We start from the raw sequence: 123,229 nt of genomic DNA on the forward strand, positions 1-123,229 counted from the left end.
TGGCCTTAAATGTCCGCGGGACACTTACCATCGCCCGCCGGGGGCTTTGACTCTGACATCGGGAGGGGAATGGGGAGAGCAGGGGAGAGATAAGTCTTTGCCTTCCATCACAGCGAGGAGGAGATGCGCTGTGATGGATGTTTGTGTAAATTGTGTTGTGTCTTGATTCTTTTTCTTGTGTGTATGACTGTAGGAACAACATTTCGTTTGAACCTCAATGAGGTTCAAATGACAAATAAATTGTATTGTATTGTAAACCAAGCTCAACTAAACCTCATGATATTCACAGCTGCATGACATGAGAGTGGCACAGCACAAGAGGGCAGTACTGAGCAAAGATACTAGAGGAGCCTTTGGTACTGAGCATCCCATGGCTTGGTGACGATTGAACCATGAGTTTAAAGGCTGCAAGAGAGAGTAACTTAAGTATTTTTTAATCTTCAATGGTTCAATGATACTTTATTGTCTCCTATACCTACCTACAATGAAATTCAGTTCAGTAAAAATTAGTGTCTGAAGGGTGCCAACCCAAAACATCCCCTGTCCCCGTTCTCCAGAGATGCTGCCTGACCCGCTCAGTCCCTTCAACACTTTTTATGTCCTCTTTTCAGTAAAAATCATACTATACATGCGCATGATCATTCTTAAGTGCAAGAGTGTAGGGACAGTAGATTACTCTGAAGTAGCTAAAGTATCAGCATATACACACCAAATAGGCACAAAAGTGCTGGAGAAACTACATCAGTGGGCGACGCAGCATCTATGGAGTGAAGGAATAGGTGACGTTTTGGGTCGAGACCCTTCTTTAGACTGGGCCAGGGACATTTGATTGTGCACGCCGGGTTGATTGCATTCGTCGAAGCAGGGCGGACCCACGTGAAGGTTGCAATCTTCCACCCCATTAAACCAGACTAATCTAAACTAAGTATTCTATCAATGCTTCTGCCAGTTTAGAACATACAACAGTACAGTACAGGAATAGGCCCTTCGGCCCACAATGTCTGTGCTAAACATGATGCCAAGACCAACTCTTACCTGCCTGCACGCAATCCATGTTCCAAGATCATAAGTGATAGGAGCAGAATTAGGCCATTCTGCCCATCGAGTCTACTCCGTCATTCATTCATCTCTCCCTCCTAACCCGATTCTCCTGATTTGTCCCCATAACCCCTGACACCCGCACTAATCAGAGAGTGCCACTATCGTACCTGTCTCCTCCGCCAACACCCCTGGCTTCTTGTCCCAGGCACCCACTGTCCTCATCGACCAGAGATTGCTCTCTCTCTCCACAAATGCTGCCTGACCAGCTGAGCATCTCCAGCTGTTGTACTTCCCTCTCAGCTAGAGACTAGGGTTTTCCAACGAAGGTAGACGCAAAGTGCTGGAGTAACTCAGCCGGGACAGGCAGCATCTCTGAAGAGAAGGAATGGGTGAGGCCCTTCTTCAGACTGAGAGTCAGGGGAGAGGGGAGATACATAGATATGGAAGGGCACAAAGGGAATGTAAGGTGTGAAAAGGACAGATCAAAGCGGACGATGATCAAGGAAATGCAGAACGGTTCATTGTTGGCGGAGGGGAAGGTGACAACGAGGTGTACAATCAGTAAAATTAATCAGGAGGACAGTTAACTCGGGTGGGGAGAGACGGAGAGAGAGGGAAAGCAAAGTTTACTTGAAGTTAGAGAAATCAAAATTCGTGCCACTGGGATATAAGTTGCCCAAGCAAGATACGAGGTGCTGTTACTACAAACTGCTGAGTTACTCCAGCATCTTGTGTCTATCTTCGATGTAAACCAGCATCTGCAGTTCCTTCCTGCACATTTTGTCTGCTCCATCACAAAATATAGAAGTGAGCTTGACCGATTGACCAAATATATAACCATATAACAATTACAGCACGGAAACAGGCCATCTCGGCCCTTCTAGTCCGACCCGAACACTTACTCTCACCTAGTCCCATCTACCTGCACTCAGACCATAACCCTCCATTCCTTTCCCGTCCATATACCTATCCAATTTATTTTTAAATGATAAAATCGAACCTGCCTCCACCACTTCCACTGGAAGCTCATTCCACACAGCTACCACTCTCTGAGTAAACAAGTTCCCCCTCATGTTACCCCTAAACTTTTGTCCCTTAATTCTCAAATGCTGCCAGCGCAACAGGCTGGCTCTCAATATCAGTAAAACCAATGAACTGATTGTGGACTTTGGAAGAGGAAAGATGAGGACCCACAATCCTGTCCCGGGTGAGAGGGCCTGAAACATCGAGCTGTCCGTAGCGGCGACTGCGGAGGTTTCAAAGGCCCCGACCACAGGTGAACAAAGAGGAAGATGACTGAACTTTAGTGCCTTCCCTCACAGTGGGGGACATTGATTCCACCGTGTGGTGGAGGCTCATGTTAAATTCTATCGTGTGTTGTGTTATTTTCATTTGTATGGCTGTACGGTAACTCAAATCTCACTGTATCAATTGGTGCATGTGACAATAAATGTGGACTTGAACTTGTTTATATCAATGGTGGATATGATGGTGAGTTTGACGATGGTGGAGAGAGTCAAAAGTTTCGAATTCCTGGGCGTGCATATTTCCGAAGATCTTTCCTGGTCCCAGAACACTGATGCAATTATAAAGAAAGTACATCGGAGCCTCGACTTCCTGAGAAGATTACGGAGATTCGGTTTGTCAGAGAGGATTCTCTTGAAATTCCACAGGTGTACTTCTACAGTAGAGAGCATGCTGACCGGTTGCATCATGGCCTGGTTCGGCACCTTGATCGCCCAGGAGCGGAAAAGACTGTAAAAAGTTGTCACCACTGCCCAGTTCATCACTGGCTCTGACCTCCCCACCATCTCAGGGATTTATCGCAGTCGCTGCCTCAAAAAGACCACACCATCCTGGCCACACACTTGAAAATTGAAATTGAATTGAAAGAGAGACAGTGAAAGAGAGAGGGAGACAAGCGAGAGAGAGGGAGGCAGAGGGGAGAGACAGGCAGGGATAGAGAGAGATTTAACGAGATAACTGAGAGAGACAGAGAGAGAGAAACATAGAAACATAGAAAATAGATGCAGGAGTAGGTCATTCGGCCCTTCGAGCCTGCACCGCCATTCAATATGATCATGGCTGATCATCCAACTCAGTATCCTGTACCTGCCTTCTCTCCTTACCCCCTGATCCCTTTAGCCACAAGGGCCACATCTAACTCCCTCTTAAATATAGCCAATGAACTGGCCTCAACTACCTTCTGTGGCAGAGAGTTTCCCATAACAAGAGAGAACGAGGGAACAGACAGAGGGAGGAGACAGACTGAGAGGGGGAGACCAACGTGTGTCAATTAAAAAATAAACACTTCTCCAATCGGCGGGGCAGACTGTGCGGGAGGTGCTCTCGTTAATCACCAGCCCAGTGTGTGGGCTGCGAGGATGCAGCTTGTGTCTCAGGGAGAGATGTCTCGCCGCCGGGCGCCTTTGTGAAGCCACACAAAACGAGAATCGCTCTCTTTCTCTCCTACTCGCGTTGCACAGACGCCCCTGGATCGAGCAGCGGCGCCGCTGTCCAGCACCAAAGCCCGGGCACTTGCTGCTGCTGCTGCTGTTACTGCTACTGCTGCTGCTGCTGCTGCTGTTATTGCTACTTCTACTGCTGCTGTTACTGCCGCTCCCCGGGCGCTGCTCCTCTCTCTGCCCCGTTGTTGCTTGGAGACGTCTTAGGTTGTCACTTAGGTTGTGGACAGAGAGACACAGGGAGAGGGAGAGGGAGGGTGTTTGCAGCGTCGGAAGGTGCTGGTGGTGGAGACAGACAAAGAGAGAGGGAGGGAGAAAGAGAGAGAAAGAAAGGGGGAGAGAGGTGAGAAGGGGGAGAGATAGACAGGGAGGGTGAGAGAGAGGTGGGGGGGGGGGGGAAAGGGGAGGAGAGAAGGGAGAGGAGAGAGTGAGAGGGGAGAGGAGGGGAACAGAGAGTGAGAGGGGAGAGAAGGGGACAGAGAGTGAGAGGGGGAGAGAACGAGGGGGAGGGGAGAGAAGGGGACAGAGAGAAGGAGAGAGAGGGGACAGAGAGAGAAGGGAGAGAGAGGGGGGGTGAGAAGGGGAGGGAGAAGGGGAGGGGGAGAGAGAGAAGGGGAGGGAGGGGAGCTAGCTGTCGCTGGAACTGACACAGACCGTTGCTTTCCATTCGAAGCAAGGATTCCGAGGCACTCACACACACACACACATATATATATATATATATACACCTCTGGATTTATTTTCCTGTGCTGGCGAGAACAGAACAAAGCGGCTGCTGCTGGCTGGCTGTGGGAAGAAGCGGATCCCATCACTTGGAGGTAAGACCCATGGGCTTTCCTTGCACCTTGTCCCCGTCCCCCCCCCCCCTCGCTGCGCCGCCGGGTTGAGGCAGAGACGACCCCCGGGCCCGCAAAACACCAGCGTCTTATTTAACACCAGACCTGCCGGCGCAGGAAACAAAGGCGCTCAAAGCCTCCAGCAGTGGGGAAAGGGATAAGATTCACTTGTGTCTGTCCAGCGTGACCCATTCCTCATCTCTTAGAGTTCATGAGACAGCGTTTCGAGCATGTTGTGGCGTGTGTTTTATTGTGGATGCAGACGTGGGCACACGTTCAACATTGACGTGTGAATGACTATGTATTTGCCCGCAACATCTTCACTTTATGGATTATTATATCGGTCTTGTACAAGTTGTGTGTGTGTGTGTGTGTGTGTGTGTGTGTGTGTGTGTACGCGCGTGTGTGTGTGTGTACGCGCGTGTGTGTGTGTGTGTGTACGCGCGTGTGTGTGTGTGTGTACGCGCGTGTGTGTGTGTGTGTGTGTACGCGCGCGTGTGTGTGTGTGTGTACGTGTGAGAGACTCCGAGAGGCTTTTACACAAACATATGCTGCATCTGTGCATTTTGTGTGTCTGTCTGTATGTATGTGTCTGTCTATGTGTGTGTGTGTCTACATGTGTCTGTCTATATATGTGTGACTGTGTGTGTGTATGTCTATATGTGTGTGTGTGTGTGTCTGTCTATATATGTGTGACTGTGTGTATGTCTATGTGTGTGCGTCTGTCCGTGTGTGTCTATACGTGTATGTGTGTGACTGTGCGTGTGTTTGTGTCTATATGCGTGTGCCTGTCTGCATATGTGTGTATGTCTGTCTGTGTCAGTGTGTGTGTATGCATATGTGTCTGTCTGCATGTGTGTGCATCAGTGTGTGTGTGTGTGTCCGTCTATATATATATATGTGTGTGTGTGCGTGTGCCTGTGAGTCAGTGTGTGTGTGTCAATGTGTATGTGTCTCTATGTGTATATGTGTCTGTGTGCATCAGTGTGTGTGTGTGTGCCTGTGAGAGTGTGTGTATGTGTCTGTGTGTGTGCATCAGTGTGTGCGTCTGTGTCTGTGTGTGTGTGTGTCTGTGTGCATCAGTGTGTGTGTGTGTGTGCATCAGTCCGTGTGTGTGTGCATCAGTGTGTGCGTCTGTGTCTGTGTGTGTGTGTGTCTGTGTGCATCAGTGTGTGTGTGTGTGTGCATCTGTCCGTGTGTGTGTGTGCATCAGTGTGTGCATCTGTCCGTGTGTGTGTGTGTGTCTGTCCATGTGTGTGTGTCTGTCCGTGTGTGTATGTCTGTCTGTGTGTGTGTGTGTGTGTGTGTGTGTGTGTCTGTCCGTGTGTGTGTGTCTGTCTGTCTGTCTGTCCGTGTGTGTGTGTGTGTGTGTGTCTGTCCGTGTGTGTGTGTGTGTGTGTCTGTCCGTGTGTGTGTGTGTGTCTGTCCGTGTGTGTGTGTGTGTCTGTCCGTGTGTGTGTGTGTGTGTGTGTGTGTGTGTGTGTGTGTGTGATGTCGTGCATCACTTGATTACCTCCCCGCTCTGTAATGCGTCTATTGTCTTGGATTCGCTCATCTCCGCTTCTTCAAAGCCGAGGCAGTGTAGGAAGTTCAGGCAGAGGTGTGTGTCCTAAAAAAATAATGAGAAGGTCTTCTAATTTTCTTGCCTTGCCCCTCCACTCACCCACCCATCTAATCCCAACAACCTCCAGTCATGCCTGCACCTTGGCAGTCACCATCAAAAAGTTATCCCTGTGGCCAGCAGCAAACTCAAGGACCAGCCTCACCCCAGTCACTCCCTCTTCTCCCCTCTCCCATCAGGCAAGAGCTACAGTAGTGTGAAAACACACACCTCCAGATTTAGGAACAGTTTCTTCCGAACATAGACTCGATGAGAGGAATAGATCAGATAGACTCACAAAGTATCTTGCCCTGAGCAGGTGAATCGAGGACTAGAGGACAGAAAATAGAAAATAGGTGCAGGAGTAGGCCATTCGGCCCTTCGAACCAGCACCGCATTCAATATGATCATGGCTGATCATCCCCAATCAGTACTCAGTTCCTGCTTTCTCCCCATATCCCTTGATTCTCTTAGCACTAAGAGCTACATTTAAGCCCCTCTTGAATATACCCAGTGAATCGGCCTCCACTGCCTTCTGTGACAGAGAATTCCACAGATTCACAAATCTCTGGGTGAAAACATTTTTCCTCATCTCAGTCCTAAATGGCCGACCCCTTATACTTGATCTGTGACCCCTGGCTCTGGACTCCCCCAACATGGGAAACATTTTTCCTGCATAGGTTTAAGGTGAAGGGGAAAAGATTTGATAGGAATCTGAGGGGTAACTTTTTCACTCGGAGGGTGGTGGGTGCATGGAACGAGCTTCCAAGGGAGGTAGGGACTTTCCCAACATTTAAGAAATAGTTAGACAGGTACATGGATAGGATAGGTATAGAAACATAGAAAATAGGTGCAGGAGTAGGCCATTCGGCCCTTCGAGCCTGCACCGCCATTCAATATGATCATGGCTGATCATCCAACTCAGTATCCTGTACCTGTCTTCTCTCCATACCCCCTGATCCCTTTAGCCACAAGGGTCACATCTAACTCCCTCTTAAATATAGCCAATGAACTGGCCTCAACTACTTTCTGTGGCAGAGAATTCCACAGATTCACCACTCTCTGTGTGAAAAAAAATGTTCTCATCTCAGTCCAAAAAGACTTCCCCCTTATCCTTAAACTGTGACCCCTTGTTCTGGACTTCCCCAACATCGGGAACAATCTTCTTGCATCTAGCCTGTCCAACCCCTCATGTTTGGAGGAACATGGACCAAACGTGGGCAGGTGGGACTAGTGTCGCTGGGACATGTTGGTCGGTGTGGGCAAGTTGGGCCGAAGGGCCTGTTTCCACACTGTATCGCTCTGTGACTCTAAAATGTTGGAGTAACTCAGCGGGTCAGGCAGCATCTCTGGAGAGAGGGAAGGGGTGATGTTTTGGGTCGAGACCCTCGTCAATCTTTGGGGTAAAGCAGCATCTGCTGTTCCTTCCGACACCGTTTCTTCCCAGCTGATATCAGCAACTGGACCGTCCTCTCACCAACTAGAGAGCGGTCCTGACCTTAAGCTGTTGCACAGGCTAGATGCAGGAAGATTGTTCCCAATGTTGGGGAAGTCCAGAACAAGGGGTCACAGTTTAAGGATAAGGGGGAAGTCTTTTAGGACCGAGATGAGAAAAACATTTTTCATACAGAGAGTGGTGAATCTGCGGAATTCTCTGCCACAGAAGGTAGTTGAGGCCAGTTCATTGGCTATATTTAAGAGGGAGTTAGATGTGGCCCTTGTGGCTAAAGGGATCAGGGGGTATGGAGAGAAGGCAGGTACAGGATACTGAGTTGGATGATCAGCCATGATCACATTGAATGGCGGTGCAGGCTCGAAGGGCCGAATGGCCTCTACTCCTGCACCTATTTTCTCTGTTTCTATGACCTACCATCTACCTCATTGGTGACCCTCGGACTATCTTTAATCGGACTTTACTGGACTTTATCTTGCACTGAACGTTATTCCCTGTATCCTGTATCTGTACACTGGCTGGAGAACATGCAATAGAAAGGCTTTACACTATACCGCAGTCCATGTGGCAGTTATGAACTAAACTAATGGCGGGCCGCACAGTGTCGCAGCGGGTAGAGTCGCTGCCTCACGGCGTCAATAGACAATAGGTGCAGGAATAGGCCATTCGGCCCTTCAGGCCAGCACCACCATTCAATGTGATCTTGGCTGATCATCCACAATCAGTACCCCGTTCCTGCCTTCTCCCCATATCCGCTATCTTCAAGAGCTCTCTCTTGAAAGTATCCAGAGAACCGGCCTCCACCGCCTTCTGAGGCAGAGAATTCCACAGACTCACAACTCTCTGGGTGGAAAAAGTGTTTCCTCATCTCCATTCTAAATGGCTTACCCCTTATTCTGAAACTGTGGCCCCTGGTTCTGGACTCCCCCAACATCGGGAACATGGTTCCTGCCTCTAGCGTGTCCAAACCCTTAATAATCTTATATGTTTCAATAAGATGCCTCTCATCCTTCTAAACTCCAGAGTGTACAAGCCCAGCTGCTCCATTCTCTCAGCATATGACAGTCCCGCCATCCCGGGAATTAACCTGGTGAACCCTCGCTGCAGTCCCTCAACAGCAAGAATATCCTTCCTCGCTGTTGGAAACTGGGTTTGATCCTGACTACGGATGCTTACCTGTACGGAGTTTGCACATTCTGCCCATGGCCTGTGTGGGTTTTCATATAACATGGTGCCCACTATCCAGCTGTTGACCCTTGTCTAGAATAGACTGAAGAGGACTTATTGGGGGAGGCTCCCCACCCCCAGCTCCCGGCTAATACGGGACAGTTGGCAACCCTACCGTCAATATTGTGGGTCCCATCTGCATCCCACCACCACGAGTCCCTCTTGCTCCCCCCACGTCGGGCCCCTCCCCTTTGTTCTTCCTGACCTCAGACCTCGTGTTCCACATCCCTCCTCGTTCTTGGCCAATGCCGGAGGCACGGGCCCGAGTTTGGATTCCGCGCTGTGTGTGGGTAGGGCCTACCTGTGGTCCCGGTCGGTCCTCCGTCAACGTGGCAGCATCGAGCCGACCCTGCAAGATTACAATCGGGCCGTCCACAGTTGTACAGGTGCATGAGACATGGGAATAACGTTTAGCGCAAGGTAAAGTCAGTAAAGTCCGATCAAAGATAGCCCGAGGCTCTCCAACGATGCCTAGGGTAGTTCGGCACCGCTCTCTGGTTGTGGTAGGATGGTTCAGTTGCCTGATAACAGCTGGGAAGAAACAGCCCCTGAATCTGGAGGTGAGTGTTTTCATGCATCTGTACCTCTTGCCCGAGGGGAGAGGGGAGAGGAGGGAATATTCATTTGTGTGACTGGCCCTTAATTATGCTGCTGGCCTTGCCGAGGCAGCGTGGGGTGTAGATGGAGTCAATGGCAGAGTGCCGGTGTAACTCAGCGGGTCAGACAGTGTCTCTGGAGAAAAGGAATAGGTGACGGATTGAAACCCTTCGTCAATGCAAGGGAGGTTGGTTTATGCGATGGTCCTCCACAACTCTGTGTGTTTTTTTTAATCAAAAATATTTATTCAAATATTAAAATAGTATTTACAACACAATAAAACGAAAACAGAACCCACCACCGTAATACAAGACACACAAATATACTAAGTAAACTATTAACCAACTAGATTGCAATACATGCAGTTGAACAGAGGGATCTAGGAATAACTGTGCATAGTTCCCTGAAGGTGGAATCTCATGCAGATAGGGTGGTAAAGAAAGCTTTTGGTGTGCTGGCCTTTATAAATCAGAGCATTGAGTATAGAAGTTGGGATGTAATGTTAAAATTGTACAAGGCATTGGTGAGGCCAATTCTGGAGTATGGTGTACAATTCTGGTCGCCTAATTATAGGAAAGATGTCAACAAAATGGAGAGAGTACAGAGGAGATTTACTAGAATGTTGCCTGGGTTTCAGCACCTAAGTTACAGAGAAAGGTTGAACAAGATAGGTCTTTATTCTTTGAGGGGGAACTTCTTTACTCAGAGAGTGGTAGCTGTGTGGAATGAGCTTCCAGTGGAAGTGGTGGAGGCAGGTTCGATTTTATCATTAAAAAATAAATTGGATAGGTATATGGACGGGAAAGGAATGGAGGGTTATGGTCTGAGTGCAGGTAGATGGGACTAGGTGAGAGTAAGTGTTCGGCACGGACTAGAAGGGCCGAGATGGCCTGTTTCCGTGCTGTAATTGTTATATGGTTATATGTTCAGGATACATTCAACCCCCGCGGACCCGGAAACCCCCCAGGGTGCCCGTGGACAGGGCGTAGTCCCTCTCTAACACCACCTGGGGGTGGACGTATCCCCGGACAAGGGGCAGAGCCCTCCACCGCCTGGTGCCGTGATTGGCGGATGGCCCAGCTTGGCCAGGCCCAGGAGCAGCAACTCACCCAGGACATCCTCAGCCCCACCCTCTTCCCTAACGCACAGGATGTACGAAGATGAGGACGGTGGGCGTGAAGTGCAGGCAGATGGCAAGGAGAAGCCGCTTTAGATATTGGAGCCATTCTCTGCGTGTCGGCATGGTTGGCGTGGACAGGTTGAGATGAAGGGCCTGTTTCCCCGACGCTTTGACTATCGATACACAGGGCTCCAGTGGGAGATGTGGGAGAGTGTGGTGAGCTGGAATAGGAGCAGAGCCACGAGGGACCAGCTTCTCTGCCTTTCATAGCAAAAGGATTTGAGTATAGGAGCAGGGAGGTTCTACTGCAGTTGTACAGGGTCTTGGTGAGACCACACCTGGAGTATTGCGTACAGTTTTGGTCTCCTAATCTGAGGAAAGACATTCTTGCCATAGAGGGAGTACAGAGAAGGTTCACCAGACTGATTCCTGGGATGGCAGGACTTTCATATGAAGAAAGACTGGATAGACTCGGCTTGTACTCGCTAGAATTTAGAAGATTGAGGGGGGATCTTATAGAAACTTACAAAATTCTTAAGGGGTTGGACAGGCTAGATGCAGGGAAGATTGTTCCCGATGTTGGGGAAGTCCAGAACAAGGGGTCACAGTTTAAGGATAAGGGGGAAGTCTTTTAGGACTGAGATGAGAAAATCATTTTTTAACCAGAGAGTGGTGAATCTGTGGAATTCTCTGCCACAGAAAGTAGTTGAGGCCACAGTTCATTGGCTATATTTAAGAGGGAGTTAGATGCGGCCCTTGTGGCTAAAGGGATCAGGGGGTATGGAGAGAAGGCAGGTATGGGATACTGAGTTGGATGATCAGCCATGATCATATTGAATGGCGGTGCAGGCTCGAAGGGCCGAATGGCCTACTCCTGCACCTATTGTCTATGTTTCTATGTTTCTATGTCTGCCACCCTGTGGCAACAAACGGTGGCGGCACGGTGGCGCAGCGCCAGAGTTGCTGCCCTACAGCGCTGGCAGCGCCAAAGACCCGGGTTCGATCCCGACCACAGTTGCTGTACGGTTGTACGTTCTCCCCGTGCGTGACCTGCGTGGGTTTTCTACGAGATCATCGGTTTCCTCCCACACTCCAAAGACGTACAGATATGCAGATTAATTGGCTTGGTATAATTCTAAACTGCCCCTAGTGTGAGTAGGATAGTGTTAATGTGCGGGGATTGCTGGTCGGTGCGGACTCGGTTGGCTGAAGGGTCTGTTTCCGCGCTGTATCTTTGAACTGAACTAAAGAAAAGGCGCTGAGAGAGTGAATCCATTCATCTGAGCAACAGCATTTAACTATTCTAATCTCATTAATTCCTCCACAAAGCTGATTGCTGTGGTAAATAAAGGGGGATGATCAATGCTTGTGGCTGATGAAGGATTTATCGATTAACTTCTTATTCTCCAAAGATAACATTATTGCCAGTCTGAAGAAGGATCCTGAGGTGAAACATCACAATAGACAATAGGTGCAGGAGTAGGCCATTCGGCCCTTCGTGACAGCATCGCCGTTCAATGTGATCATCCACATTCAGTACCCCGTTCCTGCCTTCTCCCCGTATCCCTTAACTCCACTATCTTTAACAGCTCTCTCTTGAACGCATCCAGAGAATCGGCCTCCACCGCCCTCTGAGGCAGAGAATTCCACTAATTCACAACACTGTGTGAAAAAGTTTCTCCTCATCTCCGTTCTAAATGGCTTACACCTGATTCTTAAACCTCTTCACCTATCCATGTTCTCCAAAAAGATGCTGCTGGACCCGTTGAGTTACACCAGCATTTTGTGCCTTTTATTTTGTATTTCATCATCTGCAACTCCTGTTTCTCTGGTCAACTAATTCATTGTTACTCCAGCACTTTGTATCTTTCTTGGTACATCAGCACCTGCGGTTCCTGGTGTCTGCGTGGCACCAAAGCCAAAAGGTTCAAACACTTTCATTCCCTATCCCCTCCCTTTCAGTCTGAAAAGGGTCTCGACCCAAAACGCCACCCATCCCTTCTCTCCAGCGATGCTGCATGTCCTGCTGAGTTACTCCAGCATTGTATGTCTATCTTCGGGGAAGAGTTTAGGCCAGGCTCTGGATTTAGGGAAGCGTCTGGGTCTTTTTTGTACTTCTAGGAGCAGAATTAGGCCATTCGGAAGTGGCGGCGCTGTTAACAGCTGCGGCTCGCCTGCAGTCCGTCTGTCTTTACTTTTTTCTGTTTTTTTTTTTTGTCTTGTTTTGGTTAAGTTTTAGTTTGTTGGGTTGTGTTAGAGGGGGGGTGAAACATGTTCTCTGTCTCTTCCTTCGGGGGAATGCGACTTTTTCGTGTCGTATCCCCCTTCTCTGCCTCCGTCTGCGCTGAGGCCTAATGGCAGAGCTGGCGGCCTCCAGCCTGCGACCGACCCCGAGGCTCCGGAGGCAGAGCCAGCCAGGACTTACCAACGAGAGGCTGGCCGCCTTCGGGGCTAAGGCAGCGGTGGCCCGACTTGCTGGTGCGGCGTTCTGGCTTTCGGCGGCGGCCTGGAGCTGATGCAGCGGGGCTCGGAGCTGAGACTGCGGGACCCGGAGCTGGGGCAGCAGCCTGGAGCTGGGGCGGCTGCCCGGAGCGGAGACTGCGGGACCCGGAGCTGGGGCAGCGGCCTGGAGCTGGGGCGGCGGCCAGGAGCTGGGGCAGCGGCCCGGAGCGGAGTCTGCGGGACCCGGAGCGGAGACTGCGGGATCCGGAGCGGAGACTGCGGGACCTGGAGCTGGGGCGGCGGCCTGGAGCTGATGCTGTGGCGGGCCGTCTCGGACCGGAGACGGCGTTCCAGCTTTCGGCGGCGGCGACAACACCACGGATGTCCGCTGGACTGGAGAGCGGCATCCTCGGCCTGGATCGATCGCCTCAGCGCAGAGGGAGAACAAGGAGGGAAGAGACGGAGACTAAGACTTTGCCTCCATCACAGTGAGGATGTGCTTGGTGAACTCACTGTGGTGGATGTTTAATTTGTGTTTATTGTATGTTTTGTTATTATTGATTCTGTGTATGACTGCAGGCGACATAATTTCGTTCAGACCGAAAGGTCTGAATGAGAATAAAGGATCTATCTATCTATCAAAGTCTACTCCGCCATTTAATAATATAGAGGGTGGTGAATCTGTGGATTTCTTTGCCACAGACGGCTGTGGAGGCCAAGTCATTGGGTATATTTAAATTAGGGATTGACAGGCATCTTGATTAGTACAGGCATCAAAGGTTACATAGAAACATAGAAAATAGGTGCAGGAGGAGGCCATTCGGCCCTTCGAGCAAGCACTGCCATTCAATATGATCATGGCTGATCGTCCCCTATCAATAACCCGTGCCTGCCTTCTCCCCATATCCCTTGACTCCACTAGCCCCTAGAGCTCTATCTAACTCTCTCTTAAATCCATCCAGTGACTTGGCCTCCACTGCCCTCTGTGGCAGGGAATTCCACAAATTCACAACTCTCTGGGTGAAAAAGTTTTTTCTCACCTCAGTCTTAAATGACCTCCCCTTTATTCTAAGACTGTGGCCCCCTGGTTCTGGACTCGCCCAACATTGGGAACATCTTTCCTGCATCTAGCTTGTCCAGTCCTTTTATAATTTTATATGTTTCTATAAGACCGCCCCCTCATCCTTCAAAACTCCAGTGAATACAAGCCTAGTCTTTTCAATCTTTCCTCATATGACAGTCCCGCCATCCCAGGGATCAATCTCGTGAACCTACGCTGCACTGCCTCAATCACAAGGATGTCCTTCCTCAAATTAGGAGACCAAAACTGTACACAATACTCTAGATGTGGTCTCACCAGAGCCCTATACAACTGCAGAAGAACCTCTTTAGTACAGGCATCAAAGGTTACGGGAGGAAAGCAGGAGAATGGGGTTGAGAGGAAAAAATAGATCAGCCATGGTGGAGTAGACTTAATGGGGCAAAAGGCCTAACTCCGCTCTTATGAGGTACGGTCTTATGGAACTGGGTAAGGATCTGGATTAGGGTCTGAGAAGGGGGAAGGGGGTGTTGCTGTGGGATCCAGAGACATTTGTTGAGTTTTGGTGGGGGGGGGGGGATTTCCAATGGTTTCACCTCGCGGGGCATTGAAAGAGCTCTTGTGTTGCCGCACACAGCAGGAGAGAGATCGCCCCTGAGTCGAGCTTGCCAGGTTTGCTAGATTACACTGCTTTACACCAACTGAATTTCAATGATGTTATTGATCCAGAGAGAAAGCTAAAGTCAGTGACATCAGCTCCGCGGTTCCCAGAAAGTCTCTCAGAGAGATACCGAGAAATCAGCGTGCGTGGAAGTAGCGAAGAGTGCGGATTATGGAGCTGCCAGAAATAGATTGGAGTCGCATAAATTATGTCGTTAGGTGTCATCTCGCAATAAACAAGTTAATTAAGGGCCCTGTTGGAGATGATAATACATGAGCCTCGCAGCACCGGGCCTTGAGTGGATGAACCCACACACCCCACTGTGGTATCACCACTTGAATTGAATTGTAAGATACAGGCCCTTCGGCCCACCTGAGCCCATGCTGACCCGTTCGCACTACTTCCATGTGATCCCACTTCCACACCCTCTCATATAACAATGACAGCACGGAAACAGGCCATCTCGCCCCTTCTAGTCCGTGCCGAACACTTACTCTCACCTAGTCCCGTCTACCTGCACTCAGACCATAACCCTCCATTCCTTTCCCGTCCATATACCCATCCAATTTATTTTTAAATGATAAAATCGAACCTGCCTCCACCACTTCCACTGGAAGCTCGTTCCACACAGCTACCACTCTCTGAGTAAAGAAGTTCCCCCTCATGTTACCCCTAAACTTTTGTCCCTAAATTATCAAATCTTGTTCAAGTTCAAGTGAGTTTATTGTCATGTGTCCCTGTATAGGACAATGAAATTCTTGCTTTGCTTAAGCACACAGAAAGTAGTAGGCATTTACTACAAAACAGATAAATGTGTCCATATGTTTGAATCTTCCCTACTCTCAACGGGAAAAGCTTATCCACGTCAACTCTGTCTATCCCTCTCATCATTTTAAAGACCTCTATCAAGTCCCCCCTTAACCTTCTGCGCTCCAAAGAATAAAGACCTATCTTGTTCAACCTTTCTCTGTAACTTAGGTGCTGAAACCCAGGCCACATTCCAGTAAATCTCCTCTGTACTCTCTCTATTTTGTTGACATCTTTCCTATAATTTGGCGACCAGAATTGTACACCATACTCCAGAATTGGCCTCACCAATGCCTTGTACAATTTTAACATTACATCCCAACTTCTTTACTCAATGCTCTGATTTATAAAGGCCAGCACACCAAAAGCTTTCTTTACCACCCTATCTACATGAGATTCCACCTTCAGGGAACTATGCACAGTTATTCCTAGATCCCTCTGTTCAACTGCATTCCTCAATTCGCTACCATTTACCATGTACGTCCTATTTTGATTTGTCCTGCCAAGATGTAGCACCTCACACTTATCAGCATTAAACTCTATCTGCCATCTTTCAGCCCACTCTTCCAAATGGCCTAAATCTCTCTGTAGACTTTGAAAATCTACTTCATTATCCACAACAACACGAATCTTAGTATCATCTGCATACTTACTAATCCAATTTACCACACCATCATCCAGATCAATTTACACAGGGTCGATTCATCTACAAACCGGCGCGACTCTGGGACGTGGGAGGAAACCGGAGCATCCGGAAGAAACCCACAGGGTCGCGGGGAGAACGTGCAAACTCCGCACAGAGACAGCACCCAAGGTCAGGATCGAACCCGGTTTTCTGGCGCTGTGAGGCAGCAGCATAGTTTAGTTTTAGAGACGCAGCGTCGAAAGCAGGGCCTTCGACCCACCGAGTAAAAGCGAAACCATCGATTCATGTTATCCCATCCCGCATTCTACGCACTCGGGGCCATTTACAGAAGCCAATTAACCTGCAAACCTGCTCGTCCATGGAGCGTGGGAGGAAACCGGAGCACCCGGAGAAAACCCACGCGGTCACAGGGAGAACGTGCAAACTCCGTACAGACAGCACCCGTAGTCAGGATCAAACCTTGGTCACTGGCGCTGTGAGGCAGCAACTCTACCGCTGATCCACATCTTCCAAACCGCTCCTTATCCATGTACCTTTTTAATGCTAAGTGTGTGTATGCAGTAATGGCCATGCATTGATCTTGGCTTCTGATGCTTAAAACTGTTGGCTCCAGTGAAGAGAAGGGGCATAGATTTTATCGGTAGAAAAATGTCTTCAAAATGTTGCTGGAAAAAACAATTTTCGCATCAAGTGGTGTGGACCTGGAACTCGTGATCTTAAAGGAGAAGAGGCAGGAATAAACGCATATCTACACGTGGACTTAACGCATAGACCACGGGGACCACGGGACCCTAGGAACTGCAGATGCTGAGATTTTTAGCAAAACATAAAGTGCTGGAGTAACTCATCCGGTCGGGCAGCATCTCTGGAGGAAGCGGACAGGCGATGTTACAAGTCAGGACCCTGCTTCAGACTGAATGTGGTGAGGGAGAGAAAGCCAGGTAAAGAGAGGTGGGGGTTGGGCAAAGCTTGGGTTGCGATGGGTGGATACAGGTGAGGGGGGGAGAGGGGGTTGACCGGTGGTGAGAATTCTCTGCCACAGAAGGTAGTTGAGGCCAGTTCATTGGCAATATTTAAGAGGGAGTTAGATGTGGACCTTGTGGCTAAAGGGATCAGGGGGTATGGAGAGAAGGCAGGTACAGGATACTGAGTTGGATGATCAGCCATGATCATATTGAATGGCGGTGCAGGCTCGAAGGGCCGAATGGCCTACTCCTGCACCTATTTTCTGTTTCTATGTTTCTATGGTAGATGGTAAGTGAAAAAGGCAAGAAATAGAGTCATAGACTGATACATCGTGTCAGAAGGAAACAGGCCCTTCGGCCCAACTCGCCCACACTGGCCAACATGGCCCACCTACACTAGTCCCACCTGCCTGCGTTTGGTCCATATCCCTCCAAACCTGTCCAATCCATGTACCTGTCTAACTGTTTCTTAAACGTTGGGATAGTCCCAGCCTCAACTATCTCCTCCGGCAGCTCATTCCATACACCCACCACCCTCTGCGTGAAAAAGTTACCCCTCGGGTTCCTATTGAATCTTTCCCCCCTTCACCTTAAACCTATGTCCTCTGGTCCTCGATTTCCACTACTCTGGGCAAGAGACTCTGTGCATCCACCCAATCTATTCCTCTCATGATTTTGTAAATTAGAGAAAAGGGTGTCTGATAAGGAGCGAGGGAGGAGTGAAATGTGAAGCTGGCGGGAGGGATTTAGTTTTGTTGAATGTCCATGCCCTAGGTACAGTGAGAAGCTTTTACATTGCATGCTATCCAGTCTGCGGAAAGACTATTCATGATTACAATCGAGCTGTCCAGTGTATAGATACAGGACAAAGGGAATAATCTTTAAGTTGGAATTTCATGTACATAGGGTGGTAAAGAAAGCTTTTGGTGTGCTGGCCTTTATAAATCAGAGTATTGAGTATAGAAGTTGGGATGTAATGTTAAAATTGTACAAGGCATTGGTGAGGCCAATTCTGGAGTATGGTGTACAATTCTGGTCGCCAAATTATAGGAAAGATGTCAACAAAATAGAGAGAGTACAGAGGAGATTTACTAGAATGTTGCCTGGGTTTCAGCACCTAAGTTACAGAGAAAGGTTGAACAAGTTAGGTCTTTATTCTTTGGAACGCAGAAGGTTAAGGGGGGACTTGATAGAGGTCTTTAAAATTATGAGAGGGATAGACAGAGTTGACATGGATAAGTTTTTCCATTGAGAGTAGGGAAGATTCAAACAAGAGGACATGATTTGAGAATTAAGGGACAAAGGATTAGGGGCAACATGAGGGGGAACTTCTTTACTCAGAGAGTGGTAGCTGTGTGGAATGAGCTTCCAGTGGAAGTGGTGGAGGCAGGTTCGATTTTATCATTTAAAAATAAATTGGATAGGTATATGGACGGGAAAGGAATGGAGGGTTATGGTCTGAGTGCAGGTAGATGGGACTAGGTGAGAGTAAGTGTTCGGCACGGACTAGAAGGGCCGAGATGGCCTGTTTCCGTGCTGTAATTGTTATATGGTTATATATGGTTATATGGTTTAGTGCAAGATAAGGTCTGGTTAAAGATAGTCTAATGGTTTCTGATAAGGCAGATGGTACCGCTCTCTAGTTGGTGATAGAATGTTTCAGTGGCCTGATAACAGCTGGGTGGAAGAGGAGGGGATGGGACGGGACGGGGGGGCGGGGGTGAGGGAGTGGAGGCAGGAGACAGTGGAGAAGGGGGAACAGGGAATAGACTATGGGACTATGGAGTAAGGGCTGGGATGTGGTATGAACCCAACGTCATTTCCAGCAGGCAGGGACACAGTAGGTTTGACACGTGTCGGAAGAAGTGTCCTGACTCGAAACGTCACCCATTCCTTCTCTCCAGAGATGCTGCCTGTTCCGCTGAGTTACTCCAGCATTTTGTGTCTATGTTTGATTCCTGGGATGTCAGGACTTTCATATGAAGAAAGACTGGATAGACTCGGCTTGTACTCGCTAGAATTTAGAAGATTGAGGGGGGATCTTATAGAAACTTACAAAATTCTTACGGGGTTGGACAGGCTAGATGCAGGAAGATTGTTCCCTATGTTGGGGAAGTCCAGAACAAGGGGTCACAGTTTAAGGATAAGGGGGAAATCTTTTAGGACCGAGATGAGAGAAAAGAAATTCACACAGAGAGTGGTGAATCTGTGAAATTCTCTGCCACAGAAGGTAGTTGAGGCCACAGTTCATTGGCTATATTTAAGAGGGAGTTAGATGTGGCCCTTGTGGCTAAAGGGATCAGGGGGTATGGAGAGAAGGCAGGTACAGGATCCTGAGTTAGATAATCAGCCATGAACTTATTGAATGGCGGTGCAGGCTCGAAGGGCTGAATGGCCTACTCCTGCACCTATTTTCTATGTTTCTATGTTTGGTGTAAACCAGCATCTGCAGTTCCTTCCCACACACACTAAATTGTATGGCGTTCATCTCCGTCCCCAATACCTCAAAAATGTCCCCCATGTTGGGTGAGTCCAGAACCAGGGGTCATAGTTTAAGAACAAGGCCATTTAGGACTGAGATGAGGAAAATAAAATTCACCCAGAGTTGTAAAACTGGAATTCTCTGCCACAGAAGGCAGTGGAAGCCAATTCGCTGGATGTTTTCAAGAGAGAGTTAGATTTGGCTCTTAGGGCTAACGGATTTGGAGAAGGCAGGAATGGGGGCACTGATTTTAGATGATCAGCCATGATCATATTGAATGGCGGTGCAGGCTTGAAGGGCTGAATAGTGTACTCCTACACCTATTTTCAATGTTTCTATCTAGCTAGATAGAGCTCTTAAACATAGCGGAGTCAGGGGATATGGGGAGAAGGCAGGAACGGGGTACTGATTGGGGATAATCAGCCATGATCACATTGAATGGTGTTGCTGGCTCGAAGGGCCGAATGGCCTACTCCTGCACCTATTGTCTAATGTCTATTGTCTCTCTCCTATCACAAGCACCAGACCCACCTGTAAAGAATAAAAATTGTGTTTTACTTTAAGCACCAAAAGCCCGCTGGAATGAATTTCCTGACATATCCATTACTCCAGCCTACTCTAATGACGCTAGGAAACCAATTATACAAGTCCCCAACTCCTTAGATCCCATTTATTTTCCCTGGGGAAGAACTTTTGAGATGTGTGTGAGAGGGAATGTTTATTTGAGAGTGTATTTGTCAGTGAAAATGTGTCTAAGCAAGTGTAAGATTTATTCATAGAGCCGTGCAGCTTTGAAACAGGCCCTTCGGCCCACCATGTCAGTGTTGGCTGTCGCATCTATTCATAGCAACCCCAGTTGCGCGACAGAGGCACTGCCTCACGGTGCCAGAGAATCCGGTTTGATCCTGACATCCGCTGTGTTTGCGGAGTTTGCATGTCCTGCCTGTGACCGCGTGGTTTTTCTCCTGGTGCTCCGGTTTCCCCCCCCCCCCCCACACTCCAAAGACGTACACTGCAGCTTTTCAGGCTAAATAGCTTTGGTAAAATTGTAAATTGTCCGTTGTTTGTACGATAGTAGGCACCGAAGCAACCAGAGAAAATACACGTGGTCCCGGGGACAACATACAAACTCCGTACAGACAGCACCCGTGGTCTTGATCGAACCAAGAGTCCCTGGTTCAATCCTGTCTACGGGTGCCGTCTGCATGGAATTTGTATGTTCTCCCTGGGACCACGTGGGTTTTCTCTGGGTGCTCCGGTTTCCCTCCCAAACTCCAAAGACATACAGATTCCAGAGGCCATTAGGACTGTAAACTCCTACCTCACCAGGGACTAACTTTACTGGACCATTATACTGTTTTATCAAAATCGCTAATTTTTTTTTTTCCTTTTTTTTTCCTTTTTCCTTCCTCCCACAATATGTAATATGTAAAATAACATGTGATTCTGTTCCATTCTGTTTGTTGTTTGATTGTTTGTGTGTTTTTTGCACAAAGTCGGCGAGCATTGCCACTTTTCATTTCACTGCACATCTCGTATGCGTATGTGACGTGTATGAGACGAGGAAATCATTTTTCACACAGAGAGTGGTGAATCTGTGGAACTCTCTGCCACAGAAGGTCGTTGAGGCCACAGTTCGTTGGCTATATTTAAGAGGGAGTTAGATGTGGCCCTTGTGGCTAAAGGGATCAGGGGGTATGGAGAGAAGGCAGGTACTGAGTTGGAAGATCAGCCATGATCATATTGAATGGCTGTGCAGGCTCGAAGGGCCGAATGGCCTACTCCTGCACCTATTTTCTATGTTTCTATGTGACGAATAAACTTGACTTGACTTGACTTGACTTTGCTTTGGTAAAATTGTAAATAGTCCATTGTGTGTAGGATAGTACACAGGGCAATCGCTGGTCGGTGTGGACTAGGTGGTCCGAAGGGCTGTGTCTCCAAAGTCTAAAGCAAAGTTGTTGAAGAATGCAGAAATCTTTCATTTTGTTAACCAGGGACCAATTATGTGAGATTTAGCGCTGCGATGGTTTCCCTTTCATTTTGTGCCACAAAGGAACAAAGTGTAAATAGTTTCCCACACGCACATAAGTCTGACTGGCACGTTGATGGGAAGATGTGACAAGCTGTGCATACAGCTGTCACACACATTGCCTGCAGCAGCAGAAGACAACAATTGGCATTAAATTGCAGAACTGATAGTCATGATCAACATAACAAACGTGGGACATGATTTACCCTTGAGATATACGTTTAGCTTAGTTTAATTTAGAGGTACAGCGCGGAAACAAACCCTTCGGTCCACCGATTCTGCGCTGACCAGCGATCCCCATAAACTACCACTATCCTACACACACTAGGGGCAATTTGTTAATTTTTTTAAACCAAAGCCAATACAGCTACAGGTCTGAAGAAGGGTTTTGACCCGAAACGTCGCCTATTTCCTTCGCTGCATAGATGCTGCTGCACCCACTGAGCTTCTCCAGCACTTTTGTCCACCTCCAATTAAGCTACAAACTTGTTAAGAAGGAACTGCAGATACTGGGAAAATCGAAGGTAGACAAAAATGCTGGAGAAACTCAGCGGGTGAGGCAGCATCTATGGAGCGAAGGAATAGGCAACATTTTGGGTCGAGACCCTTCTTCAGGCTGTGACCCATTTCCTTCGCTCCATAGATGCTGCCTCACCCGCTGAGTTTCTCCAGCATTTTTGTCAACCTAAGCCACAAACTTGATTAGTCTGAAGAAGGGTCTCGACCCGAAACATCGCCCATTGCTTCTCTCCAAAGATGCTGCCTGACCAGCTGAGTTACTCCAGCATTTTGTGCCTACCTTTACAATACAATACAATACAATTTTATTTGTCTTGTTGTTTCTGCAGTCATACACACAAGAAAAAGACCCAAGACACAACACAATTTACACAGACATCCATCACAGCGCATCTCCTCCTCGCTGTGATGGAAGGCAAAGACTTATCTCTCCCCTGCACTCCCCATTCCCCTCCCGATGTCAGAGTCAAAGCCCCCGGCGGGCGATGGTAATTGTCCCGCGGCCATTAACGCCGCGCCGGGTGATGCAAGGCCGCGCTCCGGGTCTTGGTGTTGGAGCCCCCGGCGGGCGCTAGCAAAGTCCCGCGGCCATTCCAAGCCGCGCGGGGCGGTGATGTAAGGCCCCGCTCCAGGTACTCTTCAACCCCGCAACTCGGGCGGGAGAAGTCGCCGTTGCGGAAGCCCCGAAAAGCGGTCTCCCAGCAGGGACCCGCGGGCTCCCGGTGTTACCGTCCACCAGACCTGCGGCTGGAGCCTCCGAATCCCCGGGGGTCGGGTCACAGCAGCGCGCCACCACCGCTCCTCCCGCTCCGAACTCGGCCAGCTCCGCGATGGTGAGTAGGTCCGCAGCTCCGTGACTGGAGCCCCAGGTCGTTCCTGCTGGAGGCCGCTCCACGTTGCTCGGCCCCAACGGCAACGGAGGCCCGACAAGGAAAAGGTCGGGTTCTCCGTGCAGGCGAAAGATTTTAAAAGTTTCCCCCCCCCCCGCCCCCCACACACACACACACCCCGTCAAAAAAAATAAAAACTACATTGAAACAAGACAAAAAATAATAAAAAGACAGACGGACTGCAGAGGCCGCTGCGACGTGAGTCACGCCGCCCACCGGAAAACATAGATGTTAAACCTTCGATTTAAACCAGCTTCTGCGGCTCTTTCCTACACATTTAAGCCACAAAACTGTACGTCTTTGAATTGTGGGAGGAATCCGGAGCTCCTGGAGAAAACCCACCAGGTCACAGGTACGAAGCCCGTACAGGCAGCACCCGTAGTCAGGATCGAACCTGGGCCTCCGGCTCTGTAAGGCAGCAACTCTACCACTGCGCCACCGTGCTGCCCTCGACGTACCTTTGGAAAGGAGTTGGAGGGGGCTTTCTTTAGACGGAGGGTGGTTTGACGATGCTGGGCCTGTACTCGCTGGAGTTTAGAAGGATGAGGGGGTACCTCATTGAAACTCATCGAATAGTGAAAGACCTGGATAGAGTGGACGTGGAGAGGATGTTTCCACTAGTGGGAGAGTCTAGGACCAGCCGCAGAATAATAGGATTTTTTTAGAAACTTTTAGAAACACAAAGAGGATTTTCTTTAGACAGAGGGTGGTGAATCTGCAGAATGTCTCCTCACCAAATGTCCGATATTAATATAACTGGGATGGCAGGACTTTCATAAGAAGAAAGACTGGAGAGACTCGGCTTGTACTCGCTAGAATTTAGAAGATTGCTGGGGGATCTTATAGAAACGTACAAAATTCTTAAGGGGTTGGACAGGCTAGATGCAGGAAGATTGTTCCTGATGTTGGGGAAGTCCAGAACAAGGGGTCACAGTTTAAGGATAAGGGGGAAATCTTTTAGGACCGAGATGAGAAAAACATTTTTCACACAGAGAGTGGTGAATCTGTGGAATTCTCTGCCACAGAAGGTGGTTGAGGCCAGTTCATTGGCTATATTTAAGAGGGAGTTAAATGTGGCCCTTGTGGCTAAAGGGATCAGGGGGCATGGAGACAAGGCAGGTACAGGATACTGAGTTGGATGATCAGCCATGATCATATTGAATGGCGGTGCAGGCTCGAAGGGCCGAATAGCTTACTCCTGCACCTATTTTCTATGTTTCTATTTTTCCAAGTCAAGGGTTATTTTTAAAGTGGAGATTGACAGGTTATTGATGAGTAAAGGTGTCCGTGGTTATGGGGAGAAGGTTTGGGAATGGGGTTGGGAGGGAATGATGGATCAGCCATGTTTGAATGGCAGAGTAGATTGATGGGCCGAATGGCCTAATTCTTCTCCTATCACTTATGAATGCATGTTGGTGTTGTTATTGATTATTGCTGTCGCAAGTACTCAGATACAGTGAAAAGTGGTGCTTGCGTGATATCCCAGCAAATTATACCACACGTGCCTACTTTGTGCGGCAGAGTGGCGCAACCGGTAGATCTACAGCCTCGCAGCACCAGAGACGCCGGTTCGATTCTGACCTCGGGTGCTGTCTGTGTGAAATCTGTACGTTCTCCATGTGACCGAGTGAGTCTTCTCCGGGATTTCCGGTTACTCCCATCACCTGGAAGATCCTGCCTCCACGTTGTATCACTCCATGACTCAATAGAGCTGCAGATGTATAGGGCTCTGGTGAGACCACATCTGGAGTATTGTGTACAGTTTTGGTCTCCTAATTTGAGGAAGGACATCCTTGTGATTGAGGCTGTGCAGGGTAGGTTCACGAGATTGATCCCTGGGATGGCGGGACTGTCATATGAGGAAAGATTGGAAAAGACTAGGCTTGTATTCACTGGAGTTTAGAAGGATAAGGGGGTATCTTATAGAAACATATAAAATTATGAAAGGACTGGACAAGCTAGATGCAGGAAAAAAAATTCCCAATGTGGGGCGAGTCCAGACCAGGGGCCACAGTCTTAGAATAAAGCGGAGGTCATTTAAGACTGAGGTGAGAAAAAAACGTTTTCACCCAGAGAGATGTGAATTTATGGAATTCCCTACCACAGAGGGCAGTGGAGGCCAAATCACTGGATGGATTTAAGAGAGAGTTAGATAGAGCTCTAGGGGCTAGTGGAGTCAAGGGATATGGGGAGAAGGCAGGCACGGGTTATTGATAGGGGACGATCAGCCATGATCACAATGAATGGCAGTGCTGGCTCGAAGGGCCGAATGGCCTCCTCCTGTACCTATTTTCTATGTTTCTATGTAATAGACAACAGGTGCAGGAGTAGGCCATTCGGGCCTTCGAGCCAGCACCGCCATTCACTGTGATCATGGCTGATCATCCACAATCAGTACCCTGCCTTCTCCCCACATCCCTTGACTCCGTTATCTTTAAGAGCTCTATGGGGCATGTAGGAGTGGGCAAGTTGACCTGCCTCCATGTTGTATCACTCTATGACTCTCCACAACACCATTGGGTTGAAAGCTACCCAGGCTACATAATGCACTTCCTGTTAAAAACGTAGAAAATAGGTGCAGGAGTAGGCCATTCGGCCCTTCGAGCCTGCACCGCCATTCAATATGATCATGGCTGATCATCCAACTCAGTATCCTGTACCTGCCTTCTCTCCATACCCCCTGATCCCTTTAGCCACAAGGGCCACATCTAACTCCCTCTTAAATATAGCCAATGAACTGTGGCCTCAACTACCTTCTGTGGCAGAGAATTCCACAGATTCACCACTCTATGTGTGAATTTTTTTCCCTCATCTCGGTCCTAAAAGACTTCCCCCTTATCCTCAAACTGTGACCCCTTGTTCTGGACTTCCCCAACATCAGGAACAATCTTCCTGCATCTAGCCTGTCCAACCCCTTAAGAATTTTGTAAGTTTCTATAAGATCCCCCCTCAATCGTCTAAATTCTAGCGAGTACAAGCCAAGTCTATCCAGTCTTTCTTCATATGGAAGTCCTGACATCCCAGGAATCAGTCTGGTGAACCTTCTCTGTACTCCCTCTATGGCAAGAATGTCCTTCCTTTGATTAGGAGACCAGAACTTACGCAATAACTGTTTTAGCGCATCTTTATGTGTAGAGCTCTCTCCTCACCAGTTCCCTGTTTCCACATTCAATATTTATATCAGTATCACAATGCTCTGCAGTGGAGCAATCCTGACCATGCACGAGATCAGGGGAATGTAAAATACAGCAGAACGTGCTGGGAACACTCCGCAGTTGGGCGGGGGCACGGTGGCACAGAGGTAGAGTTGCTGCCTCACAGTGCCTGCATTGAGTTTGTACGTTCTCCCTGTGACCTGCATGGGTTTTCTCCAGGATCTCCGGTTTCCCCCCCACCCACACTCCAAAGACGTGCAGGTTTGTAGGTTAATTGGCTTGGTGTAAATGTAAAAATTGTCCCTAGTGGGTGTAGGATAGTGTTAATGTGGGACGACAGATGGCACAATGGGCTAAGTGTTCGGCTGGCGACCGGAAGGTAGCCGGTTCGAATCCCGCTTGGAGTGCATACTGTCGTTGTGTCCTTGGGCAAGACACTTCACCCACCTTTGCCTGTGTGTGAATGTGTGTGAGTGATTGGTGGTGGTCGGAGGGGCCGTAGGCGCAGATTGGCAGCCACGCTTCCGTCAGTCTGCCCCAGGGTAGCTGTGGCTACAGAAGTAGCTTACCACCACCGAGTATGACTGAGGAGTGAATGAATAATGCGATGTAAAGCGCCTTGAGTATTAGAAAGGCGCTATATAAATCCCATCCATTATTATTAATGTGCGGGGATCGCTGGTCGGCGCGGACTCGGTGGGCTGAAGTGGAGGGCATGTTTCTGCACTGTATCTCTAAACAGTTCAGGACGCACCCAGTCACCATTCCAGAGCTATCACCCTTCACTGGGATTATAATGTGAAGCGAAACTACAGCAGGCTGTAGATCAGATGAGAGATTGGTCAGATGGAAGTTAATCCCGCACATGTGAGTTTATGTAATAGACAACAGGTGCAGGAGTAGGCCATTCGGCCCTTCGAGCCAGCACCGCCATTCAATGTGATCATGGCTGATCATCCCCAATCAGTATCCCGTTCCTGCCTTCTCCCCATATCCCCTGACTCTGCTATCTTTAAGAGCCCTATCTAGCTCTCTTTTGAAAGTATCCAGAGAAACGGCCTCCACCGCCCTCTGAGGCAGAGAATTCCACAGACTCACCACTCTCTGTGTGTGAAAAAGTGTTTCCTCTTCTCCGTTCTAAATGGCTTACACCTTATTCTTAAACTGTGGCCCCTGTTTCTGGACTCCCCCAACATCGGGAACATGTTTCCTACCTCTAGAGCGTCCAAACCCTTAATAATCTTATGTTTCAATAAGATCCACTCTCATCCTTCTAAACTCCAGAGTATACAAGCCCAGCTGCCCCATTCTCTCAGCATACGACAGTCCCGCCATCCCGGGAATTAACCTTGTAAACCTACGCTGCACTCCCTCAATAGCAAGAATGTCCTTCCTCAAATTAGGGGACCAAAACTGCACACAATACTCCAGGTGTGGTCTCATTAGGACCCTATACAACTGCAGAAGGACCTCTTTGATCCTATACTCAACTCCTCTTGTTATAAAGGCCAGTATGCCATTCGCTTTTTCACTGCCTGCTGTACCTGCATGCTTACTTACATTTGACTGATGAACAAGGACCCGCAGATCCCGTTGTAATTCCCGTTGCATTTTGAGAAGTGAAATAATGCTGGGCCACATAGAGTTGTAGAGTTTTACTGCAATGAAACAGGCTTTTTGGCCCACCTTGTGTATGCTGACCAAGTTGCCATTCTGGGCTAGACCCATCAGCTTGCATTTGGCCCAACTCCTTCTAAACCCTTCCGTTCCATTCATCGCGTGGGAAAGAATTGCAGATGCTAGTTTAACCCAAAAATAGGCACAAAATGCTGGAGTCATTCAGCGGGTCAGGTAGGATCTCTGGAGAAAAGGAATAGGTGATGCTTCGGGTCGGAAACCCTTCTTCAGAATGAAAAAGTGTGTCTTTCCATATATCTGTCCATACGTCTGAAAAAGAGTCCTGACCCGAAACGTCACTTGTCCATGCAAATGCACAGTAAGTAAGTAAGTTTATTGGCCAAGTATTCACATACAAGGAATTTGCCTTAGTGCTCCGCCCACAAGTAACAACATGACATACAGTGACAGTTACGAATTACTCAGAAAACACTAAACATTAATAATAATAAAACATGAATGATAAAACACCATTGATCAAGCATGTGAACCAACAAAATACCAGATCAAAGGGAGGCTACAGATTTTTGGCTGTTGAGTAGAGCAACTACTCGTGGATAGAAACTGTTTTTATGTCTGGCTGTAGCAGCTTTGACAGACCGGAGTCGCCTTCCAGAGGGAAGTGATTCAAAGAGTTTGTGGCCAGGGTGAGAGGGGTCAGAGGTGATCTTGCCCGCTCGCTTCCTGGCCCTTGCAGTGTACAGTTCATCAATGGAGGGAAGGTTGCAGCCAACAACCTTCTCTGCTGATCGGACGATTCGCTGCAGCCTCCTCCAGGTGTCGTGCTTGGTGGCTGAGCCAAACCAGACCATGATGGGGAAGGTGAGAACAGACTCTACGATGGCCGTGTAGAATTGGACCATCATTGCCTGTGGCAGATTGTGCTTCCTCAGCTGCCGCAGGAAGTACATCCTCTGTTGTGCCTTTTTGACTGTGGAGTCGATGGTAGCCCCCCACGTAAGGTCCTTGGAGATGATGGTTCCCAGGAACTTAAAAGACTCCACAGATGTGACTATAGTGTTGTTGATGGTGAGTGGGGTGAGGGGAGGGGGAGCTCTCCTAAAGTCTACAATCAATTCTACTGTCTTAAGAGCATTGAGCTCTAGGTTGTTGCTACGGCACCAGGACGCCAGCTGTGACACTTCCTGTCTGTAGGCAGATTCCTCCCCATCCTGGATCAGTCCAATCAGGGTTGTGTCGTCCGCAAACTTGAGAAGCTTGACAGAGGTGACTGTGGAGGTGCAGTGGGGTGAACAACGTCATGGAGGGGAATTTGAGACGCGAGGGACTGCAGACGCTGGAAGAACTCGGCTGGTCAGGCCGCATCTGTGGCAGAAAAGGGACAGTCGACGTTTCAGGTTCGAGACTCCGGGTCAAGACTGATTGTGTAGAGGAGAGATCGCCAATATTGGCAGAGTGACTCAGTGGTAGAGTTGCTCCCTTACAGGGTCCCGGTGCGATACTGACTACGGGTACTGTCTGTACGGACTACGCACCTCCTCCCCGTGAGCACGTGGGTTTTCTCCGGGTATTCCAGTCTCCTCCCACGCTCCAAAGAGGTACAGATTTGTAGACTAATTGACATCTGTAAATTGTCCCTGGTTTGTAAGATAGAACTAGTGTACGAACGATCGTTGGTCGGCATGTACTCGGTGGGCCGAAGGGCCTGTTTCCACGCTATATCTCTAAACTAAACAGGGATGATTTTAACCATGTAACCATATAACAATTACAGCACGGAAACAGGCCATCTCCGCCCTTCTAGTCCGTGCCGAACACTTACTCTCACCTAGTCCCATCTACCTGCAATCAGATCATAACCCTTCATTCCTTTCCCGTCCATATACCTATCCAATTTATTTTTAAATGATAAAATCGAACCTGCCTCCACCACCTCCACTGGAAGCTCATTCCACACAGCTACCACTCTCTGAGTAAAGAAGTTCCCCCTCATGTTGTCCCTAAACTTCTGTCCCTTAATTCTCAAATCATGTCCTCTTGTTTGAATCTTCCCTACTCTCAATGGAAAAAAGCTTATCCACGTCAACTCTGTCTATCCCTTTCATAATTTTAAAGACCTCTATCGTCCCCCCTTAACCTTCTGCGCTCCAAAGAATAACAAGAATTTTATTTCTTGTTGACTGCCTCAAAGGAAAAGAACATTAAAATGTTAATCGTTCTTGAGTCCTGGAAGTCTCGAAGCACCATTAGTCATCCGAAAGGTTTGCGTAGGTCAGCCTGCCTCTCCCTGCCAATCATTTCACAATGTGTGGCTGACAGATTAATATAAAAATGAAAAACGACCTGGGATATCTTGAGAGGTCATCAAGGGCATAGAAAGTTGATAAAAAGGCAACTTAAAAGTCTTTAACAAGTGCATAAGAGGCAAAAGGATAGGGTGATAGTCACACAGGATGCGAACAGGCCATTCGGCCCACCTCATCCATGCCGTCCAGGTTTTAGCTTAGCTTACAAAATGTGTAGGAAGGAACTGCAGACGCTTAGAGACAAAATGCTGGAGTAACTCAGCGGGACAAGCAGAAGAGAAGGAATGGGTGACGTTTCAGGGGTAGGGCCTCGTCCCAAAACGTCACCCATTCCTTCTCTCCAGAGATGCTGCCTGTCCCGCTGAGTGACCCCAGCTTTTTGTGTCTATGTTTAGCTTAGCTTGGTTTGGTTTAGTTCAGATACACCATGGAAACAGGCCCTTCAGCCCAACTTATCCAAGCCCACCTGGGTTTCCATTTACACCCCAACGGTATGAATATTGACTTCTCTAACTTCAAGTAACCCTTGCACCTCCCTCGCTCTCCGTCCCTCCTCCACCCTGGCTGCGGTTCTAGTTTCACTGTTGTCCTGCTGAGTTTCACTGTTTGTATCCGCTTCTCCACATCCACATTCTCCGCAGCCAACAATGGACCATTGTGGGCTCCACCTTTCCTTGATCATCATTGCTGGCTTTGATTTGCCCTTTTGCATACCTTTCATTAATTTGTTCTTTGTACCTTTTCATAGCTCTAATTTCTCCCTCCCCTGACTTTCAGTCTGAAGAAGGGTCTCCGCCCGAAATGTCACCTATTCCTTCACTGTAAAGATGCTGCCTGACCCGCTGAGTTACTCCAGCATTTTGTGTTTAGCTGAGTTTAGTTTGGTTTAAAGGTATTAGCAAAATACCATTAAACTAATGGTCATAGCAAAAGGATTTGAGTATAGGAGCAGGGAGGTTCTACTGCAGTTGTACAGGGCCTTGGTGAGACCACACCTGGAGTATTGCGTACAGTTTTGGTCTCCTAATCTGAGGAAAGACATTCTTGCCATAGTGGGAGTACAGAGAAGGTTCACCAGACTGATTCCTGGGATGTCAGGACTTTCATATGAAGAAAGATTGGATAGACTCGGCTTGTACTCGCTAGAATTTAGAAGATTGAGGGGGATCTTATAGAAACTTACAAAATTCTTAAGGGGTTGGACAGGCTAGATGCAGGAAGATTGTTGCCGATGTTGGGGAAGTCCAGAACAAGGGGTCACAGTTTAAGGATAAGGGGGAAATCTTTTAGGACCGAGATGAGAAAAAGAAAATTTCCACAGAGAGTGGTGAATCTGTGGAATTCTCTGCCACAGAAAGTAGCTATATTTAAGAGGGAGTTAGATGTGACCCTTGTGGCTAAAGGGATCAGGGGGTATGGAGAGAAGGCAGGTACAGGATACTGAGTTGGATGATCAGCCATGATCATATTGAATGGCGGTGTAGGCTCGAAGGGCCGAATGGCCTACTCCTGCTATTTTCTATTCAATGGCTCAATGGTATTTTACTGCCACATGTACCTAGGTACAGTGGAATTCCTTGTTTAGCAGAGATTACAGTAAAATCTACCTATGCATAAGCACAATCATAAATAAATACAGAAAGGGCAACATCTGTAGTGTAGGAATTGTCCCTAGTGCGTATAGATTTGGGGTGATTGCTGGTCGCCGCTGACCCAGTGGGCTGAAGGGCCTGTTCCCGGACTGTATCTCCAAAGTCTAAACTCTCTAAAGTCTAATGCTCTAAAGCCTAAAGTCTTAAAAGTTTATGCGGAATAACTTTTTTAAACTCGGATCATCATCATCGTTGAGAACACTAGCGACGCAGTGTTGCTGGTTTCCCGACGGGAACAGTGACGGACGCACCACACATCTCTGTCCTCCAGTTCCTGCGGACTTCCGCCGCTGGTAGTCTAGGATTTTGCTGCGTGTGTGTGTGTGCTTTATCATCATTCCTTACGTTGCCACGTACAACAGTACAACTATGTTGAAATCACCTGGAATTGTAACATTATAGCTTCACTCTGTGTAAATTTTCTTTTGCATGCTCTGATGTACTTGCGTATGGTATGATCTTCCTGGATTTTCCCCCTGGTAGACAAAAATGCTGGAGAAACTCAGCGGGTGCAGCAGCATCTATGGAGCAAAGGAAACCCCCTTCTGAAGAAGGGTTTCGGCCCTAAACGTTGCCTATTTCCTTCGCTCCATTGATGCTGCTGCACCCGCTGAGTTTCTCCAGCATTTTTGTCTACCTTCAATTTTCCAGCATCTGCAGTTCCTCCTTTAACATTTCCCCCTCCCTGTATCTTGGTTCACATGACGAGCTGTCTAGTAGCAGGTACTCTCATTACATGACTCGTGAAGCACCATGCGTATAAAGGCAAGGGTTGAGTATTTGGAAATGGGATTAGTAGTTGCTTCGTTTTAGTTTATTTATTGTCACGCGTACCAAGGTACAGTGAAAAGCTTTCTTTTTGCTGCATCTTCCCATCTCCCCCCCTGTCTGCTTTCCAAGGAGACCGCTCCCTCCGTAACTCCCTGGTCAATTTGTCCCTTCCCACCCGAACCACCCCCTCTCCGGGCACTTTCTCTCGCAACCGCAAGAAATGCTACACTTGTCGCTTTACCTCCCCCCCCCCCCTCGACTCCATTCAAGGACCCAAGCAGTCCGAGGCAGAGGTTCACCTGCATCTCCTCCAACCTCATCTATTGCATCCGCTGCTCTAGATGTCAACTGCTCTACATCGGTGAGACCAAGCGCAGGCTTGGCGATCGCTTCGCCCAACACCTCCACTCGGTTCGCAATAACCAACCTGATCTCCCGGTGGCTCAGCACTTCAACTCCCCCTCCCATTCCAAATCCGACCTTTCTGTCCTGGGCCTCCTCCATGGCCAGAGTGAGCACCACCGTAAATTGGAGGAGCAGCGCCTCATATTCCGCTTGGGCAGTTTACACCCCAGCAGTATGAACATTGACTTCTCTAATTTCAGGTAGTCCCTACTTTCTCCCTCCTTCCCAGCTCTTCCTCAGCCCACTGTCTCCGCCTCTTTCTTTCTTCTTCCCCCCAGCCCCCCCCCCCCAACCTTACATCAGTCTGAAGAAGGGTTTCAACCCGAAACGTCGCCTATTTCCTTCGCTCCATAGTTGCAGCCTCGCCCGCTGAGTTTCTCCAGCATTTTTGTCTACCTTCGATTTTTCCAGCATCTGCAGTTCCTTTTTAAACATTTAGTTGCATGCTATCCGGTCAGTGGAGAGAGTATATATGATTGCAATCAAGCAGTCAACTGTGCACAGATACCAGGATAAAATGTTTAATGCAAGATAAAGTCCAGTAAGGTCCGATTTGAAGATAGTGCAAGGGTCTCCAATGAGGTAGATGTTAGTTCAGGGCCCCACTCTGGTTGTTTGATAGGATGGTTCAGTTTCCTGATACTGAAGGCCAGCACAGGCCCGCTGGGCCGAATGGCCTGTTTCCGTTGCTGTGTGTGACTCTGTGACTCTTTGTCACCCGGCTGTTTGTGAAAATGAAGCACATTCTTTCACGATGCCATCCACGTGGAGACAGGAGGAATGTTCCCCACACCCCCCCCCACGGTCTCCAAAGCACGATCATAAATCTCATTCCAACAATGTCCTCATTCGAAAAGAACTTCTGGACCCCGGGAGTCATTTTTCAATGGCACAACCTGTGAATATCTTACAACATGTATCATCTTTATGCAGTTGGGAGAGAGATATCATTGTGTTCCCCTCAGCAGGGCCTTACATCGCCCGGCGCGGCTTTAAATGGCCGCGAGCTTGCTAGCGCCCGCCGGGGGCTTTGACTTTGACTTTGACATCGGGAGAAGAATGGAGAGCAGGGGAGAGACAAGACTTTGCCTTCCATCACAATGAGGAGGAGATTCACTGTGATGGATGTTTGTGTAAATTGTGTTGGTGTGTGTCTTGGTTCTTTTCTTGTATGGCTGCAGAAACCAAATTTCGTTTGAACCTCATGTGAGGTTCAAATGACAAATAAATGGTATTGTATTGTATTGTAGCGTGTAAATAAATGCAAGATGTGTTTTCACCATCCCCCTCTGACCTCCCCTTTCTGAAAAAGAACGGTCTGTCCTGAACAGGGGCCTCACCTTTGTTCCCCACCTCAACGATGTGGAGCTTCTCTTCCGTCGCCTCTGCCTTTGTGCCTTTTTCTAAGGGAAGGAGTCCTCACCGCCCGGTGATGGTCCCCTTCTCCCATCTCCACCGCTCCCCCTCCTTTTGGACTCCCCCGAACGTCCTTCTACCCTCTACAGATCTTTTCAATCACTTCCCTCCCTCCTGACTCTCAGTCCGAAGAAAGGTCTTAACGCGAAACGTCACCTGTTCATGTTCATAAGTTCAAAGGTTCCAGGAGCAGAACTAGGCCACTCACCCCATCACGTCTACTCCGCCATTCAATCATGGCTGATCTATCTTTTCCCCCTCAATCCCATTCTCCTGCCTTCTCCCCATAACAGGCAGGACTTTCATATGAAGAAAGACTGGATAGACTCGGCTTGTACTCGCTAGAATTTAGAAGATTCAGGGGGGATCTTATAGAAACTTACAAAATTCTTAAGGCGTTGGACAGGCTAGATGCAGGAAGATTGTTCCCAATGTTGGGGAAATCCAGAACAAGGGTTTAAGGATAAGGGGGAAGTCTTTTAGGACCGAGATGAGAAAAAAAAAATTCATACAGAGAGTGGTGAATCTGTGGAATTCTCTGCCACAGAAGGTAGTTGAGGCCACAGTTCATTGGCTATATTTAAGAGGGTTAGATGTGGCCCTTGTGGCTAAAGGGATCAGGGGGTAAGGAGAGAAGACAGGTACAGGATACTGAGTTGGATGATCAGTCATGATCATATTGAATGGCGGTGCAGGCTCGAAGGGCCGAATGGCCTACTCCTGCACCTATTTTCTATGTTTCTATAACCCTTGACACCCCTATTCGTTTTCTCCAGAGATGCTGCCTGGCCCTCTGTGTTACTCCAGCACTGTGTGTCCAGACTTAATTACCATTGAGAAAGGGAACTGAAGGGAGTGATGCAACAGCAAGCCACAGATCGTTAGCATAACCCCTCTTATTTCATCAATTACATATCTGTATACATTGTTGAGCTTCCAATCAATAACCCATCCAATTACCTGCACATGAAGCTAAGTAAGATTCATTCAAGATCAGCATGGGGCCCTTTACAGCTGGTGAAGTACTTATACAGTGTACGAGGGTGGAGGCAGGTAGTTGTCTGCTAGCTCAGAGCTAGATCACATCAACTGCGTGTGATAAAATAGGCGGCACAGTGGTGCAGCAGGTTAAACCGCTGCCTCACAACTCCAGTGTGACCCAGCTTCGATCCGGACTTTGGCCGCTGCCTGTGCGGAGTTTGCACGTTCTCTCTGTGACCGCGTGGGTTTCTTCCGGGTAAACATCGCCGATCATCCAACTCAGTATCCTGTACCTGCCTTCTCTCCATACCCCCTGATCCCTTTAGTCACAAAGGCCACATATAACTCCCTCTTAAATATAGCCAATGAACTGGCCTCAACTACCTTCTGTGGCAGAGAATTCCACAGATTCACCACTCTCTGTATGAAATTTTCTTTTCTCATCTCGGTCCTAAAAGATTTCCCCCTTATCCTTAAACTGTGACCCCTTGTTCTGTACTTCCCCAACATCTGAGGAAGGACATTATTGCCATAGAGGGAGTGCAGAGAATGTTCACCAGACTGATTCCTGGGATGTCAGGACTTTCATATGAAGAAAGACTGGATAGACACGGCTTGTACTTGCTAGAATTTAGAAGATCTTATAGATACATACAAAATTCTTAAGGGATTCTTAAAGTCTGATTAAAGATAATCTGGGGGTGTCCAATGAGGTAGATGGCAGCTCAGGACCACTTCCCATTTGATGGGAAGGTTCAGGTACCTGATAACAGCCGGGAAGAAACTGTCCCTGAATCTGGAGGTGTGTGTGTGTGCGTTTTCACACTTCTGTACCTCTTGCCTGATGGGAGAAGGCAGAAGAGGGAGTGACCGGGGGTGAGACTGGTCCTTGATTATGCTGCTGGCCTTGCCGAGGCAGTGTGAGGTGTAGATGGAGTCGATGGGAGGGAGGCTGGTCTGGGCCTACCTCCACAACTCTCTGCAAATTCTTAATTTTAGATGAATCTCTCGAATTCCCTGCCTTCGAAGCTGGTGGAGATCGGATCATGAAATATATATTCAGTCAGTCAGTATCAGTATCAGTATATCTTTATTGTCATTTTCCTGAGTACTCACATACCCAGAGGAAACAAAAAAACATTACTCAACCAGTGTCCATTCAGTGTGCAGTACAAATAACAACAAATAACTAGAAATAAAAAACATATATCATGAACAAATTAAATTAAACACTCTACTCTCTACTAAACATCAACAGGCGTTCCGATCGACAGCTGCTGCAGTGTGTCCAGGTTGATGGTTGGTGCGCGATACTTTGGCAGGGGGCTAAGTCCGTTTATCAGTCTTATAGCCTGCGGGAAGAAGCTGAGGAGCATCCTGCTGGTTTTGCAGCTAATGCTCCTGTACCTCTAGTTGGAACTAGATAAATATGTGAAGAACGGCGGAATTGAGGGCAATGGGGAGCTGAGACGGAGAGGTGTTGAGGCTAGTGTACATCAGCCACGATCCTATTGAATGGTGGGGCTCAGGCAACCTACTCCTGCTCCTATTTAATGTGAAGATAGACACAAAATGCTGGCGTAACTCAGCGGGTCAGCCAGCATCTCAGACGGCCTGAAGAAGGGTTCCATCCCGAAAAGTCACCCATCCATTTTTTCTCCAGAGATGCTGCCTGACCCGCTGAGTTACTCCAGCACTTTTGTGTTTATCTTCGGTATAAACCAGCATCTGCAGTTTGTTCCCACCCATCCTGTTTTCTTGTGTCTGTGACTGAACAGCGGGAAAATAAGCAACGCAAATGTCCTTATTTACAGAAGCCTCCAGTGCCAATGGCAGTTGCTAGGCAACTAATTGAAATATTAATTATTGATGAATTAATTAGGCTTCACTGGCAAGATATCCCTCGCTTATCAATGGGTCTCATTATGCCTTATTTCCCTAATGCCTGCCGTTTAGACTTGGAGGAAGTGTGCAGAAGTGTGTCCTGGGTAGTGTGCTATTACTTTAAGGAGAAAACCCATGTGGTCACGGGGAGAATGTATAAATTCCGTACAGACAGCGCCCGCACTTAAGGGCCTGTCCCACCAGCATGCGACTGCATGCAGCAAGCGCGAACAAACCAGAAGCGGGGGCCGCGCGGAGGTCGAGTGAGTGTCGTGAAGTTCGAGCGAAGTCCGCGGGAAGTTCGCGCGTGACGTACGGCGTCAAGACGCTGCGTCACAGGGCCCTAGTGAGACCACACCTGGAGTATTGTGCGCAGTTTTGGTCCCCTAATTTGAGGAAGGACATTCTTGCTATTGAGGGAGTGCAGCGTAGGTTTACAAGGTTAATTCCCGGGATGGCGGGACTGTCATATGCTGAGAGAATGGAGCTGCTGAGCTTGGATACTCTGGAGTTTAGAAGGATGAGAGGATATCTTATTGAAACTTATAAGATTATTAAGGGTTTGGACACGCTAGAGGTAGGAAACATGTTCCTGATGTTGGGGGAGTCCAGAACCAGGGGCTACAGTTTAATAATAAGGGGGAAGCCATTGAGAAGGGAGACGAGGAAACACTTTTTCTCTCAGAGAGTTGTCAGTCTGTGTAATTCTCTGCCTCAGAGGGTGGTGGAGGCCGGTTCTCTGGATGCTTTCAAGAGAGAGCTAGATAGGGCTCTTAACGATAGCGGCGTCAGGGGATATGGGGAGAAGGCAGGAACGGAGTACTGATTGGGGATGATCAGCCATGATCACATTGAATCGCGGTGCTGGCTTGAATATGATCATGGCTGATCATCCAACTCAGTATCCCGTACCTGCCTTCTCTCCATACACCCTGGTCCCTTTAGCCACAAGGGCCACATCTAACTCCCTCTTAAATATAGCCAATGAACTGGCCGAATGGCCTACTCCAGCACCTATTGTCTATTGTCTATTGTCCTTCGGCCCACTGAGTCCCATGCCGACCATCGATCCCCCATTCACAGTAGTTCTAGGTCATCCTACTTCCTCATCCACTACCTAGAAGCCAGGGGAGATTTATCGAGGCCAATTAACCTAGAGACCCTCACTTCCTTGGATTATCTGAATGGTGGCCGACTAGGAAAAGGGGAGATGCAACGAGACCTGGGTGTCACGGTACACCAGTCATTGAAAGTAGGCATGCAGGTGCAGCAGGCAGTGAAGAAAGCGAATGGTATGTTAGCATTCATAGCAAAAGGATTTGAGTATAGGAGCAGGGAGGTTCTACTGCAGTTGTACAGGGTCTTGGTGAGACCACACCTGGAGTATTGTGTACAGTTTTGGTCTCCTAATCTGAGGAAAGACATTCTTGCCATAGAGGGAGTGCAGAGAAGGTTCACCAGACTGATTCCTGGGATGTCAGGACTTTCATATGAAGAAAGACTGGATAGACTCGGCTTGTACTCGCTAGAATTTAGAAGATTGAGGGGGGATCTTATAGAAACTTACAAAATTCTTAAGGGGTTGGACAGGCTAGATGCAGGAAGATTGTTCCCGATGTTAGAAACATAGAAACATATGTTGAAATCACCTGGAATTGTAACATTATAGTCTTTACTCTATGTAAAAAAATTTTTGCATGCTCTGATAGAAACATAGAAAATAGGTGCAGGAGTAGGCCATTCGGCCCTTCGAGCCTGCACGGCCATTCAATATGATCATGGCTGATCATCCAACTCAGTATCCCGTACCTGCCTTCTCTCCATACACCCTGGTCCCTTTAGCCACAAGGGCCACATCTAACTCCCTCTTAAATATAGCCAATGAACTGGCCTCAACTACCTTCTGTGGCAGAGCGTTCCAGAGATTCACCACTCTCTGTGTGAAAAAAGTTTTTCTCATCTCGGTCCTAAAGGATTTCCCCTCTATCCTTAAGCTGTGACCCCTTGTCCTGGACTTCCCCAACATCGGGAACAATCTTCCTGCATCTAGCCTGTCCAACCACATAAAGGGCGTTCCTTAAGGAAGGAGATGAGGAGAAATTCATTTAGTCAGAGGGTGGTGAATCTATGGAATTCCTTGCCACAGACGGCTGTGGAGGCCACAAGTCAGTGGATATTTTTAAGGTAGAGATAGATAGATTCTTGATTAGTACGGGTGTCAGAGGTTATGGGGAGAAGGCAGGAGAATGGGGTTAGGAGGGAGAGATAGATCAGCCATGATTGGATGGCAGAGTCGACTTGATGGGCCAAATGGCCTAATTCTACTCCTATTCCTTATGACCTCCCCTTGACATGGTGGCGCAGTGGTAAAGTCGCTGCCTCACAGAGCCAGAGACCCAGGTTCGATCCTGCCCACGGGTGCTGTCTGTACGGAGTTTGCACGTTCTCCCCGTGACCTGCGTGGGATTTCTCCGAGATCTTCGCTTTCCTCTGCGGGTTTGTGGGTTAATTGGATTGGTGTAATGAATGGATGAATAAATGAATATGTTTATTGGCCAAGTATTCACATACAAGGAATTTGCCGTGGTGCTCCGCCTGCAAGTGACAACGTGACATACAGTTACAGTTAAGGGCCTGTCCCACGAGCATGCGACCTGCATGCGGCAAGCGCGACCAATAATAAACCTAAACTGACAGTATTTTAATGTTTAAACCATCTCAAGATGCTTCATGGAACATATTATCAAACAGAGTTTGACTTTGGGTCTCTAAGGAGATATTAGAACAACGGTATATGCATTGGGTTTTACGGATGATGATTATGATGAGACTTTGTTACGTGTATCTATGTACTGTGAAATTCTTTGTTTTCCATACAATCCAGTAAGATCATACAATAGATAAGCACAATCATAAATGCAGACAAAAGTGCAACGATTATCTTACTGCTTTTGTGTTCGAAAAATTCTCTTAAAGATAGCAGTCAGGGGATATGGGGAGAAGGCAGGAACGGGGTACTGATTGGGGATGATCAGCCATGATCACAGTGAATGGCGGTGCTGGCTTGAAGGGCCGAAGGGCCTACTCCTGCACCTATTGTCTATTGTGTTTCCATGCCACCCAGCAGCATCTAATTCCCAGAAAGTTTAATGACTTCACAAACTTAACATGAAAATGGTTTAGTCTTTTGTTGCTGCTGTTTCCGAATGCCAGAATGCAGGCAGGTGGGACGCGTAAATGGGACATGTTGGTCGGTGTGGGCTGATGTGTCCGTTTCTACGCTGTGTGACTCTATGACAATAAAAAGCAAAGAGATAACAGTACAGTGGCGCAGCTGTAGAGTTGTCTGTTGTCTATTGATTGGAGTGTAATAGTAGACTTCACCGAGACAGTGCACAAAGTCAGTCACCCGCAAAGTTTGACACCTCTTAAGAGTGCAGCCTTATCCTGGCCTTAAAGGCCCGTTGTCCTGGCAACACCTGTCTGCCGCCATCTTGGAAACGGCCCTTTGCCCAGCGTCTGCCGCCGCCGCTGCCGCTTCCTCCACCCTCCTCCCCCGGTCTTCGGGGTGGAGCAGGAGATGAGCTTCGGACGGACGGCTCCAGGCGGGATCCCGGTTCCACTGGGGGCGAGCCAGGCCTGCTGAAGCAGTGAATAATGACGGAGATGTTTAGGGAAGGACATTTTCAGCAACTTCGGGCACAGAGGAAGGAGAAATTAACCTGAAACGTTGTCTGTTGGGTATCTAACTAATGAAGGCATGCACCACCTCTGTCTCAATACACTGGGGGCACTCGGGTTAATCTGAGAACATACATTCAGCAGGTCACCAGCTGTGGATGGCCTGACCACATCTGTTTTGATCTCTCCATTAGTGCTGAGAGATCCCATTAGTCCTGTTTCCTAATTTCCGGCTGCTGTATTTCCTTCGTCTGTTCCCAATTTGGAGAGCTCTCTCTTTCCCTCTCTTCTGTTTAGTTTAGTGTACAGATACAACGTGGAAATGGGCCCATTGGCCAATCGAGTCTGCACCGGCCAACGATCGCCCATTCACACTATTGTGCACATACACGCTACTATGTGTATGTACGCACAGGTGCATATGCATGTGTCTGTGCGTGTGTGAAACAATGCTCGCGTGTTTGTGACTGCATGTTTTGGTTTGTGAATATGTGTGTGTGAATGTGTAGTGTATGTACACAGATGTATGTGTCTGTGTGTGTGCATATCTCAGTGTATTTGTGTGGTGTATGTGCACAGGTGCATATCTCTGTGTGCATATGTATGTGCGCAGATGCATGTGCATGTGTGCGCGTGTACAAGACTATGCTAGTGTGTGTGTGCGCGTGACTGCTTATTTCGGTGTGCATATGTGTGTGTGAATGTGTAGTGTATGCGCGCAGATGGATGTGCATGGGTCTGTGTGTGCATGTGCGTGAGACTGCATGTGTGAGACTGTGTGTGTATGTGCACAGATGTTTGTGTGCGCGTGAGACTGTGTGCGTGTATATACACAGATGCATGTGGCAGTGTGTGTGTGTATGTTTATACACAGATGCATGTGCATGTGGCTGTGTGTACGGGTGTGTACCGATGCATGTGCGTGTGCGCGCGAGACTGTGTGTGTGCGCACAGATGCCTGTGCATGTGTGTATGAGTCTTCTCTCTCCCTCTCCACCAAGTGTGTTTGAAAGTAATCAGGACCTAGGGAAGCCCAGCTGCTTCTACATTGGCCTTAATTGTCTATTCGCAGAGCCCAAGGGTGTGAATAATGCATGACTCGTGTCGGAACTGCCATGCCCTCTCCACCGTGACCATTTGAGCCTCTGCCTTTCTGCATTAATTTGAGGCACATTATGTTCTGTCAAGCAGGACTCCCGCAAGGCACCACCGCCTAACTTGGAGCCCTATGCAACTCTCCCCAAACCCACTTTAGACAAGAGCAACATGAATATTTAACGAGCCCTGATATTTGATCTTCACCCACAGTCACTAATGTAACTGAATAATTCTGCTCATCTACACCAGTCGAATGAGTCGCTATGGGTGTGAATTGAACTGAATAACATCAAGTCATGGAGCCGTGCAGCACGGAAACAGGCCATTCAGCCCAACTCGCCAATGCTGACCAAAAGATGCCCCCATCTACATTCGTCCCACCTGCCCACATTTGGCCCATCTATCTTCTATATAATATTAAAACTGTGTGTGTGTGTGAGTTTCTGCCTGACTTGTGGGTGCCAGCCTTTGATTCGTTGCTACGCCAACACCAGACCCACAAACGCCCAGATTTTTTCCATTTCGGTAGAGATTTCACTTTTCATTCCAAGTATCCACTCCTGATTAAATTTCGTCGTGTTTATGTACACATTTTTAATAAAATCCTTCTCCCCCCCACTCACTCATTTTGTCGCCTCCTGCTCGTCAGCAACCATAACGGCTGCTGGCGCCTGCCTCTCGCCTCAAAGACGCTATTTAAAAACAGCCGCACTGCTGAATGCTCGAATCTTCAGTTGGAGGACCACGTCTCCAGTGGGGGCTATGGGTAGGGAACGGCTGCGTTGGGGGAGCAGACCCAACGGGGCTGCGTTGGGGGAGCAGACCCAACGGGTCTGCACCTGGTCTAGTATGTCTCTAAACCTTTCCTATCCATGTACTTCCCTATCCATGTATCAAATGTCTTTTAAATGTTGTTACAGTACCTGCCTCAACCTGTAACACTGACTCTTACACTACCTCCTCTGGCAGCTCGTTCCATACACCCACCGCCCTCTGTGTGAAAATGTTGCCCCTCAGGTTCCTATTAAATCTTTCCCCTCTCACCTTAAACCTATGATCACTGGTTCTTGAATCCCCAACTCTGGGTAAAAAACTCTTTGCATTCACCCTATTTATTCCCCTCATGATGTTATACACCTTAAAGGGGCTGTCCCACTTGGGAGACCTGATTGGCGAGTTTAGAAGAGTTTGAAAAAATGACATGTTGAAGACCTCCTTCGACTATGTTGAAGACCAGCTTCGACTAGCTACGACTAACTTCGGGAAAATTGGACACCAAATAATGGAGAGTGAAGACGACCTCCTTCGATCTCCTTCGACCTCCCTTTGACTATGATGAAGACTACCTTCGACTACCCTCGATTACCTACGACTAACATGCCGACCTACTACGACCTACTATGACTAAACGTACGAGTGACAAAAGTATCGATTTTTTCCACGGCGACCTTTTTTTACCCGTGGGCATTATTCAACATGTTGAAAAAAAAACTCTGCGACCTAGCTGAGACCACTCTCGAGCATGAAGGAGAGTAACGAAGACCTCCTACGACCTCGTGTCGACCATGCTGCGAGTATGGGTCGAGGGCAAACTCGCCAGAACTCGCGGATTAGGTCGCCCAAATGGGACAGGCCCTTAAAGGAGCATGCAATAATAATACAACAGCAAGGCCAGAGTGAAGATATCCAGGAAAATCTGCTTCATGATAACAGCACAATAAGTGACTAGCATTGATTCTATATATTGAATTTCAAAGTGACTATCCTCCAAGTCTCGCTCTTAATGTCCCAACCCGAAACATCAAGTCAAGTCAAGTTTATTCGTCACATACACATACGAGATGTGCAGTGAAATGAAAAGTGGCAATGCTCGCGGACTTTGTGCAAAAAACAAACAAACAAACAAACTACAAATAGAATCACATATTCTTTTACATATTAAATATTGTGGGTGGAAGTAAAAAGGGGAAATACAAATAGCAATTTTAAAAAAAACAGTCGAATGGTTCAGGAAAGTTAGTCCCCGGTGAGATCGGAGTTTACAGTCCTAATGGCCTCTGGGAAGAAACTCCTTCTCTCTGTTCTCACAGCATGGCAACGGAGGCGTTTGCCTGACCGTAGCAGCTGGAACAATCCGTTGCAGGGGTGGAAGGGGTCTCCCATGATCTTATTGGCTCTGGAGTTGCACCTCCTGATGTATAGATCCTGCAGAGGGGCAAGTGTAGTTCCCATAGTGTGTTCGGCCGAACGCACTACTCTCTGCAGAGCCTTCTTGTCCTGGGCAGAGCAATTCCCAAACCAGATTGTGATATTTCCGGACTCACTGTACTTTCTGGAGAAATTATCCTGCTTCTTTAGGGAGAACCTGTATCCACCTATCACTTGCCATACTTTGCCCCGCCCCCGTTCTCACCTCGTTTCCAGCTCCCACTGCAATCAGTTTGAAGAAGGGTCCCAACCTGAAAGGCTATTTTTAGAGATTTACTTTTAGAGATACAGCGTGGAAACCGGCCCTTCGGCCCACTGAGTTCGCGCCGACCATCGATCATCGGGGTAAATGTTGCTCAGTGTGGACTTGGTTGGCCGGAGAGCCTGTTTCCACTGTCGCTTTAAACTAAACTAAACTAAACTAAACTTAGGCCCTCAAGTCCCGGTAACATCCTCGGTAAATCTTCTCTGCATCCTTTCCAAATCTCAAAACTAAAAGAAAGACGATTTCCATCCATTATGGGCCTTGAGGAACGTGATGGAAATTACATTCTGGAGCCGATAGGATGGTTTTAGATCGTGGATAAATGGATTGGTAGTTTAGCATGTGGATTATTAGTTAGTAATTCAACCCATTTCTCCATCAACACGGCCACTTTCATTCACATAGAATTCATTGCCACAGAAGGCTGTGGAGGTCAAGTCAATGGATATTTTTGCTGTGGAGATTGATAGATTTTTGATTAATAAGAGTGTCAGGGGTTATGGGGAGAAGACAGGAGAATGGGGTTGAGAGGGAAATATAGATTGATTGAATGGCAGACTTGATGGGCCAAATGGCCTAATTCTGCTATAACTTATGAACATGAATAGCCATCATTACTATGGCCTAATTCAGCACACAATCAGGAGACTTTACTTTAGACTTTAAAGATACAGCGAGGAAACAGACCCTTCGGCCCACTGAGTTTGCGTTGATCAGTATACTAGTACATTAGCACTATCCTACACACTAGGGATAATTTGCAAGTTTTACCCAAGCCAATAAACCTACAAACCTCAAGTATCCTTTATTGTCATTCATACTTTTCAGTCTGAACGAAATGTTGTGCCTTGCAGTCATAACATAGAATAAAGTAACAAAACACACACTTAACACAGTTTAACATCCACCACAGTGAGTCTACCAGGCACCTCCTCACTGTGATGGAAGGCAAAAGTCTTAAAGTCCTTATCTCTTCCCTCCTTGTTCTCCCTCTGCGTTGAGGCGATCCAGGCTTCCGATGTTGTGACCCCGCCGGGTGACGGTAAGTAAGTCCCGCGGCTGAATCCGAGCTCCGCGAACGGGCCGGTTCAAACTCCGCGGCCCGGGGCGGTCGAAGCTGCCGCCCTCCAGTCCAGCGGACAAAGCTGTTGTTGCGGGAGCTCCAGAGAACAGGTCACCAACCCGGGACCTGCGAGCTCCCGACGATGTCGTCCACTGGGCCCGCGGCCGAGCCTCCGAGGCTCCGAAGTCGGGTCGCCACCGCCGCAGCGCCGCCACAGCCCCGAAGTCGGCCAGCCTCGCGTTGGTAAGTCCTGGCTGGATCTGCCTCCGGAGCCTCGAGGTCGGTTCCAGTTGGAGGCCGCCAGCTCCGCCATTAGGCCTCAGCGCAGACGGAGACGGAGACGGGAGATACGACAAGAAAAGGTCGCATCCCCCCGAAGGAAGAGACTAAAACGAGTTTCCCCCACCCCCACACACATACACAACTAAAATAACCTGCACGTCTTTGGAGAGTCGGAGGAAACCGGAAGAACTGGTGGAAACCGATGAGGTCACGGGGAGAACGTACAAAGTCCGTACAGACAGCACCAGTGGTCAGTATCGAACCCGGGTCCCTGGCTCTGTGAGGCAGCAACTCTGCCACTGTGCCACACCGAGGCACCTACTGTGGACATTCCCTTCACTGACGTGGGAAGTGCAATGAATGCAGAGCTTTCCCCTCTCATTCCTACACTCCACGCCTCCCTGTGGACCAACCTCAGCTGTGGATATCAAAGATTTATGCTTGCTGGAGCCACCACAACACATTGCATCATGATTAATGTGCCCTGATGTTATTGTAATGCCGGGAAGGTCAGAGGAATGAACTACTGAGCCCCAGGAACCCATTAATTCTGCATTGCAATCCAATCTTAAGAGAGTGTGTGTGAAAGGAACAACTCCTGTATATTCCTTGGTGAAAACTTGTGCAGCCTATTAATCACAGTGAAAGCTCTTAATATAGATGCAGTAATCATGTTTGATACATACACTTCAGTCTGAGGCTCCATCAGAATGCCAAGGAGTGTGGTACTATTTAATGTGCTATGTTTTGCATTCAACCAAATCGATTTTTAGGTTCAGATTCATTATTGTCATGCGTACCAAGGTACAGTGAAAAGCTTTGCTTTGCATTCTAGCGATCAGATATAGTAATGCAATGAGGTCATACAAACCCAAGTACTATAGGGGAAGATACAGAGTGCAGAATATAGTTCTCGGCATTGTGGCGCATCAGTTCCACAAAGTCCAACGTCCGCAATGGGTTAGAGGTGAATCGGACAGTACCCTAGCTTAAGGAAGGACCGTTCAGAAGCCTGACAACAGAGGGGAAGCAGCTATTCCTGAGTCCGGTGGTGTGCGCTTTTAAACCTCTCTACCTTCTGTCGGATGGGAGCAGGGAGAAGAAGGAATGACCGGGGTGGGACAAGTCTTTGCATATGTTGGCTGTTCTACCGCCATCAGTGGCTCTGAAGAATCTGAAGATGGGAAGGTTGCTACTTAAATGCAAGTAATGTCATGGTAGAATCAGGGAACTGCAGATGCTGGTTTACAACAAAAAAGAACAAAGTGCTGGAGTAACTCAGAGCTTGGTGGCACAGTGGCGCAGCGGTAGACTTGCTGCCTTAAGGGCCTGTCCCACGAGCATGCGACTGCATGCGGCAAGCAATACCTAACGTGGTCGCTTGAGCCGTACAGCCTCGCGGGGCCGGTCCCACTTCGATCGCCGGAGCCGTATAGAGTTGTGCGGAGCTGGTCCCGACATCACGCGGGGCTCCGAAAAACTGACACTGTCCAAAAATTTCCGCGCGGCAACGGCCTGCCGGCCCGCAGCCGCATTGAGCCCGTACGCAGCGCCTCGACGTGCGTGCGCAGCATCTCGACGCCGTACGCAGCGTTTTGATGGCGTACGCCTTCGCTCGAACTTCACGTCAACTCGTACGGGATCATTCGACCTCCACGCGGCCCCCGCTTCCGGCTTGGTCGCGCTTGCCGCATGCAGTCGCATGCTCGTGGGACAGGCCCTTTACAGCGCCAGAGGTCCGGGTTTAATCCTTCTCAACCTTTCCTATCCTCGTACCTGTCCAAATGTATTTTAAATGTTGTTTAAGTGGGGCGGTGCGGTTTAGTTTAGTTTATTATTGTCACGTGTACCAAGGTACAGTGAAAAGCTTTTTTCGAAGCATGCTATCCAGTCAGCGAAAAAACTCTACATGGTTACAATCAAGCTGTCCACAGTGTATAGACTGGATAGACTCGGCTTGTACTCGCTAGAATTTAGAAGATTGAGGGGGGATCTTATAGAAATGTACAAAATTCTTAAGGGGTTGGACAGGCTAGATGCAGGAAGATTGTTCCCGATGTTGGGGAAGTCCAGAACACGGGGTCCCAGTTTAAGGATAAGGGGGAAATCTTTTAGGACCGAGATGAGAACATTTTTTTTCACACAGAGTGGTGAATCTGTGGAATTCTCTACCACAGAAGGTAGTTGAGGCCAGTTCATTGGCTATATTTAAGAGGGATTTAGATGTGGCCCTTGTGGCTAAAGGGATCAGGGGGTATGGCGAGAAGGCAGGGACAGGATACTGAGTTGGATGATCAGCCATGATCACATTGAATGGCGGTGGCGGCTCGAAGGGCCGAATGGCCTACTCCTGCACCTATTTTCTATGTTTCTATGTACTGATACAGGATGTTTAGTGCAAGATAAAGTCTGAATAAAGAAAGGTTGAAGGTCTTCAACGAGGCAGATGGTCAGGGCCGCTCTCTAGTTGGGAAGAAACTGCCTCAACTACCTCCTCTGGCAGCTCGTTGCTTACACCCACCACCACCAGTGTGTTAAAGTTGTCCCTCAGATTCCTATTAAAATCTGTCATGTTTTGAAAGGTGATGGATCAGACATGGACGTTCTGTGACGGAGAAAACCCGCAGGTAATGCATAGACTCAGATGACGGGGGGGGGGGGTCAATTGATTCCAGCAAGGCAAGGCAGCAGAAAATAAACAGCTTTTATCTACAGATAGTGCGAAAGCGGAAAAATAAAAATAAAATGACAGTGGTTCCAGTTCACAGAAAAGGAGGCACAGCACTGAAGAATCTGGCTCATTATCTGAGAATCATAGCAATGCGCTAGACTTTAGAGATATAGTGTGGAAACAGGCCCTTCTGCCCAACAGTTTTTATCCACGAGTAGTTGCTCTACTCAACAGGCAAAAATCTGTAGCCTCCCTTTGATCTGGTATTTTGCTGGTTCACATGCTTGATCAATGGTGTTTTATCATCAATGTTTTATTATTATTAATGTTTAGTGTTTTCTGACTCATTCGTAACTGTCTCTGTATGTCATGTTGTTACTTGTGGGCGGAGCACCAAGGCAAATTCCCTGTATGTGAATACTTGGCCAATAAACTTACTTACTTACTTAAAGCTCATAAGTGATAGGAGCAGAATTAGGTCATTTGACCCATCAAGTCTACTCCGCCATTCAATCATGGCTGATCTATCTCTCCCTCCTAACCCCATTCTCCTGCCTTCTCCCCATAACCCCTGACACCCGTACTAATCAAGAATCTGTCTATCTCTGCCTTAAAAGTATCAATTGACTTGGCTTCCAGCACTAAAGGACGTTCTTTTAGGAGAGGGATGAGGAGGAATTTCTCTAGTCAGAGCGTGGTGAATCTGCAATAAATTCCACAGATTCACCACCCTCTGCCTAGAGAAATTCCTCCTCATCCCTCTCCTAAAGGAACATCTTTTAATTCAGAGGCTATGACCTTGGGTTCTCGACCCCCACTAGTGAAAACATCCTCTCCACGTCCACTCTGTCCAGGCCTGTCCCTTTTCCCACATTCAGGAGCAGCCTCAAACAACTCCATGCTGTCTGCTGCTCAGCGCTCTATCTTTCACCGGCCCTTCCTCCTTCGGCGTACAATACAGCTCGGGTTACTCCATCGCTCAAAGGCAGGAAGCAAAACACCTACAGCTCTTGGTCTCTGCTTCTCCGCAGGTCAGCCCGGCAGCATCCTGCGACCGATCAAGGCCATGCGGCTGTGAGAATGTGCAATCAAATACTGCTCACCTGTCGGACCACCGTCTTTGATTTCAGGTAAGGCCAGACTAAGCTATAAATACCAGCAGTGGCTGCACTAATGGTGTTATTGTGATACTGGCTGCATTGTTCAGCAGAGGAACAACAGTGACTGATACTGGACACGGGCTTCACAACAGTGAACCCTCAAACTATGAGATGAGTGGCTATGTTGATCCTACCTCTGTACTCCCTCCTATCTCCACCCTTATCCCTCTCTCCCTTCTCCATCATCCCACTCTCTTATCTCCACCCTCATCCCTCACTTCTACCTCCTCTCTCCCTCCTCCCCCTCTCCCTCCCACCTACATCTTACTCCTCCCTCTCCTCCTTCCTACAAAATCCTTTCCCATCCCCTCCCTCTCTCCAATGCCACCCTCTCTCCAACCCCACTCCCCCCGACCTCACCCCTCTCCATCCTATCTCCACCCTCATCCCTCTCTCCTACCTTTTCATAGAAACATAGAAAATAGGTGCAGGAGGCCATTCGGCCCTTTGAGCCAGCATTCATTGTGATCATGGCTGATCGTCCCCTATCAATAACCTGTGCCTGCCTTCTCACCATATCCCTTGACTCCACTAGCCCCTTAGAGCTCTATCTAACTCTCTCTTAAATCCATCCAGTGACTTGGACTCCACTGCCCTCTGTGGCAGGGAATTCCATAAATTCACAACTCTCTGGGTGAAAAAGTTTTTTCTCACCTCAGTCTTAAATGACCTCCCCTTTATTCTAAGACTGTAGCCCCTGGTTCTCGACTCGCCCAACGTTGGGAACATTTTTCCTGCATCTAGCTTGTCCAGTCCTTTTATAATTTTATATGTTTCTATAAGATACCCTCTCATCCTTCTAAACTCCAGTTAATACAAGCCTAGTCTTTTCAATCTTTCATCATATGACAGTCCCGCCATCCCAGGGATCAATCTTGTGAACCTATGCTTCCTTCCCTCTTATCTCCTCCCTGCTCCTTTCTCCCTTCCTTCTACCTAATCCTCTATCTTCCCCTTCCTATCTCCTGGGTATACAGGGTTTGGAGGGACATGGATTATTTACAGGTAGATAAGAGATGATCTTGGTATCATGTTCGACACAGACATTGTGGGCTGAAGGACGTGCTATGTACAGTTTCATGTTCTATGAGACCACATATGCATTCCAAATCCCCATCTCCCCTGGGATTAACCTAGAATCATACACAACCTTCTAATCTGTAGCCTGTGAAGCCATAGGACTGGTATGAATGGGAAAACCATTCCAACTCGCTCACATGTTCAAAAAAGCATCATGATTGCTAGGGAAGATACAAAGTGCTGGAGTAACTCAGCGGATCAGGCAACATCTCTGGAGAACGTGACGTTTTGGACGCTAACTATTTTTATCATGCCTCTCTGGAAATCCATTAACTTTTTTATCTCCAGGGCATGATCTGATATTGTGGGAAACTAGAGAGGAAATTGCGGGAGCCCTGGTTGAAATTTACGAGTCGTCCTTAAATACAGGAGAGGTGCCTGAAGACAGGAGGGTGGCAAATGTTGTACTTCTTTTCAAGAAGGGCTGCAGGGAAAATGCTAGGAACTATCGGCCGGTGAGCTTAACATCTGTAGTTGGTAAGTTACTGGAGAGTATTCTGAGGGATAGGATATTCAGGCATTTGGATGGGCAAGGGCTGATTGGGGATAGTCAGCATGGTTTTGTACGTGGGAGGTCGTGTCTCACAAATCGGATTGATTTTTTTAAAGACGTACCCAAAAAGGTTGATGAGGGCAGAGCTGTAGATTTTGTGTACATGGACATCATTAAGGCATTCGACAAGGCTCCGCATGGTAGGCTGCTCTGGAAGGTTAGATCGCATAGGATCCAAGGAGAGATAGCTGAATGGATAGCAAATTGGCTCCATGGAAGGAAGCAGAGGATTATGGTGGAAGATTGCTTCTCGGACTGGATGCCTGTGACTAGCGGTGTGCCTCAGGGTTTGCTGCTGGTCCCGTTACTATTTGTCATCTACATCAATGATTTGGATGAGAACACACAGGGCAAGATTAGCAAGTATGCTGATGAATGAATGAATGAAAACTTTATTGTCATTCAGATATACACCTAGACACAGTGCACCTTGAACGAAATTTCGTTGCATTTGACTCTCCAAATCAGGTAAATAGTAAAAGTAAAAGTGCTAGGTGCATCCATAAAAATGCCTCATGTGCATGGTTCTGTAAAATAAATATATATAAAAAGTTTTTAAAAAGTGTCGATATTTAAAAAGTTCTAGCCTCAGTTTTGTTGATTGTTCAGTAATCTTATGGCCTGGGGGATGAAGCTGTTGCAGAACCTGGTTGTCCCGCTCTTCATGCTGCGGTACCTCCTCCCAGAGTTAAGCAGTATAAACAGTCCAAATTGTGGGTGTGTGGGGGCTCTGGTAATGCCCTTGGCTCTAATCAGACAGCGTTTGTACCCCATGTCCATGATGGAAGGAAGAGAAGTCCCAATGATTTTTTCCGCTGTCCTCACCACTCTCTGGAAGGCACTTCCAGTCCGCAGCTGTACAGCTGCCGCACCACGTAGAGATGCAGCTGGTCATGACCGACTCAATTGTGCTTCTGTAGAAAGTGGCGAGGATGGGAGGGTGGAGGTGTAAACTTCTCAACCTGCGGAGGAAGTACAACCGCTGCTGTGCCCGTTTTGCCAGAGATGTAATGTTTGTGGACCAGTTTAAGGTGTCCGTTATATACACCCCCAGGAACTTGATCCTTTTCACCTGCTCCACTGCTGAGTTGTTGATGATACAAAAGTTAGTGGTTTTGCAGATAGTGAAGATGGTTGTGAACGATTGCAGCAGGATCTGGATCGATTGGCCAGGTGGGCGGAGGAATGGTTGATAGAATTTAATACAGAGAAGTGTGCGGTGTTGCATTTTTGGACGTCGAACAAGGGCAGGACCTACACAGTAAATGGTAGGCCTCTGGGTGATGTTGTAGAGCAGAGGGATCTAGGAGTACAGGTGCATGGTTCCTTGAAGGTCGAGTCGCAGGTAGATAAGGTGGTCAAAAAGGCTTTAGACACTTTGGTCTTCATCAGTCAGAGTATTGAGTATAGAAGTTGGGAGGTCATGTTGCAGTTGTATAAGACGTTGGTGAAACCACATTTAGAATATTGTGTTCAGTTCTGGGCACCATGTTATAAGAAAGATATTGTCAAGCTTGAAAGGGTTCAGATAAGATTTACGAGGGTGTTGCCAGGACTAGTAAGTAAGTTTTATTTATATAGCACGTTTTAAGTCAACTCGCATTGACACCAAAGTGCTTTACATAAAATAGCTAATAAGTTTCCATACCATAGAAAAAGGTTAACAAAAAAAAAAGTTTTTTGTTAACCTAGAGGGTGTGACTAATTAAGACTAGTTAAGACTAATTAAGACTAGTTAAGACTAGAGGGTGTGAGCTATAGGGAGAGGTTGAGCAGGTTGTGTCTCTATTCCATGGAGCGCAGGAGGATGAGGGGAGATCTTATAGAGGTATACAAAATCATGAGAGGAATAGATCGGGTAGATGCACAGAGTCTTTTACCCAGAGTAGGGGAATCGAGGACCATGGGACATACGTTCAAGGTGAAGGGGAAAAGATTTAATAGGAATCCGAGGGTTAACATTTTGACACACAGAGGGTGGTGGGTGCATGGAACAAGTTGCCAGAGGAGGTAGTTGAGGCTGGGACTATCCCATTGTTTCAGAAACAGTTGGATAGGTACATGGATAGGACAGGATTGGATGGATATGGACCAAGCGCAGGCAAGTGGGACTAGTGTAGCTGGGACAATGGTGGCCGGTGTGGGCGAGTTGGGCCGAAGGGCCTGTTTCCACACTGTATCACTCCATGATTCTATATAGGTGCAGAATTACGCCATTCGGCTTATGAAGTCTGTTCCACCATTAGATCATGCTGACCTATTTTTCTTCTCCCTGTAATATTTGACGACCTTACTCACCAGAGTTTGAGAATTCTCCAGACAATATATATACCTTTAGGTTATGGCAGATTACTTCAACACTTGTTACCGTGTTAATTGAAGTTTGATATGCAAGCCATGCTTGACAATCGCATGCCTTTAAGCTAATTCTCACCCATTGGTGAGGTGTGCTTTGTGAAACAGAGTGCATCTCGGCTCACAAGGGCCATTATTGTGGTCATTTAATCTCTGCTCACATCAGCCTTTTTTACTGGGAGTAGCACAAAGGAATCGCGGAACAATTACGCACTCGAGCTCCTGTCATCGAAACCCGAGGCTCTATCCCCAGGCGGGATGTCAGTGTGGACGGATCTGCCTTCGGCTTTCTCAGCTATTTCTTGACGGCTATCTCTTTTCTCCCCTGTGTCTTCCCCAAAGTGACATTAACTTCAGCGGCTTGTCAATATCTCCACGGCAACGGTGGACTTTAGTGTAGACTTGCCCCGCCGGGGATGGGAGGAGGGGGGGGGGGGGGGGGCTGCACAGGCAGCGAGAGGAAGTACATCTAAAGATAACATGCAGCAAAGGAAGGGGAAGGGGGTACCGAGATGAGAAATAGAAAATTTCCACAGAGAGTGGTGAATCTGTGGAATTCTCTGCCACAGAAAGTAGCTATATTTAAGAGGGAGTTAGATGTGACCCTTGTGGCTAAAGGGATCACGGGGTATGGAGAGAAGGCAGGTACAGGATACTGAGTTGGATGATCAGATTGAATGGCGGTGCAGGCTCGAAGGGCCGAATGGCCTACTCCTGCACCTATTTTCTATGTTTCTCACACCTATTTCTCCCTCCCCCTCCACTGTCATCCACATTCCTTCCTCTAGCTTCACAATTCACATCTTTCCAATCATTTTGTCTCACGTCTTCTGTCTTTTCATCTCTGGCCTTTGTTCAACCATCTACCTTTGGAGAAACAGCGTGAAAAAAGGCCTTTCGGCCCACTGAGTCCTCAATGACCAGCAATCATATTGTACACTAGCGCAATCCTGTACACTAAGGACAATTTACAGTGATATCTGTAAACTGAAATATACTTCCCATTTAATCTGTCTATGTCCCTCAATTCAATGGTGGTTTAGTTGCTTGATAACAGCTGGGGAGAAACTGTCCCTGAATCTGGAGATATGCATTTTCACACTCTGTACCTTTTGCCTGATGGGAGAGGGGAGAAGAGGGAGTGACCGGGGTAAGACTCATCCTTGATTATGTTGGCGACCTTACCAGGGCAAGGTAAAGTGCAGATGGAGTCAATGGAAGGGAGGTTGGTTTGTCTGATGGTCTGGGCTGCTTCCACAATTTTATGCAATTTCTCGGGGCCTTGGATGGAGCTGTTCCCAAACCACATTATGATATATCCTGATGAAATGCTTTCTATGGCGCATCTGTAAAGGATTGAATCTTTCTCCTCTCACCTTAAACCTATGTCCTCTGGTTCTTGATTCCTGGATTATCAGTCTGAAGAATGGTATCCTGACCTGAAACGTCACCTATCCATGTTCTCCAGATATGCTGCCTGACCTGCTGAGTACTCCAGCACTTTGAGTCTTTTTTCCAAGAAATAATGATTTCAAAAAAGGGGAAAATCAGAAGACCACGCGAGAAGACTTAAGTAAATATCTGCAGTACATTGTGGTTTTCAAAGTGGGTGGAGGGAGGGGGAGTTACAATATTTGAATGAGTCAGGGCAGCACAGTGGCACAGCAATAGTTGCTGCCTTGTAGCATCAGAGAGTTGTTTGATCCTGACTATGGGTGCTGACTGTATGGAGTTTTTACGTTCTCGCTGCGACAGTGCAAGTTTTCCCTGGGTGCTGCAGTTTCAAAGAAACATAGAAACATAGAAAATAGACGCAGGAGTAGGCCATTCGGCCCTTCGAGCCTGCACCGCCATTCAATATGATCATGGCTGATCATCCAACTCAGTATCCTGTACCTGCCTTCTCTCCATACCCCCTGATCCCTTTAGCCACAAGGGCCACATCATCTAACTTCCTCTTAAATATAGCCAATGAACTGGCCTCAACTACCTTCTGTGGCAGAGAATTCCACAGATTCACCACTCTCTGTGTGAAAAATGTTTTCCTCATCTCGGTCCTAAAAGACTTCCCTCTTATCCTTGAACTGTGATCCCTTGTTCTGGACTTCCCCAACATCGGGAATAATCTTCCTGCATCTAGCCTGTCCAACCCCTTAAGAATTTCCTCCCTCATTCTTTTATAAATAAGAGCATTGAGTATAGAAGTTGGGATGTAATGTTAAAATTGTACAAGGCATTGGTGAAGCCAATTCTGGAGTATGGTGTACAATTTTGATCGCCAAATTATAGGAGAGAGGTCAACAAAATAGAGAGAGTACAGAGGAGATTTACCAGAATGTTGCCTGGGTTTCAGCACCTAAGTTACAGAGAAAGGTTGAACAAGATAGGTCTTTATTCTTTGGAGCGCAGAAGGTTAAGGGGGGACTTGATAGAGGCCTTTAAAATTATGAGAGGGATAGACAGAGTTAATGTGGATAAGCTTTTTCCATTGAGGGTAGGAAAGATTCAAACAAGAGGACATGATTTGAGAATTAAGGGACAAATGTTTAGGGGTAACATGAGGGGGAACTTCTTTACTCAGAGAGTGGTAGCTGAGTGGAATGAGCTTCCAGTTGAAGTGGTGGAGGCAGGGTCGAGTTTATCATTTAAAAATAAATTGGATAGGTATATGGACGGGAAAGGAATGGAGGGTTATGGTCTGAGTGCAGGTAGATGGGACTAGGTGAGAGTAAGTGTTCGGCACGGACTAGAAGGGCCGAGATGGCCTGTTTCCGTGCTGTAATTGTTATATAGTTATATGGTTATTCCAAAGACGTGCAGGTTTGTAGGTTAATTTGGCTAGTAAAAATTGAAAATTTGTCACTGGTGCGTAGCATAGTGTTAGTGTACGGGGTGATTGCTGGTCGCGCAGACCGAAGGGCCTGTTTCCACGCTGTATCTCAAAGTCTAAAGGGTAAAGAGGCACTGGCAGTCCAGAAAAGAGTTGAGGAAGCAGATTTCATAGCTCAACCAGGCGGAAGAGATAGCACATCATTCCCTGCTGAGTAACATCAGTAACATCGCAGTGATTTCAACACTGATCAATGCCGTAACAATCAATACATTCAATAGAAGTAATTTGAAGACTGGTCCCTGCTGTTAGTAATGCCTTGATTGCATTTGTAATTAGATTTTTTGAGTTAGCTAGTTATTGTCGATGCACTAGCTTGCAATATAAATGCAAATTGTATATATTTAAACGAGCTCTTGCCTCTGCTGCAGGTAAGGACCAATTAATAGCTTGTAGTTTACCTCAAGGAGCTGTGTTCCTGGAGCATGCGAGACGGGCTAATCGAGTCACAGATGGATGGTGCGTTAATGTGAAATACATGAATTGGGGAAAGTGTCGCTACCCTGGGAATTGAGTGAGAAAGTGTGAATTAGACAGGTTGAGAGCCGTAGAGGAGGTGTGATATTGCCCTGTCAGCAAATCCCACTGCTCCGATACGACTTTCACAATCACTTTACCAAAGACCATACCCTGTCACTAGGTTTTTTTGTAATTGCAAGATTCAGCGTGGAAACAGGCCCTTCGGCCCACCATGTTGACCAGGTTTTGGTTTAATTTGGTTCAGAGGTACAGCATGGAATCGGGCCCTTCGGCCCACCAAGTCCGCACGGACCATTGATCAGGTGTTCACACTAGTTCTATGTTGTCCCATTTTCTCACCCACTCCCTACACACTCGGAGCAGAGGGCCAATTAACCCGCACGTCTTTGGGATGGATGAGGAAACCGCAGCACCCGGACAAAACCCATGTGGTCACAGGGAGAACGTGTAAACTCCACACAGACAGCATCCGAGGTCAGGATTGAACCCGGATCTCTGGTGGCGTGAGATAGTGGCTCTATCAGCTCTGTCACTATGCCGCCCTGGACCGGAATCAGTTTCAGTTTAGTTTATTGTTCCGACCGAGGTACAGTGAAAAGCTTTTTGTTGCATGTTAACCAGTTAGCAGAAACACAATACATGATTACAATTGATCAATTTACAGTGTATTAATACATGATAAGGGAATAACGTTTAGTGCAAGGTAGAGCCAGCAAGTCCAATCACGGATAGCCTGAGGGTCATCAAAGTGTGCGTTTTTCACACTTCTATATCTTTTATCTCATGGGAGAGGAGAGGGAGTGGCCAGGGTGTGACTCATCCTTGATTATGCTGCTGGCCTTGCCTAGCAGCTTGAGGTATAAATTGAGTCAATAGAAGGAAGGTTGGTTTGTGTGATGGTCTGGGCTGCGTCTATAATTCGCTGCAATTTCTTGCGGTCTTAGATGGAGCTGTTCCCAAACCAAGCATCCTCGTAAAATGCTTTCTATGGTACATCTGTAGAAGTTGGTGAGAGTTGTGGGGGACATGCCAAACTTCCTAAGCCTTCTAAGGAAGTAGAGGCGTTGGTGTGCTTTCTTGGTCGTTGCTTCAATATGGGTGGTCCAGGAGAAGTTGTTGGTGATATTGACTCCTTGGAATTTGAAGTTTTCCACCATCTCTACTACGGCACCGTCAATGCAAACTGGGGTACGTGTACCACATTGCTTCCTGAAGTCTATCACTATCTCCTTTGTCTTGCTGCCATTGAGAGAAAGGTTGTTGTCTCAACATCAGGGCACGAGGTTCTCAATCTCCTTCCTGTACTTCCGGCCCACAATGGTGGTGTCGTCTGCAAATTTGAAAATTGAATTAGATTTGTATATGGTTGCACATTTGTGGGTGTACAAGGAATAAAGAAGGGGGCTGAGAACGCAGCCTAGCGAAGCCCCCATGTTGAGGATATTTATGAATGAGTTCCACTTTTACTAACAACAATAAGTTGTCTTTGACTGAACATACACAATAATCACTTGTTATGGCAATCATATCTTCATAGTAACGTAATAAATGGCATTGGAAGCACATAAGACAGTTAAGAAAGAACAATTATTAAAACGGTGTAATAAGGAATGGCAGATGCTGGTTTAAACCGAAGATAGACACAAAAAGCTGGAGTAACTCAGCAGGGCAGGCAGCATCTCTGGAGAGAAGGAATGGGTGACGTTTCAGGTTGAGACCCTTCTTCAAACTGGATAAAGAAAATTAGTTATGCTGTTCATTGGAACAAATGGTAGTCTTTTGAATTTAATTATATACTGGGAGCTTGCTCAAATGTAGGGGTGTTCTTAAGTCAGGAGTTTGTAAACCAGGGATCACTTGTTTCTTGTAAACACAAGGAACTTCAGATGCTGGTTTGGCTCAGAGGGTCAGGCAGCATCTCTGGACAACATGGATAGGTGACAAAAGAACACAAAGTGCTGGAGTAACTCAACAGGTCAGGCAGAACATACATTTTGGCTTGAGACCCTTCTAAACGTCACCTATCCATGTTCTCCAAAGATTCTGCCTGAGCTGATGAGTTACTTCAGCACTGTGTGTCCTCTTGTGTATCAACCAGCATCTGCAGTTCTTTGTTTCTACTTTGATAGGTAGCATTTCAAGTCAGGATTCTTCTTCAGATACAGGCTTTAAGAGTCTGCCTTGGAAATGCTTAGTACGGTTGAGATGACAACTTTCTCAGAATAAAAGAACGTACCTTTAGAATGGAGATGTGGAGGAATTTCTTTAGTCAGAGGGTGGTGAATCTGTGGAAATCGTTGTCACAGACGGTGATGGAGGCCAAATCATTGGTTATTTTCAAAGCGGAGATTCATAGGTTCAATCCCCACTTTAAAAAACTTTGATTAAAAAACTGCTTTAGTAACTTCATCTCATACTCCCCTCTCTTCCCTTTACCAATTCCACAGTTCTCCACATTGTTTCTCATGAGATCACACCTTCCCTACACCCTGTCTGAGGTCATTTGTGGCTGGCCCTGATTGATCCTGGTCTTTTCTCGCATGTACCTCTTCACCTCCCACCCCACACTTTCAGTCCAAAGAAGGGTTCAGACCCAAAAAGTCACCCATCCATTTTCTCCAGAGATGCTGCCTGACCCGCTGAGTTACTCCAGCACTTTGTCAAGTCAAGTCAAGTCACATTTATTTATATAGCACATTTAAAAAAACAACTCTCGTTGGCCAAAGTGCTTTACATTTGTTATAAGAATAGTATAAACAAACAAACTACGTACATATATACATATAGCCCTCGCTCAGTGGACGTCAGGAAAGGCTTGGGAGTATAGATAAGATTTTAGTCTTGACTTAAAGGAGTCGATGGAGGGGGCAGTTCTGATGGGAAGGGGGATGCTGTTCCACAGTCTAGGAGCTGCAACCGCAAAGGCGCAGTCGCCCCTAAGCTTATGCCTAGACCACGGGATATTCAGCAGCCCCAAGTCGGCCGATCTGAGGGACCTGGAGGTGGAGTTGTGGGTGAGAAGACTTTTAATGTAGGAGGGGGCAAGCCCATTGAGGGCTTTGTAGACATAGAGGAGGGTCTTGAAATGTATATGGAACCGCACAGGGGGCCAGTGGAGAGAGGCCAGGATCGGGGTGATGTGGTCCCTTTTTCGGGTGCCCGTCAGGAGTCTCGCTGCGGCGTTTTAGACCAGTTGCAGGTGGGACAGGGAAGATTGGCTGATGTCAGTGTAAAGAGAGTTGCAGTAATCTAGGCAGGAGGAGATAAATGTGTGGATGATCTTTTCGAGGTCATCAAAGTGGAGGAATTGTTGTATTTTAGCTATCGTCCGAAGCTGAAAGAAGCTAGCTTTTACCACAGCATTGACTTGTTTGTCAAATTTCAGTGCTGAGTCAAATATCACACCGAGGTTTTTGACGTTAGGTTTGAGTAGTGGGGTAAGGCTTCCAAGCAAGGCCGGCCTTAAGCCGATTTGACCGATTGCTCCCAATCTTAACAGCAAGTAGTTAACACCTTGTTATGCAATGTCATCAATCTGCATCCATCCGCATTCCTCAGTAAATGTTATTGTGTTTTGAACAAGTAGTAATGACGCCGTGTTCCTTTGAATAAAATTCACGCGGCGTCATTAATACTTGTTTAAAACACAATTACATTTACTGAGGAATGTAGATCGATGACACGTTGAGAATTTCATTAAACTCACCATCATGAGTGAGGGCCCCAGACCGTGAGAAGGGGCTTCTCCCTGGTGTGCAGGTTAGTCATTCACCTACCGACCCACATTGTGTCTCTCTGTCTTTTGCTCTCTCCCTCCCTCCCTCTTTCTCTCGCGCTCTCTCTCCCGCTCCCCATCTCGCCTCTCTCTAGCTCTCCCACTCCCTCTCTATCACCCTGTCGCCTCAGCATTCCAGGAATCATTGACGTTTTGCGGTAGACAAAAATGCTGGAGAAACCCAGCGCGTGAGGCAGCCGCCTGGCCTGCTGAGTTCCCCCAGCACTCTGTGTTTTTTGTTTGGCTGTGAAGTTGAAGGTGGCTCAGCAGGACGGGCAGCGGCTCTGGGGAGAGGGTTGCGTTTCTGGTCGAGACCCTTCTTCAGACAATCACAAGTACTCTCACCAACGCGAGTTCAGTTCAGTCTGAAGAAGGGTCTTCTCTCCAGAGTCGCTGCGCTGCCTATCCTACTGAGTTACTCCAGCTTTATGTCTATCTTCAATTTCAGAGAATTACAATTTCTCACGGGGAGCTCTCGTCAGCAGCGGCCTCTGCAGTCCGTCTGCGTTTTTTATTATTTTATGTCTATGTTTTTATGTAGTTTTTGTTATTTTTTGTTGGGGTATGTGTGTGGGGGGGTGGGGGTGGTGTGGTGGGGGGTTGGGGGTAACTTTTAAATCTCTCCCTGCACGGGAGACCCGACCTTTTCTTTGTCGGGTCTCCGTTGTCGTTGGGGCTGCAACGAGGAGCGGCCTCCAACAGGAAGACCGGGGACTGTGGTGCCGACTACTCACCTCACCGTCGCGGAGCTGGCCGAGTCCAGAGCGGGTGGAGCTGTGGTGGACGCTGCTGCGGCCCGACCTCCGGAGATTCGGTGGCTGCAACTGCGGGTTTGGCGGACGGCGACACCGGGAGCCCGCGGGTCCCTGGAGGGAGTCCGCTTTTCAGGGCTCCCGCAACGGCGACTTCTCCCGCCCGAGTTGCGGGGTTGAAGAGCTCCTGGAGCGGGGCCTTACATCACCGCCCCGCGCGGCTTGGAATGGCCGCGGGAGTTTGCGAGCGCGCGCCGGGGGCTCTAACACCAAGACCCGGTGTGCGGCCTTGCATCACCCGGCGTGGCTTTAATGGCCACGGGACAATTCGCCATCGCCTGCCGGGGGCTTTGACTTTGACTCTGACATCGGAGGGGAGAGTGCAGTGGAGAGATAAGTTTTTTTGGCCTTCCATCACAGCGATGTGATGGATGTTTATGTAAATTATGTTGTGTCTTGGGTCTATTTGTTTGTAATGTATGGCTGCAGAAACGGCATTTCGTTTGGACCTCAAGGGGTCCAAATGACAATAAATTGAATTGTATTGTATTGTATTGTATTGTATAACATCTCTGGGACCCTCTGAACACCTCTAGCCCCCCTATTTCCCTCTATTAACAATTCTAAACACACCTGAAGCCCTCTAAACATCTCTAAACCGTTTAAACCCCTCTAAACTAGGAGGCTGCAAGGTGACTTGGATAGGCTGGGTGAGTGGGCAAATGCATGGCAGATGCAGTATAATGTGGATAAATGTGAGGTTATCCACTTTGGTGGCAAAAACAGGAAAGTAGACTATTATCTGAATTGTGGCCGATTGGGAAAAGGGGAGATGCAACGAGACCTGGGTGTCATGGTTCACCAGTCATTGAAAGTAGGCACGCAGGTGCAGCAGGCAGTGAAGAAAGCGAATGGTATGTTAGCATTCATAGCAAAAGGATTTGAGTATAGGAGCAGGGAGGTTCTACTGCAGTTGTACAGGGTCTTGGTGAGACCACACCTGGAGTATTGGTACAGTTTTGGGCTCCTAATCTTGCCATAGAGGGAGTACAGAGAAGGTTCACCAGACTGATTCCTGGGATGTCAGGACTTTTATATGAAGAAAGACTGGATAGACTCGGCTTGTACTCGCTAGAATTTAGAAGATTGTGGGGGGATCTTATAGAAACTTACAAAATTCTTAAGGGGTTGGACAGGCTAGATGCAGGAAAATTGTTCCCGATGTTGGGGAAGTCCAGGACAAGGGGTCACAGTTTAAGGATAAGGGGGAAATCTTTTAGGACCGAGATGAGAAAAACATTTTTCACACAGAGTGGTGAATCTGTGGAATTCTCTGCCACAGAAGGTAGTTGAGGCCAGTTCATTGGCTATATTTAAGAGGGAGTTAGATGTGGTCCTTGTGGCTAAAGGGATCAGGGGGTATGGAGAGAAGGCAGGTACAGGATACTGAGTTGGATGATCAGCCATGATCATATTGAATGGCTGTGCAAGCTCAAAGGGCCGAATGGCCTCCCGCACCTATTGTCTATGGTTCTATGACTGCATCCAACTGCTGTCTGGTTCGTTGATCAGTTTGCTAGATATGAACTGTTTTGAGAGAGAAACATGTTAACAGAAATTGGTCAGATATTGAGATTTACACAGTGAGAAATCATGTGAAATAATCACTGAATTTAATTTTAAATGAATGTACCTGCATGTTATACTGTTTAGTTTGGAGATACAACCAGATAGTCTGGTTGATACAACCAGATTAGTTTGGAGATACAACCAGATAGTCCACTGAGTTCGCACCGACCAGCGATTTTTGTTACAGATTTGACAATTTTATTTGGTGGCCAATCATACGCTGTTTCTAAAGGGATTGCATCCAATCACCAACCAGCTTGCCTTAAAATTCCCGTCCAATCAACAAATAGGTCTCCTCCCATCCAATCAGCCGCTGTCTCCAAGGACATTGTGTCCAATCACATAATTAGCTGCTACGGTAAAGGTTGGAAGCCAGCGGAGCTACTGACAGGCAAACGGGAGGGAGCAGGAGAGATTCACACAGTGTATAATCCATAGCACCTAGTGTACAATTTCATAATATATACTAAATAACTGGGCTGACACACCTTGGCTGGGAATCTGGGGTTCACCAAAATTGTTCCCAATTGGGCCCCGCACCCCCTAAGGCCGGCCCTGCTTCCAAGTCTGAAGAAGGGTTTCGGCCCGAAACGTCGCCTATTTCCTTCGCTCCATAGATGCTGCTGCACCCGCTGAGTTTCCCCAGCAATTTTGTGTACCTGCTTCCAAGACTACCTGCTATCATATGAGTCCGAGGGGCCGAGAAGGATGACCTCAGACTTACTCTTATTTAGTTGGAGGAAGTTCTGGGCCATCCAGCACTTTATATCCTCGAGGCAGCGGGTAAGGTTAAGCAGATTTGATTGTTTTTTGGGCTTCAGGGGGGGATAGAGTTGTGTATCGTCTGCGTAGCAATGGAAGGAAATGCCGTGCCTTTCAATGACTTGGCCTAAGGGGAGCATATACAGGGAGAAGAGATGGGGCCAAGGATGGTACCTCGTGGAACCCCACAGCAGAGATTAGCTGTGCCTAGTATCTTTGGTACAAACCAGCATCTGCAGCTCTTTGTTTCTATGCAATAGATTCTTGATTAGCAAGGATCTCTAAGGTAATGGGGAGAAGGCAGGAGAAAGGGGTTGAGAGGGAAAGGTAGATCAGCCATGATCAACTGGCGGAGCTTACTCGATGGGCCAAAGCGTATAATTCTGCTCCTATATCTTGTGAATTTATGAACTATTATTTCAGGTCAGTCTACATTCTATGATGTGCTGGCTAGTTTGGTCAGAATTATTAATCATGTCTCCTACATTTAAGCCTGCAATTATAAATTCCATGAAAATCAAAAACCTAGCACTAACCCCCTGAAACACCCTTACTTATCAAGAATATGTCAATCTCCGCCTTAAAAATACTAATTGATGGCCTCCACAGCCGTCTGTGGCAATGAATTCCACAGATTCCCGGTCTGACTAAAGGAATTCCTCCTCATTTCCTTTCTAAAAGGTTTGTTCTTTTATACCAAGGCTGTTCTCTCTGGTCCTAGACTTTCCCACATGGAAACATCCTCTCCACACCCACTCTATCCGGGGCTTTCACTATTCGGTAAGTCTCAATGACTCCCCCTCATCCTTCTAAACCCCAGCAAGTAGAGACCCAGTGTCGTCAAATGCTCATCATGCGTTAACCCAATCATCCCGGGATCATTCTACAAACTTGCCCCTCATCAACAGCAATCTGACTAGTATATAGTTAAGATAGGCACTAAATACTGGAGTAACTCAACGAAACATGCAGGATAGAAGGAATGGGTGACATTTAGGATTGAGATCCTGCTTCAGACTGAACCGAAACTGAACTGAACCGAGTACGGAGAAGGTTCACCAGACTGATTCCTGGGATTACAGGACTTTCATATGACTGGATAGACTGGATAGACTCGGCTTGTACTCGCTAGAATTTAGAAGATTGAGGGGGGATCTTATAGAAACGTACAAAATTCTTAAGGGGTTGGACAGGCTAGATGCAGGAAGATTGTTCCCGATGTTGGGGAAGTCCAGAACAAGGGGTCACAGTTTGAGGATAAGGGGGAAGTCTTTTAGGACCGAGATGAGAAAAACATTTTTCACACAGAGAGTGGTGAATCTGTGGAATTCTCTGCCACAGACGATGGTTGAGGCCAGTTCATTGGCTATATTTAAGAGGGAGTTAGATGTAGCCCTTGTGGCTAAAGGGATCAGGGGGTATGGAGAGAAGGCAGGTACAGGATACTGAGTTGGATGATCAGCCATGATCATATTGAAACATAGAAACATAGAAAGTAGGTGCGAGAGTAGACCACCAGGTCCGTCGAGCCCGCACCGCCATTCGCTCATGGCTGAACACTAAACAGACACACTTACCCACAAACAGTAGACACAAGACACAGAACACAAGACACTACCCTCCCCTTTATACCGCTATCACCCCTCTCCACCCCAAGAACCTCGTGATCTCCTGGGGGAGGCAAAAAAACGGATAAAAACCCAGGTCCAATTCGGGAAAAAAATCCGGGAAATTCCTCTCCGACCCCAATCCAGGCGATCGACACTTGTCCAGGAGATCACTCAGGTCTTACTATACTAACCATACCTAGGTCCATATCCCTGCCCTCTCCCCGTAGCCCCTTATCCCCTTGGCAGCTAAAAAACCATCTATTTTAGTTTTAAATATATTTAACGTTTCTGCTTCCACTGCTCCCTGGGGCAGTGAATTCCATAAATTAACCACCCTCTGGGTGAAGAAGTTCTTCCTCATCTCAGTTTTAAAAGAGCCCCCCCTTATTCTGCAACATTGAATGGCGGTGCAGGTTCGAAGGGCCGAATGGCCTACTCCAGCACCTATTTTCTATGTTTCTATGAAACGTCACCCATTCCTTCTGTACAGAGATGCTGCCTGCTCCGCTGTGTCTATCTTCGGTGTAAACCAGCATCAGCAGTTCCTTCCTCCACATTTAATCTATGGTTAATACTGTCTATCCGTTTTATTCTTATTATATAGTGGCAACCCTCCAATTCTCTGTGACATTTGTAGCCAGAGAGGACAGGAAAAGGTTCAGAGCTCCAATTATCTCCTCCTTTGATTCTCTTAAGATTCTGCGATGAGCTAATAGTTCTAGCATTTTGTCTATTTACACTGATCCTAAACCCTTTATTATTCTGATTCCCACTATGTTTAACCTATCCAAAAATCACACACCTCCTCCTTAACTGCAATATCCGTTTCATCCTTTTCCTTTGTGGAGACAAACGCATGAGAACCACCTACACACACACATTATCAATTACGTCTCTGATGGGTCTGACTCATTCCTCTGCAATCCTCTTCCTTTTTATGAAACATCTTTGGATTTCCCTCACATTACCTTACTTGCATTTCAATTTCACCTGGTGAATGTGTACTCTTTCAGTACTAACAGCAGAGAATTATATGCAAGAATCTAATCGGCGGATTCAGATGATTTATATTACACAAGTGGAATTGCTTGCTTGCAGCCTTCTGCCAGATAAAAACAAAAAGCGCTGCAGGAACTTAGCGGGTCAGACAACATCTGTGGAGGGAATGGACTAACAATGATTCGGAACTGCGGGGAGAAAGCTGGAAAAAAAGAGGTAAGGGTGGGATATAGCCTGGCAAGTGATAGGTGGATACAAGTGAGGTGAGCGATTGGCAGATGGGCGGAGCAAGTGACAAAGGCTAAAGGTGAAAAGGGTAACATACTAGGAGAGGAGGAGTAAAATGTGCTGCCGGAGGGAGAGATTTTAATGGAAGGGGACAGGAGGGAGTGGAAAGGGGGCCGGGCGGGGAAGAGATAAAAAGGAAATTGGGGAATCAGGGGATGGGAGATGAGTGTAGGAAGGAGGGGATAGGAGCACGATAGTGACAAAGGCTAGAGACAAAGGGCTTTCAGATAAGGAGAGAAGAAGTGGAATGAAATGTAAAGCCATGGATATGGGCACAAGTATACAGGGGAAAGTGGGCGAGATATAAAAGGGAAATAGGGGACATGGATGAGAGATGTGTGGGAATGAGGGGAAAGGAATGGGGGGGGAATATGCATGCACAGTGGGAAGGTAGGGGAAAGAGATGGGGGCGAGAAGTGGGTAAGAAATGTACGGCAAAATGCAATGGAGGAATTCAGTACATTCCCAAAAAGGGAATCTAGAGATATAGAAAGATATAGAACGAATGAATGAAAGATCAAGGAAAATGTAGAATGGTTTATTGTTAGCTATGGGGAAGGCATGCAATAATTAAAATTGAATCATTAAACGGAATGCAAATCATGGACATTTAAAGCAGAGATAGATAGATTCTTGATTAGCACGGGAGTCAGAGGTTATGGGGAGAAGGCAGGAGAGTTGGGTTGAGTGGGAGGGATTGAGCAGCCATAATTGAATGGCGGAGTAGACTTGATGGGCCAGATGGCCTAATTCTGCTCCTAGAACGTATGGACTATAGAATAATTTTTCAATGTTCTCTCAACTCTGGATCAGTTCCTGTGGACTGGAGGGTAGCAAATGTAACTCCACTTTTTAAGAAAGGTGGGAGAGAGAAATCAGGGAATTATAGACCTTACATCGGTAGTGGGGTAGATGATGGAGTCGATTATTAAAGGTCATAGCAGCGCATTTGGCAAACAGTGATGGGATCGGTCAGAGTCAGCATGGATTTATGAAAGGTAAATCATGCTTGACTAATCTTTTGGAATTTTTTGAGGATGTTATCATGTAGATTGGATAAGGGAGAGCCAGTGGATGTGGTGTATCTGGACTTTCAAAAAGCCTTTGACAAGGTCCCACACAAGAGATTAGTGTGCAAAATTAGAGCACATGGTATTGGGGTAGGGTATTGACATGGATAGAGAACTGATTGGCAGACAGGAAGCAAAGAGTAGGAATTAACGGAACCTTTTGAGAATGGCAGGCAGTGATTAGTGGGGGTTAAGAAGGAACTGCAGATGCTGGAAAATCGAAGGTAGACAAAATTGCTGGAGAAACTCAGCTGGTGAGGCAGCATCTATGGAGCGAAGGCAATGTTTCGGGTCGAACCCCTTCTTCAGACTGATGTGAGGGTGGGGGGGCGGGAGGAAGAAAGGAAGAGGTGGAGCCTGTGGGCTGAGGGAGAGCTGAGATTGGGAGGAGAAAGTAGGGACTACCCTAAATAAGAGAAGTCAATGTTCATACCGCTGGGGAGCAAACAAAAGATACTAGAGGAGCCATGACAGAAGCCGATTCAAAAATAAAATCATATATTTGTTTCCCAAAATAGTGTGAAAAAATTACCCATGACCAACTACGGCTTTTTCGCCTGGTGATTTATCTTGCTCCTCTAGTATCTTTAGTGCAAACTGCCTAAGCGAAATATGAGGTGCTGCTCCTCCAATTTACGGTGGTCCTCACTCTGGCCATGGAGGAGGCCCAGGACAGAAAGGTCAGATTCGGAATGGGAGGAGGAGTTGAAGTGCTGAGCCACCGGGATATCAGGTTGGTTATTGCGAACCGAGCGGTGGTGTTTGAACAGGAAGGCAGATTATTATCTGAATGATGTTGGATCAGGTGAAGAGGTGCAACAAGACCTGGGTGTGCTTGTACATCAGTCACTGAAAGTAAGCATGCATATACAGCAGGCAGTGAAGAAAGCTGATGGCATGTTGGCCTTCATTCAAGAGGATTTGAGTTTTGGAGCAACTCTGGTCCTACTTCAGTTGTACAGGGTCCTGGCGAGACCGCACCTGAAGTATTGTGTGCAGTTTTGGTCTCCTAATTTGAGGAAGGACATTCTTGCTATTGAGGGAGTGCAGCGTAAGTTCACAAGGTTAATTCCCAGGATGGCGGGACTGACATATGAGGAAAGAATGGGTTGACTGGGCTTGTATTCGTTGGAATTTAGGAGAGGGGATCTTATAGAAACATATAAAATTCTTAGAGGATTGGACAGGCTGGATGCAGGCAAAATGTTCCCCATGTTGGGGGAGTCCAGAACCAAGGGTCACAGTTTAAGAATAAGGGGTAGACCATTTAGAACTGAGATGAGGAAAAACTTTTTCACTCAGAGAGTTGTGAATCTGTGGAACTCTCTGCCTCAGAAGGCAGTGGAGGCCAATTCACTGGATGTATTCAAGAGAGTTAGATATAGCGCTTAATGCTAAAGGAATCAAGGGGGAGGGGTACATTATCTGCCTATATTGCACTTTATCTGCTTATTTATGTGTATATTGAACTGAATTGTTCTGTATTTTTGCTTACGGTATTCTGTTGTGCTGCAGCGAGCAAGAATTTCATTGTCCTATCTGTGACACATGACAATAAACTCTGTTGACTTGACTGATTGGGGATGATCAGCCATGATCACAGTGAATGGCGGTGCTGGGCTCGAAGGGCCGACTGGCCTACTCCTGCATCTATTATCTATGTTTCTATGTTTTTCTATGGATTTTGTGAACAAAACTTAGAAAGCAAATGGTATGTTAGCATTCATAGCAAAAGGATTTGAGTATAAGAGCAGGGAGGTTCTACTGCAGTTGTACAGGGTCTTGGTGAGACCACACCTGGAGTATTGCGTACAGTTTTGGTCTCCTAATCTGAGGGGTTCGGCGTCGGCGTCGGCGTTCCACCAGCCCGGCGTGAGGGCCTGGACATCGGGCCGCCCGGGGCGGCGACTGCGGGTGCTAGGAAGGCCTCGACCACGAGTGAACATCTGGGAAGAACGGAGGGGAGGCTGGCTGGACTATGGTGCCTTCCTCACCTTGGTGCCACTGTGTTATGTTGTGTCGTGGACTTTCAGTGTTTGTGCTTTTTTTTAAATTCTATTTTATTTTTAATATGTTTTATTATTTATTATTATTTATTTATTTTTATTTTTATGATACTGCCTGTAAGGGAAATTCATTTCGTTGTCTCTAACTGAGACAATGACAATAAATTTGAATACAATACAATACAATACAATACAATGAGGAAAGACATTCTTGCCATAGTTCACCAGACTGATTCCTGGGATGGCAGGACTTTCATATGAAGAAAGACTGGATAGACTCGGCTTGTACTCGCTAGAATTTAGAAGATTGAGGGGGGATCTTATAGAAACTTACAAAATTCTTAAGGGGTTGGACAGGCTAGATGCAGGAAGATTGTTCCCGATGTTGGGGAAGTCCAGGACAAGGGGTTAAGGATAAGAGGGAAGTATTTTAGGACCGAGATGAGAAAATCATTTTTTACACAGAGAGTGGTGAATCTGTGGAATTCTCTGCCACAGAAGGTAGTTGAGGCCAGTTCATTGGCTATATTTAAGAGGGAGTTAGATGTGGCCCTTGTGGCTAAAAGGATCAGGGGGTATGGAGAGAAGGCAGGTACAGGATACTGAGTTGGATGATCAGCCATGATCATATTGAATGGCGGTGCAGGCTCGAAGGCCGAATGGCCTACTCCTGCACCTATTTTCTATGTTTTTAAACAATCTCTCTGTCTCTCTCTCTTTTTGACACAGGACACACGGTCACCTACCCGCCGTTGACACGAACCATGCCAGTTCTCCATGCCGGACTTGAGCAGCACGTTATGTGACTCTGCGGGAGCCTGGGCTGCGGCCAGCGGCGGCATGGACACGGACACGGATAGGGCCATGGCGGCCGGCGTGGAAGAGCCGGCGATGGACAACCTCCTCGGTCGCCAGGGCAACGGACGGCCGTCGCGCGGGCAACTGCCGCCTGACGGAGCTCCGCCCACTGGTCGCCATGGAGACGTCGGGCCGTGGCCCGGGCAACCGCATCCCGGAAGTTCACGATCCCGTTGCCATGGCGCCGAGTGTCCGAAGCCCGGACAGCCCCCGCCCGACAGAGCCCCGCCCAATGGTTACCATGGCGACACCGGGCCGTCGTCCTGGCAACCGCCACCCGGTGGGGCCCCATCCCCTTGTTGCCATGGCGACGGGCGGTCGCTGCCTCGCCCCCTGGTGGTCAGTGGGCCACAGCGCCCCCGTTGCCAAGGCGACGGGCGGCCTTCGCCGAGGCCTCGTCCGCCGGGCGCCGGAGCCAGGCCCTGTCGGAGTTTGGAGGACCTGCGATGGTCAGCGGCCGGCGGACCCCCCCGCCCTGGGCCGCGGGGCCTGCCGGCGTCGAGCAGCGACCCGCGGTGCCAGCTTTTGGCGGGAGGCCTACGGGAAGGCCTCGGGCCCGCAGCGGGGACGACGGAGGAGCCGCTCCCCTTCGCCATGCCGCGGCAGTGGGGGCCCCCTCTCCCGGCCTTAAGCGGCCACGCCATCCGAGGCCTGAGGGAGAAGCTGAGGCTGCAGAGCAACCGGGCGGCCGAGGCCAACAAACCCTTGAGGCCGCAAGGCTGGCCGGCCGGAGGGAGCTGGCCGGCCGAGATCAAGGAGAAGGCGGCCAGGAGGTTGAGGATACGGCGGCAGAACAGCACTCCCAGCCTGGGGCGGGACGAGGAGGAGGAGGAGGAGGCGGCCGAGGTGGAGACGACGACAGCGGCGGCGTCGGCCCAATGTGGCGGCAGAAGCCGCGTCCACATCCACATCCCGTCCTTCGAAGAGTTCAAGAAGATGAGGAAGAAAAACCATCCCGTGTCGGGACCTGATGAGCGGGGCCCCGAGCCTACTGGACCCTCTCACCCCGGCCTGGCTCCCCCAGTCTGCACCGGCCCGGCTCCAGGCTCCCCCCTGCACACCGTGGCCGTTCCCCTCGACCTGGGCGGCTCGGAGCCCTCCACCAGCAGTAGCAGCAGCCGTCGCCATCGTCGTCCGGAGACAACCGGCCCCAGGGACCCGCATTGCCCCGAGAAGAACTGGTCGGCCGAGAGCCAGTCGACCTGCTGCCCCTCTCTCCTGCTGGAAGCGGCGGCCGACCTCTCCGCCTGCGGTGTCACCTTACAGCAGATGAAGGACGGCTTGATAGGATCGGCCATCGACCTCATCAAGAAAAGGTAACTGGATCAATGAAAGGGGATGTGCGATCCTAAGAGGATCATGGCAAGGTGGATGCCGGTGGTTGAAGTTCAGGTTTATTGTTGATGATAGGCACAAAATGTTGGAGTAACTCAGCGGGTCAGGCAGCAGCATCTCTGGAGAGAAGAATTGGTGACGTTTCAGGTCGAGACCCTTCATACGATACGATACAATTTATTTGTCATTTGGACCCCTTGAGGTCCAAACGAAATAACGTTTCTGCAGCCATACATTACAAACAAATAGACCCAAGACACAACATAATTTACATAAACATCCATCACATTGCTGTGATGGAAGGCCAAAAAACTTATCTCTCCACTGCACTCTCCCCCCCGATGTCAGAGTCAAAGTCAAAGCCCACGGCGGGAGATGGCGAATTGTCCCGCGGCCATTAAAGCCACGCCGGATGATGCAAGGTCGCGCACCGGGTTCTTGATGTTAGAGCCCCCGGCGGGCGCTCGCAGAGTCCCGCGGCGAATATGTAAGGCCCCGCTCCAGGAGCTCTTCAACCCCGCAACTCGGGCAGGAGAAGTCGCCGTTGCGGGAGCCCTGAAAAGCGGTCTCCCTCCAGGGACCCGCGGGCTCCCGGTGCCGCCGTCCACCAGACCCGCAGTTGCAGCCTCCGAAGCTCCGGAGGTCGGGCCGCAGCAGCGCTCCACCACCGCTCCACCCGTTCTGGACTCGGCCAGCTCCGCGACGGTGAGGTGAGTAGTCGGCACCAGAGCCCCCGGTCTTCCTGTTGGAGGCCGCTCCTCGTTGCAGCCCCAACGACAACGGAGACCCAACAAAGAAAAGGTCGGGTCTCCCGTGCAGGGAGAGATTTAAAAGTTACCCCCTCCCACCCCACCCCCACCCCCCCACACACATACCCCAACAAAAAATAACAAAAACTACATAAAAACATAGACATAAAATAATAAAAACGCAGACGGACTGCAGAGGCCGCTGCTGACGAGAGTCGCGCCGCCCACCTAGGCCTGTTTATTATTACCAGGTTTATTATTGCTAATAGTGTACCGAAATAGTTTTTTTTAATGTGCTTGCATGCTATCCAGGCAAATCATACTACTATACAGGAGTGCAATCAAGCCTTACACAAGTACAACATGTAGTGCAAAGGGGAAAACAACACCAGAGTACAAAATTGCAACATCACAGAAAAAGTGCAAGTCCACTATGAGGTAGGTTGGGAGATCAGGATTACATTCTATCTTGTGGGAGGACCATTTGAGTAGTCTGATTACAGCAGGGAATGAACTGTTCCTGAATCTGGTGACACATGCCTACAGGATATTTTAAAATCTTCTGCCCGATGTGAGAGGGGATAAGAGGGAATAACCTAGGGGTAAAAACAGTACATGATAATGGTGAAGATAGACATTTCTTGTGTAGAAAGGAACTGCAGATGCTGGTCTATACAAACAATAGACACAAAGTGCTGCAGAAAACGTAGAGAGGGGGGTAGGGGGAGGTATGAAATTGGAGTGCCGTTGTGTGACGATTGTTCTGAAAAGGCCAGAACAAATCAGGGCCGGCAACAGATGACCAAGGAACGGTGGAGTCCATAATGGTCCATTGTTGGCTGGGAAAGAGGTGATAACGAATTGATACAAAGATGCAAACAGTGGAACTAGTGGGATGACGGGTGGGGGAGAAAGAATGCATGGGTTACTTGAAATCAGAAAAATCATCTTTCATACCGCTGGACTTCCTTAGCCTTCTGAGGAAGTAAAGCCATTAATGTGGTTTCTTGGTTTCAATAGTTTTTCAATGTGGTTACTAGTCCAGGACAAATTATTGGTGATTGTTTATGTCAATTAACTTGAAGCTTTTGAATATCTCTACTTTGGCACCATTAATGCTAACTGGTGACTCTGCCAAGCTTCCAGAAGTCATTAACTAGCTCCTTCAGCTTGCTGGCATTGACACCATGTTATTATGCTTTTTCACTAAGTGCTTAAAGTATCTAATAAGGGAACATGGATGAAATATCAAATACTAAAGAGCATAGGTTGTGGGATCATTGAGACCTGGCAGGGAATGGCCAGAGTGTGCACCACCGGAAATTGGAGGAACAGCACCTCATATTCCGCTTGGGCAGTCTGCACCCTAGTGGCATAAACATTGAATTCTCCTATTTCCGGTAGCCCTTGCTGTCTCCTCCCCTTCTCAGCTCTCCCTCAGCCCTCGGGCTCCTCCTCTTCCTTTCTTCTCCCCGCCCCACCCTCCATCAGTCTGAAGAAGGGTTTTGGCCCGAAACGTTGCCTATTTCCTTCGCTCCATAGATAATAATAATAATAATGGATGGGATTTATATAGCGCCTTTCTAATACTCAAGGCGCTTTACATCGCATTATTCATTCACTCCTCAGTCACACTCGGTGGTGGTAAGCTACTTCTGTAGCCACAGCTGCCCTGGGGCAGACTGACGGAAGCGTGGCTGCCAATCTGCACCTACGGCCCCTCCGACCACCAATCACTCACACACATTCACACACAGGCAAAGGTGGGTGAAGTGTCTTGCCCAAGGACACAACGACAGTATGCACTCCAAGCGGGATTTAAACCGGCTACCTTCCGGTTGCCAGCCGAACACTTAGCCCATTGTGCCATCTGTCGTCCCAGATGCTGCAGATGACGCCATCTGTCGTCCCAAAACTGCAGATGCTGCTGCACCCGCTGAGTTTCTCCAGCACTTTTGTCTACCTTCGATTTTCCAGCATCTGCAGTTCCTTCGTAAACAAGGGAATGGAGAGATACAGATCATGTGCAGGCAGGTGGGATTAATTAGATTAAGGTTATGGTCAGCAGAGGCATGGTGGGTCGAAGTGCCAATTCCTTTGCTGTACTGGTCTATGTTGATAAGTTGAGCAGGTGCAGGTCAATTAAAACTTTCAACTTATGTCCATTAGCTTTTGATTCACCAGCACCTGGAATAAGAATGTGTGCATTTACTATATCTATGCCCCTTTATATGCTGATATTTTCTCGTGACACAGAAGGTCATGCAGTCCATCGAATCTATGCTGGGTCTCACAGCTTTCCCATCGATCCCATTCCCCCTTAAACTGCATGCAAACTCCACACAGACAGCGCCAAAGGTCAGGAACAAACCTGGGTCACTGGACCTGTGCGGCAGCAGCACTACCCACTGCATCTTTGTAGCACCTCTGATAGGTGAGGCATAGCACAATGGAATGACAGCCCATGTTTTTGTGCTGGGAGTGGGATTTGAACCCAGAACTGTCTGAGTCGGAAGGAGGCAGAAATGGCTGCTGAGCCCCTGTTGATATACACAATTTAAAATGTGATTCAGCAGTTCCAATCCTAGCAGCATAGCCAGGACGTTGTATTCATCTGAGACTGATGGGAAACCAGAAATGCTGACACAGAGGCACTCTATTCATCTGTGATGGGCCCTGTTTTCTGTTGCTCACAGAATTTTAACAGCACAGCATTAAAACATCAGCAGTCAGGATGAAGTCTATTGAAGGCTGAGCTAGCAAGGTTCAGGCTGGTGAGAGGAGAAATGAGGGGGGAAGGTAGTGGGAGAGGAGGTGATTGTAGGGGTGGTAGAGGGAGAACTTGTGGGGTTTCAAGGGTTAAAAGCAGGGATGGAAAAGGGGTCAGAGAGAGATGGCGTGGATAGGGAGAATAGAGGATGATTGGATGGGGAGGAGGTAGACAGGAGAGGAAGGAGCAGAGTTTCAAAGATGGGATGGTGAGCAAGAGGCGAGGGAAAGGGTGAAATGAAGGAAAGGAGAGGGGTGGATGAAAGATGGATTTAAGAAGTTTTTAAGAAGGAACTGCAGATGCTGGAAAATCGAAGGTAGACAAAAATGCTGGAGAAACTCAGCGGGTGCAGCAGCATCTATGGAGCGAAGGGAATAGGCAATGTTTCGGGCCGAAACTGAAGAAGGATTTCGGCCCGAAACGTTGCCTATTTCCTTCGCTCCATAGATGCAGCCTCACCCGCTGAGTTTCTCCAGCATTTTTGTCTACCATGGATTGAAGAAGGGCAGAGGGAGATTTGTTAGGGGAAGGTTAGGGTGATTTGGAGGATGGGAGAAGGGTGGGGTGAAAGGAGGGGAGAGAAAGAGGGGTGAGGGATTTGAGGATAAGAAGGGGAATGGTGGACCGGGGAACTGAATCCTTGGTCTCAGGAGATAAGAGGGCTATAGATCGAGTGCTGGTAAATGAAGGACCTGTTTCTGTGCTACATGACTCTATTTCTATTACCTTTTCATGAGACAACCCGTAAACCCCAGGTGTCTTTGTAACATGGAAACCAGGTCAACCAGTTTGTTCTAGACACATTAGATCATTGACTTCTCCAATTTCAGGTAGTCCTTGCTTTCTCCCTCTTTCCCCTCCCAGCTCTCCCACAGCCCACTGTCTCCGCCTCTTCCTTTCTACTTTCCGCCCGCACCACCCCCACATCACTGAAGAAGGGTATCGACCCGAAACATCACCTATTCCTTCATTCCATAGATGCTGCCTCACCCGCTGCGTTTCTCCAGCATTTTTATCTACCATAGATTTTTTCCAGCATCTGCAGTTCCTTCTTAAACATTAGATAATCTGTTTTGTAGGGATTTTGATGGAGGATGGAGCAGGGCCTCTCTGTTTATTGATGTCACAGGCATTCAGTACTAATTCATTGGAGAAACTAGGAACTGCAGATGCTAGTTTACAAATAAAGACACAAAGCTCTGGAGTAGCTCAATGGGTCAGGCAACATCTCGGGAGAACATGGATGGGTGACTTTGCGGGTCAGGACCTTTCTTCTGAGAGGAGGTTGAGATGCTGTTAGCTCCCCCATCTGTACTTGCTGTAGAGGTCCCCATTCTTGAATCTAGCTGTGGAGGGGCCATATCCCTGACCCTATGTCCCTGCACTGCTCCTGCATACCCGTTAACACTGAGATCTGAGTGTCTGCAGTTGAAGAGACTGCACTGGGTGCCCCAGGGACACTGCTGTACTTTCAAATGCCGCATTGAGATGTCAGCTTAGATTACATGCTCGAGATTTGGCTGCTATGCATCGAAGTGACAACCTTCACCACCCGAGGTGGGAACACCACTAATTTAGAGTGTGTGTGTACATACTCACACGCACACACAACTCCCCCCCCACCCCCGCACACATACACACACAACTCCCCCCACCCCCACACTTACACACACATAACTCCCCCCACCCCCCCCACATACACACACACACACACACACACACACTCCCCCCCCCCACACACACACACAACTCCCCCCCCCACACACACAACTCCCCCCTCCCCCACACACACAAACACACACACACAACTCCCCCCACACACACACACAATTCCCCCCCCACACACACACACAGCACCCTACCACACACAGCTCCCCCCCACACCACCCCACAACTCCCCCCCACACGACCCACAACCCCCCCCCCCACTCAAGCACAACCCCCCCCACACACAAAAAAACAACTCCCCCCCCCCACACACAAACACAACTCACCCCCCCCCACACACACAACTCCCCCCCCCCCCACCCACCACACACTCCCCCCCCCACACACACACAACTCCCCACAGACGGACACGCACACAGAAACGCATAAACACTCACACAAGCATATAAACACACTAGCTTATATGCACGCACACCACACACAACTATACACAAAGACAGAAGCACAACACACACACACAGTCAGTTGCTCATGCTTACAAACAGAGAAACACCACACACAAACTGAGGCTTTGAGACCATTAGACACCAGGAAAGTTTATTGGCTCATAAATATTTCACACCTGTGGAGTTATGCAGCGGAGCTCATGAATTAGGAATAGGGACTGCTGAAAGGTCGAGGCTACGTCTCATCCTAAAGCGTTTATTGTCACTCGCTACGCATCCAGTGCAATCCAGAGATGGCAAAGTTCATTAATTTTACTGTGCTCTCTGTCCCATGTTCTGGATTTGTGACTCCATTTCATAGGGGTGTAGGAGGATAGGGGGGCAGGGGTTAGTTATGCTGGGTGCTCTCAACTATAGGTATCCCGCAATCTTTCCCAAAAGTGAGAGACATGGATATGTCTAGTGGAGAGAATGTTTCCACTAGTGGGAGAGACTAGGACCAGAGTCCATACCCTCAGAATAAAAGGGTGTACCTTCGGAAGGAAGGTGGGGAGGAATTTCTTTGGTCAGAAAGTGGTGAATCTGTGGAATTAATTGGCGCAGATGGCTGTGGAGGCCAAATGGATACTTTTAAGGTGGAGATGGACAGATTCTTGATTAGTTGGTGTGTCAGTGGTTATGGGGAGAAGGCAAGAGAATGGGGTTGAGAGGGAAAGATAGATCACCCAAGATTGAATAGTGGGGTAGACTTGATGGGCCAAATGGTCTACCTGCTCCTTTAATTTATGATCAATCCAAAGACCAGTAAAAGTAAAAATCAGAAAATCCGCCACCCTCAGGATTTTGTCAGAGTTGGCCTGGCAAATTCCCAGATTATTGGATGTTATTATTAATATGCCAGCATACAGCATTTAATTCAATGGTTTTGAGGTGTTCCACACTTATGTAATAAAGATTTTTGTTGAGACATGAGGAACTGCAGATGCTGGATTACAAAAACAGACACAAAATGCTGGAGTAACTCAATGGGGCAGGCAGCACCTCTGGAGAGAATGGGCGAGTCTTCTTCAGTGGATCTGATGAGCTTAAAGGGCAACAGTGAGTTTACAGGGATCATGAAAAATGGGCCTCTACTGAGGTTAGGGTACTTTGGGAACAGAGTGCAAGTGAGTTTACAGTGTTTACTAGACAAAGTGGGACCCGTTGGGTCCCAGCATCACACAGGAGGGCTGGTCATCCAACTCAATATTCCACCTCTCCACCAATTCTAATATTAGTGGCCAGTTGGGGGGGGGGGGGGGGCTTTCTGGAGCGCTAGTATGGGTGTTGTGGGCTGAAGCGATTGGTTTCCAGAGGGCTAGTATGGACATTGTGGACCGAATGGATTCTTGGGCTGGCGGCTCAGTCACTCAAGCCTGTTGTGCTGGCAGCTCACTCACCGCTGGTGGTCTGGCAGTTGCGGGTATTCCTTGAAATTCTATTTCAAGCAGGGTGCAAGGCCACCAAATTCAAGTGCAGTTTCATACCATTTGAAGTAGGGTGCAAAGCCACTAAAGACAGCGAGTCGTGACCTCTCCCTCCTCCATCTTGCAGAGACTGAGCCACACCCACATTTCCGGGTTTTATAACCCCTCCCCCCCCACCGGAAAAGGTGTGGCTTTCATGGAGTGATTGACAGTAGAGAGATTCTCAACATTTAAAAAAAAACTAATAACACTTTTATTTTTCATTGATGGGAAGAATTCTCTGCACCTGCTCAGCGGAGGGGGACTGAGTAAGATGGCCAAAAATCACAGCCGTAAGTGGTAGCGTTTTATCTAAAATCAATATACAGTGCAAACAGGAAGTAAGTGCATTTACAGTAGTGCCTTTTAACTTCAAGCCAAAGCACCCAAGCCACCATTTGCAGTAAGTAGTGCCTTTCAACTTCATACCACCATTTGCAGTAAGTGGTGTCTTTCAACTTCAAGCCACACCCAAGTCACCATTTGCAGTAAGTAGTGCCTTTCAACTTCAAGCCAAAGCTCCCAAGCCACCATTTGCAATAAGTAGTGCCTTTCAACTTCAAGCCAAAGCAACCAATCCACCATTTGCAGTAAGTAGTGCCTTTCAACTTCATGCCACCATTTGCAGTAAGTGGTGTCTTTCAACTTCAAGCCACACCCAAGCCGCCATTTGCAGTAAGTAGTGCCTTTCAACTTCAAGCCAAAGCAACCAAGCCACCATTTGCAGTAAGTAGTGCCTTTCAACTGCAAGCCAAAGCAACCAAGCCACCATTTGCAGTAATAGTGCCTTTCAACTTCAAGCCAATGCACCCAAGCCACCATTTGCAGTAAGTAATGCCTTTTAACTTCAAGCCATTGCATCCAAGCCACCATTTGCAGTAAGTGGTGTCTTTCAACTTCAAACCACACCCAAGCCACCATTTGCAGTAAGTAGTGCCTTTCAACTTCAAGCCAAAGCTCCCAAAGGGGGGGGGGGGGGGGCTTTCTGGAGCGCTAGTATGAACCATTTTAGAACCAATAGTCATATTTTTGCAAGCTTAGAACCAATAGACATTTTTTTGCAAGCTTTAGAACCAATAGAGACATTTTTTGCAAGCTTTAGAACCAATAGAGACATTTTTTTGCAAGCTTTAGAACCAATAGACGTTTTTTTTGCAAGCTTTTGAACCAATAGACATTTTTTTGCAAGCTTTTGAACCAATAGACATTTTTTTGCAAGCTTTAGAACCAATAGACATTTTTTTGCAAGCTTTAGAACCAATAGACATTTTTTTGCAAGCTTTAGAACCTATAGACATTTTTTTGCAAGCTTTAGAACCAATAGACATATTTTTGCAAGCTTTAGAACAAATAGACATTTTTTGCAAGCTTTAGAACCAATAGACACATTCTGCAAGCATTTTAGAACCACTAAGGGCACTTACATTTGAGTAGACATGTGTTCAGTGTTATTCACAGCTCAGAGAAACGTGACCCTCTGCCTGCCTCCATCTTGAAGAGACTGTGTGGCACACCACTTCCTGGTTTTATAGTCCCTCCCCCCGCCACCAGCGGGGGCAGCAGAGAGAATGGGGAATTTTGTAAAAACATTAATATCTCTGTCATTTTTAATCAACGGGAAAAATCCTCGGCACACATGCGGCGGAGGGGGGCTCTGAGCGAGGTGGCCAAAAATGACGGCTGTAGGTGGCGGCGTTCTCTCGGAAATCGCAGCACAGATCGCCAAAATCGGTCAAGAACAGACTTTTAGTAATATAGACTTTTAGTAATATAGATAGATAGATAGATAGATAGATAGATATGAGGGCTTGATCCACAGTACTTTGCTTTTCCAACCAACAGAAGATTGTCTATCTTCACCCATCCCCAGACTACACTAAAAACTTCAATCAAATCGCCACTTAAAGGGTCTGTCCCACTTACGCGTCCTTGGCTCGCAAATTACGCGACCTCATGGTCGCTTGAGGCGTACGGGCACCATATGGCCGCACGGGGCCGGTCCCACTTAGATAATAATAATAATAAATTTTATTTATGGGCGCCTTTCAAGAGTCTTAAGGACACCTTACAAAATTTAGCAAATAGAGTAAAAACATGTAAGCGGAATGAAATAAATAGTAAAGACATCACCAGTACACAAATTAAAGACAGAATTCAATCCAAAGACAAAAATCAAAAACACAATATGAAGAGAGAGCAGCGGCAGCTAAAGCGCGCCAGCGTACACTCTCCCTTCCAGCAGCCATCTTGGACACAGAATAAAATAATAATTTACACACAAAAAAACATCCCCCCACAATGGTTACCACTGTGGGGGAAGGCACAATGTCCAGTCCCCATCCCCAGTTCTCCCATAGTCAGGCCTATTGAGGCCTCCACAGTTGCCTCTACGGAGGCCCGATGCTCCTGGCCGTTCTCGCCGGGTGGTGTTGCTCCGGCGTCGGGAGAGTCCTCACAGCGGCTGGGACGGCTGGAACGGCCGATTCCCTACCGGAGTCCGTGGCATTCCGAAGCCGACAGGGCCGCGTCGGTTGGTGCTCCGAGGCTCCCGATGTTAAAGTCGGCGCTGCCGCTCACGGCTGGCCGCTCCACAGTCCCGCAGCTCGACGGTGTTGATCACGGCGGTCTCAGCATACCGGAGCTCCAGCGCGGCGACCCAGCGTGGCGACCCAGGCAAGGCATCGCCCGCTCCGCGATAGCGCTCCAGCGCTGTGCCGCCACCGAAGCTGAAGGTGCTGGGCGGTCCCCGCCAGGAAAACGCCGCTCCACTCCCGCTGGTGGGCCGCAAGGACGGGTCGACGGTGCAGCCCGGGGAAAAAGCTGCCTCACCGACCAGGTAGGGACCTAGAAAATAGTTTCCCCCTTCCCCCCCACATAAAAAAGTCAAATTCCCCAACAAACGTAGGACAAAATTCACTAAAAACTAATTGGACGGACAGCTGCTGGTTAGCAGCCGTTCCCCAGGATGGCTCCTCCTCCGATGCGTGGAGGGGTATGGGGTTGTGCGGGGCTGGTCCCGACATCGCGCGTTCTTGCAGTGAACAAAATCTTTGCGCGCCAACGGCCTGTCGCGGAACTGACGGCCAAAGTGGGACAGGCCCAAGACCCTGGCGCGACGCAACGTCTCACCTTCAACAGCAGCTGAAGCAGGCAAACGATCGCTGAGCTCGGTCTGGGGCTCACGGCCGTTGCGGTCCTCACTTCTACTCCCAGAGCGGGGCCAAGAAAATTGAAGATAGACACAAAATGCAGGAAGAACTCAGCGGGACCAGCAGCATCTCTGGAGATTTTCAGACTGAAGAAGAGTCTCGACATGAAACGCCCCCCATTGCTTCTCTCCAGAGATGCTGCCGGTCCCGCTGAGTTACTCTAGCTTTGTGTCCATCTTCAAATGACGTCACGCGCTCCAGACGGTTGTGTACGCATGTAATCGCGTCCGACCTTCGCTCGACCGTCTCGGCTCAAAGCGACCACGAGGTTGCGTAATTTTCGTGCCAAGGACACGTAAGTGGGACAGGCCCTTAACTATACAAATTACAAGACAAACAACTGTAGTTTGAAGTCTGAAGAAGGGTCGCGACCCAAAACGTCACCCATCCTTTTTCTACAGAGATGCTGCCTGACCCAGCACTTTGTGTCTATCTTTTGTATACCAGCATTTGCCGTTCTTTGTTTCTACTTCCAACTCTAGTTTGTGTAAAGCATCCCTTTTCCATTTCCATACTGACTCCCCTTAACTCCCGTTCCCATTCCCACACTGGCCTTTCTGTCCTGGGCCTCCTCCATTGTCAGAGTGAGGCCAAATGCAAATTGGAGGAACAGCATCTCCTAATTCGCTCAGGCAGTTTACAGCCCAGTGGTATGAATATTGACCTCTAATTTCAAGTAACCCTTGCAGCCCTGCTCCCTCCATCCCCCCCCCTCCCACCCCCCCCCCCCCACCCTATCATCCTGCTAGTTTCATAGTTCGTATCCTATCGTTATCACCTCCTCCACAGCCAACAATAGACCATAATGAGCTCCACCTTTCCTGGGTCATCGGTGCTGGCTTTGATCAGTTCTGTAACTTATCATATTTCTAGTTCCCCTCTTCGCCTGACCCTTAGTCTGAAGAAGGGTCCCGACCGGAAACGTCACCTATTCCATTTTTCCAGAGATGCCCCCTGACCCGCTGAGTTACACCAGCATTAATGTCTATCTCTGTTGAAGAGATCGAGGTGGTGGAGAAGTGGGTTCCCGGCAACCGACCACAACCTGTGATCTGCGCAGACAAGTCCCCTTTAAGTGATGCCTCTACATGAATAATCTGCAGTTGGCAGATGGATAAAAATCCTTGAGGTGACCAGAAAGGTGTCACGCAGCCTTGGAGTCAATTGCTTTTGTCTAGACTTGCATGGAATATCCACAAGGAAAATCACCCTGTATACAAGTAAGTCCCTTATTTACAGGTTATATTTTATTCAAATTGAATCATCTACTGTGCAAAAAAAGGAACCCCACCCAACCTCGAGACATCCTTGCTTATCGTTGCTTTTTTTTGCATATCTTTCATTCATTTGTTTTATATCGCTCTATATCACCGTCACTATCTCTCGTTTCCCTTTTCGCTGACGCAGTCTGAAGCAGGGTCTCGACCCGAAACGTCAGCTATTCCTTTTCCCCACTGCCTGACCCGCTGTTACTCCAGCTGTTTGTGTCTGTCCCCGAGACAAAAATATATTTTTATTGCGTCGTTGTCTCAACTAACGTCCCAGCAGCGACAGCGCAGTTCTACCCTGTGTGAGTCAAGAGTTGTGACTGAAGCCGTCGAGCCGCTTGCTAAAAGGGCTGCAATTAAAGCGCTGGCCGATCTGATTTTGTTTTGATCAATTTGTTCTGCTTCCTTTAACAGCTGCACTGCAGATTCTGCAGCCACAGAAGCGGCGCATCAGCAGCGGCAGCTGGATGACATCACTGTCAATGAGAGGAACAGTCGATCAGGCCCGGTTTCCACGGCAACCCCGGACGGCAGCATCCCGCAGCCTGTCGGAGGACCTCACCAGCAGGACTGTGTAAATAAGCTCAATATTTTCTTATCTTTCCACCGTGCTCTTGAGCGCTGACGAATGACCGCACGGACAAGAGGCATAAGACGGGGGGGGGGGGGACGTTCGTGACTCATCCCTGCACAGTGAAGGGAGACAATTCTCCATGTTAGCAGCGTGGAAGCGGAGGCTCTGGGATATTGACCTCCTGGGAGAGACTGCAGTGGGAACGTAGCAAGGAGCCACTCTGGTTCCTGCCACCATCTGGTACCTGCTTCAGAGAGCAATGTGGATAATCAAAATAATCAATTGCTATGAATTAGTCAACCGATGACCCACACAGGAGGCAAGGGGCACCGTGCTAAGAGGTTAAATGATTTGTAGACAGAATAAAGGATGCTAGCTTGAGTGGGTTAGAGGCTGGAATCTAATTGAGGTTTGAGTGGTTTCTCTATGGAAATAAAAGCTACCGGGAGTGAATTGCCGGCTGAAATCCAATTGAGGGTGCAGTTAGATTAATCGAAGGGCCTTGATGAAGAATAAAAGTAAAAATAATGCTGGAAATCCAAAAATAATTTAAAAATAAACAAAAATGTAGGGAATAATCAGCAGATCAGGCAGCATCTGTGGAGAGATGAACAAAATTAATGTTTCAAGATAAATAACCTTCCAGCATTTGAATTGTTAGAGAATTGGTAGAGTGTCAGCCCGACAGAAGTTGACTATCAGAGGAAATGCAACAAATTGGCAGATCTTCAATGGGATGGAAGGCGGGGGAGTCTTAAATAGGCAAGTCAGGAAACAACAGTGGGCAAGTCAGAAAAGGCCTGGATAGAGTGGATGTGGACAGGATGTTTCCACTAGTGGGAGAGTCTAGGACCAGAGGCCATAGCCTCAGAATAAAAGGACCTACCTTTAGAACGGAGATGAAGAGGAATTTCAAAAGTCAGAGGGTGGTAAATCTGTGGAATTCATTGCCACAGAAGAGTGTGGAGGCCACGTCAATGGATATTTTTAAGGTGGAGATTGACAGATTCTCGATTAGTACGGGCGTCAGGGGTTATAGGGAGAAGGCAGGAGAATGGGAGTGAGGGGTAAAAATAGATCACCCATGATCGAATGGATTACTTGCTGAGCCTAACCGGCCTAATTCTGTTCTTCTACCTTATGGACACTAGTGTAATGGAGGACTAACAGGAGAACTGTTGCCAATGACTGGTGTTTAGCAAAGTGAGAGCGGCTTGAAAGGACAGAAGTGCGTGAGTAACTCAGCAGGTCAGGCAGCATCTCTGGAGGACCAACCTGAAATGTCACCTATCCATGTTCTCCAGAGACACTGCCTGACCTGCTGAGTTACTCAAGGTCTCAAGGTCAGTTTATTGTTACATGTACCAATTAAGTGATATTCGTGTTACTTTGTGCCCCTTTTGTGTATTAACCAACATCTGCGGCTCCTTGTTTGTACATTTTGGGAGCAGTGTGCAGTTCTTGTGACTCGGATATGGATTCCAGTGGAAAAAAAACGGGCCTGTAAATTATTCCGTATCAGAAGAGGCCGCTAAGGCGGTCAGCATGATGCCGACCAAGTTACCGACCTAATTTGATCGAACCAAAACTGCCTGTACCTGGGCTATATTCCACCAAACCTTTCCCAGCTGTGTTCCTGCCCAGATGCTGTGGAAGGAACGGTGGGTTGGGGATTGCTGAGACCGCAGGGTGTTTGTTGGCATCAGGTCCCAGAAGTGGCAGAGATTGATATCTCCTGGGTGGAGGCTGGAAGCCTCGGCACGGGCAGGCTGGGCCAAAGGGCCTGTTTCCGTGGTCTGACTAACACAGTGGGTCAGGCGGCATCTATTGGAGGGCGTGCAGAGATGATGTTTCGGGTTTGCTACCCTTCTTCAGACTCTCCACAGATGCTGCCTGACCCGCCGAGTGGCTCCAGCGCTTAGTGTTCCACACAAGATTCCAGCGCGTGCATTTCAAAATTTATATTTTATGTTTTTTGATGGATTTTTTTTTTCCCTTCCCCCATCTCCTCAGCACTCCCTCCCCAGCTGCCGGAGGTCCAGCTCCGACGCGGCGTACGGGACCACTGAGACCGCCAAGGCCCAGCGGGAATGTCGCCTGCGTCCTCACTTCAGCGACCCCATGCCAGCGGACGCAGCGAAGCGGAAGCAACTGGAGATGAGGATCGCCGCGGCGGCCTGGGGCCTCGGGCAGAAGCGACGCCAGGACAAAGAAAGTGGCGAATGTGAGTGAAGCAGTGGAACTGTTGAAGTTCGGCAGAGCGCAGCCCCCTTCTCTTGATTAGTACGAGTGTCAGAGGTTAGAAACATAGAAACATAGAAAATAGGTGCAGGAGGAGGCCATGACTGAGATTGATAGATTCTTGATTAGTGCGGGTGTTAGGGGTAATGGGGAGAAGGCAGGAGAATGGGGTTAGGAGGGAGAAATAGATAGATCAGCCATGATTGAATGGCGGAGTAGACGATGGGCTGAATGGCCTAATTCTGCTCCTAGAATCTATGAAGATGATTGAATATGACAGTGCCGATGGAAGCCTGATCATTGAGCCTTCGACTGGGAAATGGAAAGCTCTGTGAGACCAGCACAGGAGTTGAGATTGGTGCCAGATCAGCCGTCTTCATTTTGAATGTTCAAGGCTTGAAGGGCTTGGAGGCATCCCCTATTTTCTCACGTGCTTGCCTCCCTGGTAGACATAGAAACATAGAAAATAGGTGCAGGAGGAGGCCATTCGGCCCTTCGAGTCAGTACCGCCATTCATTGTGATCATGGCTGATTGTCCCCTATCAATAACCCGTGCCTGCCTTCTCCCCATATCCCTTGACTCCACTAGCCCCTAGAGCTCTATCTAACTCTCTTAAATCCATCCAGTGACTTGGCCTCCACTGCCCTCTGTGGCAGGGAATTCCATAAATTCACAACTCTCTGGGTGAAAATGTTTTTTCTCACCTCAGTCTTAAATGACCTCCCCTTTATTCTAAGACTGTGGCCCCTGGCTCTGGACTCGCCCAACATTGGGAACATTTTTCCTGCATCTAGCTTGTCCAGTCCTTTTATTACGGGGAGAAGGTTACGGGAAGAAGGTAGGAGAATGAGGTTCGGAGAGACAGATTCAGCCATGATGTGCTGAATGGCCTAATTCTACTCTTATCACATGATCTTATGATCCTCCCCTGAGTCAGCTCTATCCCCAAGCTCAGAAACAAAGGACAATCCTTGAGTGCAATCATAGGGTCACACCGACCAACATGCCCCAGCTACACTAGTCCCACCTGCCAGCGTTTGGGCCATGTCCCTCCAAACTTGTCCTATCTATGTAGCTGCCTAATTGCTTCTTAAACGTTGCATTAGTCCCTGCCTCTTTCGGCAGCTCGTTCCATGTGGAATCGGTATGGGTAGAGCTGCGAAACACTAAGGGGCAGAAAACGCTGGTGGGTGTTGTGTACAGGCCACCTAACAGTAGTAGTGAAGTTGGAGATGGTATCAAACAGGAAATTAGAAATGCGTGCGACAAAGGCAAAACCGTTATAATGGGTGACTTCAATCTACATATAGATTGGGTGAATCAAATTGGCAGGGGTGCTGAGGAAGAGGATTTTTTGGAATGTATGCGGGATAGTTATCTAAATCAACATGTAGAGGAACCAACGAGAGAGCAGGCTATTTTAGACTGGGTATTGAGTAATGAGGAAGGGTTAGTTAGCAGTCTTGTTATACGTGCCCCCTTGGGCAAGAGTGACCATAATATGGTTGAGTTCTTCATTAGGATGGAGAGTGACATTGTTAATTCAGAAACAATGGTTCTGAACTTAAAGAAAGGTAACTTTGAGGGTATGAGACGTGAATTGGCCAAGATTGACTGGCAATTAATTCTAAAAGGGTTGACGGTGGATATGCAATGGAAGACATTTAAAGACTGCATGGATGAACTACAAAAATTGTTCATCCCAGTTTGGCAAAAGAATAAATCAGGGAAGGTAGTACATCCGTGGATAACAAGGGAAATCAGGGATAGTATCAAAGCGAAGGATGATGCGTACAAATTAGCCAGAAAAAGCAGCATACCGGAGGACTGGGAGAAATTCAGAGACCAGCAGTGGAGGACAAAGGGCTTAATTAGGAAAGGAAAAGTAGATTATGAAAGAAAACTGGCAGGGAACATAAAAACTGACTGCAAAAGTTTTTATAGATATGTGAAAAGAAAGAGATTAGTTAAAACAAATGTAGGTCCCTTGCAGTCAGAAACAGGTGAGTTGATCATGGGGAACAAGGATATGGCGGACCAATTGAATAACTACTTTGGTTCCGTCTTCACTAAGGAAGACATAAATAATCTGCCGGAAATAGCAGGGGACCGCGGGTCAAAGGAGTTGGAGGAATTGAGTGAAATCCAGGTTAGCCGGGAAGTGGTGTTGGGTAAATTGAATGGATTAAAGGCCGATAAATCCCCAGGGGCAGATAGGCTGCATCCCAGAGTACTTAAGGAAGTAGCTCCAGAAATAGTGGATGCATTAGTAATAATCTTTCAAAACTCTTTAGATTCTGGAGTAGTTCCTGAGGATTGGCGGGTAGCAAACGTAACCTCACTTTTTAAGAAGGGAGGGAGATAGAAAACGGGGAATTACAGACCAGTTAGTCTAACATCGGTAGTGGGGAAACTACTAGAGTCATTATTAAAGATGGGATAGTAGCACATTTGGAAAGTGGTGAAATCATTGGACAAAGTCAGCATGGATTTACAAAAGGTAAATCATGTCTGACGAATCTTATAGAATTTTTCGAGGATGTAACTAGTAGCGTGGATAGGGGAGAACCAGTGGATGTGGTGTATCTGGACTTCCAGAAGGCTTTCGACAAGGTCCCACATAAGAGATTAGTATACAAACTTAAAGCACACGGCATTGGGGGTTCAGTATTGATGTGGATAGAGAACTGGCTGGCAAACAGGAAGCAAAGAGTAGGAGTAAACGGGTCCTTTTCACAATGGCAGGCAGTGACTAGTGGGGTACCGCAAGGCTCAGTGCTGGGACCCCAGCTATTTACAATATATATTAATGATCTGGATGAGGGAATTGAAGGCAATATCTCCAAGTTTGCGGATGACACTAAGCTGGGGGGCAGTGTTAGCTGTGAGGAGGATGCTAGGAGACTGCAAGGTGACTTGGATAGGCTGGGTGAGTGGGCAAATGTTTGGCAGATGCAGTATAATGTGGATAAATGTGAGGTTATCCATTTTGGTGGCAAAAACAGGAAAGCAGACTATTATCTAAATGGTGGCCGACTAGGAAAAGGGGAGATGCAGCGAGACCTGGGTGTCATGGTACACCAGTCATTGAAAGTAGGCATGCAGGTGCAGCAGGCAGTGAAGAAAGCGAATGGTATGTTAGCTTTCATAGCAAAAGGATTTGAGTATAGGAGCAGGGAGGTTCTACTGCAGTTGTACAGGGTCTTGGTGAGACCACACCTGGAGTATTGCGTACAGTTTTGGTCTCCAAATCTGAGGAAGGACATTATTGCCCTAGAGGGAGTGCAGAGAAGGTTCACCAGACTGATTCCTGGGATGTCAGGACTGTCTTATGAAGAAAGACTGGATAGACTTGGTTTATACTCTCTAGAATTTAAGAGATTGAGAGGGGATCTTATAGAAACTTATAAAATTCTTAAGGGGTTGGACAGGCTAGATGCAGGAAGATTGCTCCCGATGTTGGGGAAGTCCAGGACAAAGGGTCACAGCTTAAGGATAAGGGGGAAATCCTTTAAAACCGAGATGAGAAGAACTTTTTTCACACAGAGAGTGGTGAATCTCTGGAACTCTCTGCCACAGAGGGTAGTCGAGGCCAGTTCATTGGCTATATTTAAGAGGGAGTTAGATGTGGCCCTTGTGGCTAAGGGGATCAGAGGGTATGGAGAGAAGGCAGGTACGGGATACTGAGTTGGATGATCAGCCATGGTCATATTGAATGGCGGTGCAGGCTCGAAGGGCCGAATGGCCTACTCCTGCACCTAATTTCTATGTTTCTATACACCCACCACCTTTTGCGTGAACATGTTACCGCTCAGGTTCCCATAAAATCTTTCTACCTTCACCTTAAAAATCTTTCCCGCTTCACCTTAAATCCTCTGTAAAACTTCGGTGAAGCCGCTTTTGCAGTATTGGGTGCGGTTCTGTTCCCCTCCTTACAAGATTTATTTTTTGTAATGAGGGGAACAGAACTGCCGTAGGTATGAAGGGCGTCCTGATAATAGTACAATAATGAAAAATGAAAAGCCTGCATCGAGTGGATGTGGTGAGGATGTTTCCACTAGTGGGAGTCTAGGACCAGAGGGCACAGCCTCAGAATAAAAAGAAGCACCTTTACAAAGGAGATGACCAATTCTGGTCACTCCATTACAGGATGTGGGGGCTTTGGAGAGGGGGGGCAGAAGAGGTTTACCTGGAATAGAGGAGATTGGCTACAAGGAGAGGTTGGAAAAACTTGGTTTGTTTTTTACTGGAGTGCTGGAGGTTGAACTATAATAAGCAACAACGAAAGGCCTGGATAGAGTAGATGTGGAGAGGATGTTTCCACTAGCGGGACCAGAGGGCATAGACTCAGAATAAATGGATGTACCTTTGAAAAGGAGATGAGGAGGAATTTCTTTAGTCAGACGGTGGTGAACATGTGGAATTCATTGCCACACACGGCTGTGGAGGCCAAGCCTTCGGGTATTTTTAAATCAGAGATTGATAGGTTCTTGATTGGGTTCACAAAGTGCTGAGGTAACGCAGCGGGTTAGGCAGCACCTCTGGAGAACACGAATAGGTGACATTTTGGCACGAGACCCTTCTACAAGATGTATTCACTGGAGTTTAGAAGGATGAGGGGGAATCTTATAGAAACATATAAAATTATAAAAGGACTGGATGAGCTAGATGCAGGAAAAATGTTCCCAATGTTGGGTGAGTCCAGAACCAGGGGCCACAGTCTTAGAATAAAGGGGAGATCATTTAAGACTGAGGTGAGAAAAAACTTTTTCACCCAGAGAGTTGTGAATATATGGAATTCCCTGCCACAGAGGGCAGTGGAGGCCAAGTCACTGGATGGATTTAAGAGAGAGTTAGATAGAGCTCTAGGGGCTAGTGGAGTCAAGGGATATGGGGAGAAGGCAGGCACGGGTTATTGATAGGGGACGATCAGCCATGATCACAATGAATGGCGGTGCTGGCTCAAAGGGCCGAATGGCCACCTCCTGCACCTATTTTCTATGTATTCAAGAGAGAGTTAGATATAGCTCTTAGGGCTAACGGATATGTTAAGGGATCAAGGGATATGGGAAGAAAGCAAAAACGAGGTACTGATTTTGGATGAACAGCCATGATTATATTGAATGGCGGTGCTGGCTCGAAGGGCTGAATGGCCTACTCCTTACTATGTTTCAGACATGCCAATGAGACTTTTTCTTTGGTGCATCTGTAGAAATTGGTAAAAGGCATTGTGAACATGCTGAATTTCCTTGGTGTTCTGCGGAAGTTAAGGTATTGGTGTGCTTTCTTATCCATGCCATTGATGTGGTTGGACCTAGTGAGATTGATTGTTGGTTGTTCTTGACGATCTCCACATCATACCTGTTGATGCAGACTTGGGTATGTGCTCCCATAGAGAAACAGTCAGTGTTTCACATCCAGGAGAACTGGGAAAGAGGAATAAATTAGTTGTACTTAGTAGGAGAGGTGAGGGATAGATAGATCAATGGGAATTTCATGATACTCTAATGCAGTGCTTCTTAAACTGGCGAATGGTTCACCCAAGGGTAAATGAAATTATTTTGGGGTGAATGAGTTAATTTATGTTTTGTTCTCATGTGATAAAATTAATTAACCATATAACCATATCACAATTACAGCACGGAAACAGGCCATCTCGGCCCTTCTAGTCCGTGCCGAACACTTACTCTCACCTAGTCCCATCTACCTGCACTCAGACCATAACCCTCCATTCCTTTCCCGTCCATATACCTATCCAATTTATTTTTAAATGATAAAATCGAACCTGCCTCCACCACTTCCACTGGAAGCTCATTCCACACAGCTACCACTCTCTGAGTAAAGAAGTTCCTCCTCATGTTACCCCTAAACATTTGTCCCTTAATTCTCAAATCATGTCCTCTTGTTTGAATCTTCCCTACTCTCAATGGAAAAAGCTTATCCACGTCAACTCTGTCTATCCCTCTCAGAATTTTAAAGACCTCTATCAAGTCCCCCCTTAACCTTCTGCGCTCCAAAGAATAAAGACCTAACTTGTTCAACCTTTCTCTGTAACTTAGGTGCTGAAACCCAGGCAACATTCTAGTAAATCTCCTCTGTACTATCTCTATTTTGTTGACATCTTACCTATAACTTGGTGACCAAAATTGTACACCATACTCCAGAATTGGCCTCACCAATGCCTTGTACAATTTTAACATTACATCCCAACTTCTATACTCAATGCTCTGATTTATAAAGGCCAGCACACCAAAAGCTTTCTTTACCACCCTATCTACATGAGATTCCACCTTCAGGGAACTATGCACAGTTATTCCTAGATCCCTCTGTTCAACTGCATTCCTCAATTCGCTTCCATTTACCATATATATAAAATCATACACAAGGGAAAATAAGACGTAAATTACCAAAAAACATAAGAAAATTTAGTCGAGGGTGAATGAAATTTAGTGATAAAGACTCAAGGGTGAATGACACTGAAATAGTTTAAGAAGCACTGCTCTAATGCAATGCTTACATTTAAGTTAAGCTTCTTTGTCTTGGCACTAAGAAAAAAGGAGAAAAGCTGAGCCAAAATGATGGCAGGCAACAATGGCCAGTGAGCAGTAATGGAGCACAAGAGACTGTAGATGCTGGAACCTAAAGCAAAAAAAAACTTAGGAGGAAACTCAGCAGTTTAGTTATTTAGTTTGGTATATTGACACATGTACTGAGGTACAGTGAAAAGCTTTTGTTGCGTGCTAACCAGATAGCCGAAAGACAATACATGATTACAAGCGAGCCCTCCACAGTGTACAGATACATGATAAAGGGAATAAAGTGAATAACGACACCACGTGCTGGAGTAACTCAACAGGTCAGGCAGCATCTTTGGGGGGAAAAGGATGGGTGACGATTTGGGTCGGATCCCTTCTTCAGACTCGCTCTTCATGTCCCAACCCGAAACATCAAGTCAAGTTTATTCGTCACATACGCCTACGAGATGTACAGTGAAATGAAAAGTGGCAATGCTTGCTGATTGTCCAAAAAAACTACCAAACAGAATGGAACAGAATTAGAATTACATATTTGTGGGAGAAAACAAAAAGAAGAAACAGCAATTTAAAAAGACACCAGACAACAGTAAATTGGTACAGTGAAGTTAGTCCCTGGTGAGATAGGAGTTTACAGTCCTGATGGCCTCTGGGAAGAATCTCCTTCTCATCCTCTCTGTTTTCACAGCATTGCAACGGAGGCGTTTGCCTGACCGTAGCAGCTGGAACAGTCCGTTGCTGGGGTGGAAGGGGTCCCCCATGATCTTGTTGGCTCTGGATTTGCACCTTCTGATATACAGTTCCTGCAGGGGGGCGAGTGAAGTTACCATAGTGCGTTCAGCCGAACGCACTACTCTCTGCAGAGCCTTCTTGTCCTGGGCAGAGCAGTTCCCAAACCAAATTGTGATCTTTCCAGACAAGATGCTTCCCACACCCGTTGAGTAGAAGCACTGGAAGATCCTCGGAGACACTCTGAATGTCCTCAATTGCCTGAGGTGGTAAAGGCGCTGCCTTGCCTTACTCACCAGTGCGGCAGCGTGTGATGTCCATGTCAGATCCTCTGAGATGTGGACTCCCAGGTATTTAAAGCAGCTCACCCTATCCACAGTATCCCCATTTATCTTCAGTGGTGTGTACGTCGTTGGATGTTGTGCCCACCTAAAGTCCACGATCAGCTCCTTTGTTTTTTTGACATTCACGAGGAGGCTGTTGTTCTGACACCAGAGTGCTAGATCAGCCACCTCCTCCCGGTAAGTCTTCTCATCGTTATCGGAGATCAGGCCCACCACCACAGTGTCATCAGCAAACTTGATTATAGAGTTGGAGCTGAACCTTTCCACAGTCATGTGTGTACTGATTATTCCCAGAAATTCCTGCCATTGCTGTTCCACCGAGACAAGAGTCAAAAGACACCCATAAGAGACAAAAAAATTACAACCCGTGTTAGGTCCCATGTAGGGAATAAAGAAAGCAAAAATTAAACCTGCTAATTGTAAATTAGGTTTTTTGTTTAAGAAACAAAGAACTGCAGATGCTGGTTTACATCAAAGGTATACCTCATTGAAACTTACTGCATAGTGAAAGGCTTGGATAGAGTGGATGTGGAGAGGATGTTTCCATCTAGTGGGAGAGTCTAGGACTAGAGGTCATAGCCTCAGAATTAAAGAATATTAGGAAGTAGATGAGAAGATATGTCTTTAGTCAGGGTGTGGTGGATCTGTGGAATTCTTTGCCACAGACGGCTGTGGAGGCCACAAGTCAGTGGATGTTTTTAAAGCAGAGACAGATAGATTCTTGATTAGTACGGGTGTCAGTGGTTATGGGGAGAAGGCAGGAGAATGGGGTTAGGATGGAGAGATAGATCAGCCATGATTGAATGGCGGAGTAGACTTGATGGGTCAAATGGCCTCATTTATGACCTAATGACTTTTGACCTTCTGCGCAGGTCCGCTGTTGAACTCGGCCAGCAGGGTAGGGGATGCCTCGCCCACCTCTGAACCCCGGGGCGCCCGCCTTCACCCTGGTTCCTCCCACCGGCCCAAGCACCGCTGGAGTAACCTGAGCACCGACAGTGGGGTGGTGGGACTGAACGACCGCAACGAGGAGAGGGAGGAGGAGGAAGAGGAGGAAGGGGGAGAGGACAGGGGGCGGAAGAGCCGGCCGGGCGAAGTGGAGAGGGCGGACAGCGGCATTGGGCCGGGCACGGCCAAGAAGTGGCGGAGCCGGGTGGAGGAGACGGCGCGCTCCGTGCAGGCCTGGGTGACGCACCAGCCGTGCGTGGACTGCGGCGAGAGGGACACCACGGAGGCCGGGCCGGTGGCGGCGGCGGGCAGGCGGCGGGAGAGCCTGTGCGGCCGGTGCGCTAAGCGCAGGAGGGAGCGCAAGGAGGCCATCCTGGAGTTCGTCAACACCGAGTCCAGCTACGGAGAAGACCTGCGCATCATCAGGGAGGAGTTCCAGCTGCCCATGCAGGCGGCCGGGCTCCTCACTCCAGAGCAGCTGGCCGTGATCTTCAGCAACATCCACCAGCTCATCGAGGTCAACGAGAAGTTCCTGGAGAGGCTGCAGGATTCCACGGAGCAGGCATTTGATCAGGTGAGCAGAGGGCCAAAGACTCATTCACCTCTGCCCCACAGCAGGCTTCAGACTTTACACTTTACACATACAGCGCGGAAGCAGGCCCTTCGTCTCACTGAGTCTGCACCGACCAGCGGTCATCCCATACACTAGCACTACCCTACACACTAGGGACAATTTACAATTTTTACCAAAGCCAATTCACGTGCTCTGAAGGCCAAGTCATTGGGTATATTTAATGCAGGGAATAGTTCTTGACTAGTAAGGGTGTCAAAGGTTACGGAGAGAAGGCAGGAGATTGGAGTTGCGAGGGACATATATATCGGATATGACTGAATAGCGGAGTAGACTTGATGGGCCGAATGGCCTATCTCTGATCCTAAGACCTTATGATCCTATGTCACATGACCTTGTGACATAGGTCAGTCATGATCGAATGGCGGAGTAGACTCAATGGGCTGAATGGCATAATTCTGCTCCTATGACTTGTGAACGTACAAACCTGTACATCTTTGGGATGTGGGTGGAAACCAGGGCACACAGAGGAAACCTACAGGGTCATGGGGAAAACGTACAAACTCCGTACAGACAGCACCAGTAGTCAGGACCGAACCCAGGTCTGTAAGGCAGCAACTCTACCGTTGCGCCACTGTGGGGCCGCCCTTAATCAATCATTGGACTTTGTCTCTTGAATATAGAAGTTGGGATGTAATGTTAAAATTGTGAGGCCAATTGGTGAGGCCAATTCTGGAATATGGTGTACAATTTTGGTGTACAATTTTGGTCGCCAAATTATAGGAAAGATGTCAACAAAATAGAGAGAGTACAGAGGAGATTTACTAGAATGTTGCCTGGGTTTCAGCACCTAAGTTACAGAGAAAGGTTGAACAAGTTAGGTCTTTATTCTTGGGAGCGCAGAAGGTTAAGGGGGGGACTTGATAGAGGTCTTTTAAATTCTGAGAGGGATAGACAGAGTTGACGTGGATAAGCTTTTTCCATTGAGAGTAGGGAAGATTCAAACAAGAGGACATGATTTGAGAATTAAGGGACAAAAGTTTAGGGGTAACATGAGGGGGAACTTCTTTACTCAGAGAGTGGTAGCTGTGTGGAATGAGCTTCCAGTGGAAGTGGTGGAGGCAGGTTCGATTTTATCATTTAAAAATAAATTGGATAGGTATATGGACGGGAAAGGAATGGAGGGTTATGGTCTGAGTGCAGGGAGATGGGACTAGGTGAGAGTAAGTGTTCGGCACGGACTAGAAGGGCCGAGATGGCCTGTTTCCATGCTGTAATTGTTATATGGTTATATTATATGAATAGTTGGACTACAATGCTGAAAACTATGTCTCCCTCTCCCCCGTCAATAGCAGCTTCTTCCCCTGCTCTCCCTCTCTCGACAATTCTCTTGCTCTCTTTTATTGAACTAATTAGATTCCTGACAGAGTAACAGACTGGGTACCAAAGGCATGCAAGTTAGTAGGTTAATTGGCCATCACGCAAACAACCTCCCTTCTATTGACTCCATCCACGCCACGCTGCCTCAGCAAGGTCACCAGTATAATCAAGGACCAGTCTCACCCCGGTCATCTCGCTCTTCTCTCCTCTCCCAGGAGGTACAGATGTTTGAAAACGCACACCTCCAGATTCATGGACAGTTTCTTCCCAGCTGTTATCAGGCAACTGAATCATCCTACCACCAGCTAGATTGCAGTCATCTACATTGAAACATAGAAAATAGGTGCAGCAGGAGGCCATTCGGCCCTTCGAGCCAGCACCTCTATTCATTGTGATCATAGCTGATCGTCCCCTATCAATAACCCGTGCCTGCATTCTCCCCATATCTCTTGACTCCACTAGCCCCTAGAGCTCTATCTAACTCTCTCTTAAATCCATCCAGTGACTTGGCCTCCACTGCCCTCTGTGGCAGGGAATTCCATAAATTTACAACTCTCTGGGTGAAAAGGTTTTTTCTCACCTCAGTCTTAAATGACCTCCCCTTTATTCTAAGACTGTGGCCCCCTGGTTCTGGACTCGCCCAACATTGGGAACACTTTTCCTGCATCTAGCTTGTCCAGTCCTTTTATAATTTTATATGTTTCTATAAGATCCCCCTCATCCTTCTAAACTCCAGTGAATACAAGCCTAGTCTTTTTAATCTTTCCTCATATGACAGTCCCGCCATCCCAGGGATCAATCTCGTGAATCTACGCTGCACTGCCTCAATCACAAGGATGTCCTTCCTCAAATTAGGAGACCAAAACTGTACACAATACTCCAGATGTGGTCTCACCAGAGCCCTATACAACTGCAGAAGAACCTCTCTACTCCTATACTGAAATCCTCTTGTTATGAAGGCCAACATTCCATTAGCTTTCTTCACTGCCTGCTGTACCTGTAAGCCAACTTTCAATGACCGGTGTACAGGACACCCAGGTCTCGCTGCACCTCCCCCTAACCTAACCCAATTGAGATAATAATCTGCCCCCTCATGAGAGAACTTCAAACTATCTTTAATTGGACTTTACCGGACTTTATCTTCCACGCTATACCCTTTATTCTGTATCTGTACACTGTGGATGGCTCAATTGTAATCATAGTCTTTTCACTGACTGGATATCACCCAACAAAAAAGTTTTACACTGTAGTTTGGTACATATGACAATAATAAACTAAACTAACTAAAAAATCCACACTCACAACTCCCAAGGTTAGAATCAAACCCGTGTGTCTGGCACTGTGAGGCAACAGCTCTATCAGCTGTGCCGTCGGTTTTACCTCAGTTTTAAATGACCAGCTTCTTGTAACCATGTTACATTGTTTGAGATTCTCCCACTAGTGATAATATTCTCCATATTTATCCTGTCAAACTGCCTTGTGATCATACATGATTGAATATGGTCACCCCCACACCCCCCCCTCCTCATTCTTCCAAACTATAAGGATTTCAGGCCCAAACTATCTAATCACTCTTGGCTCTCAAGGAATTCACTCCACCTTGGAACTAGCCTGGTGAATTTCCATTGTACTGCCTTCAAGTTATCCTAACTCAGAGGGAAAATTTCAAGTACGAGAGAGCGTAGCTTTAAGGCAAAAGGAAAACGTTTAAAGGAGGTGGTTTTTTTTTAAAGAGAGTGGTGGGTGCCTTTGATACACTGCCGCATGGCAGAAGCAGAAGCTGATTGGGGATGATCAGCCATGATCACATTGAATGGCAGTGCTGGCTCGAAGGGCCAAATGGCCTACTCCTGCACCTATTGTCTATTGTCAGATATGATAGTGGGTATTGAGAGGCCTTTAGATAGGTACATGATGTACTTTAGAAAGGAGACGAGGAGGAATTTATTTAGCCAGAGGGTAGTGAATCTGTGGAATTCATTGCCACAGACGGCTGTGGAGGCCAAGTCACAGAGTATTTTTAAAGTGGAGATTGACATGTTCTTGATTATTAAGTGTGTCGAAAATTATAAGGAGAAGGCAGGAGAATAGGGTTGAGAGGGAAATATAGATCAGCCACTATTGAATGGCAGAGTAGATTTGATGGGCCGAATGGCCTAATAATGCTGCTATGTCTTATAGATGTGCAGAGAATAGAGTGATATGGATCACGTGCGGGCAGAAGTGATTAGTTTAATTTGGAATCATGTTTGGTCCTGACATTGTGGGCGGAAGGGCTGGTGCTGTACTGTTCCATGCTCTACGTATAACTTTTGTTGTTTCCCAATCCTTTCTTTCTTTCCAACGCGTTGCCAGAATGATGAGGACTTTTTGACCGTGTGCATTGGTGAGATGTTCCTGGAATTCGTCAACATGCTGCCAGCCTTTCAGACCTACTGCATCCACCAGTCTTCCTCCATCAACCTACTCAACTCTCTGGAGAAGGAAAAGGAGCTTCTCAGGTAAACCATACCCACCGCTCTTTACACTTGGGCAACTTAACATAGAAACATAGAAAATAGGTGCAGGAGTAGGCCACTCAGCCCTTCGAGCCTGCACCGCCATTCAATATGATCATGGTTGATCATCCAACTCATTATCCAGTACCTGCCTTCTCTCCATACCCCCTGATCCCTTTAGCCACAAGAGCCACATCTAACTCCCTCTTAAATATAGCCAATGAACTGGCCTCAACTACCTTCTGTGGCAGAGAATTCCACAGATTCACCACTCTCTGTGTGAAAAATGTTTTTCTCATCTCGGTCCTAAAAGACTTCCCCCTTATCCTTAAACTGTGACCCGTTGTTCTGGAGGTGAAGGCATGAGACGCTGGGAATTCAGCCCGCTTTACAAAGGTGGCGCAGTAGAGCTGCTGCCTCACAATGCAAGTTTGATCCTGACCTCGGTTGCCGTCTGTGTGTGTGGAGGTTGCATGTTCTCCCTGGGACCGCGTGGGTTTCCTCCGGGTGCTCCGGTTTCCTTCCACATCCCAAAGACGTACAGGTTTGGAGGTTAATTAGCCTCTGTAAAATTATCCCTTGTGTTTAGGGAGTCGATGAGAAAATAGTATGAATATAGAAATAGTGTGAATGGTAAATGATGGTCAGCGTGGACTTGGTGGGATGAAAGGTAGACAAAAATGCTGGAGAAACTCAGCGGGTGCAGCAGCATCTATGGAGCGAAGGAAATAGGCAACGTTTCGGTCCGAAACGTTGCCTATTTCCTTCGCTCCGTAGATGCTGCTGCACTCGCTGAGTTTCTCCAGCATTTTTGTCTACCTTCGATTTTCCAGCATCTGCAGTTCCTTCTTAAACACGGTGGGATGAAAGACCTGTTTCCATGCTGTAAACGAGAAAGCGGGATAGCATAGAGCTAGTGTGAATGGGTGACCGATGATCGGCGCGGACTCGGTGGGCCAAAGGGACTGTTTCCATGCAGTAAATCTAAACTAAATGAAGCCGCTTAAGTGGATTTTTACCTCAATCCAAATTTGTATGAAAGTTAATTTTTGTTCCTTGCCACCTATCATCGCAAAATATATATCCATCTGTAAAATGAATTAAAAAAACACATCTGCACATGCTACAAATCTGAAATGAAAACAGAAACTGCCAGGAATACCCATCAGGTCGGGCAGCATCTGATAAGAGAAACATTATAAACATTTCAGGTCCATCAGCTCGGCCCCTTCTAGTCCGTGCCGAACACTTACTCTCACCTAGTCCCATCTACCTGCACTCAGACCATAACCCTCCATTCCTTTCCCGTCCATATACCTATCCAATTTATTTTTAAATGATAAAATCGAACCTGCCTCCACCACTTCAACTGGAAGCTCATTCCACACAGCTACCACTCTCTGAGTAAAGAAGTTCCCCCTCATGTTACCCCTAAACTTCTGTCCCTTAATTCTCAAATCATGTCCTCTTGTTTGAATCTTCCCTACTCTCAATGGAAAAAGCTTATCCACGTCAACTCTACCTATCCCTCTCATCATTTTAAAGACCTCTAACAAGTCCCCCCTTAACCTTCTGCGCTCCAAAGAATAAAGACCTAACTTGTTAAACCTTTCTCTGTAACTTAGTTGCTGAAACCTGGGCAACATTCTAGTAAATCTCCTCTGTACTCTCTCTATTTTGTTGACATCTTTCCTAGAATTTGGCGACCAAAATTGTACACCATACTCCAGAATTAACCTCACCAAAGTAAGAGTCCTACACCTGAAATAATGTCTGTATTTCTCCTTCCTCAGATGCTCCCCTGTCTGATGAATGTTCTTGGCATTTTCAATTTTCCAGCATTTTTTTAAAATATTTTCTTTTACTGATGGATATATTTTTGTTATGGTAGATCATGAGAGACAAGGATTCACCCTTCTCAGATGCTGCATGATAGGCTGGTTGTTTTCAGCATTTTCTGTTTTTTAAAATTTTTTAATTAATTAAGAGAAGCAGCCTCGAAGGCTAAAGGCCCTTCAGCCCACCGGGTCCGTGCTGACAAACGATTCCTGCACACTAGCACTATCCTACACACATTAGGGATGAGAGGATTTGAGTATAAGAGTCAAGAGGTCCTTTTGCAGTTGTACAGGGCCCTGGTGAGACCACATGTGGAGTATTGTGTACAGTTTTGGTCTCCTAATTTGAGGAAGGACATCCTTGCTATTGAGGCAGTGCTGCGTAGGTTCACGAGGTTAATTCCCAGGATGGCAGGACTGTCATATGAGGAAAGATTGGAAAGGCTGGGCTTGTATTCACTGGAATTTAGAAGGATGAGAGGGCATCTTATAGAAACAAATAAAATTATAAAAGGCTAAATGCTTATATAATAAGCTAGATGCAGGAAAAATGTTCCCAATGTTGGGGGAGTCCAGAACAAGGGGCCATAGTCTAAGAATAAAGGGGAGGCCATTTAAAACTGAGATGAGAAAAAACATTTTCACCCAGAGAGTTGGGAATTTGTGGAATTCTCTGCCACACAAGGCAGTAGAGGCCAATTCACTGAGTGGATTTAAAAGAGAGTTAGATAGAGCTCTAGTGGGCTAGTGGAATCAACGTATATGGGGAGAAGGCAGGCACGGGTTACTGATTGGGGGTGATCAGCCATGATCACAATGAATGGCGGTGCAGGCTCGAAGGGCCGAATGGCCTCCTCCTGCACCTATTTTCTATGTAATAGGAAGGGAGCATATTAATTATGAGAGAAAACTGGTGAGAAACCAAAACAAACAGCAAGAGTCTCTATGGATGTATAAGAAATAATGTGGGTGTTGTACCCCTAGAGTGAATGCAAGAGCAGCAGTTGATAGAGCTAGGGGGCGGTAGAGTTGCAGCCTTACAGCGCCAGAGACCCGGGTTTGATCCTGATTATGGATGCTGTCTGTACGGAGTTTGCACGATCTCTGTGTGGGTTTTCTCCGGGTGCTCTGGTTTCCTCCCACAATCCAAAGGCGTGCAAGTTTGTTGGTTAATTGACTTTGGTGAAATTGTAAATTGTCCCTAGTGTGTAGGATAGTGCCAGTGTATGGGGTCATCGCAGGTCGGCGCGGATTCGGTGGTCCGAAGGGCCTGTTTACAGCACAGTATCTCTAAAGTCTAAAGCTGCTACCCCACAGCGCCAGGGACCCAAGTAGGAAGGAACTGCAGATGCTGGTTTACACCGAAGATAGACGCAAAATGCTGGAGTAACTCATTTTGTGTCTATTACTCCTACACTTTGTGCCTTCAATTAGTTACCGATGCTGGTCATTATTAGCTAGTTACGTTTATTGTCATGTGTACTGAGGTATAGTGTAAAGTTTTGTTACGAAGTGTCTGCTATCAACATAAATTATGATAGCAGGAATATCAGCCAAAAAGGGTTCTGTTAAACTGTTCTTCTGAGCTAATATGTGATGCCTTTACATCCCCAGGCTTACACCTGCATGAGTAGGTTTTCATTTAACAGTAACACCTATCGTATTCAATAGGTAGAAAGTAAGAAATGGCTCTGGATCAAAGCTATTCACGTCCTCTCCCCTTCCAAACAGCTGACCCTTCTCCCTTAACCGAGAAGGTAGACACAAAATGCTGGAGTAACTCAGCGGGACAGGCAGCATCTCAGGAGAGAAGGAATTGGTGACGTTTGGGGTCGAGACCCTTCTTCTGACCGAAACTCACGGGAAAGGGAAACGAGAGACATAGACGATGATGTAGAGAGATACAGTAAATAACAATAGGTGCAGGATTAGGCCATTCCGCCCTTCTAGCCAGCACCGCCATTCACTGTGATCATGGCTGATCATCCACGATCAGAACCTCATTCCTGAAAGATATGAAAAAAATGTAACAGTGATAAAAGAAACAGGCCATTGTTAGCTGTTTGCTAGGTGAGAACGAAACGCTGGTTGAATTGTGTGGGAGAGGGATGGAGAGAGAGGGAATGCCGGGGTTACTTGAAATTAGAGAAATCAATATTCATACCACTGGGCTGTAAGCTGCCCAAGTGAAATATAAGAGGCTGTTTCTCCAATTTGCGTTTAGCCTCACTCTGACAATGGAGGAGACCGAGGACGGAAAGGTCTGTGGGAATGGGAAGGAGAATTAAAGTGTTTAGCAACCGGGAGTTCAGGTTGGTCCAGGCGGACTGAGCGAAGGTTTTCAGCGAAACGATCGCCCATTCTACGTTTGGTCACGCCGATGTATAACATAGAAACATAGAAAATAGGTGCAGGAGTAGGCCATTCGGCCCTTCGAGCCTGCACCGCCATTCAATATGATCATGGCTGATCATCCAACTCAGTATCCTGTACCTGCCTTCTCTCCATACCCCCTGATCCCTTTAGCCACAAGGGCCACATCTTAAATATAGCCAATGAACTGGCCTCAACTACCTTTGTGGCAGAGAGTTCCAGAGACTCACCACTCTCTGTGTGAAAAATGTTTTTCTCATCTCAGTCCAAAAGGATTTCCCCCTTATCCTTAAACTGTGACCCCTTGTCCTGGACTTCCCCAACATCGGGAACAATCTTCCTGCAACTAGCCTGTCCAACCCCCTAAGAATTCTGTAAGTTTCTAGAAGATCCCCCCTCAATCTTCTAAATTCTAGCGAGTACAAGCCGAGTCTATCCAGTCTTTCTTCATATGAAAGTCCTGCCATCCCAGGAATCAGTCTGGTGAACCTTCTCTGTACTCCCTCTATGGCAAGAATGTCTTACCTCAGATTTGGAGACCAAAACTGTACGCAATACTCCAGGTGTGGTCTCACCAATACCCTGTACAACTGTATAAGAGTCCACATCTTGAACAACGGATATAGTAGATGATGTTGGAGGAGGTGCAAGTGAACCTCTGCCTCACCTGAAAGGACTGTTGGTGTCTCTGTTCAGAGTTGAGGGAGGAGGAGGTACAGGGACTGGTGTTGTGTTGCATCCCTTAACCGAGCATTCCTTTTGGATTGTTTCAGGATCTTCCTGGACGTGTCGCAGAACGACAACACGGCGCTCCGCCGCATGAACCTGCGCTCGTTCCTGATGGCGCCGCTGCAGCGAGTCACCAAGTACCCGCTGCTGCTGAGCCGGATCAGCAGCTCGACGCCCGAGTACCACCCGGACCACCGCGGCCTGCGGGAGGCCAAGAGCCGGGTGGAGTCGCACCTGGGGCACATCAACATGAAGAGCCGGCAGGAGGGCGCGCCCCCCTGGCCCCTGCGCTCGCTGCGCCGCGGCAGCCGGCGGCACCGGGAGGCGGCGGCCGCGGAGGTGGAGATGAGGGAGGTGGCGGTGCGGGCGGTGGGCTGGCCGCGGGAGGAGACGCGCTTCGCCATGGAGGGCACGCTGCAGTCGTCCCAGCCCAGCGACGGCCAGTGGGCCAAGAAAGGGAGCAGGTCCCTCAAGTTCCACCACCTCCACGCCCTCCTGGTGGTCAACAAGGCTCACCGGCCCGACCCGGAGCCCGCGGCTGGAGACACCGCAGCGGAGGAGGCGGCGGCGTTGGTGCGGGACGCCGCGCTGGTGCTGATGCGGGATAAGAGCGGCGGCAAGTTCTCCCTGTTCCGGCGGCCCATCCACCTGGGCAACTGCGTGGTGTCCTCGGACCCTGACTGCGAGGACACCTTCGAGCTGCTGGAGATCCCCAAGGAGGCATTCGTCTTCCGCGACGCCGACCGCCCGCGGACCCGCCACTGGTTCCGGCTGATCAAACGCTACTCCCAGGACCTGGGCTCCTGGCGCAAGAGACGCAACGCGCTGCCCAACATCATGATCAACGCCACCTACAGCCGGTCCTGAGTCCACAACCGGTGGGGGGTCTCCCCCCTCACCACCCACCACCAACAGCAGCATTGTCCCATTCACGTCCATCCCATTGCGGACATTGGCCTTGGTCTATGATTTGTAGGTTAATTGACTTCGGTAAAATCCCTGGGATGGTGGGACTGTCATACGTTGATAGAATGGAGCAGTGAATGGAACTCACTGCAGACTGAAAAGGGAGAGGGCATGATAGGGGCGGAAGGAGTTTTGTGGGTGAGGTTTTTCTCTGATGGTTTCTCCTTCCGAACCATCAGAGGTTCAATCTTCTGCATGCGCCAGGAGTCTCCAGGAATTAAGATTTAATCATCCAGTCTTCCTTGCTGGGAAAAAACCTCATAATTCAAGAACATTTCTTTGAACCCACTCCCAGTTTGCAGCTGTAAAGTTATCGGAGAACGTCTCCTTGGTTTAACCTCTTCCCTCAATCAGATAAGATGGAGTCCATCCGCCTTTGGAAGACATGTTGTTGACAGGATGGGCGACCAATACTTAAGACATGGTCAGAGAGAGAGAGATGGGGAATAGAAGAATTGTGTGATAAAGGTTTAAAGTCATGTCCCATCATTTGGAAGTAACCCATAGTCGGGATCAAACCCGGGTCTCTGGCGCCATAAAGGGATTCTTTTCCTCCCTGGATTTAGCTTGTCCTAAAGTAACTCAGCAGGTCAGGCAGCATCCCTGGAGAACATGGACAGGTGACGCTTTGGGTCGGGATCCTTGTTACGAACCAGGGTCCCCGACCCGAAACGTCCCCTATCCGCGTTTCCGTGATTAACCTTCAATTGCTGGAGACTCCAGATTCAGGTGGATTGGGAATGTCAAATGTGGGAGAGGTGGGATGGGGGAGACATGGTTTGGGAAATGGATTTGGGGATAAACTTTGGGGAAGGAATAAAAGACGTGTTGGATCGTGAACGAGTATCCTGGATATAAACTTGCCACTACACAAGTTGTACCGCACAGCTCGGCTTTGAACACTGTGTTCCTTGTCTGTGCACTCAACTGTTCCAGAGTGGTTGTTCACAAAAATCATACCTTGTGTATTCAACGTCTGAACGTTGTTCCAGGAGTGTCATCCTTACAGGAGTACATGGTTTATTTCAACTGCTTGCATTAATATGGCTGCAAATCATCAGTATTTGAAGAAACAAGGAACTGCACATGCTGGTTTACAAAAAAAAAGACACACAGCTGGACTTAATGCGGGGCAGGCAGCATACCTGGCGAATATGGAGAGGTGACCCTGCCTCGTAAGCTGGATCCCGTCCCAAAACATCAACTATCCATGTGTTTTTCCGAAGATGCTAGCTGACCCGCTGAGTTACTCCAGCACTTTGTGTCTTTTCATCAGTATTTGACTTCAATTTAATATAACTCCATCTTGCCACAACTGGGCTCCAAAAGCACAACCATATTTGGATTGCTAGTTTATCCAATATGTAATAAAAAGGAACTGCAAATGCAGGTTTAGGCCAAAGATAGACACAATAAATGGTGGAGTAACTTAGTGGGTCAGGCAGCATCTCTGGAGAACATGAATAAGTTGGGACCCTTCAGGCTGAAGGAGGATCCCAACCCGAAATGTTCTCGATCCATTTTCTCCAGCGATGCTACCTGACCCACTGAGTTACTCCAATATTTTATAGTCTATCTTTGTTTATTCACCCATGTTGTTAAACGGTTTAATTTATATTTTACTACATGATCTCTGAATGTTACGGATCTGTGTTAGTGTTTAACAATTTAACCATTTTCTGCAGAAGTCTGAAAGACGCAGTCTAGGTCGGGAACTAAAAGAGTTTCATTCATGCTCCAGACCTGAATCGCCACAGAAAGCCGCAGAAAAATGGCCAGGGTTATCTATAAATATCACAAACTTAAGTATCATTTGTGCAGGGGGCCACAGTTTAAGATTTTAGAACGGAGGTGAGGAAACACTTTTTCTCACAGAGAGTTGTGAGTCTGGAATTCTCTGCCTCAGAGGGCAGTGGAGGCAGGTTCTCCGGATACTTTCTAGATAGGGCTCTTAAAGAAAGCGGAGTCAGAAGATGGGGAGAAGGCAGGAACGGGGTACTGATTGGGGACGATCAGCCATGATCACATTGAATGGCGGTGCTGGCTCGAAGGGCCGAATGGCCTACTCTTGCACCTATTGTCTATGGCAATGCAAGCGGGTGCCATCTCTCATGATAGACACAAAATTCTGGAGTAACTCAGCAGGTTAGGCAGCATCTCTGGAGAACAGGAACAGGTGACATTTTAGGTTGAGACCCTTCTTCAGACTGAGAGTCAGGGGGAGAGGGAAACTAGAGGTATGAAACGGTACAGAACAAATCAGAGCCGGCACCGATGACCAACAAGCCCACAATGGTCCATTGTTGGCTGTGGAGGAGACGATTGAAACAGTGAAACTAGCAGGACGATTAGGGTGGGGTGGGGTCTAAAATCATTCACAATCAGGCACTTTGACCCTATAGTAGTTTAGAGATACAGCGCAGACACAGGCCCTTCTGCCCACTGAGTCCGTGCCGACCAGCGATCCCCGTACACTAGCATCATCCCACACCCTTGGGACAGTTTACAATTACCAAAGCTAAATTAACCGACTTCTTTGGAATGTGGGAGGCAACCAGAGTATCCGGTGAATACCCAAGCGGTCACAGCGAGAACGTACATACTACAGACAGCACCCGTAGTTAGGATCGAACCCGGGTCTCTGGCGCTGTGAGGCAGCAACTCTACCGGTAGGCCACCATGCCATAATGTTTTCTCCAAGCCAAGTCAAGCTGGGCAGTGCTCCCTTAATGGCAAAGAGGTAGACAGATTGGGCTGATTTACGTAACTGAACCTCACTCCCAACTCGTGGGAGAGTCTAGGACCAGAGGGCACGGCCTCAGAATAAAAGGACGCGCCTTTAGAATGGAGATGAGGAGGAACCTCTTTAGCCAGAGGGACGGGTGTCCAGATGAGGTGGCAGATATCCTTCCCGAAAGAATATCAGATGGGTTTTTACAACAATCCAGTAGTTTTGTACTGGGTACGTGACACTAATTTTACTTTCATGATTTCAAAATGGATTCAATGATATTTAAATCTCCAGCTTCACTGGTGGGATTGAAACTCCTGTCGGCAGTCCAATGGTCCGTGGCTCCAGCTACTAGTTCAGTGATGTGTCCACTACACTCCCAGGGTCAAATCCAGATGCCTTTCTGCACCGGGGTTCAACAAGAACTTAAATCAGAACTTTAATGTAACGTAGAAACATAGAAAATAGGTGCAGGAGGAGGCCATTCGGCCCTTCAAGCCAGCACCGCCATTCATTGTGATCATATCAATAACCCATGCCTGCCTTCTCCCCATATCCCTTGACTCCACTAGCCCCTAGAGCTCTATCTAACTCTCTCTTAAATCCATCCAGTGATTTGGCCTCCACTGCCCTCTGTGGCAGGGAATTCCATAAATTCACAACTCTCTGAGTGAAAAAGATTTTCTCACCTCAGTCTTAAATTACCTCCCCTTTATTCTAAGGCTGTGGCCCCTGGTTCTGGACTCGTCCAACATTGGGAACATTTTTCCTGCATCTAGCTTGTCCGGTCCTTTTATAATTTTATATGTTTCTATAAGAAACCCCCTCATCCTTCTAAATGTATCTAAAGAAAATCACGAGATTGCAACAATTTATGCCTTATATGTGAACTTCAGAATTTATATGGAAGATGATAAAATTCCCTTTGCACACAAGAGCACACAAGGTCATGTGCAATAACATATTTTTAAATCCCGAGCAAATCTCCAAATGCATAACTAATGTATTTATTAATGTGCATTGATCTTACAATGCATTAAATCATGCTCAAAACAATAAAGAATTCCACAGAAGGGTCCCCACCTGAAACGTCGCCTATCCATGTCCTCCAGAGATTCTGCCTGACGCATTGTGTTGCTTCAGCACTTTGTGTTCTGCGTAAGATTCCACCATTCCAGTGTGAATTTATGGAATTCCCTGCCACAGAGGGCAGTGGAGGCCAAGTCACTGGATGGATTTAAGAGAGAGATAGAGCTCTAGGGGCTAGTGGAATCAAGGGATATGGGGAGAAGGCAGGCACGGGTTATTGATTGGGGACGATCAGCCATGAATGGCGGTGCTGGCTCGAAGGGCCGAATAGCCTCCTCCTGCACCTATTTTCTATGTATTTGCAGTTCGCTTTGTCTACTCTCTTAAGAGTTTGCACTTTGTTCGACCAAGTTCAAGTACAATCAGGCGGCCTTATCCGCACTGTCTCATCCAAGTTCCACATTCTTTTTAGAGTCTAACTGCTGAGTGTTAATGTTTTTCTCACATTATTTGGGGATCTGAGTGTTGCCAACAAGGCCAGGATTTATTGCCCATCCCTAATTGATGGTGAGCATCCTTTGTGAGCCACAGCTGCTACTTTGGTGAAGGTCCTGCTGCAGCTGTACAGGGTCTTGGTGAGACCACACCTGGAGTATTGCCTACAGTTATGGTCTCCTAATCTGAGGAAAGACATTCTTGCCATAGAGGGAGTACAGAGAAGGTTCACCAGACTGATTCCTGGGATGGCAGGAGTTTCATATGAAGAAAGACTGGATAGACTCGGCTTGTACTCGCTAGAATTTAGAAGATTGAGGGGGGATTTTATAGAAACTTACAAAATTCTTAAGGGGTTTGACAGGCTAGATGCAGGAAGATTGTTCCCGATGTTGGGGAAGTCCAGAACAAGTGGTCACAGTTTAAGGATAAGGGGGAAGTCTTTTAGGACCAAGATGAGAAAAACATTTTTCACACAGAGAGTGGTGAATCTGTGGAATTCTCTGCCACAGAAGGTAGTTAGGCCAGTTCATTGGCTATATTTAAGAGGGAGTTAGATGTGGCCCTTGTGGCTAAAGGGATCAGGGGGTATGGAGAAAAGGCAGGTACAGGATACTGAGTTGGATGATCAGCCATGATCATATTGAATGGCGGTGCAGGCTCGAAGGGCCGAATGGCCTACTCCTGCACCTATTTTCTATGTTTCTATGAAGGTACTTGTCTGATGGTAAAAGGTGATACACATCCAAGTTCAGGCGTTATGCTTCCCAAGGTGGATAGGGTGGTAGAAAGGATTCGCAAGGATATTGGTAGGACTGGATGGGTTGAGTTATAAAATGAGATTGGATAAGCTGGAAAAGACAAAAAGTTCTGGAGTAACTCAGAGGGTTGGAGTCCGCTGGAGTCATAGAGTCTTACAGGTTCTTAGGCCCAATGAGCCCAAACCAGCCAACAGGTCCCATCTACACCTAGTCCCACCTGCCTACGTTTGGCCCATATCCCTCTAAACTTGGCCTATCCTTGTACCTGTCTAAACGTTGTGATAGTACCTGCCTCAACTACCTCCTCCGGCAGCTGGTTCCATACACCTACCACCAAAGTTACTGCTCAGATTCCCCCCCCCCCCCCCCCCCCCCTCACCTGAAAGTTACCTGGAGTTTTGGAACTTGGTAGAACAGGAAACAAATTCTGTTGAGAGTGGACAAAATAAACTGCAGATGCTTTTAGTTTGAGGAAGGGTTCCGACCTGAAATGCCACCCATCCTTTTTCTCCAGAGATGCTGCCTGACCCGCTGAGTTAGTCCAGCACCTTGTGTCTATCTTTGGAATTAACTAATGCTTTGTACAATTTTAACATTACATCCCAACTTCTATACTCAATGCTCTTATTTATAAAAGAATGAGGGAGGAAATTCTTAAGGGGTTGGAAAATTCTTAAGGGGTTGGACAGGCTAGATGCAGGAAGATTATTCCCGATGTTGGGGAAGTCCAGAACAAGGGGTCACACAGTTTAAGGATAAGGGGGAAGTCTTTTAGGACCGAGATGAGAAAAACATTTTTCACACAGAGTGTGGTGAATTTGCGGAATTCTCTGCCACAGAAGGTAGTTGAGGCCACAGTTCATTGGCTATATTTAAGAGGGAGTTAGATGTGGCCCTTGTGGCTAAAGGGATCAGGGGGTATGGAGAGAAGGCAGGTACAGGATACTGAGTTGGATGATCAGTCATGATCATATTGAATGGCGGTGCAGGCTCGAAGAGCCAAATGGCCTACTCCTGCACCTATTGTCTATGTTTCTTACACATCTGTAGTTCCGTTCTACACTTGCTGGAGAACATGGATCGGAGAGGTTTTGGGGACAGGTCCCTTCTTCAGACCGATTGTGGGGAACTTGGAGGAAAGAAAGTGAGAATGGAGGAGAGGCAAGACAAAGCAAGGCAGTCAATGGGTAAACAGAAGCAAGGGGGGGGGGGGGGGGATTTGATAGGCAGATGATTGGACAAAGGCCAGAGATGTGAGACAAGGGTTGAAGAGTTGCAACTTGTGAAGCCACAGCAAGGAATGTAGGTGGAGGGGAGAATTAGGTGTGAGTCCAGGTGAGGCATTGGAGGGGAGGAAGGAGACTGTTAGAAGTGAAGTAAAATTGGAGAATCCAATGTTCAAATCACTGGGCTGTAAGCTACCCGAGCGGAACATGAGACACTGGATAAACTGGAGTTGACCTTAATTAGATTTGCAAAACCATGAGGAGCAGAGATGGAGCGGATGGTCACAGTCTTTCTCCTAAGGTAGAGGAGTTTTCAACTAGAGGGCGTTGGTGAGAGGGGCAAAGGGATTTGAGAGGCAGGTTTTTACATAGAATGGTGGGCATGTGCAACAAGCTACCAGATGAAATAATAGACATGCAGACAAAATGTGTAACAAAGGAACTGCAGATGTATGGGCACAAAATAGGTAATCGGGAATGGGATTGAGATCTTCGAAAGAATCGACGGGCTGAATATCTAGGGAAATAAGATATGAGCACAGGAGGCCATGTTACATTGACCAGGTAACACAGACAGCTGCATAATTGATCGAGGCTTGAGTTTCAGGAGCAGATTATTCCATCAGAGCCTTGAGCAATGCAGGCTATACCCAGACGCACAGCACAACCTCCTCCAGCACATTTCCCTGACTTCAGATTTCCCTGCATGTCTATTATTTCCTCTGGTAGCTTGTTGCACATGCCCACCATTCTATGTAAAAACCTGCCTCTCCCTGCATTCAGAAAAAGTTCTGCATCAGTGCAAACAAAATAACAAAGGTGGTTTTCCCCCCCGTCAAAATTAGTCGCGCCCACTAGAAGCAAATTAACTATCATTTGCTTCCGCAGCTTGTGAGTTTAGATTATTGTCACGTGTACCGAGGTACAGTAAAAAGCTTTTGTTGCGCGCTATCCACTGAGTAGCAAAACAATACATGATTACAATCGAGCCACTTGGAGCGTATAGACACATGGATAAGGAAATTAGGTTTAGTGCAAGGTAAAGCCAGCAAAGGATGGTCCAAGGGTAATAAATGTTGCTGTAGGAGTAGAGATTTAAGAGGGTGGAACTATTGTAATGTGAGTCTGTAGATCTGCTTCTGTGGCTAGCACTCAGATAGTCGCCTGGCCTGGGCGCCATCTTGGTAAGCAAGTACTTGCTTTTCACCCTGTGTCTGAAGATTCCCTGCATCAGATCATGGGAAACCATGACTAGGCTTGTATTCACTGAGGGGGAATTCTTATAGAAACATATAAAATTATAAAAGGACCAATGTTGGGCGAGTCCAGAACCAGGGGCCACAGTCTTAGAATAAAGGGGAGGTCATTTAAGACTGAGGTGAGAAAAAAACCTTTTCACCCAGAGAGTTGTGAATTTATGGAATTCCCTGCCACAGAGGGCAGTGGAGGCCAAGTCACTGGATGGATTTAAGAGAGAGTTAGAGCTCTAGGGGCTAGTGGAGTCAAGGGATATGGGGAGAAGGCAGGCACGGGTTATTGATAGGGGACGATCAGCCATGATCACAATCAATGGCGGTGCTGGCTCGAAGGGCCGAATGGCCTCCTCCTGCACCTATTGTCTATGTTTCTATGTAAACCATGAACCCACCTGCACAAACTGCAGTCTCCGCGAATTAGGACCACCTTTAACATCACCATCAATGCTCACTGCATGATCCTGCAATGGTAAATATAATGATTTCTTCCTTTAGAAGATGATAAAAAAATCTCCACTGCTATCGTCCATTTTTTTCCCCCCTGCCAAGAACTTCTATCTCGATGTTTGCGTTTAGTTTATTGTCACGTGTACCGAGGAACCAGTGAAAAGCTTTTGTTGCGCGCTATCCAGTCAGCGGAAAGACAATACATGATTACAACCGAATCACTCCATGATTACATCGAGTTATCATGTACAGATACATGATAAAGGGAAATAATGTGAATAACGTTTAGTGCAAGATAAAGTCCAGTGAAGTCCATAAAATTAGGCCATTCGCCCCATCAAGTCTACTCCGCCACTCAATCATCTATCTTCCCCCCTCAACCTCATTCCCCTGTGCTCCCTATAATCACTGATACCCGTAAAAAAATCAAGAATCTATCTATCTCTGCCTTAAAAATATCCATTGACTTGGCCTCCACAGCCGTCTGTGGCAAAGAATTCCACAGATTCACCACCCTTAAAGCAATGCCTCCTAATCTTCCTATAAGAACATCCTTTTATTCTGAGGCTATGGCCTCTGGTCCCAGACTCTCCCACTAGTGGAAACGTCGTCTCCACATCTACACTAACCAGGCCGATCATAGTCCAAGGGTCTCGAGTGAATTGAGGAATAGTGGGTGATTGACCAGCCTGTCAAGCCCATGGCAATGTTCCATTAGTACATGGCTGACCCTTAGCTGAACTGCATCTGTCTTTGCTTCTGTGGCCAAATCGTCCTCATTCCTTCTGTACCTTCCTCCCGAACTTGTACCTATTGCAACTCAACATGCATGCGAAAGGGAACCTACTCATGATTTTTTGTTTTAGAAAAATTTTGGTCTGCATTTTGGGCGCCTGTAAGCCCATCAGACACTTGTAAGTCCAGTCTCACCAGACCCCAATATCTGAGTCATGGCCGCATCCCTTTCCACACAAACGTTGAAGTATCGCCTACCAAATCTTCAGCAGAGATTTGGACTCTAGTTAGCAGTGATGTACTGCAACGATAGACACTTCATCCTGAAACCTCAAAACTCATGAGAAACTAACCCATGAGCTGTGTTTTAACTTTGTAATTTATTCTTTTCTCTTCCATAATTTTTTGTACCATAGCCGGAGAAGAATCCTATTAAAAATGTGAGGAAAACAATGAAGAAGTGTGTACAGTGTATTATTGTGGATCTTATTGTAATGATGAAATAAAAACCATTCTAAAAGACGTATCTGCATGTACTTTCTTTGGGGTGTTTGCACGTTCATGGTAAGTTTTCATGTAAAAAACAGAATTTGATCCCCAGAATTGTAATTAAAAATCCTAGTGGGAAGATTTTACTGTCTCTGGCTCAGTGGTAAATTCTCTGGGATGGCTCGAAGGGCTGAATGGCCTACTGCACCTATTGTCTATTGTCTAAACTCAAACTCAAATTTGAGAGCTGCCCGACCCACTGAGTTTCTCCAGCACTTTGTGTTTTGTTGTTTTGAGATTACAGTATCCGCAGTCTCTTGTGTCAGCCTTTCTTCCTTTTTGTCCAAATGTCCATTTAAGACTGAGTTGAGAAAAAATGCCTCCCTGGTAGACATAGAAACTTAGAAAATAGGTGCAGGAGGAGGCCATTCAGCCCTTCGAGTCAGCACCGCCATTCATTGTGATCATGGCTGATCGTCCCCAATCAATAACCCGTTCCTGCCTTCTCCCCATATCCCTTGACTCCACTAGCCCCTAGAGCTCTATCTAACTCTCTCTTAAATCCATCCAGTGACTTGGCCTCCACTGCCCTCTGTGGCAGGGAATTCTATAAATTCACAACTCTCTGGGTGAAAACGTTTTTTCTCACCTCAGTCTTAAATGACCTCCCCTTTATTCTAAGACTGTGGCCCCTGGTTCTGGACTCGCCCAACATTGGGAACATTTTTCCTGCATCTAGCTTGTCCAGCCCTTTTATAATTTTATATGTTTCTATAAGATAACCCCTCATCCTTCTAAACTCCAGTGAATACAAGCCTAGTCTTTTCAATCTTTCCTCATATGACAGTCGCGCCATCCCAGGGATCAATCTCGTGAACCTACGCTGCACTGCCTCAATCACAAGGATGTCCTTCCTCAAATTAGGAGACCAAAACTGTACACAATACTCCAGATGTGGTCTCACCAGAGCCCTATACAACTGCAGAAGACCTATCCAAGTGCTCCTACTCACGAGAGATTTTCTCTCCTTCATATTTTGATTCAATTCATCTGACAGTTTCTATTGAATCTGCTTCCACCAACATTTCAGGCAGTGCATTCTAAATGCCAAAGATTCCCTATGACGATAAAAAGCTTCTCCCTTACGTCCTTTCCAGCTCCTGATCCACAGACTCCTGACCTTTCTACCAGAAGAAACATTTGTTGTTCTCCAGAAAAACTCTCTTGATGTTAAACTTTTCTAGTAAATGCCATTTTAGGCTTCGCTCGTCCACCATTTTATAGCAGAGTGACTAAAACGATACATAATACCCCAAAGAAACAGAGGAAACATTTTCCCTCTGAAATACGATCAGTGCTGAGCCCCATTGTAAGTAAGGTACACAAAAGAAGGGTCTCGACCCGAAACGTTGCCCATTTCCTTCGCTCCATAGATGCTGCCTCACCTGCTGAGTTTCTCCACCATTTTTGTCTACCTTCGATTTTCCAGCATCTGCAGTCCAGTTCCTTCTTGAACAAGATAGGCTGGTCGGAGTTGTCTGCCCACAACAAAGGCCTCACCTTGGTTCCCCTCCGCTCCTACCTCAACGAGTTCCAGTTCCGCCACAACGTAGAGCTTTTCTTCCATCACCTCCGCGCCTTTGTCGAATGGAAGTCAACAGTCTGAAGAAGGGTGTTGACCTGAAACGTCAGCCATTTCTCTTCTCCAGAGACGCTGCCTGACCCATGGAGTTACTCCGGCATTTTGTGTGGCTCCTCTCTGCTGTGGAATCTAACCCTGACTTCATAAGGATTCAAGTGGACAGTAAGTGTGAGAATGAACTGCAGATGCTGGTTTAGAAGTCGAGACCCTTCTTCAGACTGAGAGTCAGGGGAGAGGGAGACACAGAGATACGAATGGGCAAGGTGTGAAAACGAAACATCAAAGGGGACGGAGATCAAGGAAAAGATAGAATAGAACATTGTTAGCAAGGGGAAGGTGACAACGAAACATACAGAGATAAGATACAAAGATTGTTAACAACTGGTGCTCTGCAGTGTGGGCCGTGTGCGCCCTCTTATGGTGGGAGTTCTCCTTGCCACAATTTCCCCCCATCATTCTTTGGAGTATTATTTCAACCTGATGTCGGAAGGATGCCATCAAGCTGCTTGTAAATCTTTTCCTTGCAGAGGTTTACAAGCAAGTGGCCAGTTCCTTGGAGGCCTGAAGATTAGCCAAGCTAGGAGTTTATTCCTTGGATGGTGTGAAGCTGAGGGGTGATCTAATAGAAACATAGAAAATATGTGCAGGAGTAGGCCATTCGACCCCTCGAGCCTGCACCGCCATTCAATATGATCATGGCTGATCATCCAACTCAGTATCCTGTACCTGCCTTCTCTCCATACCCCCTGATCCCTTTAGCCACAAGGAAAAACATCTAACTCCCTCTTAAATATAGCCAATGAACCGGCCTCAACTACCTTCTGTGGCAGAGAATTCCATAGATTCACCATTCTCTGTGTGAAAAATGTTTTCCTCATCTCCATCCTAAAATATTTCCCCCTTATCCTTAAACTGTGACCCCTTGTTCTGGACTTCCCCAACATCGGGAACAATCTTCCTGCATCTAGCCTGTCCAACCCCTTAAGAATTTTGTAAGTTTCTATAAGATCCCCCCTCAATTTAAATTCTAGCGAGTACAAGCCGAGTCTATCCAGTCTTTCTTCATATGAAAGTCCCGCCATCCCAGGAATCAGTCTGGTGAACCTTCTCTGTATTCCCTCTATGGCAAGAATGTCTTTCCTCAGATTTGGAGACCAAAACTGTACGCAATACTCCAGGTGTGGTCTCACCAAGACCCTGTACAACTGCAGTAGAACCTCCCTGCTCCTGTACTCAAATCCTTTTAGTAAACAGAGTTTCAAATACAATAGAGGTGTATAAAATCATGGGATGAATAGACAGATGGGGAGAATGTAGTCACTTATCCAGGGCAGTGGGAATCAAAAACAAGAGGACTCATGTTCAAGGTGAGAAGGGCAATTTGTGGGTCGAGCTGCTAGAGGAGGCAGTTGAGGCAGGCGGCTGTCACAACATTTACCTGAAACAGTAACTGGAAACAAAGGGGTGGCCTCCATTGTGTCCGGAAACGTGGCCGACAGGCAGGACTTCAGGTCAGACTGAAGCGCAGGGGACTTCGGCCCCCTCCCCCTACTATCCTACTGGTAAATGTACAGTCCCTTGAAAATAAAAGTGGAGGACTTAAGGGCAAGGCTGCTTTATCATAGGGAGTTGAGGGAATGCTCTGTGTTCTGTTTCACAGAGACATGGCTCACCCCCAGCTCCCCAGACTCAGCGGTCCAGCCTGAAGGGTTCTCCATCCACCGTATGGACCGTACACTGGCATCTGGGAAAGGGAGAGGAGGTGGCGTCTGCCTCATGGTCAACTCTGCGTGGTGCTCAGACGTGGCAGTCCTGTCCAACTCCTGCTCTCCACACCTGGAACATCTGGCGGTGAAGTGTTGTCCCTTCTACCTCCCAGGGGAATTCACCTCCATCATCCTTTTCATAGCAAAAGGATTTGAGTATAGGAGCAGGGAGGTTCTACTGCAGTTGTACAGGGTCTTGGTGAGACCACACCTGGAGTATTGCGTACAGTTTTAGTCTCCAAATCTGAGGCAGGACATTCTTGCCATAGAGGGAGTTCAGAGAAGGTTCACCAGACTGATTCCTGGGATGTCAGGACTTTCATATGAAGAAAGACTGGATAGACTCGGCTTGTACTCGCTAGAATTTAGGAAATTGAGGGGGGATCTTATAGAAACGTACAAAATTCTTAAGGGGTTGGACAGGCTAGATGCAGGAAGATTGTTCCCGATGTTGGGGAAGTCCAGGACAAGGGGTCACAGTTTAAGGATAAGAGGGAAATCCTTTGGGACCGAGATGAGAAAAGCATTTTTCACACAGAGAGTGGTGAATCTCTGGAACTCTCTGCCACAGAGGGTAGTTGAGGCCAGTTCATTGGTTATATTTAAGAGGGAGTTAGATGTGGCCCTTGTGGCTAAAGGGATCAGGGGGTATCGAGAGAAGGCAGGTACAGGATACTGAGTTGGATGATCAGCCATGATCATATTGAATGGCGGTGCAGGCTCAAAGGGCCGAATGGCCTACTCCTGCACCTATTTTCCGTGAATCTATGAATCCTGACCGCGGTCTACATCCCACCCCAGGCAGACGTCCGTCTGGCACTGGAGGAGCTGCACGCCGTGGTCAACAAACACCAGACGTCTTACCCCGAGGCATTTACCACCATTGCTGGGGACTTCAATAAGGCAAACCTCAAGAAATCACTCCCTAACTTCCACCAAGATGTCTCCTGCTGCACCAGAGGACCTAACACCCTCGACCACTGCTACACCACCATCAAGGATGCCTATCGTTCTATCCCTCGCCCTCACTTCGGTAAATCCGACCATACCGCGGTGCTGCTTCTTCCTGACTACAGGCAGCAATTGAAGAGCGCACCCCCAGAGGTGAGGACAGTAGAGGGCTGGTCGGGGGGGGGGGGGGGGCAGAGGAACAACTCCAGGACTGTTTGGAGTCTGTAGACTGGGCAATGTTCAGGGACTCAGCAACGGACTTGAACCAATACGCCACAGTCGTTACAGACTACATAAAGAAATGTGTGGAGGACTGCATCCCTACAAAAACCTTCCGAGTGTTTCCAAATCAGAAGCCTTGGATGAACTTTGAGATCCGCACTCTTCTGAAGACCAGACACCGGGCATTCATGTCTGATGATACAGTGGTCTACAAGAAGTACAGATACGACCTTGGTAAGGCCATCAAAAAGGCCAAAAGGGACTTCTGCTCCAAACTGGAGGATGAGACAGATGTTCGGCAGCTGTGGCGGGGCCTGAATGCAATCACCTCCTACAAGGCAAAATCAGGAGGCAGCTCGAATGTCGGCGAAACATCACTCCCTGACGAGCTCAATGCATTTTACACACGCTTTGATAGGGAGAACACTGATGTGCCTTCTTGAGCCCCCATTCGCTGTGATGGTATTTCAGTCTCAGTCACAGAGGCCGATGTCAGGAAATCCTGCAGAGGGGTGAACCCTCGAAAAGCGCCTGGACCTGATTGTATACCCGGTCGTGTTCTAAAAACCTGTGCGGACCAACTGGCTGGAGTTTTTACGGACATTTTCAACCTCTCACTTCTGAGGTCTGAGATTCCCACCTGCTTCAAAAGGGCATCAATTATACCAGTGCCCAAGAAGAGTAAGGTGACTTGCCTCAATGACTATCGACCAATGGCACTAACGCCCGTGGTGATGAAGTGCTTTGAGACGTTGATCATGGCGCAAATCAACTCCTACCTCGACAAAAACCTGGACCCACTGCAGTTCGCTTACCGCCACAACAGATCAATGGCGGATGTGATCTCGCTGGCCCTCCACTCCGCTCTGGACCACTTGGACAACAAAAACTCATATGTTAGGCTGTTATTCATTGATTACAGCTCGGCATTTAATACAATTATCCCCTCCAAGCTGGTTACCAAACTCGCAGAACTGGGTATCTGCGCATCCCTCTGTAATTGGATCCTTGACTGCCCCTCAGGTTCCTATTAAATATTTCCCCTCAAAAGCAGAATGGATTATCTTTGGAATAATGGAAGGTAGCCCTGAACTAAACGGGTTTCAAAAGAATGTATTTAATTACGGGCTAATAATGGGGGAAAAGCTTATACTCAAATTCTGGAAAAATGCTCCTATACCAACAATAAATATGTGGATTTCAAATATGTTCGAAACATTACACCTGGAAGATATGAGACTCCTCCTTGCAGGCAAAGCAGACCACTTCCAAAAGACGTGGTCTGCATTTATTGACTTACTACAAGTATAAGGTGCAACAGTAATTTAAAAAATAAACGGTGCCAGGATCTGGTAACGAGGGATGAAAAATGTGAAGTTGGTATATCCCTTTTTGCGTGGTTTTTTATAATAGAGCAATTGTGTCTCTTTCTTTCTTTCTTTTCTAGGGTCTATTTCTTAACTTTCTTCCCCAACTCTTTTTCTAATGGGCTTTTTTTTTCAACCCTTTCTTGCACTATAACGACTCTTTCTCACTTTCCTTACTTCCTTTACTTCAATCTTACTTAAAGCTCAAAAAATGAAAGGGTACAACAAATGTAATAAGATATATGTGGCGTGTACTACTGTAACTTATTGTACTTCTAATAAATAAAAAAATCTTTCCCCTCTCTCTTTCAACCTATGCCCTCCGGTTCGTGAGTGAGGCAGCAACTCTACCGCTGCGCCACTGTGCTGCCCCCCACTGTGCCAGCTTATTGGGTAACAAGCCTCGACCTGCTATAACCAAAATCCACTACGTAAAGGCCCGTTTCATCGCGAGGGTTTACTGCACCTCGGTACACGCGACAATAATAAACCAAATCCTTTATCTATATTACTAAATCTCTGATCTTGACCTCTTTTGGCCCACTGTGCTGCGATTTCCGACAGAACGCCACCACCTACGGCCATCATTTTTGGCCACCTCGCTCAGAGCCCCCCTCCGCTTTACAGGTGCAGAGGATTTTTCCCATCTATGACAAATCAGAGAGATATTAGTGTTTTTTTTTTTTAATCACCATTCTCTCTGCTGCCCCTGCTGGAAGGAGGGGGAGGGACTATAAAACCAGGACGTGGTGTGCCTCAACTCACTCTCTGCAAGATGGATGAGCTCTGAATAACACTGAACAAATGTCTACACAACTGTGAGTACCCTTAATGTGGTTTGAAAATGAAAATATGGTTTGTTTGAGGTAAAAAGGCACTGCCTGCTTGGGAGTTTTGGCTTGAAGTTGAAAGGCATTACTTACTGCAAATGGTGGCTTGGGTGTTTTGGCTTGAAGTTAAAAGGCACTACTTACTGCAAATGGTGGCTTGGGAGCTTTGGCTTGAAGTTGAAAGGCACTACTTACTGTAAATGGTGGCTTGGGTGCTTTGACTTGAAGTTGAAAGGAACTACATACTGCAAATGATGGCTTGAATGATTTGGCTTGAACTTGAAAGGCACTTCTTACTGCAAATGGTGGCTTGGGTGCTTTGGCTTGAAGTTGAAAGGCACTACTTACAGCAAATGGTGGTATGCAGTTGAAAGGCACTACTTACTGCAAATGGTGGCTTGGGTGCTTTGGCTTGAAGTTAAAATGCACTATTTACTGCAAATGGTGGCTTGGGAGCTTTGGATTAAAGTTGAAAGGCACTGCTTACTGCAAATGGTGGCTTGGGAGCTTATGCTTGAAGTTTAAAAAAATCACCATTCTCTCTGCTGCACCTGCTGGAGGGAGGGGGAGGGACTATAAAACCAGGAAGTGGTGTGCCTCACTCAGTCTCTGCAAGATGGACGAAGCCAAGGGTCACGTCTCTCTGAGCTCTGAATAACACTGAACAAATGTCTACACAACTGTGAGTACCCTTAATATGGTTTGAAAATCAAAATATGGTTTGTTTGAAGTTAAAAGGCACTGCCTGCAAATGGTTGTTTGGGTGCTTTGGCTTGAAGTTGAAAGGCACTACTTACAGCAAATGGTGGTATGCAGTTGAAAGGCACTACTTACTGCAAATGGTGGCTTGGGTGCTTTGGCTTGAAGTTAAAATGCACTACTTACTGCAAATGTTGGCTTGGGTGCTTTGGCTTGAAGTTGAAAGGCACTACTTACTGCCAATGGTGGCTTGGGTGCTTTGGCTTGAAGTTAAAAGTCACTACTTACTGCAAATGGTGTCTTGGGTGCTTTGCTTGAGGTTGAAAGGCACTACTTACTGCAAATGGTGGCTTGGGTGCTTTGCTTGAAGTTGAAAGGCACTATTTACTGCAAATGGTGGCTTGGGTGCTTTGGCTTGAAGTTGAAAGGCACTAACTGCTAATGGTGGCTTTGGTGCTTTGGCTTGAAGTTAAAAGGTACTACTTACTGCTAATGGTGGCTTGGGTGCTTTGGCTTGCAGTTGCAAGGCACTACTTATTGCAAATGGTAGCTTGGGTGCTTTGGCTTGAAGTTGAAAGGCACTTCTTACTGCAAATGGTAGCTTAGGAGCTTTGGCTTGAAGTTGAAAGGCACTACTTACTGCAAATGGTAGCATGAAGTTGAAAGGCACTACTTACTGCAAATGGTAGCATGAAGTTGAAAGGCACTACTTACTGCAAATGGTGACGTGGGTGCTTTGGCTTGATGTTGAAAGGCACTACTTACTGCTAATGGTGGCTTGGGTGCTTTGGCTTGCAGTTGCAAGGCACTACTTATTGCAAATGGTGGCTTGGGTGCTTTGGCTTGAAGTTGAAAGGCACTTCTTACTGCAAATGGTAGCTTAGGAGCTTTGGCTTGAAGTTGAAAGGCACTACTTACTGCAAATGGTAGCATGAAGTTGAAATGCACTACTTACTGCAAATGGTAGCATGAAGTTGAAAGGCACTACTTACTGCAAATGGTGACGTGGGTGCATTGGCTTGATGTTGAAAGGCACTACTTACTGCAAATGGTGGCTTGGGTGCTTTGGCTTGAAGTTGATAGGCACTAATTACTGCAAATGGTGGCTTGGGTGCTTTGGCTTGAAGTTGAAAGGCACTACTTACTGCAAATGGCGGCTTGGGTGCTTTGGCTTGAAGTTAAAAGGCACTACTGCAAATGCACTTACTTTCTGTTTGCACTGTATATTGATTTTAGATAAAATGCTACACATACGGCTGTGATTTTTGGCCATCTTACTCAGTCCCCCCTCCGCTGAGCAGGTGCAGAGAATTCTTCCCATCAATTAAAAATAAAAGTGTTAT

At 47.4% G+C, this 123,229-nt stretch overlaps 1 protein-coding gene across 2 annotated transcripts; it reads left to right on the top strand.

The window, feature by feature from the left end:
* Positions 1-4,113: 4,113 nt before the first annotated feature.
* On the top strand, positions 4,114-105,489 carry LOC116975593. Of its 2 annotated transcripts, XR_004412670.1 has the most exons (9): positions 4,114-4,324; positions 49,330-49,428; positions 70,437-71,881; positions 83,930-84,089; positions 86,103-86,313; positions 94,810-95,459; positions 99,192-99,337; positions 104,319-105,201; positions 105,323-105,489. XR_004412670.1 is itself a non-coding variant. In XM_033024895.1 (8 exons), exons 3-8 carry the CDS (start codon positions 70,485-70,487, stop codon positions 105,139-105,141), a joined length of 3,387 nt encoding a protein of 1,128 aa, XP_032880786.1. In that variant the 5' UTR covers positions 4,114-4,324; positions 49,330-49,428; positions 70,437-70,484; the 3' UTR covers positions 105,142-105,489. The 2 variants fall into 2 exon arrangements, 1 of the variants encoding a protein (XP_032880786.1); XM_033024895.1 differs by having other exon boundaries at positions 104,319-105,489.
* The last annotated feature ends 17,740 nt before the right edge of the window (positions 105,490-123,229 follow it).

This window comes from Amblyraja radiata, chromosome 7 (genome assembly GCF_010909765.2).
Source record: "Amblyraja radiata isolate CabotCenter1 chromosome 7, sAmbRad1.1.pri, whole genome shotgun sequence".
Lineage (NCBI taxonomy): Eukaryota > Metazoa > Chordata > Chondrichthyes > Rajiformes > Rajidae > Amblyraja > Amblyraja radiata.

Coding starts and splice junctions, on each gene's coding strand:
- LOC116975593 (XM_033024895.1), top strand. CDS start 70,485: ATGCCGGACTTGAGCAGCACGTTATGTGACTCTGCGGGAGCCTGGGCT. Junction 71,882..83,929: donor ATCGACCTCATCAAGAAAAG/GTAACTGGATCA, acceptor TTCCTTTAACAG/CTGCACTGCAGATTCTGCAG. Junction 95,460..99,191: donor CGGAGCAGGCATTTGATCAG/GTGAGCAGAGGG, acceptor ACGCGTTGCCAG/AATGATGAGGACTTTTTGAC.